We start from the raw sequence: 144,179 nt of genomic DNA on the forward strand, positions 1-144,179 counted from the left end.
GTTTTTGAAATTATGACCAAGGAGGGAGTTTTTGCCACTGGCTTTATGAAGTACTTTCTATTCATCTCTTGCAGTGCACCTTCATTTTTATTCAGCTGTTTAAGCCATCTTAAACAGAGTACCACCCCTAAGCAGTTTTAGCTTGGGTAACCCTCCTCTTTTAAAGCATGCCTCTTTATACTGGCTCTTTATTGTCTAAATACCCATCGTTCCTCTTATGGAAGGCCTTTAGCCTTATTGTCTGATGGTGCTACGCATAAAAAACTACAAGGTATAAGCATGCTGATGTTAGCAATTAGCTCCAAACGCTACCACAGTCGCATTAACATTAGCATGGTTGAAATAAGTTGAAACAAGAGGTAAATATAGCGCTCCCCTGATTGAGCTTTATACTCTGTTTTCTCACTTATAACATCATTATGAACGTTTACTCCATCTTTATCTGACCCTCGTGGTTCTGCCCTGTTCTCATCAGCCTGCTACAATGCAGTGCAGCGGTATGATGGAGTGTTTATAAGAGCCAAATCCGTCCAAAGGTAGTGAATGAATGAACTTGGTGAGATAATGAAATGCAGCGCCAGAGTCCAAGAGGGTCATCCTTCTCGCTCTCTGCTGAGGTTCTGGCTGGCTGTATTTGTCTTTGTCCTCCCCTCTATGGCCCATGATGGATAGCAAAAAGAATATGGCTGATAGTGAAAGTTTTTTTTCTTCCCTACTCTTCTTTTTTTTAGTATCCTTTCTTTTTTTTCTCCTCCTCCATCACCATTAGTGAGGTGGCAAAGTTAAGGGCTGGAGAGATGAACTCTGTGAAATTCAATCATGGGAATTGAAGGTTTGGAGGCACGAGGTCTTGGCCCCATGGGCAGTTTGGAGATTGCTTCAGATTAATTAATGTCAAAATGGAAAGACCGAGGCCGTAGAGAACAATTATATATGTGACTGGTGGACACGATGTTTGCCATTCCCACTAGAGAGAGCAATGTGCTGATTTTTGTCTGTCTTAAGAAGGTATTTTATTCCCAGTCAGTAATTTTGAAGACCCAAAGGCAATTTAAGTGGAGATAGACTAGGGAAAGCTACCCATGGCTAAATGGATAGAAAAATAAAGCCACTTATGTAAGTACTAAAGGCGCGTATAATCCGGAGAAGCCACAGTGGGGAAAACTACCGCCATCTCCCGTGCATTGTAATCTTCTGAAGGCAGACGTGGTGTTAAAAGGGGAATAACGCGCAGTTTAAAATTCAGATTTCATTTGTAATGACTTGTTAATGCGTCTGTGCAGTGGGATCACCCTATAGTCTCTACCATGTGTGCGCAAAACTGTCTGTGGTCATCTTTAAACGTACATCGTCGTCTGCAGTCAGAGTCGCTCCTCCAGCTTTTTCCACCACATTTTTAGGTGAAGTTTACATAGGCAGTGCTACCTCAGATTAAACAGACAAATACACTGTACGCTGCTGCTTCAGGGCCTCTTGGGACCAAAGTGATTCTTCACCAATACTGACCGAACCGTCTCCGGAAACTGGAATAAATCCTCCAATTTCTAACTCGGCAGAAGCAATTTGTTTCTTTCAACGCTATCTTGTATTTCAGGGTGACTTCACTGGCCTCTCACTGCATGGTGCTGTCTGTTCTCTCAATGCACACATCCATCCAAGCATGGCTACGCACCGACTCAGGGTGCAGGCATCGCACAGTTATATTACATACATAAACACGACACGTTTACAGTCGTGCACATATTTTCAGGTGTCCCCGATATGCTTTCTGCCTTTGTGCAGGTTTGTGTGACCGTGATGCACTCCAAGCAGGTATGCACAGGAAACCAAGATTGGTCTTCTCGCTACAGTGCATTTTTTTCCTTTTTTTTTGTTTTATCTCCAGAGTTTAGGAAACATGATTTATGTGTCTGCAGAGGAAACATAAAAATCCAAAAAGTATGTCAGACTTTTCACAGTTTGCTGGACTAAACGCTAAACACAGACTGAGGAAATTGAAAAGATTTGGAAGAGATGTTTAAGTTGCCCTAAAATATGCACGCTTATGGTGAATAAAACACATCACTGTCTTTGCCTATTACAGAGCTGATATCTGCATCTTCAGCCAACGCTGACTTTCATAAACTGGCCCATTAAAGAAGAGAAAATAACCAGCAAGGCTGACAACAGCGACCAAAACTGGCTTTAACCGATAATAATCAAAGTCATTACTGGGATATTATCGTTTGTTATTATTCTCAGCAATAAAGATCCTGTATTTTTTATAATGAGCCTGCAATATGGCAGGGGAACTCATTAGAAAGGAGGCATTACTGGAAATTCAGACATCCATCATCTCTTGTAGGAGCTTGCTCATAACAATGAACTTTATTTGACAGGCAAAGGGGTTTTTGGGTAATTGTTTTTACCCCACATTGGACAAACAAAGTCATTTTAATTACTGTCAGCTTTCCATTTAGAGGTTAGAAGTCAGAGCTGCACCAGGATGTGTGTAGGAGGTAGAGTGAAATATCTATTTTTCCATTTATTAGCCGAGACGCAAGTGTAATGCTGAGATGGTGATTTAACCGTGAGCTTGTTCAGAAAGTCTTCTCTCTGAAGTTGTCTTAGGAGCTGCTTTGCCTACTGATGGGAAAAATGAGCTCGGGAGAGTCTAGCTGTCCTCGCGCAGTAGAGCCGGAGCCGTCAAAACGGCATTATAAGATGGAAGCACTTGCTTGTTTTTAAGAAATTTAGGCCATTCGGCAAAAAGGAAGAAACTCTTTTGCTTTGGCTTTGAACGTGCCCTCCCCCCAGAGTCACTTTCACCTTTTCCCATCTTTGAGGTATGCCTTTGGACAAGATGAAAGTAAATGTCTGAGCACTTCAGTCAGGCTATGCTAGATAAACTATATGGAGGAAGTTAATATGAAGTAAATGTCCCCGAAAGGAAGAATTCTAAGAACAAGAGACTACCAACGTTCTTTTGATGGTGCTGGTTAGACTGCTGCACGGTTTTGTGCTAAATAGGAAAAGAAAAAAAGAAAGAATTTATATTATGTGCAAGATTATTTTTATGACCAGTACACCCAGTGGATACTTTATTAGGTAGAACTTGCTAGTACCAGGTTGGACTCGCTTTTGCTGTCAGAACTGCTTTAATTCTTCATGGCATGGATTCAACAAAATCCTGGAAATATTCCTTGGAGATTTTGGTCCATATTGACGAGAAAGCATCACACAGTTGCTGCAGATTTGTCATTCACAGCCACGATGTAACTCTGTTCCACCGCATCCTAAAGCTGCTCTCATATCAAAGCCATTTGTGTGCAGTGAATAAACCCATTGTCATGTACAAGAAAGCAGCTTGAGGTGATTTAAGCTTGCTGACATGGCGTGTTATCCTGCTGGAAGAAACCATCAGAAGATCCACTGTGGTGACACTTTGGTCATAATGGACATGGACAGCAACAATACTCAGGTAGCCGGTGACATTTAAATGATTGATGCTAAGGAGCCTGAAGTGTGCCAAGAAAATATCCCAGACATTATTACACCAGCAGCAGCTTGAGCCGCTGATGTAAGGCTCGTGCTTTTGTGTTACGTCAAATTCTGATTCTGCCATCTGATTGTTGCAGCAGAAATTGAGATTCTGTCCAGGAAACTTCTGTTCAGTTTCCTGTTGCCCAAATTGTGGCAAATTTTAGCTTCTGTTTCCTGTTTTTAGCTGACAGGTATGATGAAGCCTATCTGCTTTAAGGCTTGGTGACTTGGGTATGCAGAGATGCTCTTCTGCATACCTTGGTTGTAACAAGTAGTTATATGAGTTACTATTCAGGGTTCATACACCTTTTTCAGGGTTAAATTCAAGCACTTTTTAAGCACTTTCAAGGTCCATTAATGCATGAAAATGCAAAAAGAATTCAATTTGGTAAATCGTCTGTATTTGTATAGTGGTTTTACTAGTCCTGCCTAGGGACCCCAAAGCACTTTTACACACCCAGTCATCCACCCATTCACACACTGGTGGAGGCAGCTACAGTTGTAGCCACAGCTGCCCTGGGGCAGACTGACAGAAGCGAGGCTGCCATATCGCGCCATCGGCCCTTCTGGCCAACACCAGTAGGCGGTAGGTAAAGTGTCTTGCCCAAGGACACAACAACCGAGACTGTATGAGCCGGGGCTCGAACCGGCAACCTTCCAATTACAAGGCGAACACCCAACTCTTGAGCCATGATCGCCCATTGCATAACAAATCATTCTTAGGTTGACTTAAACACCTTTGTTCCCCTTTTGTTAAAACATTGAAAAACGCACCACACAAGGATGAAGGAAAAGGCCTTATATGCATAAAGTGTATACACTCAAAACACACATTTCACTTAAAAATTATGATGTGCAAATGTGAACAAACCAGCTAAAGAAAGATTTTCATCTCCTGTTGAAAAAAACCCAACCACACAAAACAAGAAAACTGCACCAAACACCACAAAAAAATACAGCAAGGCAAATTAATAAGTCTTCCAATCAGATATTGATGCCTATTTCCTAAATGACGCAAAACATAGGAGACTTTTTTTTTTTAAAGTTCATTCCTAATAAAATTAACTGTAAGATGTTTAATTACATTGCTGTCTGGACCTTTAACGTGTTGATGCTAATAATATCATGTACACTAAGACAGACATGGACAATAGCACTGACCGGGAGAGGCTTTGAACAGATGACATACTCTAAAACATCCATCTAAAATCAGTTTATTTATTTAATCTATCATCTGTGATATTATTATATTGATTATTATATTGATATTATATTGTTCATCTCCTTTAAATAAACGAGAAGCCTTAAAATATGAAATATTCATAGATGAAAACACATAAATTTGTCTATTGTCTCAGTGGCTGATAGTGCCTCACAGGCCTCAATTGAAACGGACTGACATGCAGATGTGCAAGGCAGCCCAAGCGTTGAAATTTTGCTGTTAGAGAAATAAAATGACTTGCAAAGTCTATCTCAGGGGTAGCCAACTCCAGGGCTCAAGGGCCAGTGTCCTGCAAGTTTTAGATATCACCTCGGTTCAACACACCTGAATCAAACTATTAGTTCATTATCAGGCCTCTGGAGAACTTCAAGAAATGTTGAGGAGGTAATTTTAGCTATTTGAATTAACTGTGTTGGATCAAGGACACATCTAAAACCTGCAGGACACCGGCTTTTGAGGTTTGGAGTTGCCTCCCCCTGCTCTATCTGATAAGAAAACTATTCAATCTGATAGTTATTTGTGGTGAATGAAATACAGTCACAGTTTCAAGCAGTTTTAAGCACCACATCCGAAATTCAAGCACTTTTCAAACCTTGAAAAGGCAATATTAATATCCAAACATTTCCAAGGATTTCAAGCACCCGTACGAACCGTGTACTATTACCTTCCTATCAGGTTGAAGCAGGTGTCCTCTGAAGATCAACAAGACATTTTAGCTCAAAGAACTGCTGCTCACTGGATATTTTCTTTTCACATCATCCTCTGTAAACCCTAGAGACCGCTGTGCAGGAAAATCCCAGGAGATCAGCAGTTTCCAAAATACTCAGACCAGCCCGTGTGGCACCAACAGCCATGTTCATACTCACTTAAAAATCAGCTTTCTTTCCCATTCTGATGCTTGATCTGAACTTCAGCAGGTCATCTACGTGCCATGTGAAAAAACTCACATGGCAATGAGTTGCTGTTGTGCTGTTGCTACGTGATGGCCTGATTATGTAATTAGAACTAGCAGTTAAACCGCCCAATAACTTCATACAGCCTATGTCTAACAAAGTGGCTGATTAAAGTGTATATTCTGTTGAGATTAGGGGAGTAACTGTAAGTGGACACTATGCTCTGTTCAATAATGAAATCATCTATGTGATCAAGCCTGGTATTCAGGAACACACTTCAAGGAAGTGAAAAACTCCCCCCGTTTCTTTATAGTTCCTTTCTGCTTATAGAGCTTCTCTGTCTGTGTCTTCACATTGTCTGTTTCTTTATCTACCTTTCTTGCTTTGTCCTTTTATATTTTTTATTATGGCAGTTATTTTTCTTTTTCTGGTGCTTTTGCTCTGTGTCTTCCTGCTCTCGCAATTTTTCTGACCTGATTGTGTTCACACATTTTATGTTACTATAACAGGGATTTTTTTTAAAAGTTCCTTTTTTAAAACATTGGAGGGCGAGCAGCCAATATAGGATGGCAATCAAAGAGACCAAGAGAGCGTGTGGATTAATAAAAATAAATCATCAACAATATAAATGCTAAAAATGAGTCACAGATGAGTCTTTAAAATAGTCTTGTGGCCTACAGTGGAGGAATAAAACAGTCAGTTTTGGGGAGGTAAAGTGCAGCTGACCTGTCCTTTGGTGGGGTGCTCACACTGGGAGCAGCTCATTAAAACAGGGGTCACCAACCACTACATCGGTCCACGTTCTCTTTGCCATAACCCGATCCCTCTGCTGATTTCTTTGTATTCCACTTGACCAAATGCTGGGACTGATGCCCTGCTGGGGCTCACTACTTCTGGGTGATGTTTTCCTCATTACCCTTCCATGTTCTTTGCAGCACTTCCACTCTATTCTTAGTCCCGCTGTTCTGTCATTTTCTATCCGTTTTCCTCAGCAGGGGTAATTTATTACTTTAATTAAGGGAGGTGGAAATTAAAATATGTACAGGCATTTAAAACAGTGATTTTCAAAATAAATGCACCCAGAAATCCAGAAATAGCACACAAAAGCATAAAAACCCCCCAAATAAAAACACATGTAGTGATTGTCATTACAGTGGTTTCCCACATGCGCATTTATTCATGATGCTTTCACTACATCTTTGTCAGCCCATCAAGGTATGCTCCGTCTGGATGTCTCACTTGTTTCTCTGTTGCTGTTTTCAATCAGTGTTATTTTCCCCGTTTATATTTCCTTGGTGGGACTTTCGGCTGGATTATTCTTCCCTGCAGCACCTTTTGTTGTTCACGCATAGGTTTAATTAAAAGTTGTTTTTGTTTTCTCTGTCTTTTTCTTTTATTGAATTGAACTTTAAAAGAACACCACAGACAACAAAAACACTGTATTTGCATTACTCATGCAAATACATCAACAAATATTTGCCTGTAATGACCAACTAGTGGGAAAACAAGCTTCTTTATAATATCACCTATAGCTGGAATTAGATACTTTGAGAATTTACCAGGAAGTCCTGCAGTTTTCCTTTGTTTTCTCCAGGCACAATCCATCTCTGTGTAACAGCTGAATCAGTTTCCTCCTTTATTTCTGACTGTCAGCGTCATTAGGAAAATCCACAGTCTGTCAGAGGGTCGCAGCTGATATGATATATCATGATATTTTAAAATTCTTTATCAACTGTTCGCCTTCATGCTTGAAACTGAGTTGATTTGCATCTTGGCATAGATGCAAATCAACAAAAATCTTACCTTGTGTTCGGTCTGAACTCGCCATATGAGGTACGATCAAAAAGGTAAAAATGAGATCACATTTTAAAAACCTTAACTGGAACTGGCTTGAGACCCATCAACATCATCTTCCCATGCATCTCCACACATCTCATCCTGACTGCTATTTCTAGACAGACCATGTTTTCACCATGGACTCAAAGCAAAGCAAACATAGTCAGATAAAGAGTCCAGACTTTCTGAACCTGATGTGCATGCCTAGAAGTGTGTCACTTTCTTTAGGACCAGAGATGGGAGGGAACTCATTTCACATCAAGGGCCACATACAACCCAGTTTAATCTTAAGCGAACCGGACCAGTGAAACTTTCCTGTTGGTGAAAGAAGAAGTTTAAGTACACACTTATTCCTTAAGATATCTGATAATAAGCAACAAGTGTCAGTTCAAAAATATCTCGCAGTTTTGTCTGCATATCCCTGTGTAATGTGTAAAATTACAGAAGCTTCATGCCCAGTATTTTTTCCACATTTAATTCTTTATCTATTACTTCATTACTTTGATGTAGTATGAAAGGCCATGGGAGAGGTCGTTATGAATGGGAAAAGTAGTAAAAGTTACCAAAATACATTTAAAAGTCTAAAAATTTATGCCAACATCACATTTTTCAAAGTTGTCTAGTTGGTCGGATTGGAGTCTTTGCTGGGCCAATTTTGGCCCTCAGGCCTTATGTTTCGCACCTCTGTCTTTGGCATTCATGAGATTCGCTTCTATAAGAGCCAGTTCAGCAAAGATGTCTGTTTTTATTTATTGACTTTAAATTAGATAATACTTACAGTTTGCAGGGATTAAACCAGATTTTGTCTTGTAATATTCAAAATGACATCTTTTAAAGTGATACATTGTAACGAGAACAGCTTCAACAGCAATTAGTCATGCATCAGCTTCCTCAGCACCCAACAGTGTTCAACACCTAACAGTGACAGTTCCATGTGTGAGACATTTAGCTAACTGGTGCCAGGGAATGAACAAGCAAGCGCAAACATATAGGTTCCACTACATATAAAACCTTTTTAAAGGCATTACATCTTCATGTGAATCATGCAGGCGATCGATCAGTGAACATTACAGGCTGTTTGGAAGAGACTTAAAGAACTAAATATCACATTACTCCCCATTCATTAATAATTTGGCATTCATCAGATGTCTGGGAGAGTCAGCTGCAGCAATGCGGAGCTTTTAGAGACATTCTCAGTCCAGTCATTTTCAGAAATTTTCATTTGCTCTTATAAGATCAGAGTGTGTTACATTGCCCACAGTGGTGATAACATATCAGAATTTATGTGCACAAGTCTATATTCCAAGTGGCAAAAGCTAATTATTTCTTAATTGTGTACTTGAAATCTTTCCCTCGGGAAGGCCACTGATTTCCCAAGTGTGACCTCTCAGCTGGAAAAGGCAACAAAGGAATAAACAGCCAGACTTTGGCACTTTGTCGAGCAAGGCGTGCGCTTCTCACTTCAGCAACATGTGCATTAGCATAATGGCTACATGGAGCCCCATCAAACCCTTAATTGATTGGTTAATTGCTGAGAATCCCTCAAAGGTATCCCAATGACCGACTGGTGTCGCCTTAGGGATTGTGGGGATTGGTGTCAACATTTCCCCATGTCATCTCATCCATTCGCTCTTCCTGCTACTCTTCTACAGAGCGTGAAGCATGAGATTGGATTTACAGTGTAATGGAATAAAGCACATTGTTTCTCATCTGTGGGAGCTGAGGATACAGCTGATAAAAGCCCTAACTTGCCCAGCTGGAAAGTTGATCAAAGACATTGCATACAGGGAGGAAGATTTGTAGGGGTTTTTTCGCCTTCTTGTTAAGCGGACTTTTTCCCAAGCATTTTCTTTTTTTAAATTTCATGGTGATGCTGTTATTGATTTGCTTTGTTGTATTATGCTGCGTGCCAGAAAGCAGAGATCCAGAAGAAAAAAAGAGGTCATCATCGTGCGATCAAAGGCTCTGATATGACAGGTGTAGTGTTTTCTCCACGAAGCTCGTAATGCAATTTGTATAGAAATAGACCTGATTAAATTCATACTCCTCGGTTTAGGTCATTGTTGTGGCAGCTGTGAAAAAGATTACTCAGCATTCATGCCATCCCAATGTGAAACTTAATCAGGAGGAATAAAATTAGCTGCGTTTTCTTTGAGATTTACAGAACGTCCATTTTTCTCTTCGACTCCCACCCTTTCATTTCAATGCACTGGCTTTTATCTCTGTGAATAGAGAGCCATTATCAGTTAATTAACTCTTATCTGCTTTCTGTTAAAATGATAACATTTTCTAGTGTCACGCCAAAGCATAATCTCCTTAAGTTACAAGGCTCCCATCTATTGCCACAATTTTTTCCCCATGCCCCCGAAAGCACAAGGTAAGGGCAATAGACAAGAATGTCTATTTGTTCCAGCTGAAGTAATGTGACTGGAAGGTCAGACTAGATGTAATTAGTCAGAATCTTAATGACTTCTTTTGCAAAACTGTCTCTCTATTTATGCTCTTGACTTTTCAGTTTGTCTTTATCAGCAGGATAATGCATAAGTTAATCACTATCTGGCTACAATGCATAGCACTTGGAAGAAGCCTGCAGGTGCCTCATTCGGGCATTCATATAATAATAACAAATGAAATCAGCATTTTAATTGCTTTTTAATGGGCTGCGCTTCCGTCCATATGAGAGTATGTATAGTCCTTTATTGGGTTCTTTGTGTAATAAAACACTTTAGTAATATACTAAACTAATCTAAAGACTGGTGTTGGGAAGAAAGAGTGTTTTCAAACAGAAGCCATCTTTTTGATTCGGAAAGGTTTACTCCAACCATTTACTTCAAGACTGAAACTGGTCAGTAGTAGGGGCGGCAAGCTCAGGCAGCAGGTTGACGCTTCTTTGAGATGTCTTGATGATCATCATCACTGAGCCTCTGGGTCATTGATGATGAGCCCCTGGGTCATATGACCCAGGGGCTCATCATCAATGACCCAGGCTTAATTCCTAAGCCCTTCCATATGCTGAAGTGTCCATGGGCAAGGGACTCAACACCAGGTTGAGTTGCACTGCACTGCCATCAGTATGTGGATAGGTGAAGGGGAAAAAACCAATGTAAAGTGCTTTGTAGTACCTATAAATGCAGAGCATTTACAAAAAATTACACCATGGATAAAAGACAAAAAGATAAAAAGAACAAATAACTTCCATACTGCAGCTCGTCGTTTGGTTTTAGTACTGGTTTTGGTTTTAGCCTATTGGTGAGAGTGAATTGTAAGCTGCTGTTCTGCTCAGCTCTGCTGAGAATCATTAAAGTAATGGCTGGGACTTCCAGTCAATCAGTCAATCAATCAATCAATCAATTCAAACATATTATTATCAATTTCAAAATCTTATTTGGTTTTCATATGTACCTATTTTCAATGATATCAACTTTAATAACAGGAAATTAACTAGGCATAATTATTTTCTTTCTCTCGTTGTTGCCATATTTTTCAAGTAACCTATATTTGACATCTGCACAACAAAACTGAACATTATGTTTTTTGTGTGCAACTCCAATATTTTTAGTGGCCCCCACATGGCCACCCCTATGAAAAAACTCCGGAGGCGCCCCTGCTAGGAGCTGCTCATCCATGCAAACGCATGTCGTGAAGCTCCCTGTACACAGTTTTCATGCTGATGTTAATGACAGATGATGCATCCTGTTACAGTACTGTGCTTGAGTTATTATAGTTTTAGATTTCCATTCTAGATTTTTTTAAATTTCATTTAAATTTAGTTTTTTTTAGTTCAGTTTGATTTCTGTTAGTTCCCAGAGTGGGTTTGCTCATTTCAGTTTAGTTTTTTTGTTCGTGGATTTTATTCAAACTGTGACGCGCTTTGTAACTCTGTATGTTGACAAGTGCTATACAAAGGTATTAAGCTATTATTATCATTATACCAAAGGTAATAATAGCTTGATAAGTACAATATCACAGTCTCATCAGTCTCTGCTCAGTCTTGGTTTGGTCAAGCGTGAATACTGCGCTGCTGCTGGTTTCAGCTTCTACATTATTTCTGTTTTCTTTGTCGTGTCCCACATTATGAGACCTATGGGTTTTGTTCTGTCAGCTACAGGCGCACAGCTCACACCCCCACCACTGTCTAATATAATATTCTAAATGGATGCAAAAGGTCGAGCAAACACAGACAGGTGCTGATGAATCATATCTTTTTATCTTGTGTCTTATTAGACTGAGTATCGCACATCAGCACAGTTGGGCAACACAACCACATCAAAGACAGAGTAGGAGTGGACGCGGCCATCCTAATTAGTATGTTAGAGCGCTGATCTGTGAGTGATCTGAGAACACACCCTCACACACACACACGCATGCACATACTTACACAGTCCTAAGTCCCTCTGATTTTACACACGTTACATGTACACCCCTGGCAAGCATGAAAATCCTGGCACATTCAAACTCATTAAAACACATACAAGCTGATGGGTAAATATGCACACGCACAAAGTCCAGCTGGAGTTTTGTGATTTTTTTCCACACACACTAAAGCCAAAGATATTCCTGGTGACGGCAGAATGAGCTATCTTGGCACATGAAGTTAAATTCTGCATAGTTGATGTGAGCGGCTCTGACTGCCCGTCATCTTCGCTGCACTCGCACTTCAAGCCTGTAAGTCGTTTCTCTGAAGGGGCTCCAGTAACTCAGTAAGTATAGTTTGGCTCAAACATCAGGATTCAATTAAAATGTAAATTTTCACTAAGCTGATAAACGGGGAACAACAGTTCCTTTGGCACCAGACAGAAGGTGTCATTTTCTACAGAGGAACTTGGATTTTGTTGTTTGGGACAGCAGGTAATCACTGAGGCCCAGCAGGCTGTAGGTGAAATTAACATAAGGTCAAAGGTTGGAAGAACTCAGAGCACTGAGTAGGATTTGCAGACTTCTCAGTGTCTCTGCTCTTTCCCTCATTGCTTCTGTGTATTGCAGATCCATGTCTGCTCCATTGACAGCTAAAAAAAAAAAAGAAAAGCATTCAATCTGGTCTGCACCTGCTCCTTTTTACGTTTTTCCATAAACTGCACAAGTGGAGAAGCATTGTTTGCAAGGAGCTGACACACGTCTTCAATTCATCGTAGTTTCAAAGCAAGTCAGCAATGCACCTCACGTCAAATCCAATATGCTCAAGGGCAAACCCAACACTTTGGAACAGCGAATCCCGATAAGAATTACTGCATTACTGCAAGTCAGGGAGATGTTTCCAAACAATTTCTGCGCCCGCTCTCAGCTGAAATCTGACAGTGGTGAAGGAACGGCAGTGGGCTAGATGAATGGTTTCCTTCACAAGCCGGTGCCGGGGAGAGCTGCAGGTCCTCCAAGAAGAGAGAATCTCTCATTTTCACCTTTCCTTGTTCTGATGAAACTGGCGGTGGGTAGCCTATATGTCACAAACTCACTTGCCTGGATGACAACTTTCCTTTCGGATAACATTTCTGGGATTAAAAATGCAAAATATACCGGTTACTAACAAATTACCTCTGGGGAAGGCTGCACTGCTTGCACATTTTATAAGTACTGTTAAGCACTGTGCAGCCATCAAGATGAGGTCCTGAAGAAAGAATGATGATTATATCCAGGAGGTACAATAAATCCTTAACATAAAAAAACCCTACCTTGTTGACTGCTATATCATTACACTGAGACACATGCATGTCTGCACTGAGTTCTCATCCTTCCTGCCTGACATTCAGACATCCTCACTTATCCTGTCATCACAGACAGGAGCAGGCATGTCTCTGCCCTCTAGATCATATCTATATTTGCGGGGCCAAGGAGACACAATCAACCTGCTTATCATGTTTTTGCCACCTGATGGAGATGAAAGCTGTTAGGGGCAGCAGTACTTTGAAACATAAACTTATTCAGGGTGTCTTGTTTTCCTCCATTAAATCATGACAATATAATGATAAACTGCTGGATAATCACGGGGTCTAAATATCCTTCTTGGGCATTTTCTATCTGAACAAGCAACATCAGTTCTCATAATCTCTGTGTCCAAAAGGGCAGAAGCAAATCCCAGGTTTAATGAAAAGATCAGGGTTTTTCCTGGAGATAAGCTCCCTACTCCTGTGTTCCTCTCACCCCAAATGAAGATTGAGCAAGAGCCGTGTGATTTAATAGGGGTTTCATTAACTCTTGCATGACAGACATTTTTGTTTATTAAATGATCCCATATAAGAGAAAAATGGATAGAACTCTGTTAAATGCAATAACACACGTTTGAACTTTACCTTAGTGAATCCCCGTGGGCCAGTAACTAGATCTGTCAAACAAATGTAGTAGGAAGCAGCACTGATTTGTACTGCAGTAGGAGTATAAAGTAGAACGGAACAGAAAGCACCGCAGTTTTTCACCCGCTTATTTCTCACATGGGAAGCAAACAGACATTAATGGTAAATTAGGTTCTGCGAGCCACTAAAGTACCAGAGGAACAATTTAGGTCCACACTAAGTTAAACTGCTGCTGCACAAGACTGAAAGTTGAACACATGTTTCAAGCAATGTCAAAACACACGTGCGCCGTGCTTTGGGGCAGGAAATCACTTTCATTTCCAACAAGTTACAGAGGATATGCGTGTCCTGCAAGGGATGGTCACTTGGCAGTTGCTGAAGGACTTAAGTTACGCAGGCAGTTATCCCGTAAATAAGTGCAACTCCTTATTTTCTAATGCATAATACAAACTGTAATGAATAAGTAAAAAGAAGGATAACAAAAAGTGATGAAGGTATTCAGCACAAGACAGGATGGAACCTGTTAGCAGTTAAATGACCTGCGAAACTCATTAACGCTCCCTCAGAGTTGCGACGATATACACTGTCATTGCACAGGAATGTAATGTGAATTTGAAGCAACTGAAGAATTCAAACTGTGAAAAAAAGCACGGTTTTGGAAAAATGTCCTGATCTGAAACAACTCTGTGGTGGAAAATCAAAAACAGAAGGATATTTGACATCTTATCCGTCCTCACCCATGCCCGGAATGTGCTCTCCTGGAGACTTCGAAAGGCACCGCTTTCTCCGTGTTCAGTGCGTACACCTTACTCTCAAAATCCTCGTCACTTCACAGGTGCCGCATCCACTTGCACGTCTTGGGAGAGCAATAGATCTTTGACAGACAACAGTGGGTAATTGAGCCATCTATTGTGTTCCTCGAATGGCCTTCGAGACATTGGTAATCTCCAAAGGCAGTTCGGTGAATATCCTTGAGAGCAGTCTCCATTATGCAGCTGTTTATACCAGGATGTGATAACCAGTAAAGCGATATACATGATGGATTATTGCCTGTTTTCCCAAATGCAAATATTTCCCCTCAAAACCATAAATTACGCACATCAAAATCAGTGCCACACATCTTATCTAGATAACTTATTCACAGCTGACACAACACGATCTGTCAGCATGAACACAGGAATCAGTGAACGAAGGTTATAGTCTTCTTTAATGTCGCGGGAGCTGTTTCCTTAAATACATTTTTCTCATCTTTTTTTGATTGACCACATTTAATGTGCTTTAAGTACGATTCATAAACTTTTTTTTAATGAAGAAAATTCAACATTAGGCTGAGCTTATTTGTATGCAGCTCCGAAAATGAACGTCCTTGAGCATTCATTCCACAAGAGGGCTCTACAATTGATCGTGACTGAACCCAATTATTTTTTCCATCAGAAATCTAAAACTGTGGAACAAAGGTCAGTTGAGCTTTCTGCCGTTTAAACGTGTGATAAAAGACATCATCCTGCACCGAGGGGATACCAGCAAGAGCCAGTAGGCACTCAAAGACCGCCGGGCTCAGCAACAGGTGCGGGCTGCTCGAAAGCGTGTGGCTGACATTATCACTGGTGCGAGACTGCTCTCTGGTGGCGCTTTACGGGGTCACAGCTTGTTCTGCTCCTACATGTACTCACATATGGTTAAACTTTTTTTATTCTATTTAATAATCCCTCCACTGTTCATTGAGGGATCAGTTGATAACAAGGTTCAAGTATTTACCAGCTCAACTGAGGTTAATGAAGGGTACACTCACACTTAAAGGACCACTGAATCAAAGACATGACTAACTCAGAGCACTGCAGCCCCATATTAGCCACAGATGAAGCTAAGAATGCAGAATGAGTACAGACTGCTTTCCTGGTGATATTTTTTTCCTTTTGTGCTGGAATTACTTTCACATAATGAGCACAAGAAACACATCTGTGACAGAAGAAAAAAAACAACTCTTTAAATAGTGCCTTTTTACACTTGGCTGCACGCATTTCTCAGTACCTAGTTCATTTTTCAGAACTTCCAATGCGGTGAGGAAAACAGCAGTCTGCGAGGAAGAACCCGTGGCTAACCTTTCACTGCCTTACAAATGAGAGGAGTTCATACTGGGTGAAGCACTAGTGCCGATGTGTATTTAGCTGTCATTCTCTACTGTATGTTCGCATGAGCTCTATCAGAGTCGGTTTAAAAGTAAGGTGCGTTATGTATGAGGTGGGTGGTTGGAGTGATGTATGGGCTCGAGGTGGGGGTGGGATTGCATCAGAGATCGGCTGTGAATACTTGTGTACATGTTATATGTTTTTCACTTTGAATACATTTGCAAGAATTTCAAGCAAACTTTCACTTTATCATTACAGGGTATTGTGTGTGGAATTCTGAGATAAAAAATGATAAAATAATCCATTTTGGACTAAGTTTGTAACATGAGGAAATGTGAATTCTGTATGAAGATGTTAAGATTTTCACTGGGAGTGAGAAGAATGGACAAGAAACAGAGTACATCAGAGGGACTGCTCAGGTTGAGCGTTTGTAGGTGCAGATTAGGGATTGTGGATATTTTAGACAAGTGTTGTTAATGATGGAGCTGCCAGGCAGGAGTAAAAGAGGAAAACCACAGAGGTCATTCATGCATGTCATAAGGGAGTATATACAGAGGGGTTGGTGTGACAGAGAAAGACGCTAGGGTGAGGTGGAGGCAGATGATCCTCTGTGGTGACCCTAAAGGGAGCAAAAGAATGATTTCATTGTCGTAGAAAATACAAGAAGCTACTGGCAGCTACATTTAATACATTAATTCTCTGGCTACAGATAGAGCTTTTCAATGTTTGGAAGAAAGAAAAGAAAAGGACAATAACGTGATAGCTTCCTGGTTTGGAAAAATCTGCATTACAAAGTGCAGGTGCAGATTTTAAAGACAGTGGAGACTTCAGAGACCAAAGTGTGCATTAGAAAGTGATTGTGTTGTATTTTCGAACCAGTGAGTGTTGCTCTTCTGCTGTGCAGCCCAGGGGTGACCTCAAACACGAGAAAATGAAACTGACAATATTTTGTATAACAACAATTTAATACAGAAGATGCATTTCTCCCAAAGCAGAAAAAAATAATTAATTCCCCTCGACTTGCAAAGCTACTAAGTGGGGACATGTGATATGTTGCCCACAATGGGAATGAACGTGAAGTGAACAAACAGGACACAGTACGGACAGAAGCCTCGTAACACTCAGGTCGTCAATCGTCATCATGCTGCCGCCATACAAGAGATGCCATTTCAAGCCCACATTCAGATTTGCACCTTGAAGCTTCTCCGTTACATCCTCCAGATTGTAAAACCAACACAGGTAAATTTGGTAAAAATGCATCAGCGTTGGACGATTTGTCATCACAATACAAAGAATTACCATTAAAGTACATCACATGTGATTCTCCGAACAGACCCCGTTTACCCAAAAGTCCAGAAAACATTTAAAATTCATTCAGTTTTTCTAGATATCTCACGCCCCGCCCCTTTAATGTTCAGAAACTACACACAGACTGATTAAACAAACACGTAAAATGGATTATTTGGGAGTACAGTGTTATTTCTGGGTTAACTAAAATGCAGCGACAGGAAAAAAGACAAAAGAACAAAAACAAAATTTCCAAAGAAATAGTATTTGAAAAATTGCAACAGAAGAAAACATATATATGTAAAACAGCTGAACTCTACCACCCTGTGGCAGAGGTAAAGATTATCAGAAACAGAACTGTTAAAAAAAAGAAGGTTTTTTTGGTTAGTTTTCTTTTCACAAAGAAAAAAAAAGAAAAAAGTGACAGCTCAGTTTTGGTGACTTCTAAAAACCACAAAAAGCAGCCTTCACATCCAAAAATGTTTAGAGCCTTTGCTCGTAGCCCTGTGAGTGTTTTTCTAGGGTTGTTACACGTTTTCATTTGAATTACAATTCATTACAATAATTTTGATCATCCTCCAGCTGGATTTACATCTACTTAAGACACATTTGCATTTCTTTCAACCCATTGAACAAAAGCGATTGTCCAGTTTTCCAACTTTTAACAGAAGAAGAATTCATGTTTACACTATTTGCAATCTGGTGTATAGGAGATAATAATGATGAGCAGCAGAAAGAACCCAGCAGCTACACCGATTACGACCACTCGCACCGTATCTTTTCTACTGCCAGCGTTCATTTATTTCATCCACTTGTTCCCCTTTTCTGTTCGCCCTCGCTCAATCCCATTCTCAGGTCTAATAGTCACTTGAACTGTCTAACATCCCGGTATAATCACCACAATAAAAAAAACAAAAAAAAAAAAACACGGGATAATGGGGTAATTATCTAAGACAATTGGTGCATTTGTTATCAAATAGCACTCAAGTGCACTCATAATGAAGCACTGAGTAAACACAGTTTGGAGTTGAAAGTATTTATTATGCACATGTGCTATACATAGCAAAGTTCCTCTGAAATATAATTAGATTGTCTACACTGTGAATTTGTATGGAAGGCTGTTACTCGCTTACTGTGTTTCAGAACAGCGTCTACAGACAGACACAAATATGAAGCCGTGCCCCACATATTATGCTTCATAGCATCTGGAACAAAAACTAAAGCATCTGCTTGATTTTGAGACTGATCAACTATTTTAGTTGTGTGAAAGAAGGTGGCCTCAGAGAAACCCTTTATAAAACAGAGCACACTTTAAAAGTCTCTCTCGTTCATCTGTGGCTCCACTGATACCCTTGAAACTTAGAGGTCAAGGGGATTATTTTCATCCTAGCTGGAAGGCAGTCCTGACTGAGGCACACAGGCTCACTGAAGTCATCTGTTATTGCCAAACTCATCAGATGACCACTTTTTTTTTTTTTTTTAAACAACACAAAGTAAAAAAAAACAAAACAACAAACATATGCACGCACACACTCATATACACGCACAAACATCCAAATAAACATTTGCTCTCCTGTGAGAGTTAGGCTGGCAACAATCACTGAGGTTGAACGTAGGAAGGCAGTGCATGGAAAAGGCAAACTGGCATCAGGGATTGATTAAGTGGACCCGCTGTGACTTACAGCGCCGTCCTGTTGGCTGACTTGTGTAGGGGGAGATGCTGTGTAGGGGGGCGGGGCTTCATTTACGCTAGTGGAGTCTCCTCCCTCAGAAATAAGAAGAGTGTTATGCGAGGGCTGCGGGGCGTCGGGCACGTCGCCTTGGGCACACTCGCTGTAGGGAGGGGGCTTCAGGTCGTCCTCTGGAAGGAACAGAGAAGACAGCTTAAGGAAACAGGAAATCATACACACTTGTCCCAGACTGAGCTGCTCAGTTTAGGGATATCAACCGGATAAATGTTTCCCTTACCTTAAATATGATAGAACTATGCACCAAAATAAACTACAAACAAACTGTTCAACCATAACATCCGACAGAGAAAAACATAAATCACCTCTAAAGCTGTAATGTTAGGAAGCTGCAAGGTGTGGGTTTTTTTTTTTTTGTGGGCAGGACTTTGACTTTAGTCAGCTGTTTAAAAAAAAAAATCATAAAAAAGATAATAATCTTAATCCTTCCTGCCACTCCCTTTATGGGAGAGGAAAAAAAGGTTTCGGTACTTCTCACAGCTTCTCGGTTGAGCTTTTTGAGATGATGAATTTTTACTCATGCTTCATACAGTCACAAAACTTTCATATATTCAATAACAGCGAATGTTAAATTGTGCCGCAGCAGATGCAGGATACAGGAGTTACACAGTGCTGTGTGGCTGTAATGCCGAATTCAGTGCTTATTATACCTTCATGCAGTGGCACTATTAAAACTGTTGTATTACAGCAACCCAAACGTCCCCTCCCCGGTGTCTCCGATAGGAAAAAAAAGATCTGATATGAGGGCGAAATGGAACCAGTCACATTGTGTAATTACACTGCTGCTGAAATGTCACCATTTCCAGCCTTTGTAACCACATCCTGCTTGTCAGACTCAACTACCACTTCAGATCAAATGAGATGCCATTTGCGAAAGAGGACGCTCTGAAACTTGATACAAAGATTTAAAAGCTGGAGTGGCTAGCTTGTGCCCTCCTACGAAAACACATATTTGCAGCTAATTATGCAAAACAGGAAAAACTGAAAGCAAGTACATTTAAACCCAACTAGAAAAGAGAGAAAATCCCTTTTCTAGTTGAGAGAAGAATGATTAAGAGTAGCAATATTATTTAAAATTGAAAAACAAAAGTGGGGTAATGGAATTAAAAATCTAATGAATTGGGAAGAGTCATCAGCTCTCAAAGTGCCAGTCACATGTCCAGTATTTGAGCCTCTGTTAGGAAAAGGGAACTAGGGTCTTTCTTCTGACCTCTTTAGTGTTGCTTTTTCTGGCGCAGTTTATAACAGTCATCAAAAACGAGTTAACTCACACACAAAAGCAATGCACTTGGATACAACTGAAACAGATGGTTTCATTTTGATGGAGTTACTCTGATAAACAAATCTCTGACTGCAAACCAGCACGTGAACTCATTTTAATTAGGACAGCTCTTTTTAGAGATATAAGTACTATGGAGCACTAAAGGGAACTGGATGAAACTACAGCCGTTATGTGCACAGGCTCTGAAGCAATGCCAAAGCTGATGTGTGTCCCGAGACTTTCTAAAGCTGGCAAACGCTGCTCAGAGCGAAAAACATCATCCGGCAGTTGTCTTCTCTTTTTCAGTTACTTATATCTGAAAAAAGCCACTTCCACTATAAAACTGTCAGCAACAAGCATTCTGCATCGTAGTAAATGAAACTATGTAATCACAGCGACCACACAGAGTATTCAGTCAGGAAACGTGGTGGACTTTCCCACCGTTTCTGTGAATGAAATCGATGTAAATGCAGTTACTGAGGGGGGGGGGGGGGGGGGGGGGGGGGTTCAGGGAATGTAATTAACGCACAATTCATCTCAAGTACATATGACACAACCACCCTTATGTTGTAGTGAAACCATCACGCTGTGTAATCTGACACTAAACTGCTCAAAGCAGCACCGCAGGTGGAATAGGGGACTCCAGTTAAGCCCTCGTGCCAATCAAATATCTTGTTTTTCTTTACTGGGTGCTGTGAACCAACTTGTTAGTGGATAACGGTCGAGCGCTCTACCCCACAGGATGTTGAAGTACGAGAAGGGGGAAACATTTTGAATGGGGCTCGCTTGCAGGCTAACAACAGGACAAGGAGGCAAAAGATGTGTGTGACTTATTCAGCTTTGTTACCTCCAGATACTGCCTCGTATGGTGGTGGCATGTCGAGCTGGGAGAAGGATGCTGCTGGTGGCAGGGCTGTGGAGGGCTCCTCTAGTGAAAGGTCATCCTGGACACCGTACCAACTAGGCCAGACTGATGTTTGCTACAGGAGGAAGGAAACAGAGTTAATTACACACATGCACACACAAAAAGCAGAAGCACAATAAAATACACACATACACACTTAGCCGTTAGAGACAGAAATCTATTAGCTAAAGCCAACATCATAACACCGCTAACACTATTAGGAAACGAGCCGCATTTATTGTACACATCTCCGGAGATGACGCTGCTGCTGGTTATCATAATATTACACTCATGCATCAGCTCTTTTAAACTTTTTGTTTTCTTTTTGCCACAGTCCACGGCTCACAAGTCAAAAACCACCAATGAACAAAGGGCAGAACACAAACAGCCGGGCAGCATTTTCAAAGAATCAAATCATTAATGTTTGACTTCAAACACAGATCACCACCATGGAACGTTTTCCCCCCAAACCCGACAAACCGTTTTCTAAGCCTGTATTTACACAAAAGAAGAAGCGAGGACATCTGCCAGTTCATTGTATAAACATAACAGCAGTTGTTGCTTACATTACACTAGGCTGGAACGCTTTTAATACACATACAATCATTTCCTTGAATGAGAGGAGAAATGAGAGAAGACGGGAAAATAGTTGAGATGTTAAAAAATGTCTCTGTTTTAAAATGCTTTTTGCAGATTTGTGATACAGCCCACATATGACAAAGAAGTCAGTTTTATTAAGTGACAGATCAGCACCTTTGAATGACGCTTTCAAACTCTCTTGAACCTGTTGCACATGTTGGTGATCCAGGTGTACATGCTGTAAGTCGGTGATGACAGACTAATGAGCTTATTAGTTTAATCATCCTGTTGTTGTGGGCGTGATAGGAAATGATGATGAAAGTGAAGCACCGACAGAATAGTTCAAGATAATTACCACACTAATAAGCTACATTAAACTAAACTTGCACAATTACTGTGATCTGTATTTTCCAAATCTAATTAAATGCTTTCATCCAGTACCAGTCCATGGCCCAGGTATTGGGTACCACTTACATAATAGAAACTGTTTATGTAGGCCTAAAAAAAGAGGACTGAAACCAGTTCATAGCTTATCAAATCATTTGGATTTCTCTCCATGGCCTTTATTTATCAAAAGGTTGGGGTTTTTTTGTCCTTTTTTGCCATATTAGTCTCTGAGTGAGTACAGCTGTCCAAGAGGTTTAGCAAGTAGTGCTGCATCATGAAGCTGAGTTGTCTTGGCATTTCTTCAGAAAACTTTCAGGGTACCGGGTTATGGATGACCACAGGGGTCTCCCTGCTGCACATTCCATTAAAATCTAAACAGGGAACATTATATATCCGAGACAGCAGAGGAAACAAAGAAGAGAGAAAGGAAGAAAGGGAGGAACAGGGGGAAAAAAGGAAGGGGAGAAAAAGGGAAAGTGTGGGAGAGGGAACGGGGGAATGCAGAAACTGTGAAACAAATGGAAGATTAGAGAGGAGTGAATAAGCAAAATGAGAATGCTGAGTTCAAGGAGGTATAGCCAGCCGGCAATCTTGTGTTGGACTGCATGTTCCTTCAGTTCAGGTAGCACACATAATATCATAATTGGTCTTGGGAAACCCAAGGTCAAAAGCCTCGGCATTGCTCAGTCTCCCCTGCATCATTTGCTAAATTATTTATTTTATAAATGGGTCACTTCCTGTTGCAAATATCCTTCAAACAATACTAAAAATATCCCTCTGTGTGCTTGCTACATGGACGGATAACACCGAAAAATAATTCAAAATCTGGTGAAGATGAATTTCTGTATGTACATTTCCATTTAAATTAATAATCTATTACAAAACCTGTTTCTAACTTTCCCGTTCATGCAGCATTTACAACACCTAACAAGGAGTGAATGTAGCGGTCTGGAGTTAGAAACCGTTGTTAATAATTCTCATTTTGGGGAAGCTCTGCATCATGGAGATTGCTTCCAGGTGTTTTATAGAGGCAGTAAAGCTGAACGGGCCTGGGGAAGGTACAAACATGATGCCTAAACCTGTGGCGTAGCCCACAGAAAACAGTTGCTACAGGCCGAAGTTGAGGAAAGGCATTATTATTCTAGACGTATCCCTGAGAACATCAACAGAAACGCAGGCAAATCCAACACGCATTTCAAGGGGATCATAAAACAGAAGGCTGCCTTTAATAGCTAATTTTAAAATGAGCATGAAAAGCACGTGTTTCGGGAAGACATTAGAGGTTTCAAAGCAAACTATGAAAGCCATTCTGCTGGCTGGATAAACAGCCTGAATAAACCATGTAAACTAATCACAATCTCAAGCAAATTAAACATTTGAGACTACCTCCTCCCAATACATCTCATGAATAGTTTGTAAATGGTAGGATCTTAAAAAAGGTTTTTCAAGACAATCATTTAAATTACTCCCTGTGTTTGCGTTTCGCTTTAATGGGTTTTGCACAATAGTTCACACAGAGACGGTGGGGGGGAAAAGCTCCAGATCAACGAAAACCCCCACATACATTCAAACCAGAATGTGTTCCTATTAATGGACGACCACAAACTTGCTCAGTATGACACTAAAAGTGAAATGCTGCCTATCGAAGTAAAAGTGACTCGACTGGAAACCGCATGCCTTCTCGAGAAAGCAAATAACTCCCCTGCAAAAAAAGAAAAAAGAAAGTAACACAACCGCGACCTTATTTGACTGTCTCTTTCTCACTCAGCTCCAGTCTCTCAGGCAACATGAGGAGGTCCTCTTCACTGTGAACACCCTTGAACTTTTGTGTATAAAGTCACTTCCTCTAAGGTGTGAAACCACTTCAGAAGTTCACAGCCGGATTTTTGCGCTGTGAGGTGCAAGTTCATGTGTGTTGGAGGTTCTGCACTTACGCTCTGTCTCTCACACATCTGATGGAGGTAGGCCCTTCCTCCAACAATGACTATCTGAGCATTGCGTGGGTTGCTCAGGTATGCTGCCAGTTGCCTCTGTCTCGACCGGTACCAGCACACATAGAAAAATATCTTTATGACGATGAATATAATGACAACTCTGTAAAGGACACAAAAGAATGAGAGGGAGGGTTGATCAGATTCAAAGATCGGTTTTAAGCTCCGTATTTAATTAACAAAAAATACATACAATATACTCACATGTACCAGTATAGCTCCATTATTGTGAGATGTTAATTATTAAGCAGAGAGTCTCATAGCTGAGGAAGAAGATTGCAGATTCCTGCCCAAAGAAAAAGGAAAAACTTCCACTTAAAGCAATTTTTAACTCATTTTTCACCAAGGCTATTCAACCAAGAAGAAAAAGAAAAAATCCATCGCACTATCATAACTGATCGTTGACAATTTCACATCCGCTATCCACACAGAGCACTTTTATGCAACTTAAAAAAAGATGGTGAGTTCAACACGGCGGTTTCTCAGTTAGTATAGCTTCCTGGTCTAGTAAAAGCGGACACAAGAACGAAACTTACTCTGTAGCGACAAGTCGGTCTTCTTGATTAGCTGACGAGGTGTGCCATACCCCCAAGCGTCTTCGGGGATGTGATGAGAGTGGAGCTCCGTGAGTCAGATGAGGCTACGGCTAGTTTAGAGCTAGCAGGCCACAACAACAACAACAACAACAGGAACAGCAGCAGCCGTACACTATTTACCCACACCGCAAGCAAAACAACGACGGAAACTGGGCTGCTTGGTGAGCATACCTTCCTGCTCTTACATACAAGTTCATAAGCTAGTTACTACAACAGCTACACGCTGGCTTAACCCTGGAGAAACAACTAAACTAGTCCTACAGAGTTTTAGCTAGCTCTGACTGACTGAGCACGCCCCTGTGTTCAGCGATGCCTTCGCTTTCACAGTGGGCGGTGTTCAAATGTTCACAGGGTTCCTGTCTTCGTGCTTCCCGTAAACTGCCCCATCTTGGGAACAAATTATTGGACGCAGTTATTATAATTAATCGCGTAAATTTCCCCGTTCAAGTGTTGTCTGTTTGAAACAGCACTTATTTAGAGTCGAGTAGCATCAAGCTAATTCGTGTTCGGTATGCGAACCAGAAACGTTATCTTGGGTACGTCCATGGTTTATAATTTTTAATTATTAAAAACCCAACAACTTTTAACCCCTTCATAAAAAAGAAACACCTAAATCTGTCTGTTTTTATATGATTTACAGACGTGTAATATAAAGCTACGAGACTCATATCTCAGCAGCAGCACTGACGCAGAAACAGTAATAAAAAGCGACATTTCCAAGATAACTGCTACAACGATTTACTGGGGGTCCATCACAAATTCCACTATTTCCGAGGGTCATGGAACGTAGCACGAGTCCTAGGGACGATTGGGTACACATGGGATACAGTATTACACAAGAATGAGATCAGTGCAAATATTTGGAAGCATAAACCCATTAAACGCGAGATTTATAGAGGTTTTTATTCGTGCTGACCTCCAGCAACAGTATCTCGGACGTAAGAAGATCGAAGCTGTTAATCAAACTTTGTTCCCTTGATAGAAAAATGCATATATACTTTGGATAAACTGGATTTACGAAACGCCTCTTGCTGTAACTCGGTGAAATATCAGTATTTTCTGTTTTTGCTCAATAGATGGGCTCAGTTCCAAATTATAGGGTGATAAAAAGCTTTATGGATATATGACCGCCTCTGAAAGCCTAAGCAAACGTTTAGTGGTCTGGTTTGTCTCTAATTATTCCCGGCTTTTGCTTTTGTTTTTTTTATCCTGTTTAATCCAGGCCTGTGACATTAGCACTGTTTTGAAGTTAAAAATAATAGAGGAAAAACAGACACAATTCAAAGCAATCTTGCTAGCCATTGCTTAAAACGAGACATTAAGTTGAGACAAGTTTTAATATTGGTTTATTATTACGGTTTCCACATTCTATATGGAAAATACATGCAAAAATGTAAAAAAGGGCATGTCATGCAGTACATACTGTAGCTCAATGCGTTACCTCCATCTAGTGGTGACTGTTTCATACTTCATTTCTAAAAATGTAATTCTGTACACAACTAAACTTGACAGGAAAGCATCCATAATATTTTCTAGACCTGTATTTTATGTATATAAAAAAAGCTTAACATGTAAAAGATGTGTTAAATTGTCATTGGACCTTACACCCTAAAAACAACTTACAAATGAAGGAAGAATTGTAGCTCCAATGAAAATTATCTCTACAATAAACAAGAGCACTCGAGAGAGTGCAACTCCCCTAGAAGGACAAAGGCTACGCTAAAACATGGTTGTTTTATTATGTTTTATTACAACAAGCTCACATCAGCCTGGTTTTATTAAACTTGCTAACTTTAGCTGGCTTTTAATACACACTGACGTCAGCCTGATTTTATTACAGCACCCTGATGTGTGACCTTTGACCATGAAGCATTACATACTAAAATGGTGTATTTTTATTATCTTTATCCATATGATTGCAGCAAAACTGGCTGAAATCTTTGGCTGTACAAGCTATAGAAACCTGAGATTTTAAGATACAGTTATGCAGTGTGTGAGTTTGTAAAAATTTATGGGGTCATTGTAACGCTGTAGGGCATTGTACTGAAAAAGTTAATAAGTGTGTTGTAGAGCTCTGTCCATGCGCTTTCATATGAAGTATTACTCAATATAGTTCCTTGAATCCACCCCCCACCCCCGACCAAAGATTAACTTTGACCTTGGAGGGCTTACAATGAAGGTCCCCCGATGAAGGTCTAATCTATTGTTGAGAAGTTTGAAGCCAAAGTATAGTGGGTAATATAAAGTTTTTACTGAAGTTCACATTTGGTGTGAACTAAAATGAAAACAGCTTAAGCTGCTATTGGTATCTACCATCGAACAAGATTTGAAAATGATATCTTGAAAACTGACTGCTAACGACAAACAGAACTTATTACATACTTCCTTCCCTGGGAGGGTCCAAAACACACACACACGCGCCGCTTCAGTTGTATGTTTGTTTCCAAGTGTTTTATTTTATCCAAAATTAAGATATTATTTCAAAATCAAGATCACAATCTAGTAAAAAAACCAAACATTTATAAATTAGTAGCACGGGGCCATGTGATCCTTTGATCTCTGCTCTGCGAGGCTCTACACCAAATGCTACACCAAAGCTGTAATTGTTTAACAGCCTCTGACAGTATGTGAAGGTGAATTCTCCAGCTTTTTTGTCCAGCAACACATCTAACACACACTCCTCATGCTTCCATAGCGCTGAATCACACATCTACGGTCCTTATCGGTTATCTTCCACAATTATAGTCCGTCTTGGGTAGACATCCATGTCCACAAATATATAACGAAAGTCATATTTTCCAGTTTCAGGATTCTGTAAAATCAACAACAAGAAAACTGGTTTATTAAACACATAAAAAAACATCAGCGATGTGACGGCCATCACATATGAAACTAGGTAAAGCTTTAGGAATACACACAGTGCCACTTACTGGGGATTTACACTTCAGTGTGAAATCTACCCATTGAAGCCGTTTTGTAACTGCAAAATCCTCTGAAACTATGACGTAACCTGACATGCACCTGAATCTAACTACACGTCACAGCCCGCAACCACTGTGATTGGTCTGTCCAGTACAGCCGATTTCTTCTGTGCATTTTTGGGAATACTTTTTTGCCACAGTTTTTCAATTTAACTGTGAGAGAACAACAATCACTGCCTCAATATGGGGAATAATAATTACAACATCAACATAAACTTACCCGTAATACACCGCACAAGCATAAATGCTGGCAACAACGCGCCTACAATAGGTAGGTTATATTGTAGGCCCCACAAAAGCATCTTTTCCACTAGCACCTACTCAGCTGATCTCAATTTGAAAATTACTCAATTTTCTATTAGATGGTAGTACTTGTTACTAGGTACTTTTTGAGTACCTATTAGTCTGGATTTCCAAGCGAGCTGAGTCAAGCTGAAAATATGACATCAATAGACCGCTGATTGAGCAGAGGGTGACATCACTGGGTGAGTCATGAGAGCAACTCCTTCATAAAAACACAAACCAACAGCGTGGTCCAATGATGAGATGCAGAGTCTTAGCATCAGTTTGGTAGCAGGTAAACAATTAGCTTGATGCCCTCGTGTGTCAGAGGTGTGTAGAGGGGTGGTGCAGTGGGCTCGGGGGCAATAGCAGGGTGGCTGGCTAATTATGCTCTCCCTAGTTAGTGATGCCAGGACCTGGAGTGAGGAGTGCAGTGCTGGTTCACACCTCCATTTTTGCATTGTGTTTGTGTCACACACAAATAACGCCAGGGGACTTCCAGGTCGCCTTGCTACAACGACCCCACCTACATCGAGGTGGTACTCAAATATGATTGAAGATGACCGAAACTGAATAGAGCAGAGTCGAGTTGAGTAGGTGCTAGTGAAAAGACACAAAACATTCACTGCAGAAGTGTCAGTCAGTGCTTGTGCATGTATGTATTTCCTAAGCTGGCTTTTGAGTGGCAGAATACCAACCTCTTTAGACTCTGTATGCACTGTCCCCTTCACTCCCGGCTCTGAGCCCTCAATGTAAAACTTAAGTCTCATATGCTTCATTCCATCCTTCAGGTACTCGATATGACTGAGGAGAAGAGACAAAGACTGCCATTATACATGTTAACTAAAAGCGGGCTTTGTTGCTGAACTAATTAACAAAACACCAACCTGACTTGCTGCCTCCTTCCTCGACGGGTGGTCTCCCCGTAACATTTGATTGGCTCACCAAATGCACCAATTACCTACATTTTCAATAAACAAGAAACTTTTTATATGACCTCATAAGATCATCAAGAGGACCTTAAATACTGAACTGTAACATTGTTAGCCTGGCCTCATGTTTGACAGTCACTAATATCGTTCATACCTCTGGGTGTGACTTGACTTTATCGAAGGCTCTCCCATACACTTTATTTGGACTCGCGGATGCAAACAACTCTTGGAACACCACATACAGCAGCCCACCTGACAACACACACAGACATCATTTCAAACAGGATGATGAATTGCCTGGGTTATGACTGCAGCTTTTTAATTCCACTGTATTCACCTGTCACTCCAAGCCCGATGAGTACCACGATCAGGTAGGTGAAGTCCCTGCCAGCTTCTTTCACTGGAAGGCATTCAGTGTGGAGGGTTATTATGCAACAGCTGTGCATAGTTTTCATTTATATTAGCAAAGTTAGAATCTCTCTAATAAAGGCAAGTGTTTGTTCAGTTATTCAGTAAATAAACTCCTGGGTCATTTTAAGATATTTCCTCTGCTGCTGGTGATAATCAGAGCGATTGATTTATAACCATATATGATTATAAATACAACAATCACGTATATTTTAGTCCCAAAACTGCTGCTGCAGTGGAATAAATCATTGCTTGGTTAAATATAGTACATTTTCTCCACAGTGCCTACGGACAAACCCTAATGGTTTGCTTTGAAAATAGCAGGCTATCATGAAACTACGCTCCTAATATCTGAGTACATATATGAGCACGACTTATATCCTTTTTATTTCCTCGCCTTACATACCTTTTTGTGCAGCTGAAGGCTTTGGACTCCCACTCTGGTACTTGGACACTGACCTGTCTCGGTCCTCGGGGCTGCTTTTATTTCTGGCTGTAAAGTCGAGACAAATACCCCGCCGTCTGTGTGTTTGTATTAAGCAGCTTAGCACAGGTGAATTAGCCTCTAGTCCACTGTGGAAGGCCAGTCTTGATAATGTTGACACTCTCCTGTGAGTATGGATAAGCACGCTGACCTGTGGTGCTCTGTGCTGCAGATTTCGGTGCAGGACCTTCAAAACCTGAATATAAGCCATGATTTGATTTGAGCAAGCCACTGCTAGCCCCTTCCCAATATCGCAAAACTACACTAACCAGCCTACTGTGTGGTTTAAGTAAACAAAACGGACACAGCACTAAACTAACCCAAAATACTGGGCAACAGGACTGGTTAAAGTCAGTCGCCGGATTTGTGCTTCACCGGCGCACAATATTGCCGTCACTCACCGTTAAAGCGACAGCGCAGCAATAAAACGTCACTCGCTCTTCATCATCGTCTACAGCGAAAACGTCTTCAACAAAATAAAATAAAAAGTTCCAAAAAAATCTTTAAGAAAAAAAAAATTACGGTTACAACTAGAGAATGTATTTCCTGGAGAAATTGCAGTGCGAATGCTGATACGTGAATATTTGTTAAATTTAACTGACATACACCAAATCTTTCACCTATAAGCCAAAGTGCAGAACTGTTGAAAGCTGAAGTTCACACAGAAGACGAAGTTTCAAAGTTGGAAAGTAACTGAATATCTTCAAAATGGAGTAATGACCAAAGAAAATTTAGAGTCAGAAAAAATCTAAATGAATATTAAAATCTCATATTCTTTAAATCACTTTAAGAATGGAATTATGTTTTTTAAAGGTCTAAACACAAGAATCTCAAATAAAACAGTCTCAACAAAACAGTGAAGAAGGCGCAGCAGCGCCTCTTCTTTCTCAGGAGACTGAAAAGATTTGGCATGAGCCCCCGCATCCTCAGGACCTTCTATCGCTGTGCCATTGAGAGCATCCTCACTGGATGCATCACCACCTGGTACGGCAACAGCACCGCTTACAACCGCAAAGCTCTCCAGAGAGTAGTGCGGTGTTCTGAACGGATAACTGGAAGTGAGCTTCCCTCCCTCCAGGACATCTACAGGAAGCGGTGCCTGAGGAAAGCGGGGAGGATCATCAAGGACTCCAGTCACCCCAGCCATAAACTGTTCAGACTACTTCCATCAGGAAGGAGGTTCTGCAGCATCCGGTCCCGTACCAGCAGACTGAGAGACAGCTTTTTCCACCAGGCCATCAGACTGCTGAACACTTCATAGACACCTCAGCTCCACTACTGGAACTCCAACATTATGCACTACATACTGTACATTAATGCCACTGTTTTGCACAATATCCAACTACAAACCTCTGTATATTTTATATATTTTATTTTATTGCTTACTCTATTTAACTTGTAAAATATGTATACACACACACACGTAGAAAAACATATTTAGTATACACATACACAGTGATGCATATACTATTATATATTGTACATCTATTTATTAGTCTCAGATTTAGCCATTCTTATATTTTGCTTGTTTTATGTTATTGTATTTTGCACAACTCTGCTGCTTGTGAAGCTCGCACACAAGAATTTCACTCGCATGTACTGTACCAGTGTACCTGCACATGTGATGTGACAATAAAAGTGATTTGATTTGATTTGATTTGATAAAAAAAATATTTGCAAAACATCTGCTGTGTGTGTGTCTGTTTCAGCAAGTGAGTGAATTACCATGTAAGAGGGACATCAAATGAGCAGGTAAATTAGTCTTTAATAGTTGGTTGTGGTTTTTTTTTTGGTTTATTTTAGATCTGCAGATGTCTTGCTGCAGTCTTCACACAGTGGGAAGTGTGTTAATTATGAATGTATTTGTCAGTTTTGGAGGTAAGTTGAATTTATTTGCCACAGACACTGACAAAATCTACTGCAATTTACTCCTGACTCCATGCACTCTGACGTGAACCTTGAAATGTATAATTTCATACTTCAGTTAATGGTTGTCATGTCCAAATGGTCCAAATAGACTCTGGAGCATTAGAAGAAGCTTTAGAGTAATTTTTCAGAAATTAGAAGTACAATAAAAAAAAGGTCAAAACCTCTACTGGGAAATTTGATTGGAACAGGTTTTGATTTTATTCACATATTACACAGCTGTGTTGCTGGCTGAACAGGCTCACGCAAAAGCAATGCCGCGCCTGGCCTATTGTTTAAGTATCATTAAGGTTAGAGCTTGTAAAATCTCACCATTAGATGTCAGTAGATTGCAGATTCCAGTCAAGTGAATTCACTTTTCTTATCCCTCCTAATTCAAGTCTATAAACCAAGCTACAGTAGCTCTGCTAACTCTGGTAATGCTGACTGTCATTCAGTATATCTTTGTTTAATCTTTTTATTTGCTTTATATTACCCACTATACTTTGGCTTCCAACTTCTCAACAATAGATTAGACCTTCATTGGGGGACCTTCATTGTAAGCCCTCCAAGGTCAAAGTTAATCTTTGGGCGGGGGGGGGGAAATTCAAGGAACTATATTGAGTAATACTTCATATGCAAGCGCATGGACAGAGCTCTACAACACACTTATTTGCTTTTTGGACAAGTGAAGTTACAAAAATCTCTTGAATCATATTTACTTTGGTGGACAGAAAAAAACCTTTGTAGACTGTTTGGGGTAACTTGTAAAAATTTAGAACTTTAGTACAGTCAAACCCCGACTTACGAATACCCCATTTAACGAAAAATTCAAGTTAGGAAGGCACTTAACGGCAATATTTCTGCCTGTGGTATGGCAAAATGACCGTGTAACAAAATCCGCTGGCTCTGATTGGCTGAGCCCACAATGCCTTCCGAATCATGTGACAACCCCTTGGCTTTCGTACTTGCGCTTCGCTGTTCCACTTGAACGATTGTTGTTGCATTTAGCAATTAGCCTATAGCCTATCGTTCACTCAAAAGGCGCGATGGGTGCTTAGACTTACGAAAAATTTCAACTTACGAAAGACCCTCGGAATGAATTAATTTCGTAAGTAGGGTTGTATTGATTTTTCAACAATGAATTTTCTGCTTTTAGCTGTATTTAGCAACCGAAAATATTATAGTAACACTGAGAAGACAAATCATTAACATTGTGTGGTCAGGTAGAGGTGTAGGTGTTGCTGTCTTAGTTCTCTTTCTGTAACAGAACTTGAAAAAACTGAGTCAGTTGTCCTGACCAGTTCCTGTCTGAGGTTCAGACCATCAAGAACGTAACTATAATATTGAACCTGAAGTATGATCTTCCTACCCACCATGGAACCGCTGTGGCTTCAACTTCTCCTGCTGAGCTCATAGAGCAGCAACCGACCAGTCCAGAGACAGAGTGGTGGTGTAGCATCACTTTCATCACTCACTCCTGAACTCCTATGAAACATAACAAGGCCTCTCTAAACATCAGTAATGTGAGATACATTACTAAGAAAACACGAGAGATATATTACTAAGAAAACATGGCAGTAGGTGTTGGGTCTGCGTTTCCACAGGCCCCGCTAGTTTAGAAACTTATTCTCATTAACGACAGAAACAAGACGAACAGCTTTTGGTTGCTAGCAAGGGAAGGCTGGTCGGAACCCAAGCTCTTGGAGCTGAACGCTCCTCACCTGTCTTCTAACCAACTTCATCTAAGCAGGCTTCCTCGCAGCCTTTTATTTCCAAGACACACAGTTTACACAGCAGTTACAGTACACACAAGCACCTCCCATTGTAAAACCCCCCTATGGTTACAAAAGACAAGGCTCTGTGTGTGTATGTGTGTGCACGCGTAAGCACGTGTGTGTACGTGTATGCATGTGCGAGAATGTGTGTGTGTGTGTGTATGCATGTATGTGTGAGAATGTGTTTGTGTGTGTGTATAGGTATGTGAGTGTGAGAATGTGTTTCGGGGTGCGTTTGTGTGACCTCCTGCTCACCAAAAGGGTAATAAAAGCAGGAAGCTTACCACACAAGAAACAGAACTTCCAGATAGGATGTGCCTATAATAAAACACCTCAGCCTCCCCCACCAACAGAGTGGCTGGAGAGGTGGTAAGAGACAAATGAATGTCTTTGATCCTATAGTTTGAACTAAGACTTACAAATTTAAGTAACACAATGACAACATTTAACAATTTGACTACAACAGTAGGTATCCTAGTAATTAATAACCTCATTATTTAGGGTGCTATTATTATTGTTGCTGCAGAATGACTTTCTGTCTTTTCTGATTTACCATGTTGCATCTTTTCACAGGAGTGACTTAAGGATGCCTGTAGCCTTCACTTATCTACTTATATGATAATAAAGTTTAGTGTAATGTAGATAAAGTGTTTTCTTTTAATTTTATAACATTAAACTTGCATCAAGTATTTCCACGGTGACCGTTCTAGAATTCTGCATTAAATAAATAATAAATAAATAAAATAAAAATAAATCTGACTTTAATTTAATTTAATCAGACTTTAAAAACAGCTCATCTGTACAACAGAAACCATTGAGTTCAGAGTTTTTTTATTTCTGCATTTCACATTACACAATTTACGCAATTTGGACGGTATTTGACAGTTTTTGTCCTGGAGTGTCTTGGCTTGGGCTGGAGAATTTTCTGGATTGTTAACGCTGGCCTCTTTTTCTGAACTTGACTGATGTGTTGTCTCTTTTTGGGCAGCAGAATGATCTTGATTGGCAATGTTGGACTCGGTTTCTTCCTCTTTTTTCTTGTCTCTTGCAGAGACTGCAAAGACTCCTGATGATCTTTTCTTCTTCTGTTTACCTGAGTTGGTTTTGCATTGTTGTGTTCTCCTGGTTTTGCTTCTCTACGATTTTGAGGTAGGAAGCTTTGGTTTTTTCCAGCTCTTCTTTTAAGTTTTGCACCTCCAAATCATTTTTCTCACAAAGAGTCTCACTGGAGCAGAGTTTGGCTTTGAGTTTGGCGAACTCACAGCTGTCTCTTTGTTCCTGTTCTTTGCGCTTTGCAACTTCCTCTTCTAGAGTTTTCTGAGTTTTGAGGATTTGCTCACGGAGTTGTTCGATCTCCTCCTACTGTTTTTTACATTGGACCTCCAACTCAGCTTCTCGAATGGTTTTCATGTCTGTAGAGTCTGTGTGTGGAACTTCTGTAATTTGTGTTGAAGCGTCCACACTCAGCTCTGCAGCTGTCACAGCTGTGTTGTCGTCTTTAACAGGAGCTGCATTCACCGCAGGGGTGAAGTTCTCCTCGGGTCTGTTTCTGCAAGCCCGTTCCAGTTGTTGTTGGAGCTCAAGAATGTTTTTTTCAGCACTTTCTCTGCAGCACTTTAGCTGCAGGCGAAGCCAATCATTCTGTGTTTTAGGTTTGTGGTTTGCAGCTGTCATTTTGTAAAGATTGGTTTTGCACATGTGCTGAGCCTCCTGCAGGTGGAATCTCAGCGCACCCAGTTCATCAGTCTCATTATATGGACGTCTGCCATTATTTGGTATTAAGTGAGGATTAGGCTGTGGTTGAGATGGCCCATCATTGGTTCTAAGGTCATGATTAGGCTGATGTTGCAGAGGCCCTTGATTCGGTAAAAACTGTGGATTGCGCCAATGTTGCCCAGGCCCATTATTGGGTTTAAAGTGGGCATTGGACTTATGTGGCCACGGCCCTTGATTGGGTCTAGGGCTTCTGGCTCTGGGGTTTGGGTTTGCATTTTTCTGCATTCTTCTTATTTTCACCCTTTGGTTTGGCAGCGTCAGATGGAATCACCTCATTTGGTGCCCGGTTTTTCCCTCTTAGGTTTGGGTTTGCTGCATTGCTCTTGAGTTAGGGCGGACAGCGGCCAATGAGGTCCCTTCCTGGGGATCAAGGTTTTGCTGCATATGTTGCATTCTTCTTGTCTTTGGTCTTACAATGTCCAGTAAAGTGTCTTCTATTCGATCAGGGTTTGGGTTTGGTCTTCGTTGCATACACTGAACATTTAAAATCTTTTTCCTAAAAGTTGGCTCGTGTGTGTAGCCTGTCTTGTTAGTGATGTTACTGAGTGGGCTGAGGCCAATGAAAAACAGCAGTTGGAACAGAACATCTCCTCGGTAGATCCTGCAGTTGATGGCGACTGTTCTCCTGGCTTTAAATTAGCCTCTAGTGTTGTTCCCCACACCCCCCACTGATTTTGTGATGAAGGTTCTTTCGGTCCTGTTGATCTTGTACAGTTCTAGCCATTCCAGGATCCATGTGAGGGACATTGACTCATCTCGTTCAGTTGTTGGCATTTGCTCTTGCTCAGATCTCTGCTCTGTGTGCTGACAGACATCTGCTCTCAGTGTGTCGTTCGCGCTCACAGCATCTCTGCTCCGTGCACGCTCAACTCTCTGTATACCGTTATAAGTGTGCCACAGAACCAATCACAGACTTGGATGCAAAAATTCTGGTTGGCTGTTACAGTCTCCAATCAGCTCGCTAGCTACTGCATTCTGGAAACACGGTCCAGAAGGTAGCTCAGTCCATTTTTGGTTAGTATTTTTAATAATTTTATTTTAAAATATACTGTATATATATATATATATATATATATATATATATATATATATATATATATATATATATATTTTAAGACCGTTGTTGGTTTTAATCTAGTTTAAACCAAACCACTCCACTGGATTTAGCTACATTCTGGACCGTGTTTCCGGAAAGAGCAAGAGCAAATGCCAACAACTGAGCAAGAGGGGGTATTATTGTGTGTGTGTATATGGATAATAGCAAATACTGAAATACATTTCTTGCACGCAGAAATGAATTTTGTTAGCTCAAATTAAACGTTTCTTCACTCAAAAAAATGTTCTCCTCGAAATTCAACATTTGCGCTTGCAATTTTTTTTTAAACGTGCGCTCAGAATTGAGGCACAAAAGTAATGCCATAGGTTTCTGCCAATGTGGCAGTTGGTCTACTCACTGAAACAAAGACACCCATTAAAAAATTTGAAACTGGTGAAGAAAGCTTGGATCTTAAACTGGAAGTGAAGAAAAACTATAAAAGATATTGAAAAGATAATTAAAAGCTGAATAGTTCAATGCCTTGGCTTCATTTTAAAGTTTGAATGGTGTCTTTAGGTGCACATATGTGGAAGCAGTTAGAGTTGAAAGAGGAGTACATTGAATGAGAATTTGAAGAGTCTGCCAATTGAAATACATTATACATTTTTGTTGAATAAAGTTGAATCTTTAAAAAAATCTAAAAGTTAGAAATGACAGAAATAGAACCACACATGTCTAAAAGAAGAAAAATCGAATGGTGTTTTTCTAAATTGAGCGCTGTTGAAGGAGATAATAAGCGAAAAATGTACAGAATAAAAATAGCATCTCAATACTGTCAATGCTTAATCAGCACTAATTGTGTCGTTACTTATGTTAAAAAAGGTTCTTCAGTTCACATCGGGCAGATAGAAAGAAAAAATTAACATCAATCAAACATGCTTTTATCTTTCGCCACACTCTGACTACAATCAGGCGATTTCAGTTCATGTGGGAGGACAAAGTTGTGGAGCAATATAGCAATACAGATTTTGAGGAGTGGAGATGTGGACATTACTTTCATTTTCAAAAGGACAAGTGTGTGATGGTAAAGTGCAAACTGCATCCAAGATAGAAACAAGAGCAATATACTGCTAATACAACTGAACATCTGAACAGACAACATGGTAACACAAAGACCAGAACCCAAGAACCCAGAAGGATTTTGAAACTGAGTGTTTGCTAAACCCGGCCCAGCACCCAGACCCTAAACTTCTACAGGTAACAAAGTAGTGATGTGCATTCTGCCTAGTAGCGTCAGTTTCTTCCTGTTCATGTTTTACAGTACAATTACAGGGAAGATCCCTTTGAAGTCTCTCTGTGCTGGTTTTCATCTTTTTTTTGTATTTTTGGCTTTGTTTACACCTAAAAACTAAAAAAAAGATTAGGATAGGGATTGGAGTTGGTGTGTGGGACTGTAGCATTACATTTATATCATTAACTGGTAATTATGTGACCATGCTTTTCAGGTCATTTCACAGAGTACTGAGAAAGTAATGTAATAAGTAGTGTAACAAATTACTTTCTCTGGCAAGTATTTAATTAATGTACTCCATCACTTTTATGAAAAGTGACAAATAAAGTGTAATACATTACTTTTTTTTTGAGTAATGACCCAAACACTGCTTCACCAAACACTGTTTCACTATATATATATATCCTATGCAGCTTATATATAAAGGTTAGTGCATACCATAAGTGCCATAGGATGAGAGGGGGGCCCTGGGTGTGTATCGCAGACAGCGCCCTCTACTTCCTGAACTACAGCCTCCCATTTAAACACTACATGCTAACTACTAACAATTATTACTTATACTACGAACAGATCACTGATTGTAGCTTTGTAGTCATAGATTTTTCCCCTACTTTTATTGTCCGAAGTGAGAAAACTTGTGGTGCAGCTTGTTTGATTAAAAATAAAACACAAAAAAGCATTAAACAAACAATAAATACAAAAACAACTAAATATAACTTAAATTTCATCCATACAAATTAAAAAGGTTGATAGGCGATGGTACAAATGACACTGTTAATCTTTGAGGGTTTAAACTTTTGTCCCAAAGTTTAGTACTGAAATTCGTAATGGCTCTTAGTGGCCTTGGTGCATCTGCTACTCTCAGACAGTTACACCATTACACTATTCATTGAGTATAGCATTGTATGTGCTTATTTCATCTTCTAACCTATACCTGTTCTTAAACTGTCCAAATGTGTCAACATATAAAATTGTAGCGTGTGTCCTTCAAAATGTTTGAAGATGTAGTTGAACTTCGTTGCAGTTTCTGCATGTTGTCTAATTGGGCACTTTAAAGGCTCAGGTTGCCACACTGTGCAATATCATCATATAGGTGTGTGATCAGTCAAACATTAAGCCTGACAACAACCCCAAGCATAAATCCAGTGCAATAAACAACCATCTGGAGACACAAAAACAACATCCCTACATCTGATCGGATACCAATATCAATATCATAAGAATGTATAAAAAATGTATAATGACATGATGCTAAACACAATACTTAATTCAGTTTGTACTCATTTATTAAATAAGTCATCACAAAAAAAATCAGTAAACATGAGTTTATTGAAAACATTCAGTCCAGCATTTTCTTAATGTGTCTTCAGTTAAAAATGCACATGAATTAAAAAAACAAAACAAAAACAAAATACCACAATGCTATGAATTTTGACCAGGAGACTGAAAAACAAATCGGTAAAAGTATCAGTAAAAATGAGATGAAATGGATGTTAGATGAAAGGCAGGGACAATCATGTATGCACCCATATATGCAGTTTAACATTAGTCACTTCTTCACTTCACCACATCCCCCCACCAAACAACCTGATTATCTACTGTAAAGACACGGCACCAAAATAGGAAAATATGTGAAATCAGCAGCTGAAATATGCAATTTTATATTTTCATGGTTACATTAAAATGATGTAAAAACCTGATTCTGCATTTTTTCTTTGCCTCCATGAATCACTTTACATTAAAGGTACTCTAAATTTAAAAAACAAACAAACAAAAAAAACCTTTCAGTCTCATATCTGAAGTTATCAGCGGCTCAATCCAAGCCCGGCGGGGAGCAAATGCACCTCTAGTCCAAAGCAAAGAAGAAAAAAACTTGATTCATACATCACAAACCTTTTTCTTTTTTTCTTTTTTTTTGATTTAAGGAATTTTCTCATAACATCACTCTACATTGGTAAAGTTGCTCTTTAACAACAGTTCACTCAAGATGCACATGGGAGAGAAACCTTAGCTCCAAATGCTGTCAAGCTTGGCAAGATGCAGAGGAATGATGCATCTGTCTGATGTATCTGCAGAGAAATGAAAACACTATTACTTTAAGTCCGCTCTGGGCCCTTCGCTTTTCTCATCTGCTTCCTGCTGCTGCTTGATCGAATTGATTCAGACTTACTTAATTAGCGGCGTGTCCGCCTCCATCTATAAACTGGCGGATGAGTTTGAGACTGTGTGTGTTTGTGTGTGTGTCCGTTTTCAGAGAAAGAAAGAGTAAAGAAGACAAAAAACAGAGAGAGAATGGATATGGTACCTGTGCTGAACATGTCTGTTGACAGACGTGTGAAGCAGAGAGACAACACACAGACCAGGCAGTGCAAATGTGTGTACAGAAAAGAAAAGCATTTTATTCAGTATTTGCAGGAATATTTATGTGCATGGCTGTGTGTATGCGGAAGGAAAAAAAAATGGTGGAGAGTATGAATGTAAGTAATGACACTAAACACAGAAAAATAATGAACACATAGATGGTAAATTCAAATTCCCACAAATACAGGTAAGGACACAATGACAGTGAGTAAGAAATGTGTTGCATGTGTCACTGTGCTCAGATCCACTTATTTTACTCTCCACATAGTGCACGTCGTCTTATATTAACCAGCCTGCCAGTAGCAAGTGTTATCCGAGTGCAAGGCTAATCCTTCACTTCTGATTGAGTTGGATAAACGCATCACAAAAAGTCAATTAACTTGCCTGTCAGATACCTTGATTACCCAGAATTATTTAAACTCTCAGAGATTGAAAAGAAGTGTACTGCTTGGTGAAATAAATCCTTCCGGTTTGAGTCTGCGCTTCCTCAGAAGCAAGTCAGGCAGAAAAAAAAGGAGCAACATTTAATTGGTTGTGAGAGGAGAACGAGGTGTGCTGACAGATTGAGGACACGCTTAATGGACAGAGGAACTACTGACCAAAGGGCAATAAAACAAAGGGAAAGGAAAGGTGAAGCTTCAGTGTTATTTATTTTATAAAGCATCAGTAAAATCAGCCCTGAAAGATAACTCGAGTAACTGTAAAAACATTCACTTTTTCAATTTGTCTCAGTATAAAATCCTGTTTTAATACAAAGATATGAAGCTTCTACAGTAAGTAAGAGAATTAGGAGTTAAACAGATTTGAAGGAATCAAATTTGCCAAAAATAAAAAAAAAAAATTAAAGAAAAATGCTTATTGGAAAGTTAGCACATTTAAAAAGTTGAACTTATTATGTTGGAAATTGGAGCTCTGCTTTGTAATGATTCAGCCACACAATAACATGCAGTGTAATTAATCTATTTTTTAACCCACATCTTATTCCTGTATGACTTAAGTATTGTTAGTAGATGCGTTATTTTCATACTCAATTGTTAGTATGTTAATGCTTTAATGGGTATAGAAGAAGCATGCAGGAGTCATAAAACTGGACTTTGAGCTGTTACCCAAATAAACAGTTGTCCAATAGAATTAAATTCAATTAGGTTAGTAATTAGTTTAATTCCAATTTTGACTAATGTAAATCTTTCTAGATTTGACAAACCGCAAGCACCTATAATTGGCTATCAAACTCATGTATGCTACAAAAAAAATACATGCTTAAAATAAACGTGAAATTTCCTGATCACTTGAGAATCTATGATGACACATATGTTTCTAAATGTCCCAAATCTAAAGTTCAGGAATGATATTTGTTGTAAAGGTCCAAAGCTTCTGCAGTGAGACATCTGCACTGGCTACCGAACGTAGAGCAAAGAGACGATTTTCAAAACTTTGCATCTGGAGCAGTTTCATCTAGTCTTCGTGTTCATCTTTGCACATTTAGTTTGTTTCATCAAATTGTCCCTTCATCATCATCATCATCATCATCATCATCATCATCATCAGCAGCAGCAGCAGCAGCATCATGCTGGTGTAAATCTCCGCTCCGTTTTTTCATATGTCAGTGACGCCCGTTCGTACTGATCCAGGATTGCACTATTCTCAAGAAGTCTACATGATGGAGACAATGCAACATAATGCAGAACATAAGCAGACACACACACACACACACACACACACATATATATATGTATATCAGGACAGCACATTTTTTTCACAGTAGAAGACAAAACAGTGGGTAGCATTTTATGTGGCTACTCCACGTTATGCAGGCATGAAGCTGCAAGCATGATCTTATATATCGCTGAGTCACATTTAAACCAAATGAAACTTTAATTGTCAATTAAATTCAAATATGAATCAGATACGTTGCTATCGTTATTTCATATGCTGCTTTTTGCAACTTCATGAAAGCACATTTAAGGAGCATACGCACATCAAATGTTACACACAGCTATAAACACTACGCTTCGCAATTAACCAAACACAAAATCAAACACTACCACTGATCATGCAAATCTACAGAGGAATTCTTTATGAGTGTGTGATAAGTAAAGACTAACAGGATATTTACATCATCTCAATGTGTCTCCTTTAAAGCATGTAATGTGATGTTGTAATAAAAACATTTGAGTGTGTGCTTTTCCCTTTTGGGCCTTTATGTGAACTTAAGTGAAGTATGATTTTCTGTAGGCTAACTAAGGAGAGCTGGGAAGGGGTTAGACATATTAACTGATACCAGCACCAACTAAAGATGAAATTGGAGAAGTCCATGCTAATGAATATCCACTGAGTGACATAATGTATGCCTTCAAGGGGAAGAGGACATACAGTAAACTTGAGCATCACAAAGACTTCAAACAAACTCAACACGGCCAAGATGGCTGCAAGCAAGAAAACCATCTTGGTGAAAATGAACAATTAAAACATAAACATAAAAAAATAAAATAAAATATAAACCTGCGCAAAACAAACAAACAAACAAACAAAAAAAATCACAGAAAAATAAAATACATAAAAGTATATATTAACTGGGCAAACGATGGATACACAACAACATATAAAGATGTTGATTGTTGGATAAGGGTGCTTACCTTGAGATTGTCTCTTAGACCCTAGTGGTGTTGTACTCTGATTCATGTTTGCTCAAAGAGCCAATGAGGCAGAACCTGAAATATCATGGCTCTTTCATTTAATATCAAACTCCTTTTGCATAGAGAGATCAAAATGCATAATGTGCTACAAAACAGCAATAAACATCATTAGTGCTTTGATGGCGTCTGAGAGCCATGCATGCAGACTTGGTAGAAAATTAATTCAGTTGGAAGCACTCTGCACAGAGCACATAGAAAGTGCATGCAGGAAAACCTTGCATTTTTAAAGTTTTTCCTCCAAAAAAACCAAAAACAAATGTACTGTGATTCACATAGTGATTTTGTAAACATATACAGTTGCTTTTCAAGCAGTCACGGTACAAGTACAGAGTAAAATCTTTTTTCTATAGAAAATCTTGCTCATGCCAAAATAATGTGCTACTGGATAGAGATTACAAGTTATGTTTTTTTTTCAGTTATTACAGTTAGAAATACAAATGCGTATTTTATAGCAAACTGCATTCATTTGAATAGATGTCAGTGAATTAAATATCTCTGTGAGGCACCGATTCAAGCCCTTGTGGAAAACTGTCAAACCAGACGATTACAGAGTTATCATCTGCTAAATTGAGGTCTGTGTTTTCTTAAAGATCTCTGACAAACCTCAAAGCACAGTAGAGTTTAGAGTAGGAAAGCTATGAATCAACATTCACAAAAAGCTAGCTGGCAGAGGGTTTTTTTGTCTGTTTTTTTTACATTTTCAAGGATTAACATGCAAGACAGGACAAAGACATATTTGTCCTTTGTATTGCAGCCCTTTGAGAAAATGTTTTTAATGTAGGAAAAAGGGGAAATAACAAGGATCAATGCAAAAATAAAGGTTATTGTAATATCAAAATAATAAAAGAAAATAGGAAGCTAAAATGAAAGGAATGCAAAAATAAATGTAAATATCCCACATATATCTCAAAACATCCCCATAGTTAACTCTGGGGTTGTTGCTCTTCCCTGATCAGAAATCTATGGATACTGACCGCTGTACTGCCTTTTCGTGGCGTGAAAGCCGGTGGCTGGTGGTGGGAACTTCTTCCAGGTCATCGTCCAGGTCACATCCATTGTCTGCTGCCTCTTGTGAGTAGCTGTGCTTCATGACCAAGATGCTCCTGCGATTTCCCGTGGCCGGCAACAACGGCCGCACTGCCATGGAAGGCTGCGGAAGGTCTGTGAGCAGAGTGGCAGCCGCAGCATCACGAGCGCTCAAGTTGCCCCGGCTCTCTCGTCCACTGAGTGACAGCTGGGATATGTGCGCGGAGCCGGGGTTGGAGGAGGAGCCACAGTGGTGATCGTGAACGCAGCGGGAAGAGGCACGGCGAAGGGTGTGGTAGTTCTCAAAGTCTTCAGCCAGGTCGACTAAGTCCGCTGAGGCCGCTGTGGGTGTGGTGGCGCTCCGTAACGTACACAGCTCATAGTGAGGTGGCTCAAAGACCTCCTGGAACATGGTGGGGTCAAAGTCCTCACGTCGCAAGATATACTTTTTGCGTGGCTGCTTGATCTGGACAATAACAGAGATGATGAGGAGAATGAAGACAATGCAACAGGTGACGCCAATTATGGTCCCATTAGTGTTGTTCAGGTTGTCCAGGATGTTGGCTTTCCTCTTTTCTGTAGTGTGGGAGAAGAACAGCAAAACAAAAGAGGTAAAGTGTTTTTTATGTGAATGCAATATAATCCTGAGGGATTTACTAGGATAAACCCCTCCAGGAAACAGTAATTGTACAGTGTTAACACTAAGAGCCTGATTTAACTTACTTTTAAAATGTATCTCGGGCAATTAGACCAGAAGTGGTCAGCAATGATTATAAGTTAAAACAACCGCCAAGACCTGCTGTGATTCAAACATTTAACCACTTCACACATTTGGCCACATGTCTTTTGTAGGCCACATATTTACATACATACAGTGCTGTAAAAAGGTGTCTTTTCCCCCTTCCTGATTTCCTGTTTTTTGTATGTTTGTCACACTTAAATGTTTCAGATCATCAAAAAATTTTAGAAAAAGACAACAAAAGTAAACACAAATGCAGTTTCTAAATGAAGGTGTTTAATATAATGGGGGAAAAAGTACAAACCTACATAGCCCTGTGTGAAAAAGAGAAAAACTGTCATGGTTCTCAAGATCTGGAGAGGTCGTGGTGTGTGTTTTTTGTCTTCGCCTCTCCCACCAGGGCGGAACTGGACCTTGATTCCCCGCCTCTGAACCCGCCTTGAACACACACCTGTGGCTCATTCACACTGATCCTGGCAGACTACTTAAGTTGGCAAGAGAGGCTGCTTCCTCGCTGGATCGTCACATTACCTAGCGCCTTCTAGATTCCCTGCCGTCTGGATTTCTGTGGATGTGTGTGAGTGAGCGTTTTGGAGTGGACATTCAAAGTGAGCTGTGGATTAAGTTGAAGAGGTGCGTATGTACCCCGCCTTGGACCTTCCCCTCGGGCCCCCCTCCACCCCCTGAAGCCCCGTGTTATCTGTCTCACTGTATATATGTAGATATTCTCACTTGGTGCCACACTGTAAATAAACCCTCACCTTTTCTCTAAACTTCAGAGTCCTGCGAGTGAGTCCTCTGCCTAATAATCTGTGACAAAACCTAATAACTGGTTGTGCCACCCATAGCAGTAACAACTGCAGTCAAGTGTTTGCGATAACTGTCGAGTCTTTTACAACGCTGTGGAGGAATTCTTGCCCACTCATCTTTGCAGAATTGTTATTATTCAGCCACATTGGAGGGTTTTCGAGAATGAACCGCTATTTTAAGGTCATGCCACAGCATCTCAATCAGACAGGACTGGACAGGTCAGGACTTTGACTAGGCCACTCCAAAGTCTTCATTTTGTTTTTCTTAAGCCATTTAGAGGTGGACTTGCTGGTGTGTTTTGGATAATTGCTCTGCTGCAAACCCAAGTGCGCTTCAGCTTGAGTTCACAAACGGATGGCCGGACATTCTCCTTCTGGATGCTTTAGGAGACGGAAGTCTTCCATGCAGCAAAACCGCTCCAGGCCATCACACTACCACCACCATATTTTACTGTTGGTATGATGTTGCTTTCCTGAAATGCTGTCTTACTTTTACACCAGATGTAATGGAACACACACCTTCCAGAAAGTTCAACTTTTGCCTTGTCAGTCCACAAAGTATTTTCCCATAAGTCTTGGGGATCGTCAAGATATTTTCTGGCAAAACTGAGGTGAGCCTTAAAGTTTCTTTTGCTCAGCGGTGGTTTTCGTCTTGGAACTCTGCCATGCAGGCCATTTTTGCTGAGTCTCTTTGTTATAGTAGAGTCATGAACATTGACCTTAACTGAGGCAAGTAAAGCCCTCAGTTCTTTGGATGTTGTTCTGAGGTCTTTTGTGACCTCCTGGACGAGTCATTTCTGTGCTGGTCAGCCAGCCACTCCTGGGAAGGTTCATTACTGGTCCATGTTTTTGGCATTTGTGGATAATGGCTCTGTGTCTTCACTGGAGTCTCACAACTTTAGAAATGGCTTTATAACCTTCTCCAGACTGTGAGATCGCAATTACTTTGTTTCTCACTTGTTCCTGAACTTCTTGGACCATGGCATGATGTGTGGCCTACTTTTTGGGCTATCTTTTGGGGATTTTAAAAATAAACACCTTAATTTAGAAACAGCATTTTGTTTACTTGTGCAATCTTTGTCTAATATTTAACTTTGTTTGATAATCTGAACCATTTAAGTGCGACAAACATACAAAAATAGGAAATCAGGAAGGGGGCAAACATGTTTTCACACCACTGTATCTGTTTGGTCTTTAAGGGAAAAAAATGAAAATAAAACATTGGCTGTTTCCTTTTTATTTCATCCTGCCAGCTCAACCACTAGAACGGCCCGTACAGCCATATTGATTCTTGAAACACTTCATTTCTTTGCAAGCCAATCCTAACAAATGCTGCACTTGACTGTTGACAGGTGGATGAAAAAAAAAAAAAAAAAAAAAAAAGGTTAAACGACTTGGTAGGAGAAGTCACGCAGACAGAGCAGAAATCTTCAAAAGTCAACTTGACACTTTGGGGACATGTGATTGACACTGGATACAAAGGTTGTGGTAACATTTTAAAACAAAGTGCAAATATATTTTAAGACAAATACAACTGAATGCTTTTTAAGCCTTTCTAAGAGAAAGGGAATGAAGCATAATACAAGTTGGTTAGCATGCCTTGTTTACTGTAGCACAGCACAAGCCTTGATAACCAGCACATTTTGCATCACTCTGAGGATTTCATACTGGTTATTTTGTGGGGGAACAGTATGAACTAACACAGCTCAGTCCTGCTCTATAGGATTTTCTGCTTACAGTATCCACTTCTAACTATCCAAGTCCAACCAAACTGAACCATTAACCAGGTCAGCACAAATTTGTAGACGCTAGAAGAAAAAAAAAATCTCTAAACCACAAAACAAAAATGTCTGATGAAGAGATTTTGCCATGCTTTACTTTAGACTTGAGTTTTTATTTTAACTTAAGCTATCTTACAACATTACATCAGTTAGAGATTTGCATCGTCAACCAATTAATGAAACCTTTTAGTGGTTATTGCCTTAATTGCCTAGCTAGATAGCAACATGAAAGCTGCCGCTTACACTGAAATTGGAAGCATGCTTTTGTCTGAATTTAAGGACCAATTATACATAACAGAAGAATTTCTAAATGGGAATTAGTGATGGGATGAGAAAATGGTCTGGTATGTCCTTTAAAAGAGCTTAAGATTAAGTGCAGACTTCCATGAATTATCAAACAGATGGACATATATTTTATTACAGGATCACAGCTTTAGTCTATTTATTACACGGGTTACTATAAAGACACGCACACACACAGTACAGAGAGCCAATCAGGGTGACGGTCTGTGACATTTAAATGCTTGATGAACTTGTAGTGCAGTGGACTGAGCTTCAATGACAGCAAATGGTTACATTCAGACATGTAAAGGAGAAAGAAATGAAACTTGACATTTTATTGCTAATGAGGACAAATGTGGGGCCAACACACTACCAGAGCAGAGTAGGAGTCTGAGAGACAAGCCCTCTTCTTGCTGATTTCTGCACAATTTCAAACTCAGACTGTAGGCTGGAAAGGTATCTGGTAGTCTGAGTGAGTAATGGGTCACGCAGGATTTACCTAATTGATAAAATTTGTCAGCGGTTCTGCTTAAAGCTTCAGAGGGTTAGAGTGCACATTCAGAATACGCAAGCATCTTTTCTGTGCAACTTTTCGATCCGAGGGAGAAAATATATACAAAATAATATAGCAAGAACACATCTTACCTGCAAACCAGGCAAAACACTTTAATAGTCTAAAAAATACATGTATTGAATAAAAAGGATGCTGCATTATAAAAAGAAAAAAAAACCCCGACCTAGTCAATTCTTACTCCACTTTCTTAAATTACTGAATAAGATCAAGGACACTACAATCAGCACACCTCCTCATTATAAATTACGAACAGCCAGTAATAAGATGTTTGGGATCAATGTATGGATTTGGTGGCATTACAATTCTGAGAGGAGTGAAGGACTGAGCGACAGAGGAAATGAAAAAAATGGGCATTAGCTCAAAGTACGGGACTACAAAGGACAGTGGAGTGGCATCAGCTTGGATCAGTTTGACGATGGGTTCAAATTTGGGTGAGGGAGGAGAGGGAGAAGGAAGAAGGGGGTGGCATATAGCAAGAAGTGGCAGGTTTCTCTGTGTGTCACTCTCCATGGTGCTGAAACATTAAACATCCACTCCTATCTTTGTGTGTTGCTGTGACTAGCTGTTGGAAATCTGCTAAAGCTGTGACATGAGAGGTCAGAGAACTACACGTAACATCTCACCTTTACACTGGTTCTCATCCCAGGGGTAGACACAGTTCTGCATGCCATTACACACGAGTGTGTTATTTATGCACATGTTACTGTGACAGAAGAAGGCATCTGCATCGCATGGAGCTGGAAGGGGAGAGAGCACAATGAGCAATTAAGACATTACAGAAGTTTATTTATATTTGCACATTCAGTTCACAGGACAAGTTCAATGCAATTTTTAGTATATTTACCATCTCTAAAAACAGCAAACACAAAGGACGATTACATGCGCTACTGTACTGATCATTATAAGAAGTAGAGCAGAAGTCCAGCGTGGCAGATTTTCAGACTCAGTTCAAACCTGCTTCCCCTGAACCCATCTGTTCTTCATGAATTTTCATTCTCACCCTCCTCTTCAAACAACTTGTGGATATGAATGAATTTCTTGTTATGTGTGCGTATGTGTGCGAGCTGTATGCGGGTGAGTGTGCGGGGTGTCTGGAGAAAAAGTCATGACATTTTACAATCATTTGCACACACACACCCAAAGCAAATCCTTTCTATTTATACTGCATGTTGTTTATTTGTTCACCGTGACACCTGCCCCCATGGTGTGACCTGTCGGAGACACAACATTCACGCGTTTTGTCTCAGTGTGAGGAAGAAGAGCCATTCTTCAGAAAGACATGGCCTCCAAATCAATGTGCTGATGAGGCTATTATACACTGTATTTTCACGTTCACGTGAAATTTTTTTTTTCGGATTACTGTATGTAGTTAGGTGAAAAGCTGAGTACACCCTTCTTGCTTCCCTATGATTTAAGAGGGTAAGTAGCAGCCAGGTGCTGCTAATCAGACACGTTTGATTAAATGATCACGAGCAAATTTGAGCACCTCTACAAAAGCAGAGGTTTTGGCAATATTCGGATGTGCAACATTCAGTTGAGTGTTAGGACAATTCTGCAGTCTTCCCAATTGATGTCTTGGCAAAATTATTCCAAGATGAGACCTTGGGATGGGCAAGTTTGGGTTGCTAGGAGAAAGTCTCTTTTCTCTAAAAATAACCTGGAAATGCGGCTTAGATTTGCAAAGTTATGCACATCCTCAACACCAAATCAGACCTGCGGACCATTTTCTGGGTGTTAAGTAAGAGGTTTCTGTTTAACACTGTATAAACTATTTGATGTCATTCTACCAGTCTAAAGCATTTACACACATGGTTGTAATTTTGTAACTGTGTTAGTTAGAAATTAAAAAATAAATAAGTTAATTAAAAGATAAGATATTGACCTTTTTACTATTTATTCATTGTAACTGATAGCTGACCCTCCTGTTATTTTGCAAAAGTATCCCTAAAGCATACGAAGCTGAATATGTCGGCTCCATGCAGCTTTATGTGAAAAGGATGCAGAAAGCAGAAGTAATGCAGGATCACTTTCAGTTTCTCTGTGTTTTAAACGTGAGTGACATGTGAACAGAATAGCTCTGTTTAGCTGCTGGCTGTTTTGTTGCAGAGGAGCTGTCCTTCCCTGGTTTCTTGCATGTCTCTTACTTTCTCTCTTTATCTCTCACCTTCTCCCCACTCACACACAACACTGGCACTGGTGCTAAAGCAGCTTGCCAGTGGTATGGCAGAACTGGGGACTATTTGACAGTGTTACCGCTGTGATGTATGGCTGTTTTCATCCCAGCTCTCATCCCAAGTGAATAATAACACACCAAATTAGAGTGACTTATCTGTATCTCTCTCTGTAACCCATCCTGTCTGGGCCTTTGCCAGCATTTCCTGAGTCATATTGGCTCTCTGTGTGTGTTCTAATACTCCTCTTCTCATTTTCTCCCCCCAGCCTCAGTCTGTTTTTCCTAATCCTTTATGTCATGTAGTACACTCCACACCAAAGCTGTGACAGTTTGTTTTTGCTAACAGCCACCAGAGGGAGCCCACGCCTTCTTGTTTTCCACTCAAGGCAGGGTGAGACCAGATGTTATAAAGAGCGTGATCCACACTAATCTCCTGCAAAATTAATTTCAAGACATTCTGTAATAAAAGTGCTCTTTTGCCCACACAGAAATGTCCACAGTCGCTGCTGGAAGCATAAATTAAGTCGCAAATGAGCGGCTGATGAAAATAGTCTGGGTGTCTCTGCAGAGCGGGGTCTAAGAGCAAAGAGGTGTCTGCAGTGAAGTGCTATAAGCAACACCTGGTTATCATGAATCTTTAAATTTTAAATCTTTTTTATTTGGTACATGGTAACACATGCAATAATGCAAGCTCTCACGTGTTATGATTTGGGATAGTCAGCACCTACCTGAGTCTTGTTTTTTTTTTACCCATGGAGTTATTTTCTGTTACTCCACAGACTTTTTGATGCTTCTTTTTTATTTTCTGCTATGATTATCTAGATTTCAATACTGCTGATAATAAATACAGTAACACTACCCAGCAGAGTGCATTTGGTACTGATTTTTTACAATGCCCAGCACTACAGTCTCCCAAAGCATTCTACCTGCAAAGCAACCACAGTGTCTACAGATGATGATATAATCTAATCTAAGACCAAGCACGCTGACAGGCATTAGCATATTGTGTTGGTCTCAAACTCTTTCATGCACACAGTAAAGAAGCTTTCCTATAGGCAAAAAGTGACATGTGTAATGAAGCCAGAGCAAATTTCCATCTGCAACCCCGGAGACGTGTTGCAGATGAGCCGTAACAATGCTGACAGCTGAGATGTCGCGAGCGTACATTTATCACCTAAGACATAATTGGTTCTTGGGTAGAGGTAGGTATCACTTATGCTTCAAATTTGTAACTGTATACTACCTTCATAGAAGGCTGTTTATGTGCTTGTGTGTGTGCGTGCATGTGTGTGTGTATGTGAGAGAGAGGATGGAAGCAGTAAAGTTCAGTGCTAGTGTCAGCAGGTGTAAACTCTTCACAGATGGTAAAGCTGCATGTTTGTGTTTGAGAACATTGCGTTTCCCACATGAGCAGTTTGCCGGGTGTCAGCAGGTCTGAACGATACTCTAAGAGCCGTTGGTTCTACTGGGAACCAACGGCTGGGAACAAACATCCAATGGTTTAGGATCTCCATGGCTGGGGAGCACTTATGGTAACAATTGGGCTGTAAGCAGCTGCATGCGCGCACAGCAGAGTCACTCATCTGCAGTGATCACATAGGGCATGAAAGCCATTATTTTTGTTTTCATATCAGCTCGTTTTTGCTGTTCTGAGCTTTCATTTTTCTTTTTGTTACATTTCTGTGCAATAAAAAGTCATTTTATTTGTTAAAACTAAATCTAAACTATATTTTGACATTGCTTTTTCTAAGCTTACATTTGGCTGTTTGGCTGATCTTTTATCTCACATAAATGTTCAATGACTCATTTAAATAGTCGGAATATATGATGAGTTCATTAAAAACAAACAGCAGAAAAAGCAATGTTTTGTTCATGTAACTGAAACAATAGACTCGAGGGCACCTGTTCAGTAAATGTGTCTAACAATATCAAATACAGTCCTTTTCAAATTTATCAGACCACCTGTCATAAAAAAAACCCCACAAACTTTTTAGAAATCTGCTAAAACCAAAAATGTTATTGTCAAGGGGAACAATTAACTGCTAAAACAAACTCTTCTCTTCGGGAATACATGTTATTAACTGTGCTTTGGCATCTTAATAAAAAACAATATAGTATGTTTTCCAACACAGAACACCACTTTATACATATCAGATAGAAGCAAATACATCTGTCCTGAGAGCGTAAAACAAGCAAAGTCTGAATTGTTTGCGTTTTTCGCAGCGCTGGTACATTAGTGCATTCACTGTTGACAGGGTTGCTGCAGTGCTGCTGAGCTGTGGTGGATGCTGCTCTAAAGGCTGAGGTCTGGCCGGGGATCGCCTGAGTGACTTAGGCAGAGGCGTTGCCCCGGCAACAGCACATCCTGGCTCTGCTTGGTGAAAGGGCCTCACAAAGGGGACACTGACTTCACAACGTAAACAACTCTGTCGCTATTGCAGTTGCTTACTGATTAAGCTAAGCACAAGCACACAATAAACAGCCAATGAAGACAAGGTGCAGGTGTGTAAAGTGATAAACAGATTGCAGTTCAGTCTTTTATTAAACCTCTCTTTTTACGAGTTAATGGTTCTTCTCACAAATGATAATGTCAGTGGTTCCAGTCCTTTTGAAATGGCAGCAAAAAGCACTAAAATAACTTTAAAATGCAGTAAGTCCTTTCATTTAAACAGTTTGAAAATAATATTCTAAGATTTTTTTCTTATCCTATCTACATTCAGAAAGAAGCCCCATTCAGTTTCTGAAAACGCTCAATAGTGTGCAGCTGCGTGCACCTATTTCCTCGCGTCCTTGTCATTAAAAGGCACCGACTGATGCTGACACGGTGTAGACTAATGGGCCCCAGACCCTCTTCATTCATGTCGCTAGTACAAAGAATGGCCTCTCCACACGACTATCTCTATCAATGAAAATCCGCTGAATGAGAAATAGACAGACTGTGAGTGTGTTTGTGTGAATTTCAATCTCGCTCAGATTTTTTTCTGAAACAAAACAGGTAGATGTGAACATATTGTAGGTTTGGTGCAGTCACAGTCTCTACCTATTTTAAACAAAGGAATTAGCTGGTGCAGATGCTCCACCTGTGTTAATGCAGCAAAGCTGAACTCAAATCCACCTGTGCTGTCATCTTCACATTTACCCACAGGCAAGATTCCCTGTGATGGAAATGGTGTTCCGTGGTTTCCTGCTCGCTGCTGTTTACATTGTTATGAATCTTAATGGAAACTCATTATAGACCATTTCCTATGACGAAAGATTCCAGATGAAATATGACCAATGTGCAAGAATCACAGTGATATGTCTGATTGTGTTTTAAAACTCGTTATTGGAATAATTCTGCAACTGAACATAGTGTGGGAAAATGTAAATGCCTCTATAACCTGCGATTACTAGGCAACCAACAGGAATGCAGCATGAAATTACACACTGATCGACACTCAATTAAGAAGAAAATCTAGTTGAGGCAAAAGACTTGTTTGCACGATGTGTCGACCAGCTGTTATTATGACTGCACCGCGGGGGGTTTAGCATGAAAAACAAATATCAGAGGAAGTAATAATGTGTCATGTGTGTGTGTGTTTCAGCAGGTATTTGCATTGCACTGTCTGCACAGACCAAACATGAGGTTTACATAAACTTATAAGAGTGCAGAAATCTCACAGTTTGTAGGTGCTTTTATTTTGGCAACTGCAATTAAGCAAAGACCAGATGAAGAAAGCTGCCTAAGCAGGAAGATCATACTGCAGTAAAGATCAGCTTACGTTCTTGGTAGGTTGTGAAAAGGATGCGGAAGCGACTTTTGCGGCTGGCCTCGTCTGCCCACATCCTGATGACTCCCAGCGTGGAAACCAGCATGATGTCGTTGGCCACCGTGGAGCAGAACTTGCTCTTCAGGTCTTCCACTGAACTGAGACATGACGGGATGAGATAAGCATACATATTTTATTATCCAGTAACATAGGCAGTCACTGCGCATCTTAATAATCCACAGTGTTGGCAAGAGCAGTCGTGGTTGCTTTAATATTTTTTTGTTTTTTTTACTGGGCTGTTATCATCTGATCGCGGCTAAATATTCTGAATCTCTCAAGATAATAAACTGCCACTGAGCTCAAGTGTGTAGTAGATAGTGATTCAATTATATCCTTATCTCAGTGTATCAAATATCGTTTTCTTTAATCTGGATTTCGAAATCTCATTATTTGGAGATTAAAAACAGGTTACTTTATATTAATAGACTTGTTTGTGAGAAGTGTGCGAGAAGCAAGTGTGCAGCTTGCATGCTGTGAGTTAGATAAGAAGATCAATACCGCTCTCATATCTGTCCTTAAACTGCAAATCTACAGTCAGCAGTTGGTTAGTGTAGCTTATCATGAGGACTGGAATGGATAGCCTGACCTGGTTCTACCCACAACTAATAAAATACAGCATCCAGATCCTCTGAAGCAGGGGTGTCGAACATAAAGCCAAGGGGCCAGAATCGCCCAGTCCGGCCCAATGGATAGCTTTAGAAAATGTGAAAGAGGTCTTACATTTTTGGACAATTAAGTGTATTTTAATAAGTTTTAGACATTTTGACATTGTCTGTAAGCTCAGTGTTATAATTACAGGACAGTTTTTGAACTGTACACATTTATTTCTTACAGCTAAAGCCCAAACAGTCATGCTGACACATTTCTTTCATTTGCGACAGCAGCATTCATATATCATGTAGAAAGACTGAGATGTACTGTTGGAACTGACCTTCTTTCTCTTATAATGAAATATCTCTATTAAACCTGTAATTAAAGTCCAGCCCACTCGTGATCAGAGTGGGCCGGACGTGGCCCTCGACATAAAACGAGTTTGACATCCCTGCTTTAAAGCTTGCTGCTTAAAATTTTACGTAAGTAAACTTGAAAAGAAATCCTGCCCAAATTCCTGAATTTAAATAATTTAATTGCATGTAAATTTTCCATGTAATTTTTTTTACAATTGTAAAATTTTACATTTAATCAAATTTGATTTACTCAATTGGTATACATTCAGTTTATAGCAAGCACAATTCCCTTAGTAAAGAATTATTTGAATAAATTAACCTTTTGATATTATATATTTCTGTCGCATATTACTCAAAATTATTGCTTCATGTTTATTGAGGGAGAAGACTCCCATTTTTGACTGCATAAATGAAAATTATGAAGTTGTGATGTTACATATGCTGTGACTTGACCCTTTCCAGTCATTCAGCTCAGTTCATCTGTATTTCCCATATAGACATGAGTAGCATCATTCTTTTTATCCAGCTTTAATCAACAAAGCCAATATGTGATTACCCTTTAACTCAGCTTAAATACTTAAACAGTTTCCAGTTGACAGAAATCAATTCCTCTTAAATTAAAATTTGATTTCTTTTAGGCGACTTCCATTTCATGTTTTCAGAACAAAAGCTCATGTAAGACTAACCTCCTATCATTAACTGAACAGCACAAAGTTGTTATGTGAGGATAAAGTAAAGTTAAGTAACATTTATACAATTGAAGATTTAAAACAAAGCCCTCTTGTGCAACAAGAGCATGTCACATTAAAGATGTACAAAAAAAAAAATCACACCTGCCGCCATCATACACTGCCACAAAGTTGCGCTTGCATTCATTGGAATTTGCCATCTCATAGTCGAGAAAACGCAGGTAGATCTGTCCGAGGAGGCAGAGAGGAGGGAAAAACAACAAAGAGAAGAGAAAGAAAAAGAAGCGATCAGGGGAGGAAAATCGAAGGACACAGTAAGATTTGGAGGTGACAGAAGAAAGATGTGAAGCAAACAGCGGAGAGGAGAGACAAGTGAGAGAAAAGATTTCAGCTCTTTCCTATTACTGCCCAGCCATCTCAGTCATTATCCAAGCGCCTGATATAGCAGCCCTGTAATGAAATAAGACTGACAGACAGCAGCTAGCACAAAGTCATTACATACGCATTTCAAATGAAGACTCAAAGACAGACGGAGTCTATTAGCTTTGCACTCATCCATATCTGTTGAGATAAAGAATTACATAAAACCTACAACCTTGTTAAACTTTAAGGAGATGTTGGACATTTTGCCACCAGTTTTGGATATTTAAGCAAAAAAAATGTCATCATTTAAAATTAAAATTCAAAGAACTTGTACCCCAAAGGACATATTTGGTATATAAACAGACTTACCTTATGTCTAACTATTCATGAAGCAACTAAGACAGATACAACACATGCTCTGTTTTAATATCCTAACAATCCCTCGTTGAGTGAAATATCCACCTTGCTATCCACCTTGACTCTTCATAGTAGCTATTCTGCACTTCCTAACTGTATCCGCACAATTTTCTGTCACTCATTCATCAGGCTGAGATCCCCCAATCACAGCTATGGTTCTGGTCGGCTGCGCACAGCACTTGCCATCATTACGGTTAATGAGCGGATGGCTCCTGGACTGTGACAGGAAAATTTGACGCTTTAAATACCCAAAGACAAAAGCTGCAGATGGAGCAGGATAATGGACCCTGCAATGTCAACTTGGCTTCACCAACATGACAAGCAAAATGGACTAGAGGGGGGAAAACAAGCTAGCTAATTCTCCCGAGGTATCACACTGATGTCAATAATCAGTCAATTCAGCTATACTGTCACAGGGATTGGGGCAGCGTTTTCTCTCCTATACTGCGATTGTGGAATTAAATACTGTCAAATTCATTGCAGGCTTTCTGATGCAAAGATGTATCCAGTTATAAACTCAATCACATAGGAAGCATGTGACTAAAAGTGATTTGTCCCAGGGAGTGTATAGATTACATTCACATTAATGGCTCTACACTGGGAGAGGGGGAGATACTCGGAAAATACACTTAAGCTGACGCCACTTTGAGTGCTGTTGTGTTCTTGTCAATATTACAATGATTTCCAGTACAGAGCATAAAATATGACTGAAAGCTTTAGACTGGAGACACATGCAGTAAGTGCCTAAAATTTGGTTTCTCAGCAGTTGGGATAATGCCGTGATTAAGTTAGTGATCGGAGACGAATGTCACTTGACATTGTAGTACAATATAAAAAAGGTTTCTAAGTTTAGAAGTTCTAAGTTTTTGTCACGGTTCTGGGTCAGTTTCTACCCAGTATTTTGAGTTCATAATGTTTTGGTTTAATTTTCCATCAGGGATTGTTTTCTTGTTCTCTTGTTGTGTTGATGATGTCGATTATGTTTATTATTAGGGTTTCATGTTTCTGTTTATTTGTGTTTAGGATTTGCTCTTCGGTTGTGTCTGCTTAGTATGTCTAGTTCCATGTGTCATTTTCTGTCTGTCTCTCAATGTCGAGTCTGCGTCTTAGTGTGATGGTTTCTTGTTCCTGTTTTATTGTGAAGGTCTGTGTCTCATGTGAGTGTGTTCAGTTTTACCTCTCGTCCCGTTAATGATTCCCAGCTGTGTCTCCCACCTGTGTGTAATCTCCCTGTGATTTTCTGAGTGTATTTAAGTCGTGTCTTCTGTGTTTGTAGTTGCTGGTCTGTCTGTGTTTCCACCCTGCTTCATCTGTGTGTTTCCCTGCAGTCTACCGTCATCTGTTTCCGCCCGCTCTCGTTCATGTTCGTGTTCTGTACTCAGTTTGTTCCCAGTCTAGTTTAGTCTTTGTTCGGTTCGCCTTTTGTCCATTTTTAGTTTGTGTTTAATAAACCACCATCACACCTTTACAAGTGCCTGCATTTGGATCCTCCTTTATTTTCCACACGGCTCATCTCACTCGCCGTGACAGTTTTTAAGAACAAGGAAAACTTTGGATTAAGGGAAAACTGCCAGAAATGACTTTGACTAAGAACAAAGAATTTATAATACGTGGATGATGGCTCCTTTCCATATGGCAGATTACCAAAGACGACAGATTTAATACAAAAATATTAAGGTTATAGTGAAGGTTAAGGTTACAGTTAGGGACTCTCTGCCAATTTTCTCTTTGTCTGTTCTACAGTTGAAGAGGCAAATAATTGGTAAAAGCACCAATGAGCATGTTAATTAGGACACTTGGCCCCGTCGTTTCATCGTCAGCGAATGGTGGGAGAATTAGACATGAAGTTTTCCACCTACAGCACAAAGAATGCACTAAATTCAGCCATCTGTAACCGATAAAAGTACTTTTTCAGCAAGCGGAGACTAATTGCTAATGCAAAACAATGTTGATATAATGAACAAATTAGGATTTTGACATAGACTTCAATTGGTGCTAATGGCTAATTAAAGCAATAAAACTACAGCCATTAAATAGCATAATTCCCAGTCTTGACCATCATGACTGTTTCTGGATGGAAGCATGACAGTGATGGTGTTGAGGAAGGGGGCATCGACTGCTTCTCCACACCGATCACGTTAGAATATCTGAACGGATGCACTGTCACAAAATTGTGTACAGAGTCTTGGTTCTAAAGCTGGTTTATGCGCAAATAATGAGAATAAGGTCAGCTCTATTTTAGGCTTGGTTTTTAATCATATGGATACAATTTCTTTTAATCAATCAGTTCCTTTGCTGATATCTCAAAATTGTCAGTTATCGTGTGAAAATGTAGCTTTTAATTTTAAATATATAACCCTTATGAAAGACTAACCAGTGACCTGCACACTAACCAGTTAAGCTGAAAAACTGGCCCCCAGACTGGCCGATGGCTTTCTAGGGTGAGAGTTTCTAATATTGTAGCATGCTAACATGCTTAACTCGAGTACTTTTGTATGGCAGGCCATAAGGATGTGCATGTCTGTGAAAAAAAAAAAATCCTTTCAGTATTGTCTTTGATCAGGCGTTGCATACACAAACTCATTATCTGACCGATGTAGTTACTGTGTGCACTGACTGGAAGGTGAACAGGAAGGCCTCATTATGTGACAAATATATAACATTTTCTAACAAATTCACAAATAAAAGCTTCTGATGTTGTTTTTCTGTGGCTCCTAAGCCCTAACAGGCCGATGATGAAGAAAAAATCTGAGTGCAGATGGCATCACAACACAGAATGACAGCAACGGATAAGATAGATACAATCACCAATTTGTACGGTGAGAGATTGGCTCCAGCAGGGAAATAGGCTGCTTCTCCATTGATTGCAGCGCCCAATAATGACGCCGAATCCATCATTGGCCGGGGAAGAATATGCTCGCTCTGTTGCTAAAGGGTGTCTGTAACAGCGCGTGCTGTTCATTACAGTCAGAATGAATGTCCATATTTTGACCATTATCATGAAAGGATGTAGAAGGTGTCAGACAGCGCGAGCAAGAAAAATCCAGACTGTGTAAAACAGACGGGACAGAGATGCTCTGTGGAAAACAGAGAAACTGATGAGGTAACTGAATGTATCCCTCAGTACAGCTAATACGTTTGCGCTGAATTTGGACAGCTGTCCAAAATAGCCCAAAGAACCTAAAGAAACAGAGCAGTGGTGATAGGAAGAGTTTATAAATTTAAATATAATGCAGTTTCACTTCAAAGTTTTTGTAAATCACTCTTATTAGGCATGTATAGCACTGTGAATCCTAGTGAAGGGTAAACTATTCTGAAGTGGAGGATGAATGGTGGTGTAAAGTAACGTGATGGTATTAAATTTGGTGCATTGCTGTGACTTCTGGCAACAACACATGGTCATTACTGCTTACTTGCAGGTATGTTTTTCAGTCAGTCTCCACCTTTCTTTCCTTTTTACTCCATCCCTCTCTCTGCCATCTGCCATGTGCCATCTCACCCCCAAAACTCCATCCCTATATATTTAAGATCTTCAATAAAACGCATTATTAAGCATTGCTTTCCGTTATCCCCTCCTTTCTCATGCTTCCACCTCCTCTCCTACCTCCTTCTCCCGGCTTCTCTCTGGAGTGCTCCGGTGCAGTCTAATTAGAGCCTCCGGTATAGGATGTCATTATCTCTGCTGTTTCTGGCACACTGGGTGTAGTGCAGTAGTGTATAAGCATAGGGAGATGAACACCTTGCCTTACACACTGTGCGACCTCCATGCATGCGTACACACAGTAATGTAGTCCCGCTCTCTGCAGCAGCATGTGAGCATGCATGTGTCTGCTTGACAGAGGTAGTGAGGAACCAGAGCAGACAAAGAGAGAAACTGTAGGTTTTTTATATTTTATGTGTAACTGAGTGCGAATAGTTGTAGTGCAGGTGGGAGCTTCAGGACTGTGATTTACAGAAGATAGAGTTGTACTAAAAATGTGATTTGCTGCCTTGTCCATCAGTGCCAATGACTGTCAGCCTCTGGCCCATGACTTGGCCTCGGAGGCATTTCTGCAATACGAAATGTGACACTTATTCAAACTAATACATCATACTGCCAGGCTTGCTTGCTTTGTTACTCTTTCATGCACATAACTAACATATTCACACACAAACGGAGAATGCATGTGATGCGCACAAACTTGACTTGTCTGTTTTGATGGCTCACTGGCAATGCATCAATTGATTTTTTCGCAATCTTTTAAAAAAAATCAAGCATAACCTTTAACCCTGGCAAGACTCCCTGCTAATAACTGTTTCAATTTAACACTTATTGTAAGCTTCCATGTGACGACTAAGAGTAAGTCTCCTGATTGATGCAGTTGTATAACTCCCGTGGCCTTGAGTTTTCAAAACAGCTGAATCCGAAGGTCATTTCTGAAGGGAAACCAGAGCATTAGCAGGAAATATGCGACCCGAGGAATATGCCAGATAAGAACAAATACTGTGCCCATGAATAACAGTCGAACCATTATCAGCCAGTCATATCATAAGCCAGTGTGTGTGTGTGTGTACAGTACAGAGAGCCGGCAGTTCCGTATGAAAAGCCTGTGTAGAAAAAAATACTGTGAACCTAATCACAGCTTCCATCTGATATAAACTATGCCTTAATAGCTTCTCTAATGTGTACTCTATAAATCTTAAAATATCTCCACAGTAACCATAATAGCATGGCATCACTAATAAGCACTGAATTAGTGAAACTAATAGTGACACAGTAAAGCTGACAATACAGCTACCTTACCTCACCCCCTGGAATAACTGAACAATGCACGTACTCGGAAAAATTGATTCCTATTAACATTAAGTCAGAGCATGTCACTATTTCATATCCTGCTGTAGTATCTTATTATAATGATCATAGCATATCATCTCTTGCCAACTGAGAGACGATGGCAGCAGAAACCTAAGAAAGAGGAGGAAGAGGAGGAACCATCATGGAAGGACAGGCCCCTGCACGGTATGTACGACCGGCAGATAGAGGAGGTGGCTGATATCCAGAAATCCTACCAGTGGCTGGACAAAGCTGGACTGAAAGGCAGCACAGAGGCACTAATCATGGCAGCACAGGAGTAAGCTCTAGGCACAAGATCCATAGAGGCTGGGGTCTACCACACCAGGCAAGACCCCAGGTGCAAGCTGTTTAAAGATGGCCCTGATGCTAGCAGGCAGGGCATACGTGGAACGCCATAACCAAGTGGCCAGCATAGTATACAGAAACATCTGTGCTGAGTATGGCCTGGAAGTCCCGAAGTCAAAATGGGAGACCCCCCTTAGTGTGGTGGAGAATGACCGAGCTAAGATCCTGTGGGACTTCGAGGCACAGATGAACAAAATGGTGCTGGCTAACCAACCGGATATAGCGGTGGTAGACAAGCGAAAGAAGGCGGCTGTAGTGATCGATCTAGCGATACCGAATGACAGCAACATCAGGAAGAAGGAACACGAGAGGCTGGAGAAGTACCAAGGGCTCAGAGAAGAGCTTGAGAAGATGTGGAGGGTGAAGGTAACAGCGGTGCAGTGGTATTCAGAGCACTTGGTGGCGTGACTCCCAAGCTAGGAGAGTGGCTCCATCTAACCAATGAGCCTCCGGGTAAATTTAGATCGAAAGCCAAGATGTGAATCCAGTAGGTTACAAATGTGCATTGCAACTGGGATCTTAAATTATTGACCAAAGAAATCAAACACATACTATGTCCCTTAAATGCCTTAAATGTCTCTTTTTAAGTGACAATTTAAATGTGTATGGTTTTTGGTGATCATCACCAGCCACACCTAACATTACTGTATTCCAGGTAAACATCAAACCCAAAGCTTACAGATTAGGTTTTGTTTGTCTTTAAAACTGACCAGATTTCTATGTAGCTTGCAAAGAAGACAAATAAATGTATATATATTTATTAAATGTATATACATTTTGTTTTTAAGTGTTTACATACAACCAGTTCTTTTGGTCATCTGACTCTCTACAGTGGCATAATGAAGATAATAAGAATGATAAAAATAAATGAACCACATGTCTGTGCCATAAGTGAGTCATAGTTAAAGAAGCCCGTCATGACCAAAGTTATAAATCCATTCTCACATACGTACAAATCAGACACGCGCAGATCCAAAAGACACTGTAATATAAAACATGGGTTTATTTAATGTCACGATTTATAGTTTTAGTATTACGAGGGAGATCAAATATTTTAACATTTTAACTATGCAGACACCATAATTCCTTCCTGCCCTTGAAAGAATTGTTCTAACCATGAAAGTCAAAGTAAAATTGTGGCCTTATGCTATTAAATCAAACCCCTCAAATGCACTCAGAAGAGGGCCAACACTATTTGAGCAGCAGATTTACTGCAGTCATGGATGTACAGGATCAAACCATATAGACTCATATGAGAGGTGGTAGCATTTGTAAAATATAGCCTTTTCCTGCACTGCTGCTCTGCCCTTAGGAAACACTTAATCCCATGCATTAATGCAGCACAGGTACCTCTAGTAGATAAGGAAGCATGTCTAGTGTGTATTAGGGGTTGGAGCAAAGGTGTGCATGCATGTCCTGTATTTGTATATGCACAACACAGGCGAGGAAAACAAATGCAGGATGTTGCAGGCCTCAGGGTCAAACTGCAACGCAACGCCATTTTATCAATGGTAACGCTTCCTGCCTCTGTTTGTTCAGTCCTCTCTCCTTCTGCAGCGCTCTCTCTTTTTTCTTCCCTCCCTCTATTCCTCTTGGCAACAGCTCACTGATTAAAAAAATGGGCCTGACCCCAAATAAACCCTTCTGCCTATCTGTCTGACCCTAGCGGGGAAACAAGTCCTCCCCCCAGCCACAAACACTCTCGTCGGGATACTGCTGACAGCTGCAGACAAACTGACATGTAATATCAAAGCTTCCTGATGCAACCCGGGATCTTACTGCCTGTGTGGCGAAATATAGAAAGGAAACAGATAATTATTAAGAAAAAAATATCCTCAATATCTCAACAGAAGCCGGAAATTTCACAAAGAATACATCCAGGATTTGTCAGCTGAACATTAGTCTTTCTGATGTAACTATGTTGTGCTGTCATCAGCCCAGCTAATGGGGACACAATTTCATTTCCATTTTATTTCATGTGACATTTCAAAATTTGACTTCAAATCAAATTCACAGTTTGATGGGAGCGTAGTTCACGTCACTGACCTTGGAGCGAGGCGGGGCACGGATGTACCATTTACAGTCGACGGCCTCGGTGGCACCAGCCTTTCCATCTCTGGTGATCTGATGAGACTCGACGATACCTTCTGGGCCAACCATGTCATACTGACAGGCTGAAACACACACATATGTATAAACACACCCAAAACAAATGCATGCACACATGTGTGGTTCATGCAGACAAACACTGATTAAGAAGTATAACATATGCACCAACACACAGTATGTATATAAGTGATAGTAAAACAGCATAAATACACTTTAGAGAGACAAGAGAAGAAGAATGGATGTAGAGAGAGAAAGAAAGCAGTAAGCGGGAGAGAGAAGGAGTGTACCTACAGGGCAGAGGTGGGGGTATTCCCATGTCTCCAAAGTCTGGATCTGAGGAGAGAGCAGAATAGAGGAAGGGGGAAATTATTTTTTAATATATGATTACAAAATCAAAATCGTTACAGAGGAAAACACAACAAGGTTTATCTATGTACTGAGGAACTTCCTGCAAAGACAACAAACTGCTGTCCTCACATATAAATTATTTCAGCGTCTCTGAATGCTTTGCTGCTTTTTCCTCTTTGAAGTCACCTACAGGAAGTTCTCCAGATATTCTCCATATAACATCTGGTTATGTATGACGTTTGCACTTTGCACTGGTGGATTAAGCATTAAAGCAACATAAAAAAATATTTTTTAACTACAGGTACCAACAATGTTAAGGCAGCTGTGCCATTAATGTTTTAAACTGGGAAGTGCTCCAATATCTATTAGTCTATCTGAACCCGTGATGTTAGCATGGTGATGCTAACATCACCATGCTAGCATTTTAATTACTATACAGTTTAGTTTGTCATTTTAGCACACTCACATCTACAACATTGGAAATGTAACTAAGTGTGAGCTCACAAACCGTTGCAGGGCATGCATGATAACGAGTCTAGCTGAAATCATTGAACCAAAGTACCAACGTTTTAGAAACTGATAAAGCAGGATGAATAAACCAAACTGAGCGGCAATTCTTTTTTTTTTTTTTTTTTGATCTATGGAGTCTTTGAAAAACGCTTTTTTGTTTCCTTAGAGTAGTTTGATAAAATTACAAAAAGAAATCTACTCCACCCACATGCAAAGTCCTGCAGTACAATAAAACAACCTCTTAATATGTTTGTCAGATATTGCTCTGGATAAAATCAAACGATTTGGAGGATTGAGGCAAATGCACGCTTGGGCTTCAGTTCAATATTGTTATCAGGACATTGCAGCTGTTTTTTTTTTTTTTACAGTAATTTGGCTTTAAACCAAGACAGGTGATGATTTTGTGAAGTGTAGCAGCCAACTTATTGATGCCAACATGAGGTCACCGTCAAGTCAGTATTTACGCACAATCAGGGTTGAGTAACGACAGATCACATGCAACCAGCATCATGTAATATTATTCTTTAAAGAAACTTAAAGAAACTGTTCAATTATAGATCATCAACGATTATTAATCACATCGTAAGTACACCCTTAAAAGGCAAAAATAGTTTTTAAATTGGTGACCAATTGTGTTTAATAACTTATGATGAAGATGTTTGCGTTTCTTAAAAAATGTCCTGCTTGGTGGTGCATTTCAAGGTCCATGTTGGTAATCCTGACTTTTGAGAGTCCTGACTTTACAATCCATGATGGCAGCAGTGCATGCAAATGTTAGCAAAACTGCAAAACCTGTAATCTGCTATGATCTGTGACCTGCTAAATAAGCCATATAAAGAGCCCTGACCAGTCTCTACCCACGACGGGTTGCAGAAGTGTTTTTAAAAGCATAAAGCATTTTTGTTAAAATAATTTCCCCTAGGGATCAATAAAGTATTCTGATTCTGATTCTGAAAACTGGTACTGCGCTGTATTGCTAGTGATAGATGAATGACTCCACCTTGCTAGGAAGCATAACAAATCCTCACTTTTCTAATTTTACTACTGGAACACAAATAGCTAAATGCACAAACATGTCAGAGCTGAAGAATCTTTCTCAGTTAGATAGCCAGTGTTTAAAAAAATGTTCATTAGGGTTGGAATTTTGTTTTAACCATCAGATAGCTTGCATGGATAATGCTAGCACTAGCTTAGCTCATTAGCTAACACACAACATCACTTATTTTAGCTATATTTTAAAGCAATTCGGGTTAGATTACATTTTTTGCAAGTCAGTGAATGAATTGGTGTATCCAGTAATTCATGACATTCAGATGATCTAATCTGACCCTGCTTCCTGTGCAAATGACGCTGTAAGCCTCTGGAAAGTATACAGCAAAGATAACATTTCTTGGGCTCGGCTCCCCTGAGCTCACCGCATAAGTCTCATTTTTGTTCCATTTAGCAGTGCCAGAACAAAGCATAACTGAGGCTTAACAGACCTAAACGGAAGAGAAGAAACATTAAATATGTCCTAAAGAAAGGTTTTAAAATTTTAGCAGACTGCGAGGCTGTGACGGTAATCCTCCACCAAACTTTTACATATTCAGAACAAAAATCAAACTCAACTTCCCAGCTGTACGTGATAAGAAACGTGTCACGCAAAGTTTAAAAAGTCAGCTTTAAGTGAGAGCTTTTTAGCAGTTTTTCCTGAATAATGTTGCAATAAATTACATCAACAAGGCCAGCCTTTCTGAGCTGTGTTCCCTCCTCCTGCTAGCGCAACATCACAGTCTCATCTCTTATCCCCAAAGACTCAATATCACTCTTCAGATGACTTCACAGAAGACAGAAATTGACTCTTGAACACTCTCACTAGTCTTTCACATCATCATTTCAGTGTGTGTATCTTGTCAAGGAGGTTTGTGTGTGTTTTTTCAGTCTATCAGAATATCATAAGCACAAACCGGTGAAGCTTAAACGCATCTAAAATTCATGCGATGTGTGATTATTTATGATCGTTTCTCAATAAAAGGAAAGAGCAATGAAGTTATTAGGCTACTTTTCTGATGCAGCATTCCATTATTACACCACTGCATGTCACCTGCCCTGAAATACAGCATTCTCTTTGATGTAAAACCTCCACAGAATTACAATACATTCCCAGAGACCCATTTTATTCCAGCCTAGTAACAGAGCGGTTGGGCTTTCAAAGATATGCCGTTAGCTGTGATCTTCGGGCTGCATTCTTTTGAGGACAGAGCCTGCAGAAACAAGAAACACAAAAAAAGGCTTCACATTAAATCTGATTGTTCCTTGCCAAATCGAGACATGGCTACCATTGACTGAGCTCTGTGTGGAAAATGAGGTCTGATTGCACAGCATGAACACCTTGTCTAAATGTCAAAGTTTTTTTTTTTGTCTGTATGTATGCCCTAATTTTTCTGTCTAGACATGATCGGTACTTGAGTGTGAGCACTTTGGACTCGGAAAAACATTGCACCGACACCTGTGCTGCGGTGATATAAAAAAAAGGGAGTCAAATGATGGAACAGATAGGATTCAGATAGGCACTCTTGGCTCAATTTCTGCTTTGTTCTCACAGATTCAGAAGTTGGGAACCTCCCCAAATGGTGAGAAGACGAGCCTGTTGAATACCTGTGACAAATGTAGCAAGGCTGCCGAAACCCCTTCTCTCTTTGGCACTTTAACACCGTCTGGGACAGTAAAACATTCATGTGAGCACAAAAGCAGTCAGGAGACGTGCTTAGAGTGTACTCAAGAGTTTCTCCTGAGGCTTTTACTACACTTCCCTCCTGATTAATTGTTGCTTTCAACTTAGGCTCAATGATTCAATCTCTAAAAAGCTGAATGGGGAATACCACGCAATTTTAAAAGTGGCTCCTCTGGCCTTGGACAGCTAAGTGGTAGTAAACATGTTTTTTGTCTTTTGGGGAAAGCAATGCTTTGCTTGTACATTTCAAACAAATCCACCCACTTGTCGTCTTTCCATCTGGAGAAGTGGCGAAAGATGCCATATGCTTCAATATTATGAGTGATTTTTTTTTCCTTTTACAAGAAAAACATGTGAATTTACTGTAATGTAATATAACATTTGTTAAATTTGCGAATGAGAGCGGTGTGGCCTAGTTTTTGTATACGATTAAAAACCACACATTTAGAGCCCATTTAGCATCTTTATTCCATTGATCGTTTAAGCTCATTTTATCTTTACATATACTATAAATAATGAAAAACAAGAAAGTAAAAGGAGGATCTCGCTCTCTATCCACACACACACAAGCAGGTATTGTTTATTCATACACGGGAGTTTGAAATAAACAAAATATGATGCATTGATTCTTCTTCTTGTGGACTGACTTTGAGGCAGCCTTGGTTTGGATATCAGCCAACTTGCAAAGGTCTGATGTTAATTAGTACGGCACGTATATTTAACTCGTGATCACCTTAAAGATGGAGTAATTATAGACTCTGAAATATAAAACTATGTTATGATAGATATCAACATTCATCAAGTAATAAGAGGCATTAACAGAGTTAAACTGTTATCTCATCTGCATCTGCAAACACGCAGACGTGTACAAGGCAAGGATCAATAACAAACTAGGCTGATCAGAAAGGTAACCAGTATATTTCCTTAAATGTCAATGCATTCCTCAAAGCCTGCTGACTGCACCACTTATGAAAGCCCCCCCCCCCCCCCCCCCCCCCCCCCCCCTTCTCATTATCCGTGTCTACGTTGCCTCTCAGAGCATCTTTACTAGGTGTAGTGGGGAGTTAGGCAGGCAGGAGAGCAGAAGGGCATGAGGGATGAGAAAATCAAAGTGGAAGACACTTAATGAAACGGTAACCTTCAGGTCATCGATGATAGTTGCGGCACAGATTTATTATTGGGCTTTGGCATCACTTACCCAAACACGATCACAGGGGCAAGGAACCTAAGTGGAATACATGTATCTATGGCGATGCACGCACATACACACATTCATGAACCTTTGATAAAGGTTATTCTTAACATCAAGAATGAAGAGGGTGCTATGCCTATAAATGTCACTTGTGTGACCTTTGACCTTTTTAAACTTCAGCTCTGGAATTTCATTCTGATGGGTCCCATCCCTCTCGCCATCCATCACCGCCTCTCCTTCTCTGCCCTCGCTGATTAATCAATTTAATCAATTACATGGATTGATGGAATGATTCATGAACCATATACAGAAGAAGTGTACTCCTTCCACAGCAGCTGATTTAACCCTGTTAAATTGGATGCATCAGCTCACCAGCACTATTAATACTGATTACACTGTGAATGGGAAATTTCAGAAGGCTCTTTCTGTGTGCTGCTACACTGAAGGTAAATATCATAAAATAGAGATTTCAGCTGAGAAAGCTGACATGTGGGATCTGTGCGTTCTCTGCAGACGTATTCGCTGCAGTGTCTTTAAAGGCCCTGCTTTATCGTATAAATGCTTTCGAAGCAAGCTGGATTCAGAGCACATCCACACTTGGCCACACCCTCTCCTCCCTTCATAAAGCTCGCCTAAGTGTAATCTGGGACTTACTGCATTTACCCTTTGCAGCACAGAACTGCTCACTTTAAAGCCTGGGATGCAGACTTTAAGTCCTATATGTGCTCTTTATTCACAAGCAACTTAAAGAGAAAAACACCTCCAGCGTACAGTTTAATCTTAACCACACTAACAGCTTTTTTGCATATTATTATATGTACAACAGGTATGGTTAAAAAAAGAGAAGGTAGTACAAGCGCTGCAATTCCCAGAGACAGAGCAGAATTCACAGAAGCTATAATCTGCATGCTAAGTAGGCTACTTAAAAAAGTACTACAACAAAGTGCCAAGTCTCAACCTCAGTTTGAGTCTTTTTGAATATTTGAGGAACTCTGCACAAGCTATAGCTGCTTCAACAAACAGGGTCCAAAGTCTAGAGGTATGAAGCTAAAAGGGGCACTGGCATGTCTCTTATCAGTCACTTGGTATTACTGTCTGACATTATCCATACAAGTATCCCAGAAAATACATATACAAGTGTCTACTTAAGAAAACCAACAAACAAAGTCAGTGCAGTGAGGAGAGATCATTAGAAGAAATAGAGCATAATTAACAGAATACAGAATTCAATTATGGTATTCTGTGATTTGACTCTGATGGCCCATCACGGCAGAATGAAATCCTAGTGGTGATGGGAATTAGGGCAGACCCCCCGGAGATGGGGAGGAGGTGGTTTGGACGAAGGAGTCTGCAAGGGAGAATGAAAGAGGAGCAGTGCAAGTTAAAGTATACAGAGTGGAGGCTGACTGGCTTAAAGAAGGCGGGCAGATAGATCATTGGACTGCAGCAATGATGTCGGCACTGAGTTTTACAGAGTGGAAAAGAGGAAGAGAGGCAACGAATAGACCAGCAGCCAAGCACAAGCTTCTTCAGTAAAGGCAGGAAGGCTGAAGGTGGCACAAGCATACCAGACATTCACTTGAGAGACTCCAGTCTGGGAGTATTTTTAATTTCTGCATTTGCTTTCATTTTTATTCCTGGTTTATTTACGTTTAGGCATACAACAATTAGGATGTTAATGATAGATTTATAAGATAGATAAAGGCAGATGTGGCAACCCCTGAAAGAAGCAGCCACAAGAAGAAAGTCAGTCGCTAGAACTATTTGTTCACACAGCCACAGAAACTACTTGATTAGGGTTAGATCTTCGTTTGGGTTAAAGTACACTGTTAGCCATCTATTTTTTAAAAAAAGCACATCTAAAGGTCACACAAAGCCACACATTTTACTTGCAAATATTCACATGGTGTTTAGTTGTCATTTATTTTTTTTTAAAGTAACTAAAGGTTGTGATAACAGCTTCCACAGAAAACCTATTCTGAATGTGAGGAGTAAGAATGTGACCGTTTAAAGGAATACAACTTTAAAATCCACAAATAGATGAGTTCATTGTATAAAAAAAGCACGCATGGAAAAAACTTCCCCACAATAAGCAATAGCTGAAGGTCTGTGTGAGCAACACCAGGGAAGATAAAAGGGCCTGGTTTGTGTGTCAAAGACTTCAGGCTGTCATTGAAGTTTTTGCTCTTTTTTTTCCTCCACAGAATATTAAATTTTTTTCTGACTTCATGTCACTTAGATCCCTAAAAATCTGGCCCTTATGTGTGAAAATACCTCCCACACAGTTCTCTCAATATTGGCATAATCCTGCTCAAGTTTGAGCAAAGACCAGGGACTTCAGTGTAATATCCAATATTTCATTTCAAACTGAATGCGCTGAAGCACAGCCCTGAATGAGCAGGAAAAAAATGTGGCTGTGAAAATACACACGGTCTGGACTGTATGTGAAAATGCCCCCAGAAGCAAACATGAGCAGCTTGCAAATGCCAGCTCAAATTTGCTCATTACATTTCTTCAAAACATGTTTGTACTAGCAGTTTGGCAGTGGACACGAAAACAATCATTACGAATTTGCTGTGGTAAAACTTTCTGAAACAAATGATACGTAGGTCCTGGTTATCCCTATTTGGCAGCATGTTTTGTGATAAATGTTATAAATCGTCTATATACAGCACATATAGCCTATACTTTAGGCCCACACATAGAAATGAAGCAGAGCCCTGCAAAGCTGTCAGGAGGTGTGAATTTCTAATAACTGAACAATCCCATAAGTATTGTAATGCTCTTCATAATGCAGGCACAACAAAATGTTTTATTAATGAGACACAATACGTCTCATTTGGAATTGAACATTAGGCTCCATTGCTACATATCCCTTCAGTATTAGCTGCTCCCACAAATGCATGTATAACAGCATATGAATGAGTTCAAGGTTAGCGGTGTGAGGAAATATTCCAGCAAGTAAACATGCACAGTGCGCACACGCACACACGCACACCCACAGAGACAGACAAGCAGCCCACACACAAAAACTCAATTTCCCAGTGGCCTCATTTCCTCTCAGCTGCTCAGTGGTGACATTTAAATAAGCATCTGATTAATAATCTCTGCTAAAGTGGTTGATCAAGTTAATGAATGGCTGCCATTAATCACACCAGGCATAGCTGAGGATTGAGTTCAAAAGACAAGCAGAGGAAGAGGCAGAGTGAGAAAGGTGAGGGCCTGAAAACAAAAGATTTTCTACAGTCCGGCCCGTTCAATCAGTTCAATCTGAAGAACAATTCTGGCAGAGACGATTGCCTGTGTCGTTCTTTCACGGCTTCCTGTTTTGAGTGCACTTTTCGTTCCTGCAGTTTGACCAGCTTTCAACTATCAAGGCAAAATACATACTGGACCGTTTGCCTGAGCAAACAAAAGGCTATTGTGAAAGCCTCTTTCAATGAAACGGAGCTGTAAAGATTAGCCATATAGCTAATACACACTCGACAGTGCTTTGTTGACCCTGTGGATGACAACCCAACTATACAGAGGAGTAACTGAGAAAAAGTGGGGAGGGGGGGGGGCAATATCTGCTGGGGACTGATAGGATTCACCACACCCTGGTGACACGGCCAGTGAGCTGGGTCTTTGCCCCAAACAGTGATTAGCACTGATGTGTATCCCAGTGCCACACATCAGTGTGCCTGCTAAGAACTGTATTGAACTAGTCTGCAAAGGGAAAAAAAGACAGATGGAAAGAGTTCAACTTGTGCTTATGGTGCACAAAATGATAGGCTAGGATGTCACTGACCTGCGAATGTAAAATTATACTCTTTAAAGGAGTAGGATGAAAAAAGCTGAAAAAATAAAATCCATACAGGTCAAAGCAGCTAGTGACTTCCACCTTTACTTCAAGTGCCCTTGAGCAAAGCACTTAACCCTCAGTATTTTCTACTGCAGGTGATCAGTATCCAGTATCCTTTTTTTTAAAAAAGAAAAATCCTGTGTCAGCAGAACTGACTGTTACACTGTTTTCAGAGACATATAAATTACAAGAAGTGGGGAATCTCTGTCCTTGTGGTTGAATTTATGATTCATGCGATACATTATTGATCTCCATAAGGAAAACGACTATAGAAAAGCTCTTTAGGCAGACAGAGATACAGTGTCTTGGTCAAGGACTCTTCAGCAGGGAAAACATGACACTCAGGGTCATCTGGTTTATTTCTAACCTCTAAAGGCTTCTTTTTGTCCCATAGTCCTCTCCCTTGATTGACACCATTCACCATGTTGCATTTGGATCATATGCTGTTATCTTTTCAGTATTCAAAAGTTAGTGTTCAGTTAAGACGACTCACACATGTGAACTTAATTGTAACAACTTATTCATCATATCAAGACAGTCCACTAGAAGAGCGGTCTCCAACCCTCGGGCCACGGAGTGGTAGCGGTCCGTGAGTCGTTTGGTACCAGGCTGCGAGATTTGAGGCTCGGGTGTGAAATTTATGGTTTTCAGGGTTTTTTTATTGGTTTTTAGCATTATTTTTTAAATCGTTTTTATCGTTAACTCAGTTTCCCTGGGTCTTTTCCCGTGTGTTATGAATCAATCTTCTTTTTTTTGGTGCCGGTACTGATTTTATTTTGTTGTATTTATCCGTGACACCTTAAAGGTCGGTCCGTGGCACAAAAAAGGTTGGGGACCGCTCCACTAGAACCAAAACCTGCTGTTCCAAGAGTGGCCACTTGAGTTTAGCTCCAAAAATGAGGCAGTTCCTACCAAATGTTGAACTTCAGTACAAAAAAACAATGTTTGCATACTACTTCAACCCCCTGTATGATAAATTACCACTTTAAACTGTATTAAGGCTTAAAATTTGCATGAAAAGGGCCGTGGCTACTTTGAGTAACAGCTCTGTTGGTACAGACTGTACCAACACAAGGTGTTATAGTCCATTGGGGTACATTAGCTAGTTCAAATTACTCAAGTAGAATGTGTTTTAGTGCTTTAACTGTAATTATCTCACGAATTCATGACTTGCTGTGCACTTATTTTTAAAATAACAGACAGCCTAAGAAGTGTGCAGTTAGATTATTTCAGCTAATAACATTCCAGTATAATTTTCTTCACATTTTAGCTCTTATTAGCAGGTACCTGTGCACTGTAGTAACCAAGCTAGATTGGTTCAGCTGATAACTTTGGTCACTACCCTTCCACCCAGGCATGGCGAGACATAGCTCCTAAGAAAATCACACAGCCAAAAATACCATAAGGGGTGTCTTTTATAATCTACTCTGCAACCTTTCCATGTATGAGCAAATGTAGACATATCGCAGAAGCACCTCTGGCAGATTACAGCTCGAAATCTCTTCAATCAGAATCGCATTATGAAAATATACTGAAGTGTTGCAATGTCTTTAATTATGTGTTTTGTTCATTTACTGTCTTAATTAGTTTTGGTTTCACAGGCTGAAATGTCTTTCTTCTCTACAGACCATTAAGCACATCGACATTGAAGAGAAAAGAATCATATTTATTAATAAATATGCTCAATGGTCCATTCATCCATCTTTCTGTCCCCATATCCTCTGGAGTGTAGTATGCTCCTTTAACAATGCTAGTGTGAGGAGTTTGTTACAGAAACTCACAGTGCATATGCCGCATTGAATAAATGTGTCCATCCAGATTTCTGGGGGAATTCAGTCACTGGGATGGATTTTTACTTTATTTTCCTTTCTTATTTACACTGATGGATTTGAGAAATCTGTTTATGGTTGTGTGTGCCCATAGCTCTATGTGCGTGTGTGTGCATGTGCTTCCATCTCTCCCATTGATCAAACTGTTAACTGCTCTCCTCCTTCTCTCCTCCTCTTTCTTTCCAGAATACCCCGGGGAACAATGACAAGGACACAAAGCTGATACAACGCTGCTCCTGCATCTTGCCAACAATGTCCCCCATCCTGTTTAGGTATGTGTGCATGTGTTGTTAAGAAACGGCATGCTGCAGTCTCGGAGTGGTATATTGGTAGGAAGAGCTTGAACTATTTTACTCTGGGGTAGCTTAACTTATAAAATCATCTTTTATTACTGGATCTATGCAAAATATTCTATTAAAGTAACAAAACTGATATTTTCATGGAGTGAAAAGGGGATTTCCGTTTTCTTTATCAGTGGCTCACTATATGTTATACAATTGCGATCATAATCTAAATAGAAAAGTGCTTAGAAATATAGATTAAGTAAGCAGATTTCTGTATAATCTGTTTTTACAAGCAGGCGAGTCACTCCCTCCTTTGGTCTTTAGAAAAAAATTGCAGAGCTGGCTTCACGTTTCAGACCTGGAGGCCATATTTATTTCTTATATACAGCCTGTTGTTGTTAGATTAGAGCAGCTAAAGCACTTTGGTTCATGCTGTGAACCCAATTCTGAAAAAGTTGGGCTGCTGCGTAACATAAAAATAAAAATAGAATGGTAATAAATCAATATTTTATTCACAGTAAAGACTGTGTAGCTTTGTCAGTACAGAGTGCATTTTGTTTTCAGTACTAGCGCACGCGATTGTGTACCTGTGTAAATTTGTGTGCATGCATCTAGAATAGGCTGATAGCTCAGTCGGGAACCCATTCCTGATGGAGCGGTTAGTTGTCCCTAGGCATCACAGGTGTTTCCATCTAAGTGACACCCCAATGACAGACAAATTCCATCCAGGTTCCATTTGGGCAACCATGCAATAAATCAACACAACATCGCCACTCTGCCACTCATTACTGCACGCAGAGTGTCTGAGAGGCAGGGAGAGAGACTGAGCAAGCGATACAGTGACATAAAGGGACAGAGCAAGGATAGTTCTGCTGATCTGCAAACAATGCCCCCCTCAAGAAAGGTAATTTAAGAGTCTGATTGCTTTCTTGAGATGTGTTTCATTTCACTGTCATGGAATTATGAGTGGTAGCAGACTCCTGTTTCAATTTTCACTGCCGCTGTGCATCTGTTCCAGAGGGCCCGGGGAGGCGATCGATGGCTCACAGACATTTCTATACCAACAACAGGCTGCAATTTGACCCAGCGGGGCGATAAACTACAGGCTAACATACTTCAACTAGTAGCCAATGCAAACACATGAAAGGGGGATTGCTAAGCATTTATTTTTTCCACGTTAGCTCGGTAACAGGTTTAAGATTAGTCATAATGTGATTACAGGGTTAAACTGTGTGCAGCATTAACTCTTAAACAAACCGTCAGTTGGTTAGAAGGGTGAAATCTAAGAAGAATGAGGGTGGAAACAGTAAAACTGCAATCTGACAGCTGAATCTTTAATTACGGAGCGAGTGAGAGGACTAACAGTGGATGAGGGATTATGAGCGAGAGATTAAGAAACTGAGAGACGCAGATTGAGACTTTGTCTCCCAGACTGCTGCTTACACTTTTCCATCACAAAAGTGACGGACCATAATAGGATTGACAGCTGCATTAAGAATATTACACCACCAGTGCAGCCGAGTAGCACAACAAGAGCTCTTAAGGGATCTGGTCATTAGAACAAAGGCAGAACAAGCTATAAAATCTACAGCTCTGGTAACAGTCACAACTGTCAGCCACGCTGATACATTTCCGACATTCATGTTCCCTTTGAGAACATAATCCCAACAACATATGGGCTACTTACCCGAGCGACTTCTAAAATCTGTTTCTGGAAACACGGCTGGCAGGGTGGAGTACAGTTTACAGTCAGAATACAGAGAGAATGACACGTTTTTGAGGCTATAAACTTTGAGCTTGATGAAATTGATTGATATTTTTTACAATAAAGAATGAGGTAATTTAATTAGGAAGTGACTTTGGTGAACAGCAGCTAAAATCCACTTTTATGGCCCTAAGCACTGGATTACTGTTAGGATTTTACACCAGTGGTGAATAAATTGATGAATATTTTGAATCAATTATGGAGACCAACAGAGGAATCTGTCTAAAAACACACATCATTTATGAAGTTTTAAGGGATTCTCCACTGACTGTACACATCAAAGGGCTTCATGGAGGCAAACTGTTATGTAATATATTCTGCGGCTCAGAAGGAGCTTTGTCGAGCTTGAGAAGCTGGAATGGAAATGTGTTTTTCTTCTTTCCTGGAAAATAGCTATAAAGTAGCTTTTTGGAAAATGTAGCATCCGGTGTTTACCAAAGGAATAAAAAAGTGTATTTCTACTTTTAACAGTTTGCAAATTTACCAGCAACCTTTTTTTTTTACACATCCAGAAGACGGTGCTCTGCATTTATTCTCGTTTTGACCTGTAATTCTATGCAGCTGAGTAATATCCAGAGTCCATTATTCACTCTTTTTGTCACAAATGCTCTGATATCTTAGCACGCTGCTATCTGTGTGGTTAGTTTATATGGTGGGCTGCTTGCATGAGGCCTGTATGAGTCTATCCCAACTGAGCCTGCAGGATAATCAGTGCTGAGCTTTCTTCACCCAGTGCTCGGGTCACATACAGACATTTTACCCTCTAATTAAATCACTGGCCATTTGATTAAAAAAAGGTTAATTTCCTATTGTTCTACATAATTAGCATTTCATAAAAAATAAAGGCAGGTTTGATCGGTTTTAATTGCATTCATTTGGTCTCACTGGGTTTGTAATAGAAATAATGTAACACACTCGCTGTTTCTGGGCTAAACTACTTGGCCTTATCTTACTCACCCTCCTTGACTTTCTCCACACAGTCTATTTCCAACACACCCCAGCCTGTTAAAATATAGCACCCATCCAACCATGATTGCACATTAAGGCCACAACAGCCAAAAAATATTTATGCCAGTCAGCAATTTATTCTTGGAGAGCGTATTCAGTGACTGGCAGCGAACTGCCAAATCCGACTCCACGTCCATCGTGACCGTCATTTCACAGGATGCTGTTTAGTGGGAAAAAATAAAATAAAACTCACTTTTATACATCTTAGACTATGTCACTTCTTCCCCAATATGTTGCATGAAGTATGAAATCAGATGAAATTGGCAGGTAGGTAATCACCCAGAGTGGTTAAGCACAATGATGGCATATTTCCAGGCAGAGAGCTTTTCCATGCAGCATGGCATATTTTCAAGCCAGTTCCATTACACCCAAATAAGTAAATGCAATCAACAGTGATAGAGAGGGGGATGCTGTTGGAGGGTGGAATGGTACCATAGTTACATACTAATAGAATTTAAATTTCTATGTGCGCACTGAAAGCGTTTCAAACAGCTCTCAGCAGTGTGGACGAGAGAGTAATGGGTGACCCACGTTTTTGACTTCATATTGCCAGTAATTTGGGAACAATGAAGAAAATGCAGTGCCTGAAATGTGAACTGAAATGCGACTTGCTTTAGATGTTCATTCTATTACATAGTTCAGCAATCTGAACCCATACCTTATTTGCCTTTTATCCCTTTTTAATGGTAGTAATAGTAATAAAGGTCGAACAATGACCTGATAATCAGGGTTTGTGTGAAAGATGAAGCCAAGGATGTCTGACCTGTGCCCATAATGGCAGGTTTAGACATGCATCTGTCACATTATAAATTCACCCAGGTTGTTTGGGATAAATCCTGGATGTGCTGAATGTCAACTGAGAGCTAATTTTTCTAACCCAGAAACCTCTGCCAAAGTCTCGCATTTTATCCTAATGATGACCTGTTGGGAAAATCTTGCTAGTGTGCTGCAAGTAAAAAATCCATACAGAGGTGGATGTCTTTCACAGCAGCTACCACACTGTATAAAAAAAGCTGACAGAAGCATTCCTGCTGGACTCACAGTGAGGCAGACCAGGTTAGGGTGTTTGATTATTCGTCAATTCCTCTCATACTGGTCAGGGTCTAAAAGCTCAGCACTTCCGCAGGTTCGCACTGTTCACCTTAATTGCAATCTCAGTGGAAGACAACAATCGATAACAAACAGCATAGCTTTAAGGCCTGAACACACCAACATGCACACATGACAAGTATAATTAACTGGACTATTACCCAAATAATAAGTGTACATTTTGTTTGTTTTAGTCGTGTATAGTGTATAGTCGTGTACAGAGAGCATGAATTTAAATGACTGATTGCCAAGAAGTTTAAAGGTATAGTTTAAAAAAATATCCTATATTACCCTATATACCAGGGTATCACATAGAGTTTAGGAAAAGATTAAGGTTTGGAAATATTCATGCACAATGTCAATTACTCATGTTAAAAATATAACGTTAATGGTGTTACCTCATGGCTTACCTCTCGGTTGACCTTAAGAGTCACCCTTAGAGGTCACCCTCTAAGGAGTGAGTCTTGAGCAATGGTTCTCTGGCTAAGTGGTTGGTTTTAAACTGTATCTTTAAACACTGTATTACTAGCAGCCTGTCACAAAGACACATACATTCTTTCCATTTCTTTAGCTGAGGTTTTACACACTCACCTAATGAGCAAACGATCCCTGGTTTGATTCCAGGAGGGGGCATTAATTCCTCTGGGGTTGCTTCAGGTAAGGACATCCAGTGCACAAAGTCTGCCTATGCATACCAAAGAGTTATTAACTGAAAAATTGCCATCTATCTGCATGGTATGCAGTGTGTGCTTAAAAAAAGTGGAGGACAAAAGAAAATCTGTCAGTTCTAAAAAACATTGACAGCAGGAAACACAACTGAATAGAAAAACACACAATGGAAAACAGTCATGGATTGGGCCCTGCAGAGCCCAGACCTCAACTCGAGCAGTGTGGGATCGCCGTGACAGAGAACAGAACAAAAGGCAGAAACATCCAAAGAAGAGCTTTGAATATGTTTTGAGAAGCCTGGAGAACTTCTCCTGAAGAATACTTGCCTTTGGCTCAGACTTTTGCACTGTACCGTGTGTCTATCTACACGAAGCTACCACTAATAGTCTGTTAGTCTTAGAAAATCAGGGGCTGAAAGCTGTCCTGCTCTGTCCAACGCTAACAAAGATCTACCCGTAAGATGACTGGCTGCTCGCTGAAACTTCATATTTACTGTGCTGACAAGAAACTGAACAAGTTTATTTCCCAAAATGTCGAACTGTTCCATTAAATCAACACCTGCACAGTGGAAAAGACTTGAGATTTACGCACTACAACGGAACAAGGTGTTTAATCCCTCCACTTTATCAAACAGGCACAAATAGGTTCGCACACATAAATATACCTCCGGCTCCACTTACTGTAGTGACACTTGATTAAGTCCCTGTTGGCACAGCAACAAATATCTACATGCACACAGAGCTACTGATGAACTGTCATCTAAAAGCCACCCACGTAGCACTGTGTCCATATCTTCTCCTCACACACCATTCTCACCATCATTGTGCTACAGGGCAGAGATGGCTGAGCGTCACATACCCTCATCACAGCGGGCACATGAGTGATCACTGTCAGCGCCGATGGATCTCATTGAGATCGTTATAATGTTGTGGTTGATCAAACCGTGCTCGGGAGCTCCTGCAGGGAACGTTCAAGCAGTTTTTCCCCCCATCTCTCAATGTGAGGATGTAGGAATGTGTTTTATATAGAGAGATCCTTTATCCAATTACATGGCTGCACATGTGCTCTCAAGATTGGTGCGTGTCTCCAGCTTTGAGCATCCAGATGTTCCACTTTGTTGTATTGTGTTCTGTCATTGCTTTCATGACTGCTCATCCCATGCTCCCATATGGACACATCATTAGTGACGGGCTCATCATTCAGTCAGCAAAGGCCACTCACATGCTTTTTACTAAGACTGGACTGCTGCCAGATTTCACACTGGAAGCGCCGATGCACAAGCACATCCATCTCTTTTCAGTGTTCCTTACAAATGGATCAGCACCCGCAACACAAACATTCACAGCGTTCTTAAACACTTGGTTTTCTCAGCCTGTTAGCATGTTCTGATCTCTCTGAGATCGCTCTGATCTCCCCGTGACTACGATGACACGTCTTCTAGAGCCACAAAGCGGCTCAGTTTGGAGTAGGACCCCTCAATTTTTATACTCCCGTGAAATTCATGTCCCTGTGAAGACAAAGTGAAAAAAATGGAGGCTGACAGTGTTACAAATCTGAGAGATGAGCATGAATTGCTGAAACTTATTGAACTCGAACTGCAGCTGCACATTTTAAACTCCTGGTTCCAAACGAGGAGAAAAAAAAAGAGTTTAGAGCCGCATATGAACGTAAAATAGAGTTGTCGAATGGGGTAAATAAGGTCTGCGAGACACCTGTGATGGCATTTGGTGAGTATTTACAATAATCTTCGCTGTGACTGTAGAAAGAAATGAATCCAGTGGAGTTAACCCCTGGTGCTGATATCTTTTGTTGAAGCGGGAGCGGAACATTCGAGCTGAATCTGTAATCAGTCAGGAGCAATAGCCTCAGTGTGAGACTGCCCTTGAGGGCTAATCTATATGTGTCCCTGGTGCTTACAGTGTCCATGAAATGTAGCGATGCCAAGCCTGGGAACCCAGGGGACTTGGAGGCTTGGGAATAGGGGTGAAAGGTCTAATTACTGAATGTGGATCTGCTTCTTTTTTGGACCGTGTTCATATCCTGTTTCAGTTTTTTCCCCCCATGAACCTTTCTTTAGTACCTGTCTATTTCCAATCTCTATTGTGAGCCACTGGACTGAACCCCATGGATACTGAAATATCTCTCTGTCTTGGGGAGATAAAAGGAGAGAAACGCTTTCAGTGGATATTGATACAATAATTTTCATTTCTCGCAGACAAAGTAAAATTGCAGAATTCTGATCATAGCACTCTCAGCGGAGGCAGTCCATAATAGAACAATGCAACCTCCCCCTTTCAGCTGTACTTTGCTTTATATGCATGCTTGGGCCATGGTACAAAACAAGTTTCTCCTTCTCCTTCATCCAAAACATTACAGTAAAGGTTTAGTTTGTTTCAATCTATAAAACTTCCAGAGTTTTATCATTTTTTTGTAATCTTTGCTGGGTCCTTTCTATGGGCTCTGCACTTTTTGTTTTGATGGCTTTGCTTTCTCTCGTCTCCCACAGTACACTTTTAATAATATCCTGCTGAAATATTTTAGCAGTGCTCTTTGGGGAGCTGCTGGCGCACTCTGCATTCTAAAAGCTCGCTTCATAGTTCACTCGTCAAGGTGATAGTGTTGACAGGGCACCTACTTTTCTTTACAACAAATTATGTTGGGAAAAGCCATATGCCAGACCTCTGACAGAAGTCAGCAGTGAGGCCTAATATAAACAGTAAACACCTCTTTTGTATTAAAATCAGCTCTACTCAGTTTATGTAATCAAATGCATACCTGTGAGAATGTGTGTGAGTGTGTGTGTGTGTGAGAGAGAGAGAATTCAGCTGTCAACATGCCAGCCTTTCTCCTTCCTGTCCCGTCAACCTCTCTCTGCTTGTGCTCTCTATCCCATGGTGCAGAACAGAGAGAGGTTAGGAAAGCCTCTCTTCCCCTCCCCTCCCCTCCTTCATCTTCCTGCCTTTGCCCGTCATTTTTGAGTTGCAAATGTCAAACCGACAGTCTTTGCACCATTATACGTCACACTGTCAACATTTCCCCCCCATCAAATTGAGTGTCCCGTGCAGGCATTGTATTCTGTTACTATTTGACATCCGAGGTCCATATCCTGGAGTTCATGTGTCTGACATCTCCAGCTTTAGTATGGGCTTCTAGGTCTGTTGTTTCAAAGTCCTGCTGTCACTGTGAAGGTCTAAGGTCAGCAGCCTTGGACTCATGAGAATGATGACAGCCCAGAAACAAAGACACCAGACTGAGGCCCAGAGGTTTGCATCATTTCAACGTGTCACACACACATGCCTCGCATCGCTTTGCAGCAGGGATGCCGGCCTGTTAGCAGTGTGACATCTCTGTCGAGACACCCAACTTGATGGGCAGCCATGTGAATCCCGACTTTCACTATGATATTATGAGCACTTCAGCCTCTAGTTCCCTTATTTACACTCAAATGTGCAGATCCTGCAAAAAAGGATGCAAGCATCAATTACAAACATAAATTAACATAAAACGCTCTCATCATCTATCAGTGATTGTTAGTTTTCATTTATAGATCAATTGCACAGCACGCACTAAAATATGTAACTTGAAGATCTCCTGTAGGATTTTCTCGTTAATTAACCAAAACAAAGGTGGTCTTTAAAGTCTTCATAACACAGACTTAACTGTGGTTCTATTGCTCCGTTGTTGTGGTTTGCATCTTATTTTCTGTTTTGAGAATCTAGCCCCGGTGCAACCCTGAATTGGATACATGGAAGAAAATGGATGTGCCGATTTCCTGTTTGCACTGCCCGTGCGGGCGCATTTCCTACATAGTTAGTCAGTAATTGATAAGAAAAGCCGCATGTTTGCCCTCGTGCGCGTGCAAAGCCGAAATCAAATAAGGACTCACTCATAAAAAAATTACTCTGTGCTAATAGTGGTCAAAAACTCCAGAGGGCAGCTTTAATTTAATATTGCAAGACAGTCAGCATCGTTTCATGATGACAAGTGGCAGTTGCTGGCAATGATAATTAAGCTGTTTGCAATTTGCTGAAAATGAAGAAATTTTAATTACTCACACGATAAAAAAAATGGGGAAAAATGATCAACATCTCATCTATTTTATTTTTTCTTTCTTTCCATGATGGAATTTCGCATGTAATAATTATGCACCTCAGATTGTTCACAGGTTTTTGGCCCGTGTGAGCAAATTGCATCTTAACTGTCTTACACCGTTCAGTCTGCCAATCTCAGCCAGCAGAGTGAGTTTCATTTGCAAGATATTTGCAGCCAGCCATTTTAATTCAAGTCACATACTTCCCACTGTCAGATATATGAGTATGGTGATGACCAGTAAAGCTGAATCAAAGCTGCAGAGCACATAATGTTGATAACAAGGTTCCTAAATGAACTCTAAAACCACTCGAGCTCTTCTCCATCGCCCTCTGCATGTCTCCATGTCACAGTTTCCATACTGACAGCATGTGCTGAAGTACCGTCTTACGTTACCTGAAATGTCAAACATCTACATGCTCAGCAGTTCAGATCGTGTAGTTTACGGTGCAGTAGGTGCACAACTGTTCCACAAACTTCTCACACACCAATAAAGCGCAACAGAATACAGAGATATGACAAAGATATGAGTGTTCTTCCACTTCGTAAAACTTTTATCACAGATTGGCACTTTGTTTTTTTTTTAAATCAGCAGCTTCATAAGTCATATAAGTGCCACTTTATGAGTTTGCATCACAAGCTTTATGAGGGCAAATTTGAAAGTGGAAGTGGATTAACTTATGTGGGTTGTGTGTGTGGGTGGGTTTGTCTAAGGATTGTGAGTGTAGTGCATATGCATGTGTGCACAGTAGCTGTGCACACAAAGGTACAGTAAATACAGTAAATACTTGCACTGTGCTACATAATTTATAGTATCCATTAACAGTATCCTCAGCGCCCTTTGCAGCCGCACGGGAGATTAAAAAATAGATTTCAGTTTAAGGTTTCCTGATTTTGCTGAAGACACACAGAGGAACCGCTTGTGCATATTGGGACTGACATTAATACTTAAAATAGTTTAACAATACTGAATTGAAAACATGTCATCTGTCTGTCAGTGCTGATTCTGACAGTTTCCGTGACAGGTAGTGTGCGCTTGTTTATAGGTGTAGGATGTGCAAAATAAGAAAGTGCAGCTCTCTGCCTGTTGAAACATGGCAGATCAACTGAATTCATTTGATTTCTCAGGCTTTTCCTGAACTTTTCACCAATTCAAAAATTAGGCTTACCTTCCTCCAGCCAGCGTAGACATTTCAGATCAATCACAACATTAGAGGTGCTGATTTCCTACGAATTACTTTAAATTAGATTTTATCATAGAATAGAGGAATACACAGACGTAATACTTCTTAACAACATTAGAAAGAAAAAATTACATTTTGCTGGATTTTTTACATGCAAAACTACTTTGGAAGTTCATATTTATCTCCAGTTTGATTTAGAAGCAGTTGAAAAACCTCATGCGGCAGCAGTGATACTTTTTTCTCCGAAAAATAATAAATGCAGCTTTAAGGAAGGATAAGGCCTACTTGGCAGTGGGACTCTCGCCTGCCACCGGCACAATAAGAAGGCAACAGGAAGCTAGCCAAGCACTAGCTCTCAGCACTAGCTGTAAGGTTCTAAGCAGCAGGGAAGCTGTTCTGCAACATAGCTTTTGCTACATGTCTGCCAGATTTGAGCATGAATAAATAAATGCAGCAAGATCAGTCCAATTTTCCCTTAGCCCCAAGGCTTTATACCAGAATACTTCTGACACCTGCTATGATCATTCATTATCCTTTCCTCACATGCATTATTTCGCGTATGCCAAGTTAAAAATAGTTCTATCCATTTTTGATGGATGCCAACGAGTAAGTGAAATGAAGCCCCACTTGTGTTTGACAGAGCACATAGTGCCAGATGAGGAGATTACTGCTGGTTAAGCTGTTCCCACTGTGGTTCCCACAACCAAATTACTCAACAGGTCACAGTTCACTTGTTAGAAAACAAGGGAGCCTTCTGTGGATAAGAAGGCAGCCCAAAGCATCATTTAGGGGCTGAGCAGTGGTGAAATTTAACAACGATTTTTAGTATTTGGATGTTTTCAACATTTTGTTGGAGCATGTGCAAACTGAAAGGACAACTTTGCCTGCATTAGGAAGATTTTTGTACTTCACTGCAATTTGCAAAGGACAGAAATCAGTTTTAGAAATTCAGAATTAATGAGATCAATTGGACTCGAGCTCAATTCCCTTTTCTGCAAAATGCTCCACATTCCTTAGATCTGTCATGAATCGTGCGGCCGGTTAAGCTGAACATAGCACACAAAAAGAAGTCAGAGACACAGCGGTGCTCAGTAGCACCTTGCTGAACCGAGCGAAAGCCACAGTCGAGTCTGTCTGTACTTGTCAAAAGCATGCCAAGCAATCAGCGATTCACATCCTAGTGGGATATCTTTCACAAGAACTACTCAGACATACAGCACAGAATGTGTAGAGCAGCGCAGCGCCACTACTTTCCATATCGTAAATGTGGCACTACTCATCCGCTATGATGCAAACTGCTAATTGTGTGACACAGCTGCAGAGCCGTGCAGGTGCACATCTGCACATGGGAGGCACGATGAGACAGCAACATGTACGTATAGGGGAGAAATTAAACCAAACATATTTGATCTCTTTAATTAATAGCATGAAGTGATTTAGCCCTGAATGGGAACGTAATATTAGGCAGGCAGGCAGTCAGTCAGTCTCCAGACAGTAATTTTCTAGCTTACCTTGTTTAGTGTAAGCCACAAGTGGTTAAGCCCACAATAGATTTTGCAGTATTCTATTAAAAAACATTGAAGAAAAAAAAAAAAACACAATCAGGCTCTACCTGCTGTTTCATTTCCTATCTTTCTGATTACCTGCTTTGATTCTCATTTTTCCCCTGATGTTTTCACATCTAACTCAGCAGAGTAAGTTACTGAAGGTTTTATTTTGAACAAACCAGAATTTGAGGTTATTAGATCAGTGGAATCAGAAACAAAGATGGTTTTGATGAGTTTGATTTTATTTCTGAGTCTAAACCGGTATAACGGGTTTGAGGAGAGCGATAAGTGTTTGTGATTCAACAAAAATCATCTTACTCTTACTACTCTTAGTATTACAAACTGTCCGTCAAATTGTCCAGTCAAAACATGCCAAATAGATTTGAGCCTTCCTCAGGTCACCCTTAATGCCAGTTTACAAAATAAATAATCTGAGGTGAGAGAGACTGACCACTGGGATTGATTGTGTCAGGGTTTCGATTTCCACAACTGATTCATATTTGCTTGAAGCACTGGGAGAAATCCAGTTTCTGCAGCGAGGCAATAATAATGGCAAAAAATGATTATGAACATAATAAAAATACGAATGGAGCGTAAATTACTTTTATTACAGTTGCTAATGATCTACTTTGGACTGCGTCAAGTCAGTGTCCCCCTTTATAAGCAGATTTATTGACTGATATTATATTGCTGAAAATTTTCTGGCCAGGATTAAACCCTGAGAATGATCAAACATGTTTTTTTAAGCCAAGGTGTTAGCAAGGAGACTAAGAGGGCAGTGCAGAGGAATGTTAACGTCATCAGTCTGCATGGGGAGTCTGTTGGGTCTGTTGTCAGGCACCTATATAAGTTCTATATACAGGTGATAGCTATCTAGTTAGCTAGCTAGCTAGCTAGCTATCACCTAGCTAGCTAGATAGCTATCACTTTACTTTACAGGGTTAATGTAAAGAGCTGACTAGCTCTTTACATTAACCCTGTAATGCCTGAACCAGGAAATAATTCTTATAAATCCAAATTTTGGAGTGTTTATTAAACATTCTGACAAATGTAAATTAATAAATAAAATTCCATTTATGTGCAATTAATTGCTCACAGTAGCACTGCATGTGTCTGACTGTATACATCAGATTTTTCAGAGAGAAAAATTGTGTCTTTTGGGTCTTGGAACTACTTTTCTACATTTTCTGTAATTTTTATAATAAAATAATGAATGAGTTGCTAATGAAACATATTAATCAATAGTGAAACATAATTGTGATGCTACTTGATGATATATAGAAATTAGTTGTGTTCTAAACTGAAATGATGCGTTTCTAGTGTTGTAGATAAAGGGAGACAAGCATCGCTGACGCTTACTTAAATCATCTACTGTGACATAGTGAGCTGCCCAATGTGGTACTAAGAGACACAGCCAGGGTAGCACCTGTCCACCTGTAAAATAAAAAACAGACTGACACACAAAAACTGACGAGGGCATAAAAAAATGGCCTTGGCTGTTGAGAAACAGAAAGCGAGAAACAGAGACACAGAGGGGTTTGGAGTAGAAAGAGGAGATGGAAACAGCAGAATGTTGGGAAACAGTGGGAGCTAGAGTAGGGAAGAGATAAAAAAGAGAAATCCAGGCTATTAAAGAGTATCGAGAAATGGGAAAAGCTAGTGATGGGGAGTGGGTAAAACAGCGCCTGACAGAAGCAAAGAGAGACCGAAAAAAAGGGAAAAAAGGTTTGCGTGCTGTCTACATTCAGATGAGAGAGGCAGGTCATTAGTAGTGATGTGATGACTCAAGGTATGGGTGTGTGTGTGCGTGAGTCTGCATATGGCTGTTGATGAAGGATAGCTTTCTAGCAGGAAACCAGCCACCAGCCAAGTGGTCTAGCACCATCCTGGGAGAAACAGCATCTGTCTCAGCAAAATAGAGAGGAGCAATCAATAACTATACAGTTAAGGTGTGGGTGCACTCTTCTATGCGTGCGTGTGTGTGAGCTACGCCTGCACTGGCCGTTGTAGTTGTGCTTACAGTGCATCTATGTAGCTGCACTATGACAGAAATGTATGATATGTGGATGACATGAAAATTTGTAGATGACTGTTTATGATTTTTAACATCTGCTCGCAGCTGCACTCTGGGGACGGCAGCGTTGGTCTGCCTGCCACTTGATAAATCTTCATGATGGAGATAACCTGACTGACACTCGAGTTTTGGAATTGATACTGATGGCAGTATTAATACTAGTTTAAGAAAATTTAGTCGCAGTGTTTGGGCTAGAAGTCCATCCGTTTTCTTAACTGCATATGCACTTCGGGGTTTCATGGTTTAGAGCTTATTCCGTCTGTCATACGACACAAGTCATCAGTCTATAACAGGGTTAGTCATTTTTTGCATCCTTCTAAAAACAAACAATCTCTTAGATTCCTCAGATTTTGACTTTCACTGTTACCTGGTGGACTTACTGTGTATTCGCATTGACCCAGTTTGACTTAGATTTTTTGGTGCTTGTGGTCCACACATGCAGCATTGGCCCCATATTTACTTGGCTCTAACAAACTGAAACATCTCCACTATTACGCTATGAACTGCCACTGGATTTTGTGCAGGCGTTCGTGGATCTGTGATGATTTATTCTGACTCTGGTGATCCTGCAAGGATCAGTGTGGTGGTTTCAATTGTAAACTTTCATCAACCGGAATGAAATTTGATGAATGAAATCCGCTACAAGACTGTCGATCGTACATTATGTAGGACACATTTTTACCTGTTCAATACTTATGACAAAAAACATTTAAAAAATAAATAAAACAAATAAATAACGGAAATCCAATCAACCTCCAGTGTACTTTGTAGTTTTTGTTAATTTGCTAATCCTGCTAGTTAACATATTCAGTTTGCGGTTCAGTAACCTGTTTCACAGGGAATAAAATGTAGCAGTAGTATAAAAAATATTGTACACTTTGTGTCTATTTCTGAAGAGCAAATACGCTCTTCTGGGTGTGTTTATGGGTTTAGAGCACATGTAAAACACAAGCTAGCATGACACGGACAATGGCTTCAGCGCAGACAGACTGTAAATTGTGTTAATTTGAAACAACTTAATGGAAACAACTTAAAACAATTAAGACAGATCCCATTGTGCCAGCACTACGTCACCACAAACTGTAACGCACAGTCAATGTGGTCACCTTATCTCATCAATAACCTCGACTTTCCAGACATTAGACATTACATCCACTTATAATTAGAAGTCAATCCTGACTAGAAAGCCCCAGTTACGAGTGGCAAAATATAAAACAATACTACAGATTCACATTGAAGCAGGATCAGCCATATGTAAATATCTGTTTCTGTGACCTGTGGAGAGTACAAAGTGCAGTTCACATAATGGATTTTCATCCCATAGATGGGTTTACTATGCAAAGCCTCTGTGTTTGTTTTCAGAATCTTGTTTAATTTTTATTGCCAGGAAAGTATGCAAACATTGCTCTGCATGACTCACACGCATATGCAGATTCATGATGGATTATGGTGTATCCACAGCTACCAGAGGATGAATATATGTATATATATATTCATACTGTATATGAGCTGCATTTATTTCTGCACGTAACCTTTGAAGTCTCATAAAAATGGGAAGAAATGCTCTGATCTCCTAGAGAGAATAACCCTGTTGGTCAGATTCACTGCAATCAAAAGGACCGTGTGTTTCTCAATGTGTGTCAGGGGAAATTAAGACCAATGAATGAGAAATCAAATCACACAGCATTTCATCTCCTCTTGAATCGATACCATGTCGTAAAGTATGTTGGGGCCGACCTTGCGGCATTCTGGCATTTTCTACTGATGAGCACGGCTGCTTCCTGACTCTTTCACACAGTTTCAAATAGGACAGAGCTTCTTGCGACACCTGCGAGTTAATTCTTCAAAATGTCAGGTTTATTCACAGTCACACTGACAGGCTGGGATTACACCTTCATCAGAGTATCTGTCCCTACAATACAAACATTTCCGTCGTCCAGTTAAGTCAATTTAGGCTCTCCCCTGCTTGGCTATTTGACGGATGCCCAGAGTAGTTGGCAGTGGAGTGGAGAGTAGGCTTTGATGTCCAGGCCCAGACTGTTAGAGTATTCAGGTTGACTTTGATAAACCCTATTAGACTGTCGTTATCTCCCCCTCTCTCTTTCTCGCAAGCGCTTACATGCTATAAGACTCAGAGGAACCAGTTTGAGGGCAAAAATACAAGGTTGCTCAGATGCTGTATAAAACGAGGATAAAGGAGAAGATGCTTTCAGAAAGGGGAAGGCAAATTGCCCGAGATGACTCAAAATGAGTGGGGGGAAAAAAAATAAATGACACACTGTTGTGAAGGATTTGCACATGCAATATCACAATGCCGCAATTAAGAGCTGCGTTGTATATCTGTGCGTCACCGCAGACAGCTGGTCCTCCGGGCTCGCAGACAGAGCAGAGAGCAACATCGGCTTAATGCAAAAACAAGAATGAAGGATTTGTCAAGAATTGTCGTGGAGGTCGATGCGCTACATGCATGCCAACGTAACGCCCCATTCACCACTCACCGCTATCTAAATTGAAAAGAATATTTATACCAACTTAGGGTTCAGAAGTTAATGGAAACAGTCATGCATCAATTGAGTTACATAAAGATGTCCGCTGGAAAAAAAAGCGAGATAACTACATCCTTTTAAAAGATTTTTAATTTTCTTAAATTGGCTTTTTGTGTCTGATAGAGGGTGTGTGTTTGCATGTCTCTGTGTGTGTAGGGGGGTGTTGTATGCACATTACTGTGAGAGTTTTAATCAGGCATCAGAAGGGGTATTAACAGGGAAATGTTCTAAAAGAGAAAGATCAAATAAAGATCTCACTCCAGCGTAATGAAACACTGCTCTTTGGTGCGCTGGCTAATTATGCCGGCCGCGGTGCAGCAGCGATTGCTCGCAGCTTCTTTTTTTTTTCTTAAAGTCCAATGACAGAGGTGGGAATCGGATATGCCTAAATAAGGACTCACCACCCACCCACCCACCCATCCTACACAGGAAGCGCTTACTCGTTTACATATCCTGCCCTCATGTAAACTCTTTTGTCACTCATAATGCCGATCTTATAATCCCATCTGCTAGTTTAGGAAATTACTAAAGTTGCGGCTGCTTCACACATCTAAACCTCAGGCAAGCTGTTGCCTCCAGGTGATGAAATCCCTGTCGCGTTTAATGAAAAGAAAAGTCCCGATCAGGATTGCACTGAGAAAACCCAAAAGAGATTTCCAAGTGCACTGACAAAACACAAGCTGTGCTAAAAGAAATTGTAAAGACACTACAACAGTTTCCAATCTTTGAGAAATGCCAAACCTTAAGGGCTAGCCTCTGCGAGGCTGTTTAATTAACATTATCAATATAGTTGTATGGTTGGCATCAAAAGGGCAAATTTAAGTTGGTAAAAATGAAATCAAAGCTTCAAAATTCATCACGTGAGCATAGCATCTTCACTCCTTTTTAACAGGCATATTCTTTAGAGGAGACTAATTTATATTCACAACTGTCTAACCAACAACAGCCGCCTTTGTCGCTGTAAGTCATGCCATTGGCGTAAGTGGCATGACACAAATGGCTTCTTCCATTAGGAGGAAACCATTTAGGAAGGAGACATTTATGGGTTGAAAATTGCGGATTTAATCTTCAAATAAAGCTTCATGAGGTGGTGCGCTGGCAGCAGAGGGAAGAAATTCTCTCTTCTCTACCAACAGACGCTCAGAGTACCGTTCAAAGCAGTGATACCTGAAGCTTGGTGTTTTAACAAATGCAGGATAAGAAACCAGTAGGACATTGTTTCCTTTATCGAATGGAACCGAAGAACATCTAAGACTCAACATTTGCCAACACCAAGAAAGGTGGAACTTCAAAACACTGTTTCCAGCACGCCGCAGCAAACTGTAGCACTCGTGTTAGCCAGTGTTCTCCAATAAATGGGCAGGTTTGTGTCAAGAAGGCATATCTGTAGCCAAGTAACATATTAACATAGCTGTCTAATCAAAGACAGTACGCGGATCTGAATAATTCTGTAATACAATTTTTTACAGGATGCTGAAGTATGAATGGAGGCAGATAATCCCCTTCCGGTAGTAGATGAAAGAAGAAGAAAGAAAAGCTGTTATGCGCAGCAGTATAGTGGCAATGGTAACAGAAACATCTGTCCAATCAGAACTGAGAGCAACACAATTGTAAACAAGAGCTACACAGCAAACATGCTTGAAGTCCCAACATCCTCATGAGCAAAAACTGAAGCGCAAAAGGACGAATGCCAACGGTGGTCCTACGCAGAACTGAGGTAAATTCAAACAGGCTGTTACAAAGTGAAAAATAGGAATCTAATTATTGCAAAAAAGCAATTAAATACATATTTTTCTTAAAGAAAAATTCATATGGAGTCCACACAATATTTTCTCCACATACACAGACGTGTTTTACCTGACCATGTTTTTTTCCCACTTTTTCTTTTGATAAATAAAAACTTTTAAGCTGTTTATGTTTTTTTTTTACACAATTATCCTTATCCATCTCTTTCTACAGATGTCTACACTTATGACATCAGCAATCCTATGATGCATATGTGAAGTGAGTTAACTCAGTCAGATGACATTGTGAGTTGGTGTGCTTTCTTCTTTCTCTTCTTTTCTATCGAGAAACTTAAAAAAATGTTTACGTCACTTTATTGTAATTGATAAAAAACAAAGCATCTCTTGCTAAAAAGTCTAAAAAGGGAAGTCTAGGCGATGCTTAAGAAGTACTTCAAACTGATGTCATGGTAATGTTCCTGAACTTTCCTTTTGGAAGCATTTTCCAACAATGATTTGACATCAGGAAAAGTTGACGGACAGCCAGCAGCTACTTAATGTCCAAATGCTTACTTGGTGTCTTGCCAAACTGGGGCAAAAAACCAGATAAACCAGTATTTGACAGCTCAGAATGCATTCTGAGTCGATGCCGTCATATAATGTTTCTCTCTGGATATTTTCATGTGGCGCACTAAATACATTATCTAATTACTCACATGTGTTACGGCAACAAAGCTGGGTGTTGTGTAGACTGCAGTCGTGAATATGAATTAGTCTCCCCTAAATAACATGCCTGCTAACAAAGACTGTTTTGCTCATGTGATACATTTGGATCTTTACATTTATTTTAAAGAGCATCTTCAATCTCTGCTTTTAAATCGAATCTCAAAATCCACTTTTACACTTTGCCCGTTCCAACTCATGAATCCCTCATTTGTTGTTCTGTCTGTTGTCATTATGTATCTACTTATTGTTGTAGGCCTCTTAATTCTGTAATGTAGTGTTTGTGTTAGGTCTGCAGCCTTCCACTGCAGAGTTATTGCATGTTGGATTTTTCTTTAATTAGTTTTTATTTTATTTCATTTTTACTTTTCATTTTCAGCTTAGTTTCGGTTAGTTTCCAGAGTGGTTTTCAGTTTACTTTTTATTAGTTTTAATGTTAGTTTTTAGTGTTTTTTTAAATTATTAGCACATTTATATGATAGATATTCCAACGTAAACAGAAGACATACAAAGCCTCAATAAACATGTCCATAAAAACAATATCAGGTAGTTTGACAATCTTTTTTCGTTTTAATCAGATTAACAAATACAAAACTAAGGCTATTTCTGCCATAATATTCTAGTTTTAGGTTTTAGCTTAGTTAACTAGGGATGGGTACCGGTGTCCGGTGCCATCATGGCACCGGACACCGGTACTTTATTTCACCGGTGCTTTATTTCGGTGCTTTTTTTTCCTGAGATGTGATACACTTTGAATTCTAGCCAATCATTTTATGTTTCCGGGGATAGTAGGCGGGTCCAGGTACGTACGTTCTTTTAGAGCAGAGCTACAGATTAAAAATGCCCGAGGCGAAGCGGTCAAAAGTCTGGCTGTACTTCACAGCAAAAGATGCAAACTCAGCAGCCTGCAACAAGTGCTTTAAGGTGATACTGTGGAAAGGAGGTAACACCTCAAATCCGATGAAACACCTGGCGACGCATAGCGTTTTTTTTTAAAGCCGAAAAATGCGCCGTATTTGATAGCTTGCTACGAGACCTCACACCGAGCGCATCTACTGCAGGTGTGGTGCCTGTTATCGGACCCAGAGTTAGCAACATCCCCCAAAAAGCTGAAGAGTAGAGTCCTGGCCCCTAGCCCTGCTAGTGTAGCAGAAATGATGAGGATGATGATGGCAGCAGCAGCCGTTCTTCTCTGCGTGAGTAGCTTAATGTTGTTTGTGTATAATTTACGTTGAGTAGGCTAACCACGTTATTACATTAATGCATGTAAGGTGAACTAGCAAACATCATCATAGTTACATGCAGCTGTCTTCTTGTTTGATGGCAGATACTCCCTTCACCCTGGCCAAAAAGGCTAAAATGACCAAATAAAAAGTGGGAAACAGTTAAACATGAGAGGTTTTTGGACAAAGTTTGTTTTTTACATTGTTTAAGCACTGCTTCCAGCCAAGAGTGATCTCATATATGCCCTATAGCTGCAGAAAAGGCTAACATTGTTATCTTTTTACAAAAAAAACAGCTGAACATGAGAGGTTTTTGGACCAATTTTGTGTTCTCCATTCTTTAAGCACCGGTTCGAGCACCGTTTAAGCACCGGCACCGTTTCAAAAGTACCGGTTTGGCACCGGTATCAGATAAAACCTAAACGATACCCATCCCTATAGTTAACTATAACAACCTTGTTCTATTGTTAGCTTCCTGGCTTGCAATGACAACATCAGTATTGGCTAAATAGAGTCCTCCTGCTGGATGTTTGGTGGTCTCTCCCTTTTCTCTGCATTGCCAAGACACGACATCCATTGAGGGCTAACGTCTCATGTCCCGAGACGTCCCATGGGAACACAAAAGGTGACCTTCCGTGTCCCAATGTTACACGCCAGATTGTAGAGGAAATCGAATAGAATGATGCTACCTCGGTAATACACGTTCCAGCCGTGTATTCCAGCCCTAACCACAACCTTATCCCTAACGTTAACCACCACCTTAATCATGTTAGAAAGTGTTTTCCAAAGCGATTTAAGTAAAATAAACACACATGTGAAGATTCATTCCAAACGGTTCCCATGTTTCCTCATTTCTCCAAACTCCTAATATAGGGACATGTTGGGTGGCCGACAGCGTAATATACCGACGATTTGTCACCTAGTGTAAAATGTTACGCTTTGGGAGTGGAAGTACACAATTTGAGACACAACAATAAAAAAAAAACAATCAAACAGAACAATTACACAGACGATGCAGCGCTATAGGATGACGGGTTTTCAGAAATAGCATACCCAGCCATTAACAAACCACTTATCATTTCTAAACTGCTAAAGCAAGCCTCTTTATTAAGACACAAAAACACCTTTCTCCACAGGAGAACAATAAATGCTCGTGTAACTCAACATTCAAACCCCATGCTTTTGAAATCAGCTCCGCATCAGCCCATGGGGCAAAATCACTGATGTTTGACAAATAGTATGTCAAGAGATCCACTGCTTGGAGCTAAAACCTTACTCCAGAGCTACTGCCACTAGAAAATGAATATTTAAGCCACACCAAAGCCCTCCTCTCCAAGCACTCAATTTAGGCATTTTCACTGAGCTTTTTCTACTACAATATAAGTTTCCACAAAGCCCTGCTCTTCAGAGGCAGAGCACGATAAAATCAATGACTCAGACTTTCTTCTTGATCACAGTCAATCTCTCCTATAAGCTACAAACACACAACGAGTTTTTGTAAGGGAGGTTTTAAATCTAATCTCATCTTCTACCTCCCACTCTTCTTTATTTCTCCTTCTGAAGCGTGACCCTATAATGCTGTTTCCAGCCCTTTTACCTCGCTGTGCTCTGGTGTTTTCATTACATGTGGCGTGGCTCAGTTCATGTCAAGCAACAAGAACATTAGTCAAATGTCTCTGAAGTGGTAGGTGAAGTAATTTCCCACAGGTACAGCAACCTACACACATAATCTCCCTTTCTACAACAGAGACAGAGTGTGAAATATCTACTAAGTCAGAAGGTAAAAGCTGGCAGACTTTTGAAATACCAGGAAATACAGTGTTGCCCAGAGGGAGACAAAATTTTCAGCCGAGCTCTGCAGATTCAACCTCATCTTTTCTAATTTAAGAAAAAGGAAATTATGTCCTTGTGGCACCCAGTTATCTAGGGAAAGGACTATGATTCAAATCGCACTTGAATTCTACATTTTTCCAGCAGAGCCCCAAAACGGATTACGCCTGAATATTGAAGATTGTCCGGTGTATAAAATGGACAAAATGTGTGCAGCATTGTGCTGTGTGCGTATTCCACTTGAAGATAGAGCCCTGCTGCTCAGCTACTTCCCATCATTTTATTCTTCACAGCTTTCCTCCTTATGAACATGGAGATTTATTTATTTTTTTGCTGCCAGCACACAAACCCAGGACCAACACCACCCCTACAAATAAACTGGAGGACAAAATGAAAAGGATTTTTAGATCTGAGGGTTCAGATGTAGCCGCTCAGCGGAGGTCCAGAGTGTATGTCTGTGTTTGTGCACAGGGATTAGGAGCAGCATACAGATTTGAGCAGTTTCGCCCAACCAAAATCCAGATTGACTCAACTCTTGGATGAGAAATATCCTCTGCACACAAACACACACACACACACACGCTACAAGAACCAGATTGTATGTTTTACGGCCATATACGTGGACAGTGACAGCCAGCCTTAAAAATGACGTTTACACAGGAAAGATCTTGTACCTACAGAGTACAGATTCTCCAGCGAACTCATTTATTCTCACAAAGATATCTGCAAAGTGATGCAATGTGATTACAAAAAATCACTGCAAACCTGACTATCCTGGATCATATCTGAATAAAAATTATATAAATGTGCTGAATGGATGAATAATCTGCTTTTTGACAAACTGAAAGATTTCCTAAAACAATCCCCCCCCCCCCCCCCCAACCCCTACAGCAGATCAGATATTTCATTATTAAGAAAGAATAAGCAATCATACTGCATGCAGGAAAGCAGATAAAGTCAGCAAGTCTCAATTTCAATCCCGGAGATATTGAGCCAAACAAGTGGCATTTAAAAAAATGTAGTAATATCTTTAATGCACAGCAATGGAAACTTACTGAGAGTGAACTGTCATGGTACTTTAAGTTGTTTTGAGGCTGCTCGTGAGAAGGTTACAGGAACGAGCATGTACATTTGTGTATTACGAAGAGTCATTTGTATGCATGTTAGGCACACGGGCTTATTAGAAGCCACAAGGTAAAAGCCAATTGGCATCCTTTTATAGATGGTGGCGAGAAAAGCCAGTGTCAGCTCAATGAATATTCAGATAGAAGCAGAAGCCTTGAGGGGACATGGAGCAGCCCCAGTCTTTTATCAGTCTTCCTCACAGCGCAGCCACAACCTATTCACAGCAATCCAAATCTTTCTCTGTATCACTGAATCCTCCTTTAATTTCTTCCATCTTTGTCTCTTGTTCTCTTTTCCCTGTTACTTTTATCACTCATATATACCCTTCCTGTATAGTCTTGCTCTTTCTCTGCCTCCATTTTCCGTGCTGTACATTTTCCCGTGTTGGGAAATAATGAGAACCAGCAACAGTGGGTGGCCATGTGCATCCCATTGTATAGGAGTGCCGTGATTAATCGAGCTTGCCAATTGGAAAATGAAAATGCCAGCAAGGCCATGCCGTCAACACACTGTTAGTGTTAGTTTGAGAAAGAAACGCAGACGAACACACACGATTGACTTCCTGACTTTTCCACGTCCTTCCATTCTACCAGAAAGACTTCAGTCGCTCACTGAAAGAAGATGGCTTTAAATGAGCTGCTGGAGCATGCCGGTGTACAGTCAATGGTCTGAGAAGGAAATAAAATTCTCTTGCGTGAACCTCAAAAATCGTAGACGAATGAGCAATTCGAGCTTTGACGAGGGTAAAAGGAGATTCGTGTTTGTCATTTTGACAGTTTTGTCAAGGTGTGTGACTCCAGCGAGAAAAATGCTTGGCAGCTCAAGCAAAAAGTGAACTGAGACAAAATAACACGGAACATCGTGCAATCTGGTTTACACCTCTATGAAACCAAATGTCACATGCACCTTTAGGACGACAAGCGGTCCAATTTAAACTGGCCTTTCTTATAGGAACAGTTTAGGACCCTGCAAGCTCACTTAATGGATCCTCTGGGCGCCATAGTAACCCTCTGCACACATAAGAAAAGGCAGGATGAGGCAGCCGAACTAAGCGGGCAAACTCAAGTTTTGTTGAACATAATACAGTCTATCTTTTGCGCTCTGCTTTGTGTAAACATTTTGTTCCATTATAATCATGTTATTTGTTCCTTGTATTTGTTCCGTGGTTGAACCTTGAAAAGAAGAATACATGAAATAAGCTGAAATAGGAGGAAACTCATTCAGTTGTAAACCATAAACCACTTGTCACGGTTTGCCCGTAAGCCTAACAGATGGTAATGATATACATTAAACCTCCATCACGGTCTCAGCAGTGTATGAAGTAGAGTAGCTGGTATATGGCCCAAGCTGCACTATTAGTTCATGAAATGTACCATCAACTCATTTTATTGTCATTTTCTATAAGGGAATATTATATATTGGTGTGGCCATCTGCTTGAATCCGCAACTATTTTATTATTCTGCAATATTACGAGGATTACTGACATTCCACATTTCATAATCCCATCATGGATGCCCTCCTTCATTGTTGACATCATTCTTCCAGTAGCCAAACAAAAGCCTGCCATTACCTATTAGATTACCCAGAAGCCAAATGTGATTTAGGTCCCTTTGGAATCGGACATTTGCTCTTAGATGATAAGCTGGGAATTTAAAGTCCAAGCCGCTGCCAAACTGGATGTAAGAAAATGGGGGAGCAAAAGTGTAGATAATGAAAACAGAATGTTCATCATTCATCCCTGAGGAAGTGTCCTACTGATGAGAAGATGAAAATAAAAGTAAAATCCATCAAGCACGCAAAGCAGTCTGCTCTGTGAAGCCATATGGAATCAGAGGTGCAAATCAGGAGTGATGAACAAACAAAATTCCTTCACCTTCCAACAATCAAAAGACCTTTTCAATCTGCTCTTAAGGGAATAACTCTCTTAGACGTTTTCGATGGGCTGAGGCCTTAATGTGTACAGAGATAAAACACAGAGCTCAATCTCATTCCTGCCTAATACAGCATAATGGAGAGAGTCGGGCTCTCGGTCTGACAGCCATGGATCCACCACAGCGATAGGCTAATGAAACAAAGAGCCTTAGGCAAGCTGTTATACCTACAGAGGTAGGAAGAATGCAAAAAAAAAAAAAAGCCTTACAACACTCGAGCTAATTTCCAATGCAGTGGAGACCATATGCATCATGTGCACAATGTAGCAAACACAGCGTGCATACACAATAGAGCACTCTATTGTGGATGTCGCACAGGAAGGACACAGGGGTTTGAACAGGAAGGCAGCCAAGATTTTGGTACAGATTGGAGAGTTGCATGGTGTAGACAAACACATGTACACACACACACAAAAACACACACCCCACTCCAATCCCCACACCACAAATAAACCCCCACACCAAAGCATGGTTTACATTACTGCAGACTTCCAGCTACAACAGAGAGATGCCCTGACCCCCGAAGCATCTGTAGCTGAACAGCAGGCCTGGCTAACAAACCACCACAGAGGATAGAAGCAGGAGGCAGGCTGAGCTGCTGATTGATCTCCAGCGTAATTGGCTAGGAGTGGCTGAAACAGCCAGAGGACGTAAATATCAGCCATCCCGCTGGACAGTGAGTTAAGTTCCACAAGAGCGATAAACTCTGACTGGTTGTCCCCTGAGTGAAGGCTTGTTGTCTGATAAGCTGGGGAACACTCTGTGCTGAGATTCCATTGCTGAGCAGGAAGGAGCAAGGTGTAATATCAGAGCAAAGGATGTGAGAGGAGTTGAGTGGGGCAGGTGAACAGTCACACAAGAAAGCGGCACAGCTAAGTTCAATCACTTTTTTCCAACATGTGTAGTTTTACAAGATAGCTTATATAGCTAGCTGGTGAGAAAACCACTAACAAACCAGCTAGTTACCCACCGTAATTCTACAAAGGGAGTAATTAGAGGGGAAAATCCAAGTTAGTATCTTATTTAAACAACATGGTGTAAATATCATAAATCGGAATGATAGAAACGGGGTTTTAATATTTGAGACTTACCTTTTAATTGCATGTAAATTTTCAATTTTCACATCACAGAAAGCGCAAGAATTGTGTGCTGTTCCCTTTCATAAACTTGGTGTGAACCATGCATGGCATGAGAGAAAATAGGAGAGAAGAAAAGAGGTAGTGTGCTAGCTGAAAACAGAGAGAGATGAGCGAGGGGAGCGAGGGCACGGCTGACCTCATCCACAGCTGCAAGAGGTGTGCCTGCAATGCTAACTCGCTCAATCCGTCTCATTTTGCTCAGCGCAGAGAGAAGGGAGTCTTTAGCTGAGCTCGAACGTACCACCTGTCGTTTGACGTATTTCACCTGATGCGAGCGCATGAGATTCCTCTTGAAATTAGATTTTTGTTTGGCAGCCACCACTCAAAAACAAAAAGTTAGAAAAGAAAATACGCAGGAGAGCCTATTCTCTTAACACGGGTTATTTTATATTTGCTAAAGCCTTTAGCCTGATAGCGTTCCTTTGGTGAAACAATATAACACATGGGGAGTGTGTTAAAAAAAAAGTACACCTACATGTGTTTCCAGTAAGGAAAAGAAAGACCCATAATAATCAGAGAAACAGCAGGCAGCCCTGAACAATCAGAAAAGAAACTCCCAGAGAATGTGTCCTGCACTGTAGGCAGCGCTAATGGCAATAAGCACTGGAGCAAAACATAAGGAGGGAGATCATTTTGTTGTTGGTGGTGGCTTTGTGATTTATTAGTAATGACTATATGCAAGAATCTTATTCAGGCAAACACACTGAGGGCTTAAGGGAACACCCAAAAGTGTACCATGGGAGATTTCTCTCTCCATTTCTACCTGTTCTCTGTGCTCCACTGAATTTGAAACCCTACCACTGCTGGGCCAAGGAAAATGAAATTTAACTCCCACTACCTTAGGTGCTATGCCACTTTGACAATGTTTTTATTAGATTTATGATGGCAAGTGGACCGCATCTCACATGCACACACTACAAGACTGAAATGTGTTTGAACTAAGTGTTATCAGCCAACAACTGGATACATGTTTAGTACTTGAAAAAGATTTTGTAGCGTGAAAACCATCATCGTTTTGTCTTTCGGGAGAAAAGAGCTTCGAGGAACAATTGCAGTAGCTAACAATAGTTTGCAGTCGGGGAAGAAAATGCTTATCAGGAGAGAACAGTCCAGACAACAATTACATTCAATACCTCGATACAGAAAAACATTGTACTGCTTCATCGTGCTAATTATTGGCACAAACTATGGAGCTACTCAAATGGATTCAGACTTACTAGAGTCACTGCATTATGACTTCCTGTGGTGGAACTTATCACATAAATGTGAAGAAAGTGAACAGTGGAGAAGGAGAAATAAGAAGGTTACCCAGTGGGACCCAATAGGTGGTTGGTTAACTAAATTGACACATAACTGAATGGTTGAAACAGTAGATCAGTTGCTATGGTGCAGTGGATAAATACACACTTCAGGTCACTTGAGGGTTATTTTTTCCCTCTCCGGTTACACAGATATTGTGATGGATGGCAAATAACTGTGTTGCAAACTACTGAAGATCACAAAAGTGCTACATAATAATACGATCCTGATAGAGACTCCATGACTCCCACTTTTGTCTTTCTTTTACGCTTTCATGACATATTGTGAGTTTTTGCAGACAAATGTAGAATATGTCTGCAACAGTGCTCCAGACCTGTACTTCTCTCTACAGGCAAACGTTGGACAAACTCCTTAAAACTGTCCTTATTACAGCCTAAAACACCTATGTGACTATTTTCGCTTGCCACACACAATACCATAAATTACAACTATTATGAATGATTATTTACCTCTCTTTGCCTGTCTGTTGAATGTCAGTGTCTTTAGAAAGTTCCCTCTGAGAGTTTGGTGGATGCAATTAAATAAAATGTGACTCAAACATTTAAATGTCAGTTGCTGGCAAATGGCTTTGGAAAGAGATGTGTTACTGGGAAGTTACTGAACTTTCTACCCAGCCCCAGCCATGGTGTCGCTGTACTCAGCCGCTTCCAAGAGAGACAAGTCGATCTCTGTGGTTCAATTTCCAATTTTCCTGTTTGAGCCCATCTAGGTTCAATCTCATGACCCTGCCTCCTTTGTGATAGGCCCATACATCCTATTCCAGATATAATACTAAATGCCATTTGACTCATTTCAAAATAATTCTCAGCCCAGTTAGAGCTCGGTTGGCTCTGAAGCACTGTGATCGCTCAGTGTCATCTTGATTACCAGGCACGGTTAAAATTTTAAATAGAAGAAAACATTAAGAAGATGTTCGGTTAACATCTGAGGTTTCCTGTGGAATTTAAACGATGAGGAATATTACATTGTGTGCAGCACATTTCAAGAAGATCGAACAAAAACCATTAAAACAGTCAACATTATAAATGTATGGTCGCTTTTCATGGAGCACCACAGTCTCCATATTTTATCACAAACCACACAGCATCTGTCTCAGTTTCAGGTCTTGGCTCTGCAAACAGCCGAGTGCAGGGAGCAAGAGGCGGGAGAACTTGCAGCTTTTATTTGCTCTGGCTTTCGCTTAAGGTGCTGAAACACCACTTAATCTACCAGTCCACAAGGGTCCAAGGTCACGGTGCCCTAGGACAACCTGAATAGCAGAATGCTGCTGAAATCCCCCAGCAGTCTTGAATGCACACATACACACAGAAACACACATACCACAGCTCTTCCACTGAGTAATTTCCCCTGCTGCACACGTTGTACTTTTATATTACACTATATTACTAGAAGGCTGCCCATCAACCTAAAGCATTAGCTCTCTCGCTGACCTCCACGGATGATGCAAATCTGTTGGCCACAACTTCACGTGTGCTTTTAAAATATAACAAGATTATTACTGTGCTGGCTTTTATGACAGACAACTAAATTGCGCTCATTATAGTTTCTTTCATAGCGCCACACAACGGGCTTTTGCACACAATGGCTCAGTATCACACTTTTACATTTCGCCACTAGTTCACAATTACATTATGGTTCTGCCATGAATACATGTATATTCAGGCATTGTAATGAAAAAGGCAGATTAACACAAAAATAAAACCATAAGTTATAACGCAGGAAGCCTCAGGCCTTATTCTTCTTTCTTAAAATTGTTTTGTTTTGGAATATTTGCTGATCACTATTTGGTCTCAATCCCCTCTGGCTAAACAGGCTTTTTTATATATTCACTTGATTACTGAGCAGTAGAATGTGATAAATTCTGAGATACACTGAGGTTTGCGTGCTATTTCAAAGTGGTATTAAGATTACATGTCAAGACTAAGTGTACAGCATTTTGGTCTTTTTGAGAAACTAGTGTGACATTTTAACAAATACGCTGGTGAAATTGCTCTCTTGCAAAGAGTTCGCTGCCAAGACTGAAGCCACTCACATGTCTTTAAGCTACTGCCAATATGACCAATAACCTTTTAGCTTAGTGTGAAGGCTGCGAAATGGTTACTTCTTGCACTGTGGGTGCCAGTAGATAATAGCATGACTAGCAAGTCTGAACTTCATGCTTTTGCATAAACAGCAAGTCATATGCATCATCAACTCTGCCTCTAATCCAAAGTGAGATTAAGAAATTTGTCTGTAACTCATTGTCACTATTCCCTCTTCAGAAGCACAGTTTCTTTGTACAGAGCCTGCGTGGAAGTCAGGGTTTCTGTATACAGCACACACAAACACACATAGATCATGCTCTTAATGAGTACAGTGGCATGCATTAAATGTTTAAAACTGGAGTTTCACTGGAGTTCACACTGATCCTTTACCAACAAAATTACTTTAAGTGACTTATGTGTTATACAGGCCATGTCTCAAATGGCTGCAATTGGGAAGCTGGGGAACCTAATGAGGTTTTGCATTTACGTGACAGCTAAGTAGGTGAAGTTAACTTATCAGCCATGTTGGATGTATGAGAATGTAAGGCCAAGTAAATTAGGTCCAAGTCAGACAGGCCTTGAGACTGGACTGGGCCCATCTACCAATCAACCGTTGCAAGCAAAATACACATGCTCCCAAACTGGTTGGCAAGTGGTTGCTGGAGGTTGATGGCAGTCAACGTGAAAGAAAAGTGTTGCCATTAATCTCCTTGTGGTTTCTTTGGTCACCTGTAGTTTGTATGGAATATGCAAATGTTGCATACCTACTTGACTTTGCAAAAGCTTTCCATTTCCTCTTTGCATCACACTTTTTCAATTTTTAGTACTTTGAGTGCTTGTTTTTAATGCTAATTTGACCCAGTCTCAGCAATCCCAAAAAGGTTTTTGGTGCAGCCCTCTCTTTTCAACTGATTGTGCTTAGTGATAGCCAGGAGCATCCAGTAACAGTTCATGTGGAATACACATTTTTTCCTCATAACTGGTACTTGTATCACATCCAATATGGCGGACAACTCTCGTGCAAGGTATGAGTGATGTCATGTGAGGAACCTCTATATGTGTCAGGTGTTCTAATTCAGTCAGGTGGCTCGCTTGTGAGTCACACAGGCAGCTTGTCATGTCCTGGTAAGCTTCCATTATAAATCCTGCAAAAGTGCCAGGCAATCTTGTAATTAAAAATGTGTCTGAGTGACTGTAAGTAATTGAGTCGGAAGCTACTGTACATATACCTCCAAACTATCTGTCAAATCCCAACGTAACTTTGATTTCTTTGCAAAAAACAAGTTACAGCGCAGTTTGAAGAGGGGAAAAAAGAATGCTGTACAAGTTCTGTGACACAATAGACTGAGTATGAAGAATCTATTATATTTGGATCTCTACTGTCTTCTAAATCTCTTATATAAATATAAAAATTTAATACATAGCACCTTCAGACTTCAAGTACCTCAAGATCTATGATAGGACATTAGATACTGGAGATTCCAGTCATTGGTTATTCATTCACTGGCTGCTGTATTAACCGAATTAGTCATCAAGAGCTCTGAAAGGACAGTAGCAGAATGTGAAGGAGAGGCACATTTTTTTCTTTATCTGGCAGCTGCTAAAATGACTGAGGAAAGAGAGTGAGAGGAGATGATTCATGTCACCTTTGTTGCCACATCTTTTTTCTTTTGCTTCCATTCATGAGAGGAGGGCTGTGTAAATTAGCATGGTTAGCAGAGCAGCTGCAGATGTGAGACACTATTCACACTGCCAGATTTCAGAGTATCAAGTCAAGTGAATTCAAGACTTTTATCTTCATTAATTATGGAAATCATATGCCTCAGATATTTCCTATCAAGTCAAGAGGCAAAGCTTTTCACTGTTCTCTAAGCAAATTTTCAACAGGACTCCCAAGAGAAGCAGGAAGGAGAAACAATACTTGAATTACACACCACTGGGAAAAAAGAGGGGTCTTTAACTCTCAGGGATGAAAAAAACATCCTTTATGTGCAACTCTTTTTCAGAGCAATTTTGCAAATTACAGAACAGATGTTAATTGCAATTACCGCATGTGAATTCTTATTCACACCCATTAGGAAATAAAGCTATGCAGACTTAGTCAGGGTAAAAACTCAGAAAATGCTACTATTTTGACATTTTATGATCACCTTTAACATTTTGGAAACAGTGCTTATCTCATATATAATTATTCATTTTGGTCAAGAGTTGACATCTGCCTCTGTAAAGTGAATTGAAGAATATTGGCAAAGCTAATCGAACATAAATATAAAAGAATCTTTGTGTTAATGAGCGAACTAAATGGTGTGCTCCTACTCAGATAAACCAAAGCCAACAGAACAGAATGACACGATGGGCAAGGCTATGGTACTGCAGTGGGAGCTGAGGTGAAGAGGAGTCAGTATGAACAGCATGAAATTGAAACCCCTCCCTCAGGTAAAAGTTGGGTTTATCCCCGGGCTGCTTTGTCAATATACAGTAGAAACCCACAATTTCCTATGAACAGCTTCACCATTCGGATTTCCACAAAGCAATCGCAGATAAATCTCTCCCTTTTCACCCCAATAGCTTTCTTTTCAACTGCCTGCAGCTAATAGCGTGTTTTTCAGATGAAAGGTTCATGTACTGCATGTGTTCATTATTTAAACAATGACACGCTCAAATATCCAATGGTAAAATGCCCCAGAAGGTTTGGAGACAAATTGGCATACTCTATGCATTTCCTGGCACTATGCCTTTCATGCCTTTGACTCACTAAAAAAAAAAAAAGTTGACAGTGTTATTAAACCCAGTCAAGTGTGGGTGAGTGAATATTAAATCATTCTTATGCCCTGATTCTTTGTCACCAATCCTAATGCTGCTTCAGTAATGCTATCACGACCAAAGATGAGGTAAATTAAAAAACGCCAAGGTTTGTGTTCGACACTACAGATAGGTTAGCTTCTCCCTGTGAATCAGTGTTGATGAAACCGTTCCATGTCTCTACACATATAGAGAGAAAAACAAGAGCGAGCCAACCAGTCACAAGAGTGTCCCAGCCAATGACAGCATAATGCCAATTGTAACAGTGAGCGTGTGCAGACAGACAATCAATAACACTCTAAGAGGCTTCCACAAATTTCAAGGCCGAGCTCCCCGGATGATGTTCGTTATTCACTTGGGGACCTGCTGTTAGAGCTATAAACTCTGAATATGCTTATAAAGGAAGTCTAAAAAAAAAAGCCTAAAAAGCCACAAAAACAATCATACCTGCAGTAAAGTTGTAACTTGCCGAAAATCCCACTGCTTCCAGTTCACCATCCGTAACAAATTTTATCCACAGATATCTGCCGCTACTCCTGATGTCAGGAGGGCTGTGCTGACCGCAGTACCGTCCGAGAATTGGGGAGAAGCCAAACGGTCCATCTCGTACCTCAATGTTGTCAAATTTACATTCCCAAGAGGACTCGATTGAATAATTCTCGTCAAAGTGTAGGTCGATACACTGCCTTGGGGGAGCTGCAAGACACAATGGAAATAATTACTACCTAGCACAAAGAATGGGGTAAACTATTAGTCATGCTTTCAGCGATGAACATTCAGCTTCTTTCATTATCAGCGCTCAACTCAAATTCTGGCTGTTAGTCAATTCATCTCTAAATAACGAGAGATGTTATTTCCACATTCACTTTGGTACTACATTAATGAGGCTATGTGCACTGACTTGTCAAAAAACATGTTTTTATATTTTTTAAAAAAAGGCTTTCTAGGCTTGCCAATCAGTCCAATGTGTATCATCGCTCACTGAGGATAGCCTCAGTAGTGCTTTAGTTGAGAATAAACAGCTAGATCACGTTGACTTCTTTTCTTCACTACTGCTGTGTTTAAAGAGATGATTTACCTTCAAGGATGTAAAACACACTCTGTGTCTGGGGGGTATTTGTTTGGGTAATTGGGAGAAGTGAAGAGCCCTCCTTCTGCTTCCTTTACCCACGTTCCACACTGACCTGCAGGCTTCACTCCAGAATTGTTTTTCACTGAAATATACACATACATACATTATGTATTTGATAGTGTTAAGCATATACATATAAATTTGAACAGAGGACATTTGGACATCAAAAAGACAAGCTGGTGATGGCTATTACCTGCTGTATCCTTCTTTGTTGCCCCACACAACCCAAGTATGAGTAGACTTGCAACAACTGTAAGGAAAGAAAGATGAATTAATATTGTGGGGGTTTTTTGGTTGGTTTTTTTTTGTTTTTTGTTTTTTTTTAATTACACTAGTTTTTGTCTTTGTCTTGTTTTTTTCATTTAGGTTGGAACAAAGGTATTAATACTGTATTTATGTACATAATGTAACAACCTGGTCCCGACCTAAAAATATAAAAAAAAACACACAATACTTCCAATAATAATAATAATAATAATAATAATAATAGATAGATCACGCAACCTAGAGATCACGTAAGAACATAACCTACAGGCTGCTACTAAAAGTCTCTTCCAACAAAGACTACACCTATATAAAGCCCCTTTTAGCCAAAGGCTTCAAAATTATATATTTTTTAAACGATAAGCCCACATCACAAACTGCAACAACCTCAATATGACTATTTCCTGCCATAAATAAAACTGGAGGTTAAAAAAAACTTAAGACTGTGACCTTCACTGTGAGTTTACAGGTTGCAGGATGCAGTGCATCCGTTTTTCATCTCATATTTGTTTATCCCTACTGAATCACCATTTTGTTCCTATGTTGATTTCGATCTGTTGCTCTGATATTTACAGTCCGTCTAAACTGATTAAAAGATTATCATGCCGCTTTTGCGCTTGGGTAGGACAAACATTAAGAGCTTTTCAGCAAGTGTGCTTCAGTTGGTGAATACGGATGTCTTACCGTGATGGAAGCTGTGCCCATGTAGCATGTCTGTTCCTTTCACAAACGGCTTTAGGCTCAACTAATTCCATTTAGATTAGGAATACTTGAAGAGAGAAAAAAGATAGAGATGTAAGTTTCTGAGTATTCACGCAGAGATATCGCTCATGTTATCAAACCTTTCGGTGGTGGGTTAAAAAAAAGCGAAATTTTACTCCTTATTAAAATCTCAGAGAGAAAAAAAAAATCCTTCCAGATGAGTCACAACAACTACTAATCACCAGTTTCATATAAAACCAAAAACAGTTCCAAACACTCGCCCGATTTCCATCCAAACGTTTCTAGTACCCCTTGGCGCGTTTGCACTGAAAGGATTAATAGTCCCTTCATCAGCCCTTCTCTAATCGCTCCACCTTTGCAATCTTCTTTTAGAAAATATCACGGGCAACCTTGTTTTGTCCGCTTTGGTCCCTTTATCAAGAGAGATGATCCTTCAAGAGCACGTAAAACCACGCAACACTCATCTCTGCGGCGTTTTCTGTACTCTTTTGCGCTGCGTAAAAATCTTCTGGAAAACAAGAGGTTGCCAAACAGATACAAAAAATAATAATAATTAATTGATTTTTTGTTTGGCTTTCATTTGTCGCCCCGTGTTTCCCCACAAAGCTGTCAGTGTTGTTCTCACTGAGTCCCTCTGCCTGGGTTTCTGTCAACTGCCTGAGTCCCCGCAGCCGGCAGGAGCTAATGTAAGATCTTCTACCTCCCCCCGTTCATTCACCACCGGCTACGGCCGTCCAATGCGCCACAGTCCTCACGTACTTTTGACGCACGCATCGAAAAGTTCTCCAGGACACGACTTCATCCACACACACACACGACACGCGCACGTGTTTGAACAATAAAGCACGCGCTGCAGAATTCATTTTCACTAGATCCACCGCGCAACATAAAAAGGGAAAGGTAAGCAGAAAAGGCAAGGGGATTGGAAATGAAATAAACAGTCGAGGAACACGAAGGAGCGAGGTTAAACAAACGGAAAATGCACTGTTAAGCATAAAGGAATCTCAAGTCATATTTCAATGGTCGAAAAAAATGCACATCGCCTTCTTTTATAAGAATCCATCCATTTGTTTCTGCTGTGTTTTGGAGCTATCCTAAAACGCATAACCAGGCTAACGTAGTTTATATAGAACAACAATAGACCTGCCATCCACAAACAAGTGACCAAGGATGGCATCTTTAGAAATTCTGCACTTCATGTTTCCAGTTTCTACAGAAATTAGAGCGGTAAGAGGACACAGAGAAAACTCCACTTTTCTTTCTTTTTTTCTAAAACCGTGCCAGCGACTTTCCTGTAGTGTGATTGTCAGGATGCATCTGCACTCTTCTACTGACTGTGTAGTCACTCTCACACCTGATGACAAAGCTGATCAGAGGGTGCCCAGGGACAACTCAGGGGCTCAGGCTCCCAAAATAGTTTTTGGCTCCCATCAGACAATATCCATCTTCAGATACTCCTACTGCAGTGGCAAACTTGGACTCGGTTTCTCTGTGCATATGTTATTGTTACTGGTTTGCATTTGCCCCGCAACTGCAATCAGCTTCAACAGAACTGTTCACGATAGTGGACTTTTATGTCTCATCTTTTGCAGCATGACATACTCCTGTACAACTTTGTTTCCTGTCCTGTCTCCCTCTTCCTCTCTGTGTCTTTCTAGGTCACAAACCCACCTGAGATTTGCAAGATAAAGATTCACTATCACCTCCAACGTCCTTCTCTTAATTACATCCTGTTCCAGAGATTGGCTTGTTACTCTTCACTCTAAAACTGTTTGGTTTTATAGCAGGTAATGTAGACTCTGAAGGTGCCACGCTGACTTCAAGAATGCATGTGGGAGTGGAAAATCTCACAACTCTTTTCAACTAATAGGCTCCCGCTAATCTGTTATAGAGTGATTTAATGGACTTGGGATTTGGACCCCCACACACGAACCAAAGCTTAGCCACTCACTTTCTTGCTACTGTACAAAAAACTCCCATGAAACTTGTAACCCGCTGCACAGTGTAGCTCGCTCTGCTCCCTCCAAAATCTCACAAACACACAAAAATGCTGAAAATTTTTTTAAAATGTCAATTTCTCAGCAAAGGCAAAGCTTATTATAGATCTTCGAGTCTGAAGGGATGTCAATAATATCATACAATGGAGTGCCCAAAGCTTGTTATTGATCAGCAGTGATGCTGTGCCATCTGACAACTTCATAAACACAACGGCACACATTTCTGATGGGTAAACTCGGAGATAAAGCAGCAGAGCTATATGGGTATTATTCAAATGAGGCTTATCTAGCCTACTGTATGCAAGAGTAGCCTTAGCGAATTTAACAGCAGCCTCCAGTTTAGCTACATAAACCGCCTCTCTGACTCAGTAGCACAGAGGCAGTGGGAGAATATCAGAGAAATAATTCATTCAACAGCAGTCTCAAAGTCTGCCATTTTTAATTAAGGAAGTCTATCATTTGGCTGAAGATAAGTATTGCGCTGTGTCGGCTTTACCTACATTTGTAATTGTAATCAGTTTGGGGAATTGGGAACATTCAGGTCTGGAACTATACATTTTACTAACAGCACGCACATAACTAAACAGCCAGTTCAATGAAGCCGTTCATTACACATGTTCTGCTCTGTTTGCTGTTTCATCTTCAGTTAAATTTCACGATTGCTCATTGTCTAGAGGCAATTTAACTCCTACAGTCTGTGCCCTCAACCCCCCAAAAACAAAACAAAAAAACCCCATCAAGGCTCATGAGTTTCATTTAAAACATGCAAAAATGCACTCACAACAAGTATATTACTCTGCTGCATACGCAAAACAGAGAGTAATTCACGATTGCTTCCTGTTCATTTGGCTCAGACCTTATGTGCAAATTGGGCATTCACCTTCTACTTACTGTCATTATAATGACACTGCCAGCACACTTTCTTTTTGTCATTCTAACAGGGGACAGTGCTAAAGCGGATAAACACTTAGGCTAATGCCTCTTGCCCACTGGGACTCAAATTAACCTTATTAGTGATGCATTGAGCAGCGTGTTGGCTTAAAAAAACACAATTTATTTGTCATTTGAGACGCCTTGTAGTTCATTAAGCAAGACCCAGTTACAAGAAAGGGTTGCTCCGTCCACGGGCAAATTTTGAGCTGCTCTTTATGCTACATTAGCTGTCTGGGTCTCTGGCGATAGGCTGCCTTTATCCTGGCCCTGCACCTGGAGCTAGTAAGAAAATAATTCCATGAGATGATAACCCATAAACTACTTGTGGTTTTATGTTTGTTGGCAATACAGCATCTCATTTTAGGTCCTGGGCTCTTCGTCAAAAAAAAAAAAAAAAAAAAAGAGCATGTTGAGTTATGCAAACAAGGTACGGTGTGAAAAATCAGATTGAAGGCAAATTATATTTCACATACAACACAAACAAAATGGGAGAAACAAATAACACTCACCACTTTTGCAGTTATGCAGAAGATAAATTCTAATATAGAGGAGATTTAAAGTTATCCTTTAAATAAGTTTTATTAACTGTTAATCTGATGCCGATTTTCTGGATTAACCAATAAATCATTTTCTCTTTAACAGTCAGTAGGTAAGGTTTCAAGGAATCATTGTTTTCATGTTGCTGAATTTGTAAAGAAATAAGACAATTTTTTTTGTTTTTCTGCACTTTTTATCTGTTTATCAGCAAATGACTTCATATCGTTTTACCCAAATTTGAGCCGTCAAACAGGTCGGAGAACTCAGACATGAATTAATCATAACATTCAATTACTAAGACAAATTTTTCTGTTCAGGAATGGGAGTAAATAACTGTAATTTAGCATCTTAATCAAAAAACAATGACGTGCTTTGCAATTTTTTTCTGCTCTTTTGTAAAACAGTAAATTTGAAAATTCATGGATAACAACAATAACTACACGTTAGCATTAAAAATATCATTTTGGTCAAAGAACTTGTTCATACTGGTGCACTAACTATTACAGAAAAGTTTGGAAATTACCAAAAGTGTTTTATGAAGGTAACATAAATTTTACCCAATAAAAATACCTTACAGTCTTAGAGGTGAAGAGTCGATGCCAAGGCTGTAATCCATTCAACAAAGCTGTAAAATTGAGTGCAATTGATGCCTGACTTTGTTCTTATTTTGCTTCACAGCGCATACATGATGCTGTTTATAGAACATTCGGGTCAAACATGATTTGTTACCTCGGCACACTATTAGATTTAAAGATGGATGCAACGTGAGCTACTTGCCCTTGGGGTGAATATTTTAAACTATAAGGACACCGGACACAATATTGTGCACCACACAGGCATGACATAGACTCCTAGCATCACTCGCAGGATACGTATTTGGGGGTTAACAGCGTCAGTAGGACAGGAAATAAAAAACCCACCTACAATGACTACAACTCATCCACTGATTGTGTTAAGTGATAACTTCTAATGACCTTCAATCATATTTTGCATGATGAACTCCAAATATTTGGTTCCAGCAAACCATAATCTGAGAAACTTTAAACACTCAGCACTAATTTCCCTCCGAACTGCTCCACATTCATCTCTCTCAGTCCCTTCAGTGTTTCTCCTCATCTGTCAATCACTGTAGCTTTATCCATCCAGCAATTAATCTCAGCCCAAGAGGGGCAGCTGTACTGTCTATGAACCTAAATGTCTGCTGAATTGCTACGCCTGGTCTGCAGATTTCTGCTCTAGTTACAGGATTGAGAGGAATTATATATGCGTGTAGTCCTTTATTTTAACCACTTTTCAGCAAATTCTTTCTCAGTGTTTCCTCCACATGCCGTTCATTCCTTCATTCTTCCCATACACTCAAGCATGAAGCAAGCAATGGCTTGCTGTTTCACAGCATTTGCACTAACATACCCTCTGCAATCTGTTCTGTGGATGAAGTCCCAAGCCCCTTTGTTTAACCGACTGTGTAATTTGTCATTTGACCTCATTAGCCACGTTGAAGGGGGGGGGGTGCCACGGACACTGTGGACTGGCACTCTGTGGGTAATAACACCAGCGCAGGAGTAAGAGTCACCAATGTCATACCACCGCCTAAAAAGGAGGTTATTTTAGATAGATATACTGTATGGGGAATGATGCAAGAATCACAGCTTACATGTATTTTGAAAGGTAAGGAAGATGTCATTAGCTAATAATATTATTTTTGAGGAAATATGCTATATTTAAAAGATAAAAAATTTAATATCCACATGACATCAAAATATTTCGTCATGCAAAAAAGGAGTAAACAAAACACTTAATACTTATAATTGGACTAAAATTTGTTTCTGTATTTACTGAGACGCAACAATTGACCAGCTAGGGACCATTTTCCTGCCCTCACCGGTGACTGACTGGGTCAGCCTGACATATGTCAGATCACGAGCCAATTTGATTTCTGCAGGTTCGACACGCGAACAGTTGTGCAGAAAATAGTCACACACATATTTATAGCTATATGCTAACATCTCGTTAGCATTGGAAGCTGTTCACTGTGAGTGAAGACACAAAAACTATGGGGTGACCACTGTAGTAAAATGTGTGTGTAAAAAACTAACAAAATCACAACTTTAAATCTGTCATCCTTTTGAACATGGACATTTTAAAGACACTATCAAAGATAGAGTGGCTAATGCTAAAGCTGTGCGGTGCTCAGAGCCAGCCTCAAGCTAGCAGCCTTGAAGCAGAAAGCTGTTCTGAGAAAAAGGGTGGATTTCTTGTTGTGTGGTGAAGTTATTATTAGAAAACTAATTTAAGTACCTGACATTTGTTTTGTCATATAAATCTGTTGTGGCTACTTTTTTTTGCTAAGGTAAAATATGTTAAGTAAAAATGGGTGTACAGCAATTCATTTTCATCTAATCATTTATACATCTATTCAACAGCAGAACACTTTGTTTTCAGTTGTTCAGTGAGACGGTCGGGTAATTTAGTGACGTTAATCTTTAAATTATTAAGTTGTTAATCATAAGTTCCACATGATACAGAATCAGTGATCACTTGCTGTAAAATAAAAGATGCATTTTTTCCTTAAAAAATAACAAATTGTAAGTAGTTAATCTGCAAATCTTATGAAAAGAAACTGCAAAACTGAAGTGTCGTGTCAGCTGAAATAACATCTTGAGGTCATTCAGTTTATAACTGTTATAAATATGTATTTTGGTTTTTAATTTTCACTTCCTCACCAACTGTGGAAGTGTAAAAATGTTATCCGCCCTCATCCTGTGCTCAGTGATGCTCCACTGTAAGCTGGCATGGACAGAGATCATTTCCGCTGAAACGCCAGGTGGGCTCCATGGAGTGGAGAGAGATGACCTTTTATATTTGACCCAGTGTTTGAAGATAAAGCATAACTGCTAAGATCATCTCACCCTTAAACATGCCTGCACAGTTTTCACATTGTGACTAACCACTGTGTTTGCTCATGGTACATTTCACTCAGTTAGCAGTTACACTGAACTCAGTGACAGTGCAGTGGAAAATGTCACAGAGAAGCATGTATTTTCTTTAAAAAAGTTAATCAGGGTAAAATACAATAGAAATTCAGTTAGATAAAATAATCTAAATTAAATATAATTACACCAGCTATCATCAAATTCTGTATTTAAGAATGATACATTTTGACATCTTAATTTCATCTGTGAAAGGAGAAAAAAATTGTTACATAACATTACTCGACTCTCCAACAAGAGCTTTCTCATCTCCCTTACAGGCAGTGTTGGTCTAGAAGCTGTGTGATGTGAAAACGTCTTGACCTACTCATTGATTTGTGTAGTTGTACCACTGGTGTGTGACAAATTCAGTTTTCTGGGGCAGAGTGCACCAGTTGATGTCTATAATAATAATTTAGTCTAAATGAAAGAGGAAGAAATAATTTTGTCTAAATGAAAGAGGAGAGAAAGCTTTATGCCAACTTTGAAGTTGTATATCTGAAGTCAAACAGTGGAAGGTGCTGAGATTTTTAATATCACCGTAAAATGTTAATTTTCAATTTTGTCTTACCAATTAACTGATTGATTAACTTATTGCAAAAGTATAATTAGAGGCAAATGCAATCTCTTCTGGAACTTGCAGTCCTACATGGTTTTTGCAACAGGCAAAATGTTAACAAACATGTCCTATCCCGTGCTTTATTTCACAGTTTATGACACAATTTCTCCCTAGCCTTAACTTGTACTTAATCGTGTTAGGGATGAACGCACCGTTAGGCAAAGAAACGACAAGAACTACACCTGATGGTTGGAAAAAAGTCACAGAAGCAAATTTTCAAAACTACTATGATGTTCCACAATTTCAATTACTTTTCCCAAGTGCTGTCTATCTAGAGTTAAGTAGAATCATACACATGTAGACCAATGGGTTTAAATTCATACATTTAATATGGGCTCGAACAGCAGATTTTCAGCCTTTTTTCAAAGGGTCGTTTACTGAAGTTTTGCATTGTTTGTAACTGTTCAGGAATTACAGTCATTTTTATACAAAGTTTCCCATTTTCAAACACTTTTATGTGAGGTCTGTTACCTTTCTATTTATGAAATATTAAGCAGATAAATGATCTGGAGTTAGTGCTGAACCAGAATTTGTTAGTTTTTGACTGGAATTCTCATTACTGTATGTGGTCCAAAGAAATATTGACACAAATGAAGAATTTCATCACTACAGATAGTTTATGCTTGTCATTATCGTGCTAAGTGGAGCTGGCATGAGCCGAAAATGCCATCACAAAATGTGAAAAGATGAGACTTTCTGAAGAAAACTCAAAAATAAATAAGTACAAAGGTTACAGTTTCTTTGCTTTCTGTTTTGACTTATTCTGCTCCTATACCCAAACCGATGCAGACCTATTTTTCTGAGTGGCAATACCTATCATTTAGCTGAAGGCTGTACCAAGTCTGGCATGCCCTCAGGCTCCAAAACCAGTGAAGAAGCGATAATGACGTCACACTGATCATAAACTAGGCTAGAGATGCCAGTAAAGCCTTCAGGGGTGGCCAAATCAATAATTTGATAAATTCTTTAAAAAGGACTGCACTGACAAGCTCACAGGCCTCAAAGACCACAGAAGATAACTAAAGTGGATAATTGCATCATGCTTTTCTTGGTTCACGATATCTAGCCAAGACAAGAACGCTCTTGAGAAGGTACATCATTGTCAAATGAAGAGACACATTCACCGGTTACACATCCACTGTGGTGGTGTAAAGAGGAAACATTACAAAAAAGCATCACAGCAGCAAACTTACAGTATGGACCTATCATCTCAAGTTCCTACATCTTTAGCTGCCCTGAAACAGCATCAGTTAGCATGCGATCCATTTCTGATTGTTTGTGCCGCTGGATTGTTGGGATGACCTCATCTCATTTGCCTTAATTGTATAGATTTTGTATCTAATTGTGCCTTTTGCAAACTTCACTTCACATTTGACATGAAAGCACAAAAACACATTATTTCGGCTACTGAACACTAAATTCTATGTTTGCCTTTTACCAAAGATGTAAAAATTTCAGGGGGCATACAGGCTCAGACTCACAGGGTGGTGCAGCAGCCGGCTGTGGCTTTCCCTTTTTTTTCCCTCTTTTTGTGCGTTTTTGTTACTGGTAAAGTACTTTGGCTTCCTTGACTACCCAAATATTTGCTTAATTGTCATTGGCTGTGGGTCTCAGTGGTGTCAGTAGGGTAGTAGTAAGCTGATCAAAGAAAGAAAAACAGATCAATAAATTACATTCTATAAATCAAACAGCTCAATGAAAGCTAGTTTCCCCCCAAAGCTGTTTACAGTGGGGTTTAAAGTCAGTATTGTCAGTATCTGGTCACAGGTCAGATAAAATGACGGATAAAACTGCAATGAAACTTTCTTGCTAGTATTATCCTTATTATATTAGCGCGATTTCCAAGCCCCAGCAGTCAGGTGGCAAGAAAAAATGCAATATAACAGTGAACCACAGGACGAGTCAACAATAGATATTTCCACAGAGGTACTTTCAACGGGATTTCTTAAAAAAACTAAAAACAAAGACATTGCAGCATATGGATCTATGTGTGAATCATAGTCTTGCCCAAATGTTGCAATATGGCAGCTTAATAATTAATCTCAGGGGGAGGTTCTGGCCATTGCTGAAATCTTAAACCATGTAGACTTGTGATGCTAACAAAGAGTCATTTTTCTTTTCTTTCATATCAATAATTCTTCTTTAGTTTCTATACTCGAGCCCATCTTTTTGTTGGCTAATTGAGTGCAACTCGTTTGTTATTCACTTTCATTGCCACTAAAAAGAATATAGGAAAAGCAAATGGGCGGCCCTGTGTCACCTCACAGGGTTTGAATTCAGTCTGGGGTCTTTCTCTGCAGAGTTTGGATGTTCTCCCCATGTCTGCATAGGTTCTCTCCAGGTCTAAAACCACGCACTGGCTAACTGGTGATGCTCAGGTGTGAACGTGAGTGTTTATGACTGTCTGCCTCTCTGTGTGTCCGCCCTGTGACAGATTGGTGTCCTATCCAGGGTGTCCCCCACCTATAACCCTATGGCAGCTTGGATAGACTCCAGCTCTCCCACCATGACACTAAATTGAATAACTGGATAACTGGAAGAAACGGGGTGGTTGAATATTAAATGTGATGTTATTGTGTTTTGTATTTAATCGGTTAGAAGGGGCTGGAGGCTTAGACTGGTGACTTGGTATGAGTCTATTTTTTTGTTGTTTATTTTTGTTGACTGTGGCCCATAACAGTGCAGTGCAGGATTATCTGTTGGCATCCGCTAGATTATTTGTCAGCTTTATTGAATTCTTGCCATTAGTTATTGTTGATATCTTCGTACATCAGCTCTTAACAAACACTGGAGCACCAGGTAGCTGAAGAGTGGCGATAAAGCAAGGTAGAAAAATACAAGGGGAGGATGTGGGGGAAGGGTGGAGGAAACAAGAGGAAAGGAAAAGAGGAGCGAAAGATGATAAATGATGACGGTGTGGCCAAGGTGGCTCGTGAAATGAACAAAGGCTTAGCCAGCAGACCACAGGGAGCAGAAGGTGCTTCACAGACCCACACCAGCTCAGACCCAACTCATGGATGAGTGCGTGCTAGATTTACTAGGTGTTATTTATATTTCTGATATCTTAAACTGGCAATGCTTGCTTGAAGGCTCGGGTTTGTGGAGTAATAATAAATTCTGATAAAGCATCCAGAACTGGTACTAGAGGGTGACACGATACAATGAAGTCCCAGCTCACATAATAATGTTCTTACCTAACAACATCCTGCTTGTCTTCAAAATAAATCATCTCAGTTAAGAAGTGCTGATGTATCATAGATAGTTTAAATATTTCTTACACTAAAACCTACTTAACCTCACATGTTTTTGGTTTTGCAAACAACAACAAAAAAAGTGTTATTGTTTGCAAAACCAATAACAATTATTCTCTACAGGTTCAGACCAGTTGAAATAATCAATCATTGTTGGTTAAACAATCATCGAGGACAAAAATCCCCTTTAAACACCCCCCAGAAAATCAATTATTTCAACTGTGCTGCGGGAGACATAATTCTAGTGTTTTTAATCAGTCCTTTCTGTATTCAATGAATGCTAATCACGAAAGCAGCTGACTCCCTGTGGACTGGTAAGGATAGTGTTGTGTCAGTAAGAGATAAGATTTTTGCTTGCTAACAGGAGACAATAATTACTCAGAGGACACTGTGATGTTGGAACAAAAACATTTGTTGTTGAAAATCCGTGCAGTTACACGGAAACTATTTTTAGTCAAGCTTTTAATGAAAAAATAAATAAAATGAAATCCTATTACGCGTCACTCTTCTCTGGTAAACAATGCCTTTTTCAAAAATTTCTAAATATAAACTCTGAAAAGAACTGAGATATATTTCAAAATAAGCGCTACAGCTGAACAACATGCAGAAGCAGTATTTCTTGACAGAGCGCTTGCTTACATGTTAAGGCTATAGCATGGGTGATGTGATTAAAGGTAGGGTACGCCCTGGACAGGTTTTTAGTACTGTACAAGGGCAAGACAAAGAGACATAGAAACAAAACACACACACAGACACACATACATTTGGACCTGCTGTCAATTTAGAATCATTAAGACAACCTAATAAACGTGCGTTTGGACTGCGATAGGAGCCTCAGGTATCCCAGTCAAGAGATGGCCTTAAATTAATGCATAAGGTTGTTTGTTGGTAGCTGATTTGTGTTGTTTCTGTTTCTCTGTGCTTTATGTTTCCAACTCAGAACCCAGAAGACAACAGCAGTACACCTGGTGGTCCCTAGCGCTGTCTGACTATATAATGAATTTGAGTCATTTAAGAGTGAGTGCTTCCAGGAGTTGAATGCTGATAGACAGGTCATGCCACAGGCCCGCACAGGCCACCTGGGACTGTGTGTTTATTTCGAGACATGCAGTCAAAAGTTTCTAATTAAATGTTCACTTGTAGACAAACAGCCTGTTTACTGCTTAATTCGCAGCCTTCAGCGGTGCAGGCACAAAGTGGGAACAAGCACATAACATTGTCAGCTGTTACTCTTGGCCTGAGCTGTTCACAGTCACTAAAGACTCCAACACTGGCAGCAGGTACATGAGGACACAGGAGAACATGTAGAAATAAAGAGACAAGCGCACACAGCAATAAACCAGCCTTGACCTTTCTAAGTTTTGTTGCTCAGTTAAAAACTGAACTAATATTTTTTTAAACTTTGAAATTCACCATTCTGTGGTTTAATGTGTGTAGGAAATGAATTTGCTTCCAGTTACAATTACCTTCTTAGTCAGTGATGAATGATTTTGGGAAGTGTTTTGGTGACTATGAAATAACTTACAACTGTTTTTTTAGGTGCTAAACTAAATTAAATTAAGTGCTTTATAAATTTTAAGCCTGTTCCCAATAAGTATCATAAATGAAAATTAAAATTTGGAAGCATTTGTAGATAAATGTCTGCCTGAGAAGCCTACTTTAAGTGACAAAAGAGAATAAAAAGGCTTTTAAGTTAGCTTTCAGTCACACAAGCCTAGAGACCAGCCATCGACTCCCTGGCAACTATTGGTCACTAGGGAAAGATGTGCATTCACTGACCAGTTAGTGAGTGGTTGCTGACAGTCCCTAGGTGACACTGGTCACAAAGAGGTACATGGTGCTGAACCATAACCCTTCTTGCAATTGTTTTGGATCATAGCAGATTGCCACAGTCGCTCCTAGTTTACATGGAAGACTGATGTGTTTGCAGACACTCGCTAACGAGTGTTTAAAATAAAAGCTCTTCCTTTTAACCTTTATGTTAAAGGCAAAAAAGGAGACAGGAAAGGAAAGGAGACAGTTTCACTACCACCCAGGAAGTAGTTGGCGAGTATTTGCAGATAAGTTGATGTCTTCCATGCAAACTGTATGCAATCACAGCAAACTTCCAAAGCAATCGCAAGAACATTTCTGGTGCAGCACTGTATTCATATTTCCGACCACTTTGACTTAGCAACATACAGCAACCTCCAGCAACAACTCATCAATCGGTCAGGCAATAGATATTTTTCTCTAGCGACCAGTGGTTGCCATGGTGTCGCCAGTCGATCACCGGCCTATCTGATTGAGGCCTTACCAGTTTCTAAGTAAGCACAGTCACAGTTAAATTTACTTGACACAGCAGACACAGTTTAATCTAGGTCTGTGTGAAAACATTTTAATATGTATATAAAGTACTACTGGGCTTTTTGAAAATTAGTAGCTAACCTTCAGGAACCAAAATGTTGCAGAATATGAAGACAGGCGATTGTAATTGCAGAGCAAAAACATATGCTTTTGTAAATAATGCATAAAAGACGGTAGCAGAGATGGCAAGAAAGCAAATTTCCGCAATGTGCTGCAATGTCAAAGTGAAGAGAAAAGAAGAGAAAGGAAGAGAAAGGCAAGTCTTAATATGCAGCCACTTTCCCTGCACTTACTGCCGGTGTGTTAGAGATGACTTTACGAACACAATATTTACTTTTCAAGGTCAGTTCACTCAGTTTTTGAGCACAACTTTTTATATTTTCAAGTCCTGCGTGTCACACCTTTCCCAGTGTCTCGGTACATGTGGGTTAAGCTGTATAGACCAAAGGAGACCAGACCTTATTTAGCTACAGAAGGAGCCTGGGTCCATTTCCGGCCTGAATATGTTTATTCAGTTCTAGGGACTCTTTGGCTGTAATCAGCTTGCATAAATCTCTTTGATGATAGCCACTAGAACATCTGCTGGAGCAATAAAAAAATCGAGGGAGGCAATAAAATGTCTGGCTGAACATATGTTAATGGAAATGTGAGTTGTTCTGAAAAGTTTGTCCCAAAGTAATTGCCACAATGTAACTATGTCATTTATAAATTCTTGTAAGGATCACTGAATGTAGCCCAGCTGATATTGTTATTCCGTGTTTGCAGTTTGATGATCATCTCAGAGCATGATGAGCTTACCTGGCTGTTGGAGTGACAGAGTGCTGAGGCAGTTCTGTCCTTCACCCAGGATTCCACCCACCTCCACCCACCCACCCCCCATCTTGCTCTCTCCTGCAGTACTTCTTGTTCTTTTCATTACCTTCACACAGTCACAAACACACAAGTTCACGCACAGTGTCCACCTTTGCCTATAAAATCAGGGCTGAAAGGTCCAGTGGTTTGTCACAGCTTTGTATTTGTCCATTGAGTTTGTGTGTATAGTTATCTGTGCTTGGAGAGACGAAATAACTATACTCACTAATCAACAGTGAGTACATGTTATTTTACCTTTCTAAAGTAATCGGGACCATTTAAAGGTGTCTTTAATACCCACTAAATCCTTTACAAACATCATGCTACATTTCTGTTTTAAAAGAAAATTATTGCTATGTTTTAATAGGCAGCCAAACTATATTTTGTAGGAATTTTTCAACAACAAATTAATTTTAACCATATTTAAGCTGTGGGGTTCTCCAGCTCTTGTTTCTAAAAAGAGAGCCAGAGTTTCTTGAAGTAAAGATGGACAGAGGTTGAAGGATCTGCCAAAAACTGCAACTACAAAGTGTGGAATAATTTCAGAATAATGTTCATCAACATACCGTTTTGAAGACATTAAATATCTTTTCAGTTAATTCAATTCAATTCAATTCAATTCAATTTTATTTATATAGCGCCAAATCACAACAAATGTCGCCTCAAGGCGCTTCATAGATACAGAGAAAAGCCCAACAATCATATGACCCCCTATGAGCAAGCACTTTGGCGACAGTGGGAAGGAAAAACTCCCTTTTAACAGGAAGAAACCTCCGGCAGAACCAGGCTCAGGGAGGGGCGGCCATCTGCTGCGACCGGTTGGGGTGAGAGAAGGAAGACAGGATAAAAGACATGCTGTGGAAGAGAGACAGAGATTAATAACAGATACGATTCAATACAGAGAGGTCTGTTAACACATAGTGAGTGAGAAAGGTGACTGGAAAGGAAAAACTCAATGCATCATGGGAATCCCCCGGCAGCCTACATCTATTGCAGCATAACTAAGGGAGGATTCAGGGTCACCTGGTCCAGCCCTAACTATATGCTTTAGCAAAAAGGAAAGTTTTAAGCCTAATCTTAAAAGTAGAGATAGTGTCTGTCTCCCGAATCCAAACTGGAAGCTGGTTCCACAGAAGAGGGGCCTGAAAACTGAAGGCTCTCCCTCCCATTCTACTTTTAAATACTCTAGGAACAACAAGTAGGCCTGCAGAGCGGGAGCGAAGTGCTCTAATAGGGTGATATGGTACTACAAGGTCATTAAGATAAGATGGGGCCTGATTATTTAAGACCTTGTATGTGAGGAGCAGGATTTTGAATTCAATTCTGGATTTAACAGGAAGCCAATGAAGGGAAGCCAAAACAGGAGAAATATGCTCTCTCTTTCTAGTCCCTGTCAGTACTCTTGCTGCAGCATTTTGGATTAACTGAAGGCTTTTCAGTGAGTTTTTTGGACATCCTGATAATAATGAATTGCAGTAGTCCAGCCTGGAAGTAATAAATGCATGAACTAGTTTTTCAGCGTCACTCTGAGACAGGATATTTCTAATTTTAGAGATGTTGCGCAAATGGAAGAACGCAGTCTTACATATTTGTTTAATACAGTGGGGCAAAAAAGTATTTAGTCAGCCACCGATTGTGCAAGTTCCCCCACTTAAAATGATGACAGAGGTCAGTAATTTGCACCAGAGGTACACTTCAACTGTGAGAGACAGAATGTGAAAAAAAAAATCCATGAATTCACATGGTAGGATTTGTAAAGAATTTATTTGTAAATCAGGGTGGAAAATAAGTATTTGGTCACCTCAAACAAGGAAAATCCCTGGCTCTCACAGACCTGTAACGTCTTCTGTAAGAAGCTTTTCTGTCCCCCACTCGTTACCTGTATGAATGGCACCTGTTTGACCTCATCATCTGTATAAAAGACACCTGTCCACAGCCTCAACCAGTCAGACTCCAAACTCCGCCATGGCCAAGACCAAAGAGCTTTCGAAGGACACCAGGAAAAGAATTGTAGACCTGCACCAGACTGGGAAGAGTGAATCTACAATAGGCAAGCAGCTTGGTGTGAAAAAATCAACTGTGGGAGCAATCATCAGAAAATGGAAGACATACAAGACCACTGATAATCTCCCTCGATCTGGGGCTCCACGCAAGATCTCATCCCGTGGGGTCAAAATGATCATGAGAACGGTGAGCAAAGATCCCAGAACCACACGGGGGGACCTGGTGAATGACCTGCAGAGAGCTGGGACCAAAGTAACAAAGGTCACCATCAGTAACACACTACAACGGCAGGGAATCAAATCCCGCAGTGCCAGACGTGTTCCGCTGCTGAAGCCAGTGCATGTCCAGGCCCGTCTGAAGTTTGCCAGAGAGCACATGGATGATACAGCAGAGGATTGGGAGAATGTCATGTGGTCAGATGAAACCAAAGTAGAACTTTTTGGTATAAACTCAACTCGTCGTGTTTGAAGGAAGAAGAATACTGAGTTGCATCCCAAGAACACCATACCTACTGTGAAGCATGGGGGTGGAAACATCATGCTATGGGGCTGTTTTTCTGCCAAGGGGACAGGACGACTGATCCGTGTTAAGGACAGAATGAATGGGGCCAAGTATCGTGAGATTTTGAGCCAAAACCTCCTTCCATCAGTGAGAACTTTGAAGATGAAACGAGGCTGGGTCTTCCAACATGACAATGATCCAAAACACACCGCCCGGGCAACAAAGGAGTGGCTCCGTAAGAAGCATTTGAAAGTCCTGGAGTGGCCTAGCCAGTCTCCAGACCTCAACCCCATAGAAAATCTGTGGCGGGAGTTGAAAGTCCGTGTTGCTCGGCGACAGCCCCAAAACATCACTGCTCTTGAGAAGATCTGCATGGAGGAATGGGCCAAAATACCAGCTACTGTGTGTGCAAACCTGGTAAAGACCTATAGTAAACGTTTGACCTCTGTTATTGCCAACAAAGGTTATGTTACAAAGTATTGAGTTGTATTTTTGTTATTGACCAAATACTTATTTTCCACCCTGATTTACGAATAAATTCTTTACAAATCCTACCATGTGAATTCATGGATTTTTTTTTCACATTCTGTCTCTCACAGTTGAAGTGTACCTCTGGTGCAAATTACTGACCTCTGTCATCATTTTAAGTGGGGGAACTTGCACAATCGGTGGCTGACTAAATACTTTTTTGCCCCACTGTATGTGCGTTGAAGGACATATCCTGGTCAAAAATGACTCCAAGGTTCCTCACAGTGTTACTGGAGGCCAAGGTAATGCCATCCAGAGTAAGAATCTGGTTAGATACCATATTTCTAAGCTTTTCAGTGCCGAGTACAATGACCTCAGTTTTATCTGAGTTAAGAAGCAGAAAGTTAGTGGCCATCCAAGTCTTTATGTCTTTAAGACATTCCTGCAGTTTAACTAATTGGTGTGTGTTATCTGGCTTCATGGACAGATAGAGCTGGGTGTCATCTGCATAGCAGTGAAAATGTATGCTATGTCTTCTAATGATGCTGCCTAGGGGAAGCATGTATAATGTAAACAGAATTGGTCCTAGCACTGAACCCTGTGGAACTCCATAATTAACCTCAGTGTGTGAAGAGGACTCTCCATTTACATGCACAAATTGGAGTCTATTAGATAGATATGATACAAACCACTGCAGTGCAATACCTGTAATACCTACAGCATGTTCTAATCGCTCTAATAGGATATTATGGTCAACAGTATCGAATGCTGCACTAAGGTCAAGAAGGACAAGCACAGAGATGAGTCCACTGTCAGAGGCCATAAGAAGATCATTTGTAACCTTCACTAAAGCTGTTTCTGTGCTGTGATGAACTCTGAAACCTGACTGAAACTCTTCAAATAAACCATTCCTCTGCAGATGATCTGTTAGCTGTTTGACAACTACTCTTTCAAGGATTTTTGATATGAAAGGAAGGTTGGAGATTGGCCTATAATTAGCTAAGACTGCTGGGTCTAGAGATGGCTTTTTGAGTAAAGGTTTAACTGCAGCCACCTTGAAGGCCTGTGGTACATAGCCGATTATTAGAGATAGGTTGATCATATATAAGATCGAAGAATTAATCAATGGCAGGACTTCTTTGAGCAGTTTTGTAGGAATGGGGTCTAAAAGACACGTTGATGGTTTGGAGGAAGTAATTATTGAAGTTAACTCAGAAAGATCGATTGGAGAAAAAGAGTCTAACTTAACATCAATGGTACTAAGAGTAGCTGTAGATAATATTACATCTGTGGGATGATTATTGGTAATTTTTTCTCTAATGATAAAAATTTTATTTGTGAAGAAGTTCATGAAGTCATCACTAGTTAACGTTAAAGGGATGGTTGGCTCAAAAGAGCTCTGACTTTTTGTCAGCCTGGCTACAGTGCTGAAGAGAAACCTGGGGTTGTTCTTATTTTCTTCAATCAGTGATGAGTAGTAAGCTGTTCTGGCTTTGCGGAGGGCTTTCTTATAAAGCAACAAACTATTTCTCCAGGCTAAATGATGATCCTCTAAATTTGTGACACGCCATTTCCTCTCCAGATTACGAGTCATCTGCTTTAGGGTACGTGTTTGAGAATTATACCACGGGGTCAGGTACTTCTGATTAGAGACCTTAGTTTTCACTGGAGCTACAGTATCCAGAGTCGTACGTAGTGAGGAGGTGAAATTATTAACAAGATAATCGACCTCTGTTGGGGTAGCGTTCAGATAGCTGCTCTGCTCTGTGTTGGTACAGGGCATTGACGATGATAACAGTGGCTGGATTATATTCTTAAACTTAGTTACAGCGCTTTCAGAAAGACATCTACTTTGATAAAGTCCACTCTCCACTGCTGCGTAATCAATTATTGTAAATGTAAATGTTATCAAGAAATGATCAGACAGGAGAGGGTTTTCAGGAAACACTGTTAAATGTTCAGTTTCTATGCCATATGTTAAAACAAGATCTAGAGTGTGATTAAAGTGGTGGGTGGGTTCTTTTACATTTTGAGAGAAACCAATTGAGTCTAACAACAGATTAAATGCCATGTTGAGGCTGTCATTTTTAGCATCAACATGGATGTTAAAATCACCCACAATAATTATTTTATCTGAGCTCAGAACTAAATTAGATATAAAATCTGAGAAATCAGACAGAAACTCTGTGTAAGGCCCAGGTGGACGATAGATGATAACAAGTAAGACTGGTTTCTGAGTTTCACAGCTGGGGTGGACAATGCTAAGCATCAGGCTTTCAAATGAATTAACAGTCTGTCTTGGTCTTTCATTAATTAATAGACTGGTGTGAAAAATTGCTGCCACACCGCCCCCTCGACCTGTGCTTCGAGATTTCTGGTAGTTAGAATGACTCGGGGGTGTTGATTCATTTAAACTAACATAATCATCCTGCTGCAACCAGGTTTCTGTAAGGCAGAGTAAATCAATTTGTTGATCAATTATTAAGTCATGTACTAACAGAGACTTGGAGGAGAGAGACCTAACATTTAATAATCCACATTTCACTGTTTTACTCTTTGGTTCAGATGTGGATACTGTATTGTTCTTTCTTTGTAAATGTTTAAGTTGTTTGTTGCTGGTTTTTAGTTTGTTTTTTGTCTTTTTGGAAGCAGACACAGTCTCTATGGAGATGGGTTTTTGGGGGGGTAGCAGGAGGAGAGAAGCTGCAGAGAGGCGTGTAAGACTGCAACTCTGCTTCCTGGTCCCAACTCTGGATAGTCATGTTTTGAGGGGTTTAATAAATTTGTCGATATTTCTAGAAATGAGAGCTGCTCCATCCAAAGTGGGATGGATGCCATCTCTCCTAACAAGACCAGGTTTCCTCCAGAAGGTTTGCCAATTATCTATGAAGCCCACATCGTTTCTGGGACACCACTCAGACAGCCAGCAATTTAAGGAGAACATGCGGCTAAACATGTCACTCCTGGTCTGACTGGGGAGTGGACCAGAGAAAACTACAGAGTCCGACATTGTTTTGGCAAAGTTGCACACCGATTCAATATTGATTTTAGTGACCTCCGATTGGCGTAACCGGTGTCATTACTGCCGACATGAATTATGATTTTATTGAATTTACGTTTACCCTTAGCCAGCAGTTTTAAATTTCCTTCAATGTCGCCTGCTCTGGCCCCTGGAAGACAATTGACTATGGTTGCCGGTGTCTCTAGCTTCACATGTCTGAGAACAGAATCACCAATTACCAGAGTTTGACCCCCAGCGGGTGTGTCACCGAGTGGGGAAAAACGGTTAGACACATGAACGGGTTGGTGGTGTACCTGGGGCTTCTGTTTAGGACTACGCTTCCTCCTCACTGTTACCCAGCCGTCTTTCCCCAGCTGCTTGGGATCTGCCGGGGAACAGCTAGCGGGGCCTACGCTATCTTCGGCTGCACCAGCTACAGGGGCCTGGCTAGCTAAGGGTGAGAGCAGGGTGCAAAGCCGAGTCTCCAGTTCAGTAATCCTGGCCTCCAGAGCTGCAAATATGCTACATTTGTTACAGATATCATTACTGCTAAAGGAGGCCGAGGAGTAACTAAACATCTGACACAATGAGCAAGAAAGTGCAGAAGGGACAGGTGAAGTAGCCATGGTGCTAACGGGTCGGCTACGAGCTAAGCTAGCAAAACAGTACAGAGACAGTGAGTGAATACTTTGGCTATAAATTAGGTAGTGAGTACACAGAAAGTGTGCTTCGGATGAAGCACGTGAAGATTATACTGTGAAAAAAGAATGTATTTAAAAGTTGTTAATTAAACTGCTAAGCAAATAAGCTACTCAGAAACACCACTGTGTTTGAGCAGGAACAGGAAGCGATACTATACCACAGAGCGAGCGAACACCAAGTGACAGCGCCACCAGTTACAATACATAACGTCGTCAACAGATTCAGACAATCCCTGTCCGTGAGGGACGCAGGCAAAAATCATTATTGGATGCCCAAAATCACTGCATGGGCCGTGCATTGAGAAAAGCATCTGGAAAAGCGCTGTTAATGTTTAAAGGTATATACAGGTGGTAGAGCAACAGATGGTGCAGTTTAGATGACATCTTTATCAGGGTCGGCCTTACATATTTCAGCAAGACAGTACTAAACTGCATATTGCATCTATTACAACAGCATGATTGTGTAGTAAAGTCCAGGAGATAAACCGACTGCCTGCAGTGCAGAGCTTTCACCAATGGAAATCATTTAGAGCATCATGAAACAAAAAATACAGCAGAGAATATCCAGGACTGTTGAGCAACTGCATTATTAGGACGTAGGGTATTATATTACCCTATATTAAACAAGAATGGGACAACATTCCTCTCCCAAAGGTTCAGCAGCTGCTCTCCTTAGTTCCCCCATGTTTACAAACTGCTGTTCCAACTTTTTTTAAGATATGTTGAGCCAAGATTTTTCTTAAAATGTTCTCATTTTAACATTTGGCTTTTCTATATAAAGTTGTGAATAAAATAGGGGTTTATGAGATTTGCAAATGATTGCATTCTGTTTTTATTTACATTTTAGTTAATGTCCCAGCTTTGAAGAAATAGCTTTGAAACGAGTCATGCTTTATTAAAGATTACCGTCATGCAGGTTTATGCACATGTAGCGGTTTAAATCAAGCATATAAAGATGGTGTCATCACTCGGAGCTCTGACACAGGTTTATATGTTAACTCTGAACAGAGCAAAAAGCAGGTGTCAAGTGTGTGCCAAGTTTTTCCGCTGTGAATCAAGCACACGTCGTACACAACCTGACCAGTTGCATGTCAGCTTATACAAGCAAAGCACAAAGCACAAAGCTTGCAAGCAATCAGGTACTGCCACTGTCGCTGTGGAACAACACATGTGGTGTATTTCTGTCGGGCTTGAGGATTGTAAATACTTTTTAAGAATATATGTTGGCTGCATGTTAAGGCACACTTTGAATATCAAATGTGTGGCTTTTGTTGGTGTAGAGCAGGGATGTCAAGCTCAATTTACATTGAGTAGATATACAGGGACACATAATTGATCTTAACAAACATTTTTTTTACCAAATTTTCGGTAGCACTTTCTTTTACAGCCCGGTAATAAAGTGGTAATAGTAATAACATGGTTATTACCACTCAATTACCTGTGGTAGTTTTTTTTAATGAGCACGAAACAGAGCTGCAAAATGCAAAACCGCCTGTTTCTATTTAATAACATAATTTTAACATATTAAAGGAAACTTAAAAAGTGTGTCACTTTTACCTGGAAACAAATGTGGTAGTGAAAAACATGAACTCTTCTGCTTTGTTGTGGTATAGATGGCTGTGGGGGAGGTCTTTATTAGACAAAAATAAAGTTAGGTTTAGGTTAAACTTACAAGTAATTTGTTAATATGACTGACTTCTCTTTTGAGAAAACAAAACAATAAATAAATAAATAATAGATAGTTGTCTGCTTCAGTGTATCACTGTAAAAATAACTATATAAAAATTGCATAATATGGTGCTCTGAACACACTTGTCATACATACAGATGCAAAACAGCTCTTAGAATCTGAGGTTACAATATGGAGCCAACATTTTTTAGTTTCCTTTTTTTTTTTTTTTTTTTTTTTTTTTTTTTTTCTTGCCTGTCCCGTTTGGCTCTTTTGCCATCAGAATTATTGTCTAAAGGCGAAGAAAGATGCCCAACGGATTTTCTTTACCAAATTGACCATCCCAGCTTTGCCGTAATGGTCCATTTGATTCACCTTTTATTCTTTATTTTATTTTCACTTGCTGAATACGGGACAGACTTGACTGGGGGAAAGAAAAGGGAGAAAGAAAGAGGGAAAGAAAAACAGTTGAGAAGAGGGACGGGGGAGAAGGGCAAAAAACAAAAACCAACAGAATAAGCAGAAAAAAAAAAAATACATATATCGATCACCTGGATCACCTGTTGAGAAAGAAAAAAGAAAACAAGCAGAAGAAAACGAGAGTAATACAATAAACAACATCACAATGATATATGGGAATATGACAGTAAATACTAAATATTAAACATTATTGTGCAGCACGTAAGATCGACAGCACAGTGTGCATTGAGGTAGGAGCCAAAAAGGGTGTAGTTTGTGTGTGTGATCACCCGTGTGTACACCTGTGAGCATGGACGCGCTTGTTTTCTTAAAAGGTTCCCTCATGTAATGATCTGCTAGAGGGTGTGGGGGGCCACTGCCCCGTCCTCCAGGGCATGAAGCAGGTATGGAGGAGATCAAAACTCCAGACATCCAGAGGCCCTCAGAACACAAGAGACCAAGGAAGACCAACAGAGGGGCAGCCGTGCCACTGTCCCAGAAAGAGCTGAGGAGAGTCCCAGATGAGGGGTCACCCAGCAGCCACGGAGCAGAAGCCAGGGGGGGTTGCAGTGACGTGCCCGTGAGCTCCGCCGGCAGCCAGCTGTGCCTGAGTGACCGAGCCCCAGGCCGAGAGGCCGGGGGCACCCCACCTCCAAAGTGGCCCAAGCGAGCCCCAGGCTCCAGGCCCCGATAAGCAGCCGCCAAGGAGTGAGCCGGTGTGTACCCGGACGCCCACCCCCGGACACAAAGAACCACCAACGCACCGATGTCTGAGGGAGTCCGCCCCCGGCAGGGGAAGTGGTGGGGGGAGATAGGCCTCCAAACCTTGGAGGGCCTGAGCTGTCCTCAGAGAGGTGGCGTCTGATACCCAACCTGACATATTGACACAGACATACAGGCACACACAGACACAAACATCCATTCCCACCCTCATGCTCTCATATGCACTTACTCCACACTCAACCAACGTGGAGACAGACATAAAGAGACGCTGTACACACAATCACACTCCCCAAGCGTACTCTACGAACCGGGTCTAGGTACCCTTGCCCCTGGAGGGGGGAACTGCACCCAGACCCAGGTTGTGTTACCCTTTTCCCTGCGGTGGGGAGAAGCAGACCGCCCCGACTCCGCAGCAGCAGGGAGGCCCCACATTCCGGACCCCAGTCGGACGGCCAACTCCTCCTCCTAGCCCCCCTGCTCCAGCCGACCGCAGAGAACGAGGGCGAGAGAAGACTCCTAACCTCCCTCCACCCGCTCATTGTAGTGTTGATGTATGTGTGTTCTAAGGTGCATTTAAAACCCAGGAGGGCATGGAGCTACCTGCCAGAGAGCAGCAGGTAAGCGCATAGTCCCTCCTGCTAGCCCTCAATGTCTACGTGTATTTAAAATTGAGAGGTGGGCAACGACGCCAGGGGTGAGGTGTACACCCTGATGGTAATTGGGATTCCGTGTAGCGTGCCCACCCCCAAGATCCTATATGTATGTGTAATGAGAGTGTGAGTAATGTGAATGTCTAAGTTGCGGGATAAAATTGAGGCAGAGGCAGCCAGAAGGGGACAGAGGGGGGGGGGGGGGGGGGGGGGGTTACCTCCTCTGCACCCTGGTGACACACCCCTACTCCAAGGCCCTGCATGGAGGCAGCTGGAGATGGGGAGGGAAGGAAGGGAGGGGCAAGTGACCCCTCCCTGGGGCCAGCTCCCCCGCTGACCCCAGTAGGCACCCCCATACTCCGCGACCCGCCAGGGAAGGGGGGCCCAGGCCCATCCGAACCGGGGCCCAGTGCAGCGGCGCCGCCCGGCCCCACAGAGCCCGGGGCAGTCCACCCAACCCCACCACAGAGAAAACTGCACCCACCCCATCATCCACTCATCTTCCAGACTACATAAGACAATAGACGCCCAGGCTGAGATCTTCCTCCACCTCTCCTGTATCTCCCCCTCTTGCAGAGAGAGTTCCTGAGAGAGGAAAGCTCCTGCAAGATGTGACAACCCCCCCCCCCCCCCCCACCAGTTGAAGAGCCCCCCAGGTGGCTCGGCGCACCGGCGGCACCCTGCGCCAGTGGTGGGCCCCCATATACCCACCGGCCCACAACCCCGGCAACACACCAACCAGGACCCAGGCCCCCGAGGCCCGGCCAGGGCCCCAGGCCAGAGCCGGAGCGCCCCCAGAACCTCACGCCCGTCCCGGATCCACCCAGGGGCAGCCAGGCTACCAGGTCAGTAACCCCCGTCCGTCAGCACAGACCCTCCCCTAGCCCCGCTGCACGTAGCCACGAGGAAACCGTCACCTAAGAGCCAACAGAGCCCCTAATTGGCCATGACCGCTACCCCGGGTTGAGCCCCCAAGGAAGATGCTCCCGGGGAACCCCCCGACGCCCTAAGCCTGACCCTACCCCCACACCAATCACAACAGTGAAGGCGAGACCAAAATATGACCCCCCCACCCCCACTAGGTGATGGAGCTGATCAGAGGAGCCCAGAGCGATTGATCTGATGTGGTGGCAGAAGCTGTATCAAGACTAATGTAATCTAATAGATAATTTCTATATTGGTTAGAATTAAGATTGTTTTTATTTTTCCAGTTCATGAGGACTGTTTTCTTGGCTATGCATAGGGCAGTGAAAACCATATGGGCTATATTCTTTTCTGAAGTGACATTATCTAAGCTGCCCAACAAACACACTAAGGGGGAAGTTGGAATGTTACATTTCAGACACTTTGATAAATCTTCACATATCTCGCGCCAAAACTTCTGAACTGGTGGACAGAACCAAAGAGCATGGATATAATTGTCCGGTGAGTTGGTTTGGCAGTGTGAGCAGTTGTTGGTAGATGCAAAGCCCATCTTGAACATCCGATGACCTGTATAGTGCACTCTATGTAGTTTTTTAGTTTCCTAAGCCGCCCTTCCCCACTTTAGTGCAGTGTCATTTTTCATGCAATACAACCTGTATTATTAAAGCAGAAGCCACTGCACATAAACCTAAAGGCTGTGTGCTACTCCATTTAAAAACAAAGTCCAAGGATTGCCCCTGCATGTGTTAGGCTAAGCTGGAAATTAACCAAAAGTAATGACATTATCTATGCAGCATAATCATTAATTATCTATTAATTTTATTATAATTATCTCCCCTCCTTCATGTCCCTTACATCTCAGCACAAAAAGCAATTAAAGCAACACCATGTTTTATGACAGCCACATGAGAAGAACAGTAGGAGGCTTTCACATTTACAGCGTATCGCTTTGTCACAGATATGACTTTGCCGAGTGGCTCATTGCTGTGATTGTAAAAACAACTGCAGTCTGGGAGCTTTAGTGGTGTCTAAGGCCAAACTGTTTGGACTTGATACATTTGCCAGATTTTAGGGATCACTGCATGTGCTGAGGGGAACAAAGATGGGATCTGAAGATGCGCTAGAGTAAAATTGAATTTTTTTGTGCTATTTTTAGAAAAGGTTTAGAGGGTATGCATTTTTGATCGATTTTTATGAGCGAGGAAGCCTTTCCCAAATCATCTAGTCCTCTTGACGTGTGTCTGGCTGAGTTAATTGTGTGAGAGTGGTGTGGATGGGTGCTTGTAGATTGGATAATTGATCCATTTTGTGGGTGTGAAAACCACCCGCAGAGCAGGGTGAAGATATGGCTTCAGAAAGCATTCACAATGCTGTAACCTCCCCCGCTGCTAACCACGGTGCACCACGGAGCTGCGGAATTCCAGGAGCTGAATCCCTGCTGAGGGCTGGGGAGCAATTTGGATGCTTTCAATTTCAGTCAGAACTGTCTCAATGGAATTGCCAGTACATCTTCATATAAGACTTCAAATACAAAAAAAATAGTAAATAAAAAACAAAATATGTAAATTAATCCAACACAATCTGTGGCTATACAAACACAGCGTGGGAACTACAATATGTTTCGCTCTTGTGTGAATTATGAATTTGCATTTCACAAACACAATGCAGTCACCTCCCACGACACCGGGCAGCTTCTGAATGTGCAGCGTTTTCTGCTGAAATGTATTTTCGAAATTTTGGCCGGGTGTTTATCAAAGAGTGTCACCGCATTGTTGTGTCAGTCGGCCCCGGCTCACAAAGGATATTTTGCTTCCATGTGTTTAAAGTTTCTGCCGCAACAAGGTCCCAAAATGCCTTTGGAAAGTGCCGGCGAGTGTACGCATATGAGAGCGAAAGAGCAACAGAAGCAAATGTTTCATGTGAATGGAAACATATTGGGGAGAGGTGATAATTGTGTGTGTACAGAGAGGGAGCACTTGTGAGCTGTGGCAGTGTTTTCTTGGGAGCTGAAGAAAGCAGAGAGATGGATGGGAGAAGAGAGGACTTCAGATTTTTCGCTGACACTGGGTGACAGTGTGCTAGGCAGCATCCCAGGTTTATGTCCTGCTGTCAGCTTTGGATCAGAAACGGCATGAGCACCTCGTGTACCCCAATTACCCAACTGATCTGCCAGTTGACATTATGATTTTCTCTGGGCATGTTCATGTATTGTGGTTTTTAGTCATCTCTGGTCTTCTGCTCCTATCCCCACATGTAGCTAGACAGTCTCTTTATTACATTTTGGTCTTTTAATTCTAGTTTATAGGCTTTATTATAATGTATCTGTTGTGGCATATGTGTTGTGCCAATCTACACAACCGGCACCTTCTCAAATTTCCACTTTCATGCTGATTTGCTTCAGGGCTTTCTCACATCAATTCAAACTGGTGTTATGTTGTGTGTTTTAGTGGCTCGAGTGTGTCAAAGGAATGCAGATTTGAGCCCATTCCTCAGCATGGCGGTCTCAAGGCCATATCATTAGAGTAAGAGGGCTGTAATTAGTGAGTCCATGCATATTAAACAGCACCCTGCATCTCCAGCTCTGACAGCCTTGAATAACAGTGCTCACTTGTCACTTGCCACCATTAAGTTACTGTCTGGAAGGTTACAGATAGCGCCCCAGAGCATTGTGCTACCAAAAATCTGTTGGGATCCCCACCACTCCCCACACTTAATCTGTGATGCAGAAGATTCAATTATAGCAACATTCAAAGGAGAAGAAAAATTTATTCCACCAAGTACCAGCGAGGATTTTAAAGAGAAGAAGACTGGACTACTGAAACAGCAATCATATATGGTACAGTGCTTTACAGTCCCGTATTAAGAGAAAAAAATCTGAAAACCTGCCTGGCTCTGTGTGAAAAAGTAACAACCCTCTTTGTTAAATCATCAATTTATACTAATTAACCAGTTAAAGTTCACTAGCAACACCCAGAAATGGTTACTGCCAGACCTGTTACATCTAGTGTAAAACTAACACAGCATTTCATAATAAGAACATCAAACCAACAGTTACACATGGTCGTGCTAGTGTGACGGTTTCTGCTTCAGGACCTGGACAACATGTAGGGTTGCCAACCGTCCCTTAAAAAACGGAATCGTCCCGTATTTAGAAACAAAAGTACACGTCCCGTATTGAGCTAATAAGGGACGCACTTTGTCCCGTAATACAGTGAGAATCAAAAGTAGTCTATAAGTTTTAATGTAATTAACGCTTTGTTTGAAAACATAATTCCCAGCCCCGCCCCTGCTTTGTGACCAATGAGCTGACAGCACACTTATGACAATTCGAGTATGACAATTCAGATTACCGCTCATCTCATTGGTTGAGGAAAGGTCGCTTGCGGAGACAATACCGGAAGACAACAGATGACCACAACAAAAAGCATGGCCAACAGGGAAACAAACGCCGACACTGCGGTGCAAGTCTCAGACGACAGTACACCTGAAGCTGGGCAAACACTGCGATTTTCAAACTGCACGATTGGCTCGCATGGGTTATAAATTCGTAGGTCACGATGCAGGTCTCACACTATACCGCCCGATGCTCTGATGCGACCTGAGTCACACTGTGCCTCCATAAAATGAAGGTTATAACAGAAAATCTGTCGCTCGCTCTCCCTCTTTGTCTTTCACTCACACAGACACACACCACCATCAACTTTGCTAAATTACTAATGACAAACATGATCAGGCAGCTGTGATTGAGCAGCAATGTAAATCCAACTATTTTCACGGTTGTTGTGGTCGTGATAATTTGGTGATGCCACATCGAAAAGGCTCGGATGAGCTTTCCAAAGTTCTACAAGTTGTGCCTCCATCGCTTGAGTCCAGATCACACGCTGCACAGCCGTGCTGCTCCGTCTTTTTCACCGACGTTTACGTGTTTGCGCGTGAGCAGTGTGAGCGGCTGCGGTGACACCCTCACGAGCGATTGATGATCGGGAGCTGGTCATGAGGTGTTAATCGCTTCTCGTTACCCCACGTATACTACACGATGCACGATGAAGGCCAAAATCGGGCCGATCACCAAATTGGTCGCACGACTCAAAAATCGGCTCAAAATGGGCCAAAAATCGCACAGTGTGAGCCAGGCATTAGACCAGCAATGTTTGTTCCTCTCAGAGAAAGAAAAAAAGGCTGCAAAAGTGCAGGGAAGAATGGGAAAAGGAAAACACCTGGCTGGAAAAGTGCACGATAACACCTATAAAGCGCACTGCACTGTGTGCCGGCGCACTTTTTCCATAGGCGTGCTTCTAATGGTGGGCACATGAAGAACATGAGGGGCGTGAAAGCTCGGGGAACCCTTAACCAATTTTTGTCTACCAGGCCACGGCAGAACCAGATATGGTAAACACTGGTTTGTTTGTTTTTAAACCCTCTGGTTAAGGTTAAAATGGGCATGTGCAGTGAATATCAGCGCTATGTGGCCAGAAGTGTGATAATATAATTTATTTTGTGTAATAAACAACTGCAAGGATAGATGATTACAACAAATAGATGAGTAATACATAAAAGTAATACATAGATGAATAATGATGATGAGTTATGACGCGTAATCATGGGAACAAGTGGGTTTACAAACGGGAGCAAAAGCTGAAATAATGCCTCTGCTGAAGCCAATTGCACTAAATGCACTAAATGTGCACTGTTACAAGAATATTTTTCTTTCTATTGTTTTCTATTAATTTATATAATTTTAAGTTAAGCAGGACAGAGTTCTTTTAAAGAAAGATTTACTTTTATTATCAAAAGTTAAGCATGACAGGCTTCTGTTTAAGAAAGAGACCTGTTTTATTGTGTTAATGTTGTCATTTTGAGCTAAAAATAAATGGCTAAATGATTTTTGTTTCCCATGTGTTGATATCACAAAGAATACGCATCTACTTAAATCAAATTCAAGTCAAATGGTTAAAAAAAATAATTTCACACACAAAAAAAGAGCTAAAAAATTCACCACACTGGGAAGGGTGAAGACAACTGGGTCGCCCGGCCCTGGCCACGAGGTGTCCCTTATTTATTTCTCAGGGAGTTGGCAACCCTAACAACATGCGGTAATTGATGGAGCCACGAATTCTGCTCTCTACCAGAAAATCCCGAAGCAGAACGTCAAGCCATCGGTTTGTGCCCTGAACCTCAAGTGTTCTCGGGTGATCCAGCAGGACAGTTATCCAAAACATACCAGCAGCACCTTTGAATGGATTGAAAAATAAATAAAACTTTTTTTAATATAAGGTTTTGGAGTGGTCTAGTCAAAGTAACAATTTATATTTGATAGTTATGGTCCTCTGGTCTTGAGCCCAGAGTTTTGAGTTTGTGGGTTCAGGATTTCTTTGGGGTTTTGTGAAGGGATTATGTTCTAGTTCTATTTAATCTTCTATTTATCGTGTAATTCTAGTACATTTGAGTCTCTTTATTATTTGTGCCTGTAGATATTTCTTTAGGATGGTTATACGTTTGTTAGCTTCGTATTTGTGATCTCATTCTGTTTGTCCAGGCAGGTCTTCATGGTTGTCTTTCTGTGTCTAGTCCTTATGTTTGAGTTTTTGTCTTAGCACATGTTGTTTCCTCTCTTTTTTTGGGAGACTCTTGTCTGGTGTACCTCTTATTGAGTTTAACTTCCTTTGTCTTGTTATCCTTGATTTGTTCCCACAGTCTTTCCCACTTGTTCCCCTAGCCTCTGTTTATTTATTATCTCCCCTCGTCCTTAGTCACATCCTCCTCCTAGGTAGTGTATTTCCTTGTCCCATGTTTTCCAGAGATTGTGTTTACGAGTTCAGCATTAAAGCTAAATTTGGATCCACGGCCTGCCTGCTACACTGCCAACCTGTGACACTGATTGAGAGGCTTTGGCGAAAACCCTCCAGTGTGGCTGAATTAAACCAATTCCGCAAAGAAAAGTGGACCAAATTTCCTCTTCAATGATGTGAAAGACTCATTGCCAGTTATAACAAAGGCTTGTTTGTAGTTCTTGCTGCCAAGGGTTGCACAACCAGTTATTATGTTTAGGGGGTAATTACATTTTCACATAGGGCCAGGTAGCTTTGGAAAACTTTTTTCCTCTTAATAAATGAAATCATCATTTAAAAACTGCATTTTTATTTATGCAAAAAAGAAGCCAGGCACACAGATTCATGGGTCTGTGTGTTGGTTTGTTATACAGATACGCTGGCCTGTAATATGCAGAAAATGAAGACTCTTCGTTTGACTTGAAGCTTTTCAAATTAAGTTGCTTGTTACTAATAAAGTTGCTTGACTGTAGGAGACCATTGATGTAGCATTTTAGTCAGAGCCACATGTGGGAAATAAATTAAAACTGGAATTGAGCTGTCAGTGGTTTCATCTTTCAGTATGTAAGTGTCCAACTGTGTTTTCTTCAAATATTTTCTTCAAATATTTCTTAACTCTGCCGACTTTCATGTACACATCAAATAGCATCATTTGGGGTCAAAGGACCTGGTGTAGAGGCACTTATAATTTACATACAGATACATACGCACTGCCAAGTATCAGCAACGCAGGTAGCTCTTTAAATAAGACAGAATGCTACATGTTGCTGTGTTCAGTTTTGCAGGACATCCACTGCAAAGTGTGGATAAAAGAGTTGAATATAAAAATCTATTTCCAGATGAAGTAGCTGATCAGAGACAAGTTCTGTTAGGATAGACCTTCCCAAAGTGTGGGGCCATTGCGGGGGGCGTATGAAAAGGAAAAAACAAAACAAAAAAAAAACAACGCTTGGACACTGCTAGCACGGGGCGCCTCCACAAACGCAAATCAGGAGATGAAGCATCGCTGAATATGTTTCCAAACCAACTTCATTCTGAGGAAAAGACTAGAAAATATGGTGAAGCATATCTTCCCTTTGGTTTCACCTGCACAAGTGCCAAGGTAGGTCTCCCCCTGCAAAATTGGTTTTCCCTTCTCCAGGAGCAGCACTGGGCTGTTCAAATCCCGGACAAACAGTATCCCACATTCTTGATTTTTAGTTCACAAACACTTCTCATAATGACTAACTACTCCTGACATTTTGGAGATGTTAGCTCTTTATACAGTAAAGTTACGGCGGGATACAAATAATATCAGGCTGATCCTGCCACAATTTGTTCCCCCGGTTCAAATCCCGGACAAACAGTATCCCACAGTTGTTTATGTGTTTAAAGCCATTTTGCACAGAGAGACATTTTTTGAAAAATGTATTGATAGCAATGTTGAATATTATTACACAGGAAAAAAACAACTACACTTAAAATAATCATACCATGACGCCTCTGCCTTTGTAAATGGAGGGACAGTAACTGTGTGTATATATGTAAGCGTGTAAATACTGCAGATAGTCAGATTAACAGATTAACAGTATTTTGTCTCTATCTGCCATTCTGCAATTCATCTCATGTAAACAATAACGTGGCGCAAAGCATGACGTGAAAAAAGGCACATGCCTTTGATGCTGCGTGATGAACTCTGTATTCCTCGTCCACACGTAAAAGCAAAAAAGGAGTTTTAAAAAAATCTCAGTTTTCGGTGATTCGAAACGCCGTTTACGTGTGGACGAAACAGCTGCGTTTTCAAAAATACCCGTGTAGGTGCGGACGTAGCGTAACAGAGTTAGTAGTTTATTTTATTACTACCTGTACTTTATTGCACATTACTTGTATTTGCTTAATTGTTTACTAAATGTTTGAGGTGTGAACAGTGGCGTGTCTAGAAATTTTTTGTTGGGGGGGCCAGGTAGGGGCACAGATTTGGAGAAGGGTGGCAGATGTAATTGGCAGATAATGTTAAAAACAATTCTACCAACCGTTAACCATAATTCAATAACCCTATAAACCTAATAACCGAATGCGCTTTTAACTCTTATTAGAAAGAGATTTTAACCACTACAGTGCAACGTTTTTAGATACTGCGTTGATAAAGTACAAGAGATACAATCAGTCAGTGTTTATTCAGCAGTCAAGGACATCAATATTTGCATAGTATTTTTACTGACATGTAGTGCACATATGTTTTGGGCAAAAACATTTTTGAATATTAAAATACGAACATTTTTAACATACAATTGGCAAATTTGCCAATGCAAAACCAATGCCTATTAAAAAAAGAAGATAATCTTTTCACAAACTGGTGTTTGATTTTGAAACAGGAAAAAAGTGGGGAAACAAATGAAAAGACTAACATTTGAATAAAACCTGAAAGCAAGTAAATACTTTATATGCTGCCTTATGGTAAACTTTGGTAATATTGATAAAGAACAACACTGGCTGATGATGAAATACAGTCAGCTGGCATGGTAACACTGCCAGTATTAACCTGCAGGACTGGACTGGGACAAAAAATTGGGAATTTTCACTACAGACCCACCAGGTATTAAAGCCATAAAGCCTTTGAATGAAAACAAACACTGTTGTGACAATGATGTACACTGTCTTTTTGGTATATGTATGATTTCTATACATTTTACGTCAGATAAAAACTTTGTTCGCAAGATTCAGATAATTATTTAATAAAAGCTAGATATTTTAAATGAGAATAAGAATTTCTTTGTGCCCCCCTCTCCCCGTTAATGCCCTACCTGGGCCCCTGGCAACACTTTGCTAGATCCGCCCCTGCACAGCTATCAGCTGTCAGCTACTCAGAAAAGTATCCTGGTGTTATTTGTCTCTCAGCAACAGTTCATAACTTCCCATTAACTCATCCATGTCACCTAAAAGGTAAACCTGTTTCTCCATCACCTGTTCAGCTCTGATGATTCAGTAAGGACATCTCCTGGTTTCATCTTCATGTTTCCCTCTCACCAGATATCCAAACCGACATCATGACCAGCAGCTTTTACAGCTGTGGCTCCAGCAAACATCAGCTGATACTATAAATTAATATTAAATAAATTCTAACAACAGCTGATCAAGCTTAAACGTGCTGCTGTTGTTTAGCGCGACATCCGCTGGTTTCCAGTTTCTGGCGCAAAGTGGGCGATAAACAAACAAGAGAGAAAAGCCGATCAGCTGATCATTGATCAGTTTCATGATTGAAGTAGCAACAGAAGGGGGGGGGGGGGGTGAGAGAAGAGGCAGCTGTGCAGCGTAACGACAGAATAAATCCAGCTTTGTGTCTTTTTCCATTGTAGCTGAAGTCCGGGACAAACTGCGTCTCTTCTCAGCTCAATACGAAACGCATAATATTTTCTCTTAATGAGGGACCATTCCATTTTTAAGGAGCCATTGGCAACTCACTAACTAACCTTATGAATAAAATAAACTTCACTATCAGTAACATCATAGCAACCGAACAGCTGTATAGAAACTCCGTCATGCTAGCTCACGCAGTACGAGTTATTGTAACTGACTGTTACCCATTCCTCGCCGTCAGTCCCCTGACCGTGGTCGGGAGACGCGAGGGGAGATGCTTCCTCCAGGGCCGAAGTTTGTCCTCCTTCGGGGTTAACTCCCTTCACTTTTGTGGAGTAGTGAGGCAGACAGAAATCAGCCGAGGCACCGGAGAGTACTGAAGAGATGAGGCTTTAATAACAGTACTGCACACTTTGAAAAACACACTGCATAGGCTGTAGCCCGTTAGAACGCTGCTTCCTGGTCGCCCTCTCTACCCATGACACACTCTCTCTCTTTTTCCTCTTTCGCTCCCCACGTTTCCTTCACGCGCATGCTCACACACACATCACATACACTCCTTACTGCACCCAGTCACACACAAGACGGCAATTCCCGCAACACTACCCCCACTCTGGATGGCAATTAAACAATAATTCCACTCCAGCATTGTAATGCATAAAACTGGTACACAATCCCCTTTACAACTTGGAGCTCACAGGAGATAAAAGTGTTAGCCATTACCGCATATAAGGTGAGGTATAGTATCAACTAATGCACTTCAGTGACAAAGACATTGACTTAAGTAAGGTGTACATACATGTGCAAAATAAAGCATTTCAAGTGCTGTTAAGTAGAAAATAAATTACACAATTGTAACTTTCATGCATTTATTACTTCCAGGCTAGACTACTGCAATTCATTATTATCAGGATGTCCAAAAAACTCACTGAAAAGCCTTCAGTTAATCCAAAATGCTGCAGCAAGAGTACTGACAGGGACTAGAAAGAGAGAGCATATTTCTCCTGTTTTGGCTTCCCTTCATTGGCTTCCTGTTAAATCCAGAATTGAATTCAAAATCCTGCTCCTCACATACAAGGTCTTAAATAATCAGGCCCCATCTTATCTTAATGACCTTGTAGTACCATATCACCCTATTAGAGCACTTCGCTCTCGCTCTGCAGGCCTACTTGTTGTTCCTAGAGTATTTAAAAGTAGAATGGGAGGGAGAGCCTTCAGTTTTCAGGCCCCTCTTCTGTGGAACCAGCTTCCAGTTTGGATTCAGGAGACAGACACTATCTCTACTTTTAAGATTAGGCTTAAAACCTTCCTTTTTGCTAAAGCATATAGTTAGGGCTGGACCAGGTGACCCTGAATCCTCCCTTAGTTATGCTGCAATAGATGTAGGCTGCCGGGGGATTCCCATGATGCATTGAGTTTTTCCTTTCCAGTCACCTTTCTCACTCACTATGTATTAACAGACCTCTCTGTATTGAATCGTATCTGTTATTAATCTCTGTCTCTCTTCCACAGCATGTCTTTATCCTGTCTTCCTTCTCTCACCCCAACCGGTCGCAGCAGATGGCCGCCCCTCCCTGAGCCTGGTTCTGCCGGAGGTTTCTTCCTGTTAAAAGGGAGTTTTTCCTTCCCACTGTCGCCAAAGTGCTTGCTCATAGGGGGTCATATGATTGTTGGGCTTTTCTCTGTATCTATGAAGCGCCTTGAGGCGACATTTGTTGTGATTTGGCGCTATATAAATAAAATTGAATTGAATTGAATTGAATTAACTATTACATGGCGACTGGCAATAACTAACTTATCCTACCACACCCCCACCATTCTCATGGTCTACATGGGAAGGGGACGATGGGATAACAACAACCGGAGCGGGATCAGCTGCAACTGAGACAGATGGCTGAGAGGAGCTGGGGCCATTGCCAGTTGCAGTAGAGAACAGACTGTGCAGACCCAGATCACGGTCTGCTGGGTCATCCTCTAAAGCTGGTGGTGGGACCTCTGTAGGTGAACACTGATGAGCTCGATCAAGGACCCAGGTATTGTCCAGGGGCTCGCGGCAGCGATAATGCTTTAGCTGGTCATGGTGGACAACTTTCACTTTAGACCTTGGGTTCTTCTGGATCCGATAAACTAGGTCATCCAATTGCCCCAGGACAAAGAATGGTCCTTCATACGATGGGAGGAACTTTCTGACCTTGTTCTTGATGTGACGTGTTCCTTTGATGAGATACCACACAGGATCTCCAGTCTTATACTGTGTGTGGCAACAGTTCTTGTCATATTGCCTTTTTGCGAA

General features: G+C 40.6%; 3 protein-coding genes across 3 annotated transcripts; all 3 read right to left on the reverse strand.

Moving 5' to 3' along the window:
• Positions 1-16,832: 16,832 nt before the first annotated feature.
• LOC146511314 (uncharacterized) lies at positions 16,833-25,165 on the reverse strand. The gene is made up of 5 exons (XM_085173128.1): positions 24,580-25,165; positions 24,248-24,329; positions 23,987-24,146; positions 21,030-21,162; positions 16,833-19,034 (listed from the first exon to the last, which is right to left on the reverse strand). The coding sequence occupies exons 2-5, from the start codon at positions 24,265-24,267 to the stop codon at positions 18,832-18,834; spliced, it is 516 nt and encodes a 171-aa protein (XP_085029254.1). The 5' UTR covers positions 24,268-24,329; positions 24,580-25,165; the 3' UTR covers positions 16,833-18,831.
• A 1,903-nt stretch (positions 25,166-27,068) lies between these two features.
• timm21 (translocase of inner mitochondrial membrane 21) lies at positions 27,069-30,129 on the reverse strand. Its single transcript, XM_085173127.1, has 6 exons — positions 29,649-30,129; positions 29,172-29,234; positions 28,989-29,086; positions 28,790-28,863; positions 28,601-28,706; positions 27,069-27,451 (listed from the first exon to the last, which is right to left on the reverse strand). The coding sequence occupies exons 1-6, from the start codon at positions 29,935-29,937 to the stop codon at positions 27,359-27,361; spliced, it is 723 nt and encodes a 240-aa protein (XP_085029253.1). The 5' UTR covers positions 29,938-30,129; the 3' UTR covers positions 27,069-27,358.
• Positions 30,130-37,891: 7,762 nt separating this feature from the next.
• neto1l (neuropilin (NRP) and tolloid (TLL)-like 1, like) lies at positions 37,892-108,969 on the reverse strand. Its single transcript, XM_085172740.1, is given in 13 exon segments — positions 37,892-41,526; positions 42,510-42,584; positions 43,544-44,171; positions 48,404-48,517; positions 53,715-53,860; positions 55,543-55,625; positions 63,404-63,531; positions 63,758-63,799; positions 106,447-106,695; positions 107,078-107,090; positions 107,092-107,213; positions 107,325-107,381; positions 108,080-108,969. Coding segments are annotated over 12 exon segments (1,671 nt in total). The 5' UTR covers positions 108,108-108,969; the 3' UTR covers positions 37,892-41,526; positions 42,510-42,523.
• Positions 108,970-144,179: the final 35,210 nt, after the last annotated feature.

This window comes from Neolamprologus multifasciatus, chromosome 9 (genome assembly GCF_963576455.1).
Source record: "Neolamprologus multifasciatus chromosome 9, fNeoMul1.2, whole genome shotgun sequence".
Classification (NCBI taxonomy): Eukaryota; Metazoa; Chordata; class Actinopteri; order Cichliformes; family Cichlidae; genus Neolamprologus; species Neolamprologus multifasciatus.

What these genes read in the sequence shown, in the direction of transcription:
- LOC146511314 (XM_085173128.1), bottom strand. Translation starts at nt 24,267, where the DNA reads ATGGAGCTATACTGGTACAT. An exon ending in AGATGTGTGAGAGACAGAGC is followed by an intron (nt 21,163 to 23,986) that starts GTAAGTGCAGAA and finishes TTCCTCCTGTAG; the next exon opens with CAAACATCAGTCTGGCCTAG. An exon ending in ATACGAGGCAGTATCTGGAG is followed by an intron (nt 19,035 to 21,029) that starts GTAACAAAGCTG and finishes TGTTCCTTCCAG; the next exon opens with AGGACGACCTGAAGCCCCCT.
- timm21 (XM_085173127.1), bottom strand. Translation starts at nt 29,937, where the DNA reads ATGGCTTATATTCAGGTTTTGAAGGTCCTGCACCGAAATCTGCAGCAC. An exon ending in GCCTTCAGCTGCACAAAAAG is followed by an intron (nt 29,235 to 29,648) that starts GTATGTAAGGCG and finishes AATGCCTTCCAG; the next exon opens with TGAAAGAAGCTGGCAGGGAC. An exon ending in TGCATACAGAGTCTAAAGAG is followed by an intron (nt 27,452 to 28,600) that starts GTTGGTATTCTG and finishes TTGATTTTACAG; the next exon opens with AATCCTGAAACTGGAAAATA.